Genomic DNA, 143,879 nt, shown 5'->3' on the forward strand with positions numbered 1-143,879 from the left:
GCCCTGGGATGATGCTGGGTCACAGTGTGGGGGTGGGGGGTCAAACACACCCTGAAAACTCACCTCTAGATCAGACTTTAAAAAAAAAAAAGTCTCAGAAATGTGAACTCTTCTGTTCCCTCCCCCAGCACCGCCTGTAAGGAATTCTGGATCTTTCCCAATCCTGGTGTATTTCATGCGAAAGCAGCGCTGCCCCCTCTAATGGCTGGAATCTGTACACTGGCTTGACATGGCGACTGCCCCCAAGCTAATGATGTGGCTCCTTTTGCTCATCCTTAGAATATCAGGGTTGGAAGGGACCTCAGCCCACTGGTCCATCCCTGCCCATGACCCAAGCAAGGGCCACACTTAGGAACTGCTCCGTGGTGCCCAGCCATGAGGGGGAATAGCGCTGTTCTATGTTAGCGTGAGTTACGCCAGGCGAGGATGACCAGATAGCAAGTGTGAAAAATCGGGACTGTCCCTATAAAATCAGGACGTCTGGTCACCCTACGCTAGGCTCTGCTCGCGGTAACGATCACCTTGGCATTTAAGTGCCGCTCACTGTAGTTTGCCCTCTGCTGATACCTCTCACAGGTCTCATTGGTCTGCTAAAGCCAGGGTTGAGTTCAGTCCTTGAAGGGGGCCACTTAGGGATCGGGAGCAAAAATCAGTACTTGGTCCTGCTAGCGAAGGCAGGGGGCTGGACTCAATGACCTTTCAAGGTCCCTTCCAGTTCTAGGAGATAGGTACATCTTCAATTATTATGATAGGTTTAGATGCCCAGCCTGGCACAATCCAAATCAATACGTAGGTGATTTCCAGGACACTCTGCCTACTAAGGTGGCAACATGAGAAGGTGGCTTTTGCTTCACTGATGCTTCCCTGCTGCAAAATCTCATTAGCACATTAGCTGTATGTAATGTATAAACCAGATTGGCCCCAAAACTAGAGAGTTTGTGAAATTCATAGCTGCCCTTTCATCTCTGCAATATTGCTCTACAAGCAGAGGCCAAAGCAAATTCTCTTTTGATTTATATATTATAGATAAGGGTGGCTACACTCTGCTCCTGTCTATTCATAATTGGGCACAGGCTGCAGGTTCCTATCAGGAGTTTGTGGGAGCTGCTAAGCAGAGGAACCTGTAGCCTGTGCCCAATTATGCACAGGCAGGAGCAGAGTGTAGCCAACCTTATCTATAATACGGAGGTGCAACGTACACAGACGACAGGTCCAAGCACATTTTGATCCAAGTGACTAGGTGGCTCAGATCAAAAGAATACTGCATGCTGGGAGATGTAGTCTCCACACCCTGCCCTGCTGTTACACTTTTAACATGTGCCAGGACCCCTGCCCTGCTTAGCTCATTGGTGAGTTCTCTATGCCTTCAGTAAACCCAAAACCCAGCTGGCTTGTGTGAAATCACTGCACAGCAGAGCAGATTTTGTGCAATGGCTTTATCCTGGGCTCCTTTGTTAATAAATCTTTGGAAAGTGCACAGAACAGTGGGGCTTTTAAAGAAAAAGGTCTGAATGTCAAAATTCAGCCCCAGCTTTGCCACTGAAGTAAAGTCTTTTCAGAGTGCGTCTCAGCACCATCAATTGGCAAGCACACTTTTAAAGAAGAAACACTAGAGGGGCCATCCAGACATACCAGTAACATCAGCCTCATTTGAGAGGTAAAACCAGTAACTGACTTGATGGAATTGTCTGCATGCAGGTGAGATCACTATCCATGTGCTTTTCTTTGCACTTACATTAACTTTTCCACAATGGGTGACCCCATTTTAAAGAAAATATCCAACATGCACACCCGTCTGAGGCTTTGCAGTTTGTATCTCTTGTAACATTCGAGATTAAATATTAAGTCAAGGAGTTGCTTTTTCTTTCAGAGCTTGATGCAACCTCCATTCGCCTTTCCTATTTTGAAACCTGTTGATTTCAACTGGGTGCGTGAATCGGCAGAAATTGACCCATGCCAACTGGATCCGGATACGACATTGGGCGAGCTCCTCCCCTGATGAAGCCAGCTGTTGTTTAGCCTGATTGCTGAATTCTCTTTTCCTTTGCAGCTGGGCAGAGCTTTCAAATTAACTGATTGCACAAAATTCTGCCAGAAGTGGGACTAGCTAACGTCACTCAGACCAGCTCTAAGTTTGGCACTGATTTTAGGTTCCCAGTTGCATTCTTCTGCTTATGGCAGGGGGAGCATTGCTAGCGTGTGTTTCAGCAGGTCAGTTTCGGGCTGTAAAACAGCCTTGGTATGTTTTCTTCTAATCCTGTGTTGGGGGCCTTTGCAGTGTTTCTGGCTGATGCTCAGGAGTGCAACACCTGTCCTTAAAGGAAACCTGCAGTGATTAACTGACGAGTGACGCGATTGCTGCCCACCATGGAAGGGATGACTGGTTTGGTGCGTTCTAGAAATGCCTGTTGCCATTTCGCTCTCTCGCTAATAGTGCCTGGATTTGCTCTGAGAGTGGCCAGTGTTACTAACGCTTTCTATGTGTGATGCCACAGGATTGGAGATAAAAAATAAAAAAATTATAAATCATTGGAGATATACCTATCTCCTAGAACTGGAAGGGACCCTGAAAGGTCATTGAGTCCAGCCCCCTGCCTTCACTAGCAGGACCAAGTACTGATTTTTGCCCCAGATCCCTAAGTGGCCCCCTCAAGGATTGAACTCATAACCCTGGGTTTAGCATGCCAATGCTCAAACCACTGAGCTATCCCTCCCCAAGGAGATGAGGAGGGCAGCCCTGTCCTGGCACATGACACAGATTTTTCAGGTGTGTAAGAGAATTTTTGGGTTAACAGCAGCAACTTCACTAAGTTTTTCCCCAGCACCAGCCCTTGCCTCACATAATGGCTAGGTCTGCACTGGGGTGTTGACCTAAGATACGTAACTTCAGCTACGCGAATAGCGTAGCTGAAGTCGGCGTATCTTAAGTCGATTTACCTGGCCATGAGGATGGCGGCGAGTCGACCTCTGCCGCTCCCCCATCAACTCCACTTCTGCCTCTCGCCGCGATGGAGTTCCGGAGTCAACGGCAGAGCGATCGGGGATCAATTTATCGTGTCTACACTACACGCGATAAATCGATCCCCGATAGATCGATCACTACCCGCGGATCCGGTGGGTAGTGTAGACGTACCAGTGAGTTTGAATCTCTCTTTTGCATTCACACATTCAGGAAATGCAGTTCTGACAAGAGTCTGCCTGCATACCAGACAATCAAGGTGGCAGTTTCCTATTTGCCTGCTGTTAGATGCCTTTTTATGAGCCGTGAGAAACTTCACGGTGCATTTTGAGCGACTTTGTCATTGGATGCAATGATGAAACAGGGTGTTTAGTCCTGCTTCAAATGCAGATCTCACTAAGGACCCCTAATGGGACCCTCCCTAAATACATGGTGGGCTTCCTACACACTTGCCCTTTAAACTTCTATGACCTTTGGGCTAGGAGCTAAAAGAATGGGCTTAGGAATTTCCTTTCAATGGCAGAGGCAGTGCAAGTATTTCCTGCTCAGTTTGTTTATGGACATGATTCCAGCCAAGAATTAAATAACTCTGTTTTATTCGCTGTAGTAAGGACGCTACTGTATCTGAAAAAATGCTGCATTTTAATGGCTTGAGAAGGCAACATCCCACGGCAACGTCTACCTACAGTGGCTAAAGAAACCCAGCAGAAGTGCAGTCTTGGAGCCTTAACATTGCCCCGTCCTGAAGGAAGGGTGTAGCCTCAACAGGACCCCGGTGTCAGTCAGTGGAATTCACACTGCAGGCCAGGAAGGTCCATGTAGGACAGAGGGAGTATTAAGGACCCAGGAGTGATCACTGTGGTTGTCAGGGGAAGCTTTGGTGAATGCAAAGTATTTTCCATAGTGATTCCAGGGAGACTTTGCAAATGACCAGGCAATCATGTGGCTTGGGATGAGGGCAGTTGCTGTTCTTTCCCTTATCTCCTGTGGCTTAATAACTGACACTTCTATAAAGCTTCTCTGCACATAACAAATGGGGAAAACAAAAGCACAGAGCACCTAAGTGACTTCTTTGAGGTCACACAGAATGGACCCCAAATCCCCTACCCCGTGTTCTCACCACTGCCCATCATTTGATTGGAGCAGAACCTGGAGGTTTGACTATGGAAATGCAGGTGATGGTGGAGGTTACATGGGGGAAAGATCCTCATTCTCCTGGTGAGCAGTGATGGGGAAAAAACCAAACAGAATGCAGAGCCTCACAATGTACTGGGCACTGGCAGTAGGTGATGCACATGACAGCAGAGCGAAGAGCTGAGAAAAACCTATGACAGTAGATCGCTAGCCCTTTGCCTCCAGCCCTTCTATCCTGAGCAGCACGCTTCACTAAGGCAAATCCGCTGTGATGCTAATGCAGTTTCTGGAGTACCCCCGTTAGGCACCAGAGGCTTCTGATCATTCTGAATCCAGGGTTCTCAGCCCGGGGCTGGGGGTGTCATGACCACTCTGCCCTTCCCATAGTGCTAGATCCCAGCTAGACGGAAGGGGTCCCCGTATGGAAAAGGCTGAGAAGCCCTGCAAGAGGCCTTCAAGCTCTTATCCTTTTACAATGGCCAGAAGCTGAACTTTCTTGTCTCTAGTCAAGGCTTAAATACAGGCCCTCTCCCGCTACAGAAGCAAAAATACAACCTAGTCTGGACAGTGAATATGTTTTGATTGAACAACGTTTGGGCCAGAGCAAACGCCAGTCATGGTCTCCTGCCTCAAGGGGGCATTCAGGCACCTGGGTGTCTCCTTGCTCCACAGGATGCTCCAAGCGACGGCACTTGTGGCTCTGATCGTTTTGGGGTGGTTTTGTTTTGTTCTGCTGGTAGAGTTTCATGTCACTTATAAATGCGTGTCCTCCTCTCCCTCCAGCTCCTCTTTTGTGAGGTTGTCCATGGGGACTATCCAGCTGTCTCCCAGCTCCCCGTTCAGGTTCACCTTCTTCTCCTGCATCTCTGAGGAGGTCTCCATCACCTCCAGGGTCGGGTTGTCATGGTAGCCATTCTCCATGGTCTGTAGCTCTTCTGTCAGGCGTTGCTGGAAGGGGACAAGAAAAAAAAAAACAGAAATCTTTGGTGAAAACAAAAGCGTGGTCGGTCTGTGGATAAATGTACAGTATTTCCTAGCTGCCAACCTTTATCCTCACAGCATCTGTCCACACTGCACAGTCACCTCACAACCAGACATGTTAGTGTGACTTTCCTGGTGATGACCAAAACTAGACTAGCCAGGGGTGCTGTAGGTCGGGATGGAGGGGCCTAGACTGGACTGGGCAGGGGTGCTGTGGATCAGGACTGAGGTACCTTGGCGGGGCTCTGTGGAGAATCTTACAAAGCATCTGCCAGCCTTTGATGCTACTCAATCAGGGAATTTTAAAAAGAGAGTGAGTCTGAAGTGTACTGCAGCTGGTGGCTTGGTTCTCCCTCAGCTCCTCCTGCCCAGGGCCAAAGACAAGCAATCTGCCTGGCTCACCTCACCAGCTCCTAATTCCTTCAGCAAGACCTTTCCTGAGCTCAACAGCACAGTGTCCTTCAGAACTAGCCGGCTCCACGCTCTGTTTTCTGCACCTGTCCTCCTGGCATCCCCAAAGCAGGAAAAACCCTGCTGTTCGGCTGAACCTTCTTTGACTGGGGCCACCCTTGGTTTTCAGTGCACTTAGGGTCACGAAGTGCCTCTGTATAAATAATGCCACAGAGTCCCACCTTAGTCCTCTGTGACAGAAGACAGAGATGGGAAAAGACAAATAGCTCATCCGCTCCATCTCCCCTTAGCCAGGAAGCGTCGGTCTCCATTCTACGCTCCCTGCTGTCTTTCTTGTCCAGGCTAGTCCCAAGGCATGGGGCTTCACTATTTCACGCCTGATTCACCTCCTCTTCCTAGTGATATGGTGCCTGGAAACAAACCCGATGCTCTAGGAACGGTCACACCAGAGCTGGAGAGATGATTAGTTCCCTGCTCTGGCCATGACGCCCAAGCATGTGCAGCTGGATATTATGCTGGCTCATCTTGCAGTTGTGTCTCATTGCCCACTCATGTCTAACTTGCTGTCCATGCTCCCTCTGTTGTCTCTTTGGGCACTGTTGCGCCTCGCAAGTATCTTGCACTGGTCAGGTGCCCGAGGGATCATCCCCCAGATGTCCTCACCTGGGCCTTTCCCAGCGCATCTTTTTTTTCTGCCCATGTTTCCAATCTCTCTCGGGCTCTTTAGAGGATTTGTCTGTCCTGGTTGGTTCTTGCCACTTCTTCCAGTTTCCTGTCATCAGTCTGTGTTCTGAATGTGTTATTCTAGCCACGCTCGCAGCTCAGCTGTGATGCTAACAAGCCATCACTGTAGAATGAGGCTAGACTTCTGCCCCAGCTACACTGGTTTACCATTACCTGGAGTTTAGCCTGTTAATCATTCTTCAAGTGTTCCTAGCCAAGCCAATTCCAATAGGACTTCAAGAGACACTACATCAAATGCTTTGCTAAAATCCGTTTGACATAGAATCATAGAAAATTAGAATTGGAAGAGATCTCAGGAGGTATCTAGTCCAACCCCCTGCTCAAAGAAGGACCAACACCAACTAAATCATCCCAGCCAGGGCTTTGTCAAGCTGGGCCTTAAAAACCTCAAAGGATGGAGATTTCACCACCTCCCTAGGTAACCCATTCCAGTGCTTCACCACCCTCCTAGTGAAATAGTGTTTCCTAATATCCAACCTAAACCTCCCCCAATGCAACTTGAAACCATTGCTCCTTGTTCTGTCATCTGCCACCACTGAGAACAGCTGAGCTCCATCCTCTTTGGAACCTCCCTTCAGGTAGTTGAAGGCTGCTATCAAATCCCCCCTCACTCTTCTCTTAAGCCCAGTTCCCTCAGCCTCTCCTCGTAAGCCATGTGCCCCAGCCCCCTAATCATTTTCGTTGCCCTCTGCTGGACTCTCTCTAATTTGTCCACATCCTTTCTGTAGTGGGGGGCCCAAAACTGGACTTAATACGCCAGGTGTGGCCTCACCAGTGCCGAATAGAGGGGAATAATAATTTCCCTCGATCTGCTGGCAATGCTCCTACTAATACAGCCCAATATGCTGTTAGCCTTCTTGGCAACAAGGGCACACTGCTGACTCATATCCAGCTTCTCGTCCACTGTCATCCCCGCGTCTTTTTTCTGCAGAACTGCCGCTTAGCCAGTTGGTCCCCATCTCAGTCCAGAAAGCAAAGCAATTAAGTTTCTGGCAGGATTTCTTCCTCAAGAAACCCACCGCTCATGCTGCTAATTGCTCATGGCTCTGCACAGTTACTTCGTGTTCCCCTTTGCAGTTTGACTGTGGGTGGAAATCGGCCTTATGGGCTGACAACAGCCAGGATCACCCTGCCTTCATTTTTTGGGAAGTGGGCACCAGATTGTACTTGCCCTTCCCCCACGCCTTCCTCCCCTGCCCTCTGGTCTGTGACGTTTCTAAAATAACTACAGCAAACTAGCTGGCTCTCAAATGGCCCGCGGGATGACTGTTCTACCAGGCTGAACGTGGGCGCTGAATCCTCCCTTGTAATGCAGCCCCCTTACAATGAAAGCGACAGCGGGGACCAGGGCACAGAGCATGTATCGGAGCTGTGGGGTCTATCCCCACCTCTGGCACTGACCTGCTGTGGGACCGTGCGCTATTACCTCTGATTTGCCTACCTCCCACACGCTGCCTGTCTTGTCTAGAAAGGCCTTGTCTACATGGGAGAGTTGTTGTGTGGGCGGGAGTTTTGCTTTGCTACAACCCAAGGAGTGAATTTAAGCTGCTACAGTTATAAGCGAAAGGCATGACTATTAATATAGGGGTTTAACACCTGCCCCACCCCGCCTCCGGGCACTCATTCCTATGAGTGGCTTTTTTTGATTCAGCTTGTGTTACTTGGGAAGGGGCTTAAGCTAAACCAAAAAAGCTGTTCTTAAACCAGAATCAGTGTGTGCACCCTGAGGGTGGGGTGTGTGTGTGTTATATTGGTCTGAGTACATGGGCACAACTGGTACAACATTCCTGTGTAGCCATGGCCTTAGGCAATAAGCTCTTCAGGGCACGGACCTGTCATTGGTTACGTGGCCGTACAGCACCTAGCACAAACAGGGCCGGTTAGCTGCTGCTGTTAGAAATATTAGAAGCCAGGCTGCTGCCATGGCAACGCCTCAGGAGCCAGCGGCTGGAAGTGCTGCTTTGTAAAAAGAAAGCCAGCGGCTCTGATTGGCGCTCACGCAACTCAGGCCGGCTGTGTTCAATTCCATCACTTACATATTGCAGCGGGAGCCTCTTCGGCGCTGCCTCCGCAAACCGCCCGCTTCTGAATGCCTCCCTGCAGACAGGTGGGGAGCTGAAGTGGGTGTTGATCCTAGCAGCGCGTCACTCAGACCAGGGTTTCTCAACCCAGGGGTCGGGACCCAAAATTGGGTTGCCAGAATGTTTCAAAGGGTCGCGTGGCAGCTCCTGTCCCACGAGTCTGGCTGAGCTCACCTCCCTGCTTCAGGCGCTGCAACCCCTGGGGTCCCAGTGCCGCTCAGGGTTGGCCCAGCCGCCATGGCGACCGGAGTCCAGGTAGGCCAAATCTGAGTGAGTGGCACTGCCATCCCATGAGCCAGGTCACAGCTCCACTCGCACAAATTTAGTCCAGTCAGGGGTGAGGCCAAACCTGAGCAGCACGAGAGCCAAGCCCAGCCAGCCCCACAGCACTGGAGCTGCCACTATGGGGTGAGTGTCGGGCAGGACCCAACCCCACTGTGGGGCAGAACAGGGACAAATCCACCTGCAGGCCTCCACCCCCAGATTATTTACTGGGTTGCGACAGGCCCTAAACATTGCCAGATGGGTCCTGATCCCCAAAAGGTTGAGAACCACGGGACTAGGGTTTAAGGCTAGAAGGGACCCCCCGGACTATCTAGTCTGATCTCCTCTATAGCCCAGGCCTCCACCACCACCCAGCACCCGCACACCCAGCCCAACAACCGGAATCAGACCCAAGTATCCCAGCCCTCAGGTGCCTACACTGTGCCAATGGCAGGGAATTGCCACAGCTGTCTGCTCCCCGAAGCTGTCTGCTCCCCATCACCCCTATGTCTATTTAAAACTCAGCCCTGCGTTGGAGCAGCCTCGCCGGCTCTGAAGCAGGGGCCTGGTCTTTTCAGGTCCAAATGCAGCCTCACTTTCATCCCGCTCTTAATCGTCAATCTTGTCTGTGGCTGGTTCCTCGGGGCTTGACAAACAGGCCGAGGAGCGAGTCCTTCAGTGTCTAGACAGGATGCTGCCACTTCCTGTTTGGTGACTCGACTGCGGCTTTTCTCTCATGTTTGTAGATTAAATAATCATGGTGAATTAAGTGCGCTTGGAAGGACATTTGGAGATGGAGGGATGACCTGGCTCTGTGCTAGCAAGGACCTGCAATGGGGATTGGGGAGGGGAAAGGGGCGTGTGCCCATTTTTGCTCTGATGATGTATAAAGAAGGCCTGAAATGTATTTGCCGAGGGGAGCAGAGAAATCATCTGCTTGTCTTTTACATTAGAACTTCAGGCCTCATCAGCCCCGGAAGACACCTGTGGTCTCGTCCCTCCAGTCCCAAGAGGCTGAGAGCTGAGCCGTGACGCTCAGCTACACGGGAGGGGTTTGCTCTGATGTAGCTGCACTGGTGGAAACCCCCGGCCTATGGCTCCTCAGCTGCCGGGCAATGGTTTCGAAGAGGGGTAACGGCAGCAGCGTACACCGCTGTTTGCACGGAAGTAGCTGCACTGCCTCAGAAATCCTCACCAGGGAAGGGATTTTCAAGTCAGGGTGCTCCACAGCCATTGCTTTTCGTCTCTGCTAAGAGCTCCTCTGCTCTAATGAGCACTTGGGACAAAGTGAGCGAAAGATGGAGCCGCCTGCCCCTTCCGGTGTAAGAACCCACATTACCCATCAGCGCCCCAGTCCTCCAGCAAACCCCAGGGAGAGCAGCTGGCCTGTTCCAATTTCTTAGCCAGCCTTCCGAGTCACCGCTAAGGCCTGTCTTCCTCAGGGCAGAGAGAGCCTTTCTTCTCAAGGACGTCAGCCTGACTCCAGCCCAGGCCCACGATTACAGATACCTGTTACTGTCTGTGCCTGGCCAGCGGCCTTTTGGGACATGAGTGTGCTGAGCTGCAGTCCAATTCCTAGCGGACAGGTGTCTACCTTGCAGTGAAACGGACCTAAAAATCACACGTCTGCCTGAAAATGTGTTTAAACCTTTAAATGGCAGTAGACAACACTCAGCACTGACAGCTCGTGGTGTATAATCAGTGTCACTCCTTCCCCCATACAGCGAGTTGCACCTGTTGTTGGGCCTCTCACAGAGCAAGAAAGGTGAGAGAAATATGTACGCTCCGGTTGGGTGTGTACAGCACCTAGCACACTGCAGTCCTGGGCCAGGATTAGGGCTCCTAAGCACTACAGCAATACAAGGAATTCACACTGATGGGGGCTCCAGCCCAGGTAGGGTCTGTAACCACTTCTCATGCTTTTTTCTTTTTTTTTTTTTATACAGTTAATTTCAAGCTGACAGTGACCCTGGTTGTGGTCTCGTCAATGAAATGGACCTAAAGACCAGCCCATCTTTTTGCTCCTGATTGCAGAGGCAGGGCACAAGAGAAGCAGCCCCGAGTGTAAGAAGCTGGGGCTATAGCCCTCGCTGTTGTTAATCCACCTCCCCGAGAGATGGTAGCTGGGTCAATGGAAGAATTCTTCTGCCGACCTAGTGTTGTCCACGCTGGGGCTTAGGTCAGCTTCACGATGTCGCTCAGGACTGTGGATTTTTCACACCCCTACGCATCATAACTGGGTTGACCTCACTCTTCAGTGTAAACGAGCCCTGAGTGATCACCTTCTATAGACATTTCTAAGCCAATTGAAAGGAGGATTTTAATTCTCTGAAAAATCCCACATCGCCCTCAGGAGAACTTGTGAAGACCTCTAGTGGTTTTGCCCTATCATAGGATTCTTGCATATGATATTGTCAAATTCCTTTTCCGTTAGATCCAAACTTTTATCAGTAGCAACTGGAGCTGTGTAAACCGAGGGAGCAGTGACTTGTACTTTGGTTTCTTTTGGCTCTTTACACTGATACTATAGCCAGCCTTTTAGCTCGCAAGCTTGGCACCAGATGTTGCCTTTATCTGTTAGGTTTGAGACCGGACTCTGCACAGGCGAGCAAAGGGATTTCCCTAGCAGTGCTAAACTAAAGAGTTAAATTGCTGCCGCAGCAACCATCACTCCTGGCGGTCTTTGATCTAAAAGGGTGTAGTGCCTGCGCCCTCCTGTGGACATCAACTGTGTCTGCAAGTCACATTTGCATTTCCTATAGCACAGAGCGATACAATGACTGTCCAGCAGTGCCAGTGAGGGTAGGGTGACCAGATGTCCCGATTTTATAGGGACAGTCCTGATTTTGGGGATTTTTCTTATATAGGCTCCTATTACCCCCCACCCCCTGTCCTGATTTTTCACACTTGCTGTCTGGGCACACTAACTGAGGGGTTAGCGGGAGTAAATCAGTACAGGCCAATATTCTGACTGGTAGGGAACCTTGGGGAGCAACAGTCCAGCCTGCTCTGCTGTGAGCCTGATCCTCCCAGGGAAACTCAAAGGGACATGAACAGGAGAAACATACGACACCCTGTCAGATTAGCCCATTGTAAACCCTACTGTTCTGAGCACAATGGACTCACCCATCAGCTTCTAAGGAGGCACTCAGGCCTAGTGCCCCAAAGGTATTTAGGTGCGTAACTCAAACTGGGGCTTTGATCCTCTGCTACCTTAGCTACACTATGAGAATCTACAGGGATGGGATGCAGGCTCAGGGCAGGACGCCAAGCTGCCCCTCATTTCAAAAACACAGCCTTTTGGGCTGCATGCTCAGTGACTGTGCCTGTGCTCGCTGTGTTAGCCAGGGATTTAATTTGGACGAGGGCCTGAGGAAAAAACTTGCCACCCACTTAAAAATGTTGGGCATGTGGGAACTGTCAGCCCATCTTGTCCCGTATCCTGTCTCTGATAGAGGCGAGTGTTAGATCTGTTACAGAAACTGCGTAACGGGCAGATTGTTCCATGACTTTCCCCTGGGGGCATCTCCTGGTTGATTTCCTGAGGGGGCAGAGTCTGGGTTACAGCTGGCTGAAAAATGCCAATTCTTTTTCGCAGGATATTTTAAAATTTTTGAAAGAAATCAAATCGCTTTGGGGGGTGGGTTTTCATCAAAAAAGAAAAAAAAATTCAAGGGAAATTTTGAAAAAAAAAGAACCCCCAAAACCTGTTTGATAACCAAAATTTTTACCCATTTTTGTTTTTCTATCAGAAAACCAGTTTCATTGCCAACAGAGCGATTCCCCCAAAGCATTTTCTGTGCTTGACCAAAAGCAATTTGCATCACAACTAGGTTTCCCTGGGACAAAATTCTGACCAGCTCTTGCCTGTCTAAAGTAATGGGAGGGGAAGGGGGACTTCTCCATGTCAGTCCTCCCAGCCCAGCCAGGCTGACAGAGCCGAGCAGCCAGCCCCACACGTCCCCAAGGAATTCAGGGTGGCTGGCAGTGGTCTGATCCCAGGACCACCTCTCTGCTTCTGGCAATAGCCCCGTCCACATTAGGACACAGCTCCCTTCTCCCCCACCATGCAGGTCACCCCAGCCCTCTGGCTGCTGACTGACTAAACAAAACGCCCCTGCCCTGCAGGGGGCTGGGGACATAACGGGAAGCCCCCGCGGGTGCTTACCTGATCCTTCCTACGGGCGACCCGCTGGTGGCAGCAGCCGTAGATGGCAGCGATGAGGAGCAGGGAGCAGGCCATGCACACGATGGTGATGATCAAGGGCATGCTGAACCGGTCCTCATTCTCCTCCTCCATCTGCTTGTCGGCGTACGTGACGTTGCCAATGCCAAGCTGCCAAGGGCAGGAAGGGTGAGGGGGCAGATCCAGCAGCACCTGCCCTCCCTTCCCTTGGTGCCTAGCCTGCGTTGACAGAGCGCCCGCCCCCTCGGCCTCCACTGCAGTCCTCTTTCCATGGCACGGCAAGCGGCCCAGCTCCTGCTCGCGCTCCCGAGCCTGGGCCTGCACAGAACGGCCAGCTGCACAATCAGCTGGCGCATACAACTGCGGCGTGTGCTGTGCTGCCCTGCCCTGGCAGGGGCTCCAGGCAGCCTGCGCAGAGGGGAAGGAGGGATGTCCAAGGACAGCAGCCGGGCTGAGTGAGACGTCACCCCCATGTTCCCGTCCCCTGCGAACTGGCTCCTCTTAGTCACAGGCTAAAGCCCTTTAGAAATGGAGACGCTGATTGCCTTGGGGCTGGCATGGCAGGGAGCAGTGGGACTGTCTTCCAGCCCCAGAGCTCCAGCCAATGTCATCTCGGCAGCGTTTGCCCAAAGCCTCCTCCCCAGGAACGGGAAGTGGGGTTCGTCCGGGGGGGGGGGGGGGAGAGACCCACTCACCTGCTGGAGCTCTCCCTTCTTCGTCCCCAGCAGGTCAAAGAGCTCCTTGGGCGCAGCGTTGGCTGTAGGGAGAAACGAGACAGAGGTGAAGGGCGGCCCCCTGAGTAACGGCTACGCCACGCGGCCTGCCCCAGGCGGAGCTCGGGGCATTCAGCCTCCATCTCACACATGAGGAAACGGGGCAACTTGCCCCAGGCCCTGCAGTGAATAAATGGCAGCCTGGGCCTCTGCAGAGAAGCCAAGGATTAAACGGGGGAGGGAGACTGCCCAGCCCTCTCTGCATGTCAGGCTCAGTGCATGACCACCTGAGGTCCCTTCCAACCCTGATCGTCTATGATTCTATTGGGTTAAGGAGTCTGTGGGCCCGAGGAGGCCGTGCTGCTGGCTGTGCTTTGCCTGCCGCCGGGATGCTCGTTGGGTTGGAGCCCAGGGCTGTAACGCTAATAATACCGTTCAGCAGCACGACACCCAGGCCCAAAGCAAACTGGTTCAAAGGAGATTTTTGGTGCCGGAGCACCGGCTGAGGGAAGGGCTGCCTGAGCCCTGCATGCGGCGCTATGACACACGTGCTGCAGAGCGTGACAAGAACAGAAATCAAAGCAGGCGCAAACCTCGCAGGGCAGCTAGTCCCTGCCCCGCCTGCGCTGGGCTGCTCCCTCCGTGGGATCCCACAGCCCTCTGGCCGCTCCGGCTGTCCTGCTCCCTCCGCGGGATCCCACGGCCCTCTGTCTGCTCCGGCTGTCCCGTTTGTGCAGCGGGCTGGGCTGCTCCCTCCGCGGGATCCCACAGCCCTCTGGCCGCTCCGGCTGTCCCGTTTGTGCAGCGGGCTGGGGCCACATGGGGAGCGGACGCAGCCCTGGGGCGGGGAGCCGGGGCTGTTTTCACTAGCGTGATGGGCTTTGGGGATTGGTTTCGGGCCTCATAAGCGCCAAGTGTTTCAAACAATCACCCTAAGCACGCACTTGAGTCCCTGAGGGACACCTGAATCCCCGCGGCTGGCCTGTGCCAGCTGACTCGGGTGAAGGGGCTGTGTAACTGCAGTGTAGCCATTCGGGCTCAGGCTGGAGCCCTGGGCTCTAGGCCCCTGCGAGGTGCCGGGGGGGCTCCCAGAGCTCAGGCTGCAGGCTGAGCCCCAGTGTCTACACTGCAATTAAACAGCCCCTTCGCCTGAGGCCAGCTGTGGGTGCCTCACTGCGGTGTAGACGTACCCACAGCACAAGAGGGCAGCTCCGAATCCCAGCCCCTGCCTACCCTGTGCCCAGGCCGTGGGAGGCCCATTACAGGCAGTGCTGTGTGCACTGGAAGCAGACAGCACGGGGGAACGTGAGGCAAGGAGGCTGGTGGTCGAAGAGCAGCTCACAGGCCAGGAGTCACTTCCCTGCCCCCAAGGGCAGGCGTCCTTCATAGAGCGCGGGAAGGATCAGATTGTTCCCGGGAGTTTGGCAAATGGCCTCTGCCAAGCAGTGGGCTCCTACCTCTCCCCAGCAGGTGGGGCTGTTACTGAGGTGACCATGCAGCGGGGGGGGCGTGGCCTGCTAAACCCAGGGTTGTGAGTTCAATCCTTGAGGAGGCCACTTAGGGATCTGGGGCAAAAATTGGTCCTGCTAGTGAAGGCAGGGGGCTGGACTCAATGACCTTTCAAGGTCCCTTCCAGTTCTAGGAGATTGATATATCTCCTATTATTATTATTATTATTATGCTGTAGCAGGGCTGTGTGCCCAGAGCACCAGCTTGGGTTATTTAGGTCCGCCTGAGCTTTGAGATCCCCTCTCCACACACTCGCCTGCATGAGATCACTGGCAAGGCTGGTACCAGCAGCTCTCCCTGGTGGGTAGAGGGGGAAGACCATGCACTGCTCTCATTTTCTCTCCCTTCCCCACCATGCCAGGAGTGGCATTAAACAGAGAGGCAGGTGCTACCCTCCTCGGCTGTGAGAGTAAGTCCCTGCTCCAGTACCAGCTGCCTCAGAAGAAAGTGAAAGAGCCCCCCCTAGGAGGCAGTTCCAGAATAACCTGCCCCGAGGGGAGATCTCTTCCTGACCCCAGGCAGCTAGCAGTAAGCTTCTGCCCTGAAGCATGAGAGCTCTGGCCTGTCCTGCTTGTGTAAACTGGCTCTAAGTGCCTGGCTTTGCTGAACGAAGGGGAGTCCCTCCCCAGGCCCTGTAAACACTGTCCTCTCCTCTGTGGGTGCCCAAAGGAGGTCGGTCCTCGTGGGACCCTTTAACCATGGAAGCACCTGCAGCCTGGAAGCTGGACTGAAACCTACCACCTCATTTCACATCAGCAACCCAGCAGCCATCAAAGTGACATTCAGTCACGCCTGAGCTGGGCTGGATTTGAACCAGGGCCCCTGCAGGGAGAGATCATTGCACAGCTACTCTCCTGAGCCGCCATGGGGTGAGGCTTTTCTCTCTCTGGCCTGGGCTCCAGGCCCTTGTTGATACTGGCTAGTGGGTCGTAACCCTACTGGAAGATGAAATCGAACTGATCCACCTGGCAACTAGGTTTGGAACCAGAGCGGTGGCCTAGCCGTTTACTGATTGCTGGGGCCACTGGGCTTCCGTCACAGCCCAAAGGACGACAGCGGGAACAATGGAGCCCAAACCAGCCCTTAATGGAAAGTACTGGAGTCCCCAGTAAGGCTGATTACACAGCTCCATGATTTCCACCAGGCCTCCTGAAGAAGCTAAAACAGTGGTGCCCAAACTTCCTCTCGCCCTCCCCCCGACCCCCCAGTAATGGAATGTGTCTGCACCCCCCGGGCCTGGGGCGGAGTCGTGGCCAGGCTGGGGCCAAGAGCGGAGGCCTGAGGCCAAGCATGCGGGCTCGGGGCTTACAGCAGGGGGCTGGTGGCTGAGCCATGGCCTGGAGCAGGGTGCTGGGAGTGGAACTGGGACAACAGCTATGGCTGAGGCCAGGGCCAGAGCGGGGCTGGGTGGTGCTGCTCCCTGCCGTCCACCCCCCACCCCGTGGGAGGCTGGCCCAGGCCGCCACCTCCCCCCCACGCCGGACATTCCTCCATGCCACTGCAGAGGGGTACACCCCCCCAGTTTGGGGACCACTGGGCTGAAAGGTCTTCAGCAGTGAGACACCCCCCGCCCCCTCCCCTCCTGCAAAGCCCTTGGGTAGTGGGCAGGGCTCACTTTGCACAGAAACTCCGAGCACAGCAATCCTGTTGGGGGAGTTCCCAACGGCGGTCAGGCGCACGGTGCAGATGTCTCGGCTCCGGTTGAATGTGGCCTTCACAGCTTTGCAGAGCATGTTGTGCAGGGAGGAATCCACAGGGTTGCCCTGCAGGGACAGAAAGCACATCGGCTAAGCCAGCAGATACAGCTGCCAACCAACTTTCTGCGCCCCAGGTCTGCCTGGGTCCAGCGCCCCAGGTCAAATCCAACCCAGCACTGTCGTGCAACAAGCGTGATGGTTCTCAGCCCTGTTCTGGAGGGAGAGGGCAGGTGCTACATCACAGAACCACACCAGCACTGGGCACGAATTGGCCCCTTTGTGGGTGGTCTCAGCCAAGTGTGAACAACCCTCTTGTCCCAAGAGGTGGTACCTCCAGGTCAGAGATGGAGGCGGTGCTATGGTGACCAGCCACCTTTGAAATGGAGGCCGGGCCAGATTTAGTTTATCGCTCTATGGTACTTATACACCTTGTCCCCCCAGTCACCATAGTATCTGAGCGCCTCCCAGTCCTTAATGCCGTTATCCTCCCACGTTTTGACGGGTTTAGCCTCACAACACGGATGGGAACGAGGCACAGAGAGGCTAAGCGACTTGGCCATGGTCACATGGGAAGTCTGCAGGCCAGCAAGGAATGACCCCAAGTCTCGCACATCCCCATGCTAGAGCCCTAACCATTAGGCCAGCTTCCGCTGCATTAAAAGAATATGGTCGGGAGCTTGCTTTTGAGACGCTGAAATAGTGGCAACAGTTTCCTGCCTGGGGAGTCCTAGGGATGGTCTTGTCGCCAATAAGGTGTTTGTGACACAGCAACCCCTTGGCAAAGAGTGCCCTGTTCTTTGCAACCATCTCGCCCCTCAAAACTGAGAAACTCACGACACCAACCAGGTCTCACAGGGTATTTACCCATAAAGAGATGCTCCTAATGGGTCTGGATTCGTAATCAGGGTGTGCTGTACGTATGCTAGTTAATAAGGTATTGCTATTGAAGATATGCTTTATGGACTTGGCGTAAAAGTTAGTCACCTGAGGATAATGTATCTGGGCAGAAGGCAGGTGTCACCGAGCCCTGCTCAGCCGGCAAGGTATTTGTCGACCCCTCCCGCTCCATCCCAAGACGGTCAATGGAAAAACCCCAGAGTCAGCTGCAAACAACTGAAACCACTTGGAGGTGAAAAGAAGCATAGCAGGCAGGCGATGGCCCTGGCTGGGAATAAAGACAAAAGACTAATTCACTGTATGGCGGGGGGGGGAGGGAGAAACCTACTTTATTAACGAGGAAAGAGTGTAGCCCCAAGTCTGGGGTGTTATGATTTTGTTTTGTATTGTAGACATGTTTCCACCTTTCTCTGTTGTTTCTCGCTGACTCTCGGTTCTTTCTTAAATAAACTGTCTTTTATTTCATGACACATGCTGCGTGGTTTATGGGAACGGGGATTTAAGGGAAAACTGGGGCCCACGGCACAGCATCTGGGATTTTTGTGAGCAGCCAGGGCTGGATAACACAGGAGAACGATTCACAAGGACTCAGGACCTGGGACATCCCTACTGCTAAGGAGAAGCCAGTGCTGGCAGAGGCCAGAGGAGAGGGCTTGTGAGGCTGGTGGTGGCAGAGATTCCCCTGCACGTTCTGCTGAGACGCCCGCCCGTGGGAGGCAGGGGGTAACAAGGCGGCTCTCAGGCCCAGGTGCCCCGAGGCATCACAGGGCTGCCTCTCTTTCTAGCCCCCCAGCTTCTGCAAAGCAGGCGACGACCGACATTGGCTGCTTCCCTCCCCATGTAAACATGGGACCAGTCTCCCTCTGGTCTCGCCTAATAACCCCAGAGGAGACTGGGCGCTAACGGTCACCACACCACTGCCTCGTTGAGCAGCAGTGGGCGTCTTGCCTGGGGCTTTTTCTCTGCTGAGCCCAGATGCCCCAGCTGCTCCGGCTGTACACACGGGGCCCAGGAGTGTCCCTCCTGGCCGCGGCCTCCGCAGCCTTCCCTCTTCATCTGCCTTGTGCCTCAGCCCCAAGGCCAGGAAGAGTTTCGAAGCAGTTTCTTTATCACAAGCCAAATGCAGCTGGCCGGAGTTCTTCGCCAGGGCACGACCGGCCTTATCTGAGGGCTGCAGCTTTTGGAGTTACAGAAATAGCAACTCCCGGAGGGCTGCGGGGAGCCAGATCACGCTTGCATGTCCCTGGCCCCGGCTTCAAACGAGCTGGGCTGTGCCCTTACCGAGCCGGGAGCCAGGGGATAGGATGGGGCAGGGTAAACAGGGCCCTGCGAGGGAGCAGGCCTGACGGATGGTGGATGAAGAGCCCCAAGTCCCAGAGACAAGCAGGGCCCCGGTCAGCTCCCATCTCACGGGGATTTGTGAGCAAATGGCTGGGCTTGTGACACTGAGCATGTGCTGTGCAGGTACCAGGTACTGAGCTGTGCCAGGCTCGGGGGCAGAGCCCGGGGGAGAAGGGGGCGCCCGGGAGCTCCTGGAACAGTGTGGGGAAGGGAGGGAGGGCTGAGCTGGGGAGGTCAGAGCCCGGGGGAGAAGGGGGCGCCCGGGAGCTCCCAGAACAGTGCAGGGAGGGCCTGAGCTGGGGGGTCAGAGCCCAGGGGAGAAGTGGGCACCCGGGAGCTCCCAGAACGGTGCAGGGTGGGCCTGAGCCGGGGGTCAGAGCCCGGAGAAGAAAGGGGTGCCCAGGAGCTCCCGGAAAGGTGCCAGGCAGGGCTGGGGGTCAGAGCCCGGAGGAGAAGGGGGCGCCCGGGAGCTCCCGGAACGGTGCAGAGGCGGGGGGTCTGAGCTGTGGGGGTCAGAGCCCAGGGGAGAAGGGGGTGCCTGGGAGCTCCCGGAAAGGTGCAGGGGAGGGGGGAGCTGAGCTGGGGGGTCAGAGCCCGGGGGAGAAGGGGGTGCCCAGGCGCTCCCAGAACGGTGCAGGGGGGGGCTGAGCTGGGGGGTCAGAGCCCGGGGGAGAAGGGGGTGCCTGGGAGCTCCTGGAAAGGTGCAGGGAGGGGGGAGCTGAGCTGCGGGGTCAGAGCCAGGGGGAGAAGGGGGGCGCCTGGGAGCTCCTGGAACGGCGCAGGGGGGGCTGAAGTGGGGAGTGGAGCACAAACACCGGTTTGGCAGCTGTGTGCTGTGACTACGGCTCAGTTCACTAAGTCCCATCATCTGTCTGTTACGTCCTGCTCCCCCGTCTGTCTCCAGCCACTGCCTGACCTTATGCTCCCACCGTGGCTCTCTGGGGTCGGGACCGTCCCTCTGTTCTTTGCACACACAGAGCCCAGGACAACGGGGCCCTGCCATCTAGGTGCTATCACAAAACACACCCTATTAAGGGTGATGCTGCTGGGGACTGGAGCACAGGGGACAGTGAGGTGGGGAGGGGGCAGCCAGTGTGAGCCCAGAAGAGCTGAGCGTCCTAATCCCTCACGTCTCAGTTAATTTAGCCGTCTCACTTGGCCTCCCTTTAGCTCCTGGGCTAGAAGGAGCTGGGCCCAGCCACACAGCAGTGGCCCAGGAGCTGGTGCTTCCTTTGCCTGAGTCCTCAGCCCGCTCCCGTGGCGAGGTGAGGCCAGTCTCTCTGCTAAGCCCCTGGGCTCGCAGCCACCAAGAGCGCAGTTGCTTTATTCCTGTCCTCTGCCCCCCTGACCTCCTAAGGAACAACCTCGCCCCTCCTTGTCTAAATATTTGCAAAGCGGCTGAGGAGGCGCCCGTGGTGGTGACAGGATGCACATGCTCCGGAGGAAGGAACGTTCCCCAGCCGCCTGCGTGAGGGAGTTCGCCTGCATTGTTAGCCTCCCAGCAGGGACAAGGGCCCTTGGCCTCAGCTCCATGAGACCGGGGCGAGATCCAGGTGCTGCCCTTCTCCTGCCCTTTCGCTTTCCACCAGGAAAGTCAGGCCCTGGCAGGCTCTTCAATCGCACAGCGAGCTCCTCTGAGGCTCCCACCTTCCTCTGACCCAGCCAGCCCTGCCCACAGGTCGAAGCAGGGCTCTGGAGGTGCTGGGCTTTGGCTGTGGCACTCAGCGCACGTGTTGCTGAAAGAGCTACAAAAGGAGATCGTGCCAAACCAATCTGATCTCCTTCTTTGAGAAGGTAACAGATTTTTTTTAGACAAAGGAAACGCAGTGGATCTAATTTACCTCAATTTCAGTAAGGCATTTGACACGGTTCCACATGGGGAATTATTAGCTAAATTGGAAAAGATGGGGCTCAATATGAAAACTGAAAGGTGGATAAGGAACTGGTTAAAGGGGAGACTACAACGTGTTGTACTGAAAGGTGAATTGTTAGGCTGGAAGAAGGTTACTAGTGGAGTTCCTCAGGGATCGGTTTTGGGACCAATCTTATTTAATCTTTTTATTACTGACCTTGGAACAAAAAGTGGGAATGTGCTAATAACGTTTGCGGATGACACAAAGCTGGGTGGTATTGCCAATACAGAGAAGGACTGGGATATCATACAGGAAGATCTGGAGGATCTTGTAACCTGGAGTAATAGTAATAGGATGAAATTTAATAGTGAAAAGTGCAAGGTCATGCATTTAGGGATTAATAAGAATTTTTGGTTATAAATTGGGGACACATCAGTTGGAAGTAACAGAGGAGGAGAAGGACCTCAGAGTATTGGTTGATCACAGGATGACTATGAGCCGCCAATGTGATATGGCCGTTAAAAAAACTAATGTGGTCTTGGGATGCATCAGGCGAGGTATTTCCAGTAGAGGTAAGGAGGTGTTAGTATTGTTATACAAGGCACTGGTGAGCCCTCATCTGGAATACTGTGTGCAGTTCTGGTCTTCCATGTTTAAGAAGGATGAATTCAAACTGGAACTCGTACAGAGAAGGGCTACTAGGATGATCCGAGGAATGGAAAACCTGTCTTATGAAAGGCGACGCAAAGAGCTTGGCTTGTTTAGCCTAACCAAAAGAAGGCTGACGGGGGATACGATTGCTCTTTATAAATATAACAGAGGGATAAATATCAGGGAGGGAGAGGAATTATTTAAGCTTAGTACCAATGTGGACACACGAACAAATGGCTATAAACTGGACACTAGGAAGTTTAGACTTGAAATTAGATGTAGGTTTCTAACCATTAGAGGAGTGAAGTTCTGGAACATCCTTCCAAGGGGAGTAGTGGGGGCAAAAGACATATCTGGCTTCAAGACTAAGCTTGATAAGTTTATGGAGGGGATGGTATGATGGGATAGCCTAATTTTGGCAATTAATTGATCTTTGATTATTAGCAGGTAAGTATGCCCAGTGGCCTGTGATGGGATGTTAGATGGGGTGGGATCTGAGTTACTACAGAGAATTCTTTCCTGGGTGCTGGCTGGTGAGTCTTGCCCACATGCTCAGGGTTTAACTGATCGCCATATTTGGGGTCGGGAAGGAATTTTCCTCCAGGGCAGATTGGCAGAGGCCCTGGAGGTTTTTTGCCTTCCTCTGCAGCATGGGGCACGGGTCACTTGCTGGAGGATTCTCTGCACCTTGAGATCTTTAAACCATGATCTGAGGACTTCAATAACTCGGACATAGGTTAGGGGTTTGATACAGGAGTGGGTGGGTGAGATTCTGTGGCCTGCATTGTGCAGGTCAGACTAGATGATCATAATGGTCCCTTCTGACCTATGAGTCTATGAGCTGTTGTTCCTGGGCACACTCCCAGGGGCCAGGCGCAGCACACGCAGGAGGGCCGGGCACCCTGTCCTGCAAGCTGACAATGGAAAGATAAGGCGTAAGCAGTGAGCGGAACCAGCAAAGCGGAGGCACGGTGCTCGGAAGGTCCCCATGTTGGCTAACAACATGCACAATGGGACGCAGCTAATCATTTAATTATCTTTTTAAATGACCCCTTTAAAAATTCCCTCTCAAACCACAACCCTTTGTGCTCCCTTTACATCTGCCCTGCCTCACTCTGAAAAGGGCTTTGGCTTGGTGTGCTAATGTGTCGGGGTGGGGGGGGGAAGACGGGGGACGCGGGGGGGGGACTAGCATTGGCTGCCTTCTCCCTCTCCCACCTGGCATTACTAGGGCTTGGGATGCTACCCTGGGACTTAGGAGTCCTGTTTGGCTGCAGCTTTCTGTGGGCCCTGGGTGAGTGGCTCAGGGGAAGGTTTTCCAAAGACACCTAACGCCATGGGACTAGGCAGCTCATTGCCACAGGTGCTTTTGGAAACCTTCTTCCCTTAGTGGCAGTGTGCCTCTGCTCCCCAGCTCCTAGCACTGCCCTAGCTCCCAGGCACGTTGTGAGGGGAAATCCACTGCAGCCCGTGAGGCGCTCAGCTACGCCGGGGAGGGAGTTCAGATAAGAACTTGGAGTAGGTGGCAGTGACTTGCTGGTATCTGACTCTTTACGTGACAATGATGTCACCGTGATCAGTGGGGCCCGCTCCATCCCTGGGGGCACCCGGTGACTGTTAGAGGAGCTCAGTGAGTATCCATTTAGGCTCTATGTTCAAAGGGATCTTTTCTATCCCTCCAGTCCGTGACCCGGCCTGTTCAGCTGAACACGCTGAGGAAATCAGTGCTGCCCCGAGATCTGCTTTCTCAGACACCCCGTGAGCTGAGTCCTGCCCCACGCAGTCCCCTGGCAATGGGACAAAGGAAATCAAGGTCCCCTCCTGCTGAGGGACGGACAGCAAAGAGGACGCCAGGGTGGGGAAAGGCGTGAGGACAGGCAGAGCCGTGCCTGCCTCTGGCACCTCTTGCTGTGGGATCTCACAGGTCTCAGGCAGGCTCAGAGCATGCTGACAGGATGGAGCCCTGCCGCTGAGCTAGACGTTCCCCCACCTACTTTGAGATTCTCACTTTGGGGCCTCTGGGGGCTTTGGCTTGAGCGAGGGCTCTGGGCAGCTCCTTGGCTGTGGGGCAGTGTCAGGGCTCGGGCGGCTTTGTGAAAGCCGACTGGCAGAGACGTAGGTGTGCATAGGGATTTAGGAGCCTACCGGGTTAGATGTCAGCGAGGCGGCAGTTTTGAAAATGTCAGCGGGGTTTAAAAAGTGGCCGCAGGCACCTACCTAGTGGCCATAGGCGCCCACCTGCCGCTGAGGAGCTGGGCCGAAGGGGCTTGCCCCAGGTCACACAGGCAGCTTGTAGCAGAGCTGGGAACCGAACTCATTCTCTAGGCTTGGTCTCTCCCCGCCCTAGCTGCTACAAATTAGCCTGGGCCTGCAGCGCCATTGCTGGCTGGGACGGAGCAGCAAGCGCAGCCGCGCTAACATCCGTGTTGCTAACGCTTACCATTTTTTCGGGAATGACAGGATTTTGGTCGGGGCCGGAGCCAGGCTTCTGCTGATGCGAGAAGCTCCTGTCCTCTAGTGACCCATCAGAGCTGCTGCAGACAGAGCTCTCTCCCCTTCCCCAGGGCAACCCCAAGGGAGGAGGGAGCTAAAGACCCCAGCAGCTCCACTCCTCTCCTTCCTGCTGTGAGCAACCAGGACAGGACGGTGCCTCTGCTCCTCCCCTTCTCTGGGGAGCACCTCTCTGGGGAGGGGTGAAGAGTCCCGGGAAGGAGGAGAGGGGGCCCCACTGCAGCCCCTCAGGCCTGGGAGAGGGGGTAAAGAGCCACAGGAGGAGCAGAGGGGGCTGAACTAGGGAGGTGGGGCTGGGGGCAGAACTGATGGGGTGCTGGCAGCTGAACTAATGGGAGGGATGCAGAAATGACAGGCTGTTGGGGGGTTGAATCGATGGCGGACGGGGGGCAGAAATGATGGGGTGAAGTAGGATGGGCAGAACTGATATGGGGACTGGGTGGGACAGGACAGGACTGATTTGGAGGTCAGGGACAGAATTAATTGCAGGGCAGGGAATGGGGACATATTAGGGTGAGAGCTCCTGCGGGGGGGGGGGGGAGGGGAAGAGGGGGCAACTCCCCTTATCCAGTACATTTGGGAGAATGAGCGGCACTAGTTGTCTCTCAGACCCACGCTGGGGCTGGGCAAGGGGAGTTCAAAAATCAAAAGACAGATCAAAAAACTACAATACCGTCTTTTAAAAAAAATCTCATGATATTGTGGGCTGTCCTCCTGCCTTGTTGGGGTTTGACCTCTTGAAGTTCCCAGTACTGCAACATTCCCACAGAGGCCTGTCGACATGATGCTGAATGCCGCAGGAATCGGCCTCCCTAATTCTGCAGCTCTTAGTGGGCCTTTTCGAGAACCATGAAGCAAAAGGCTTTAGAAACAATGTGACTTAGCACTGATGAAGGGCCTGGCCCCCTCAGGTAAAACCGAGGGACCCAGAAGGGGACCCTACGCACAGAACGCCACACAGCGTCCACTGCTCCCCCATGGAGTCAATGCAGTCGGCTGACGCTATCCAAGGAACTCTGCACAGACGAGGGACTGGCAAACAGGCCTCAAGTCACAGGAACATGACTTCCCTGACCTGCTTTGACGTGTGGCTGTCCTGGCCAATGCCAGGCGTCTGAGAAGGAAGCCTCAGGACTTTGTGGGGCCATGGATGGATCAGCCCAGGAGACCAAAGGGCTCTGGTTATCGGAAAGTGTCATTTAATCACTCTGCTCTGACGTGCCCTAGAATGGCTGCAAGAGGATGGTCCTGCCTCCATGGCCCATTCGGTCATTGCTGCCTCTCCAATGACTGCCGGTGGCTATGGATGCCTCTCCACTAGAAACCCCCAGGCTCACCACCTACAGGCTCCCAAAGAGCCATGGGACAACTTTCAGTCCCTCCTGACGTGTGCTGGGGAGGGTCTGCTGCCCTCGGAGGCAAACATCTCTGTTCCTCATTCCCAGCCTCTTGAACCTGCCAGTCCCCCATGGTTTCCATCTGCTCCAATACCTCCCTGCCCCTCAGAGTATTTTGCATTCTTTGGCTGGAGTTGACAGGGCCTGACGGGCTGAGCTAATCTGGTTCCCACACTGGCGGGAATCTAAAACTAACATCCCCAAATGAGGTAACAGCACTTGAATCAACAAACCGCCCTAAACAGATGGACAGAGAGAGAGAACAGAGATTTCCCCCAGCCGCCACTCTCCAGCTCAGTGAGGTAGCTCAGCTCGGCCCTGGGCACGGCTGACGTGGGAAAATCCAGGCTTCAAGGCAGGGCTTCTAGCAGAGCAAGCTCGGCCTGCGGCTGCCCCAGTCGGAGGCCTGCTTTCCCATGTCAGTCGCTGTGGGGGCCAAGCCGCCAGGCTGCGACGCTGCGCAGATCTCCAGGAAGCAAAGGCCTGTCCTCCCAGCCCTAATCCTTTCCTTTTCTGGGGGCAAGGGAAACAAGTTGTCAAGGGCCCTTTAAACAATAAAGCAATGAGATGAGATGAATGATAGGGTGTTTCTGCGAGGCCCAGCAACAGGTTTCCCTGCCTAGGGAAACCAGCCCTGCTCTGGCGACCTTATACTGAGCACGGGGCTTCCCCTTTAAAAATTCTTCTTGCTTCAAAGTGGCTGTGAAGCAGAGTGTGAGCTGAGCCCAGCAGACTGAACCTGGTGATTAGGGGAGAGGCCTGGGACTGGGTCTCAGGGGACCTGGGCTCTACTCCAGAGACTCCAAAAGCCTTTTACCAATGTTAATTATGCCGCACGATGACTCTATGGAGGTAGTAAAAATAGACTGTAAGGCCCACTTTACTAGCTACTGAAATGCAGCCAGCTCTGGGGTGGCGGGCAGCAGCTCTTTAACTGAACGCTGCAATGCTACCGCATAAAAACAGCAGAATACTCTATCCAGCTGGAACTATGTTCTTCCTCTCTGAATCCCTCGTGCAGTCACGAAACTTGGAATTTAATTGGGACTCCAGAGTTGAGACCCTCACCAAAACCACCAGCACCTCTTAAAGAGTCACAAGGGGGTGGAAGTACGTCTCATCTGCAAGACAGCCCCGGCTGCAGCCCAGCACCTAGCTCCATGGTGGGGCAATGGTTTAGATCTCACTTAAAGGGAAGAGTGCTACCTACTGAATCAACAGCACTGCCTCCAGGTCTCCCACCCAAGTGCTGACCCACTGCTCAGCAAGGGAGACCTACCAGGATCACATCGCAGAGCTGTATTGCTGTCGCCCCTGCTCACTACTGGCCTCAAAGGGGAGGTCTTGTGAGGCTTAATTAACTAGCTTCTCTCAGCTCTTTGAGATCCTTAGCTGTAAGATGTTGCTGAAGTGCAGATACCACCAGGACTGTCTTGGCTTCTCCCCAGCCTAGAAGAGCACACTAAAAGGCCCCGAATACCGTCAGGACTGCCTCAGTCTCATCGTGCGGGGATGCTGCAATGGCATTTGCCTCACCACACGGTGAGCCAATGAGCTGAGTCCAAGAGAGGGTCTAGAAAGGGGCCCACGCCATGGCACTGGCACAAAGCATGGGCTATGCAGGAGACAGCTTTCTCAGGGGCCGGATTGGGACTATGGAATGAATTCCCCCAGGAAGTAACCTCACCACCTTCCACTCCAGGTGCAAGGGGAACTTCTCAGCTCAGTCTCCTCTAATATAAACGCAGAGTGGCCATGTACATTACAAAAAAAAACCCACCCCCAAAATAAAACCCTACCAAAACAAGCCACTCCACTGCACACACAGCTCTCCCCCTGGGGCAAAGAGGAACGAGACCAAACCCCAAATAATAGATATTCGCCACGTTGCTTAATGCACGATTGGAAAGTGGCAGATCCTACAGTGAACCTACAGATAACAGACAAGAGCATCTCAGTTTAAAGTGAGCTCTGCCACCACAGGACAGACACGGAGGCTAGCGCAGGAGACTGGGAACCGGGACTCTTAGGTTCTGAACTTGCCTCTGGTGCATGAATTGTGGGCAAGTTGCTTGTAGTTCTCTGTGCCTGTCTGCAGAGTGCATTGAGAATCTCTGAACCCCACCCATATGGTGCAGATGTGTTTCCTGTGACAACTCCAGCCTGCAGGCTAGCCAAACGCTCTGCATTCTCCGCGCAGGCTGGCGGAGCAGAGTTCACCACAGAACCGGCCCACAATATTTTGGCACCTGAGGCGGGGAGCTTAAATGACACCCCCATGTCCCCTCACTTGGGCCAAAACTTTGAAAGGTATCAATTCTTCCTTCTTCCTGTTCTACTCCTCTCATGGTACTGCTCTGCTACCTACCCCAATAAAGGAGAACTAACAGCTTAAAATGCCTTGTTCAAAAATGTTAAGTAACACTTAACTTTCAAACACCTGAACAGCAAATGTAACTTTTCTTGTCTGCATAGTAAACACTGGCATTTTTATCTGTTGGAATAATCAAAATGGTGCTTTCTGGGCCTTCTTGGTTGCAAAGATGTGAACTGCTTCCTGAAGGTCCACAGTCTGGGCCAACTCCTGCTCCATTGAAATGGTTGCAAGGCCGACCATCCTGTGTCATTGTGGAGTGTAGATGTGTTTTTACTAACTTCAGCTTCGAGAAGCTGCGTTATCCATTGGCAACTGTTACAGGAAGTGTTAGAAGTATGTGCAGAGCAACAAAAGCATTTGGAAAGAGGGTGGTCATCTTATTTGTGCACATACATTTCAGAACAGCCTTTGGAGTTGATCCTGCTGAAATGTATCTTGAAAGGGCTTTCAGTTCATCACCTACATCACTCGCATCAATATCGCACATGTCATCATATGTCAACACGGTCTCTAGTGTCCTGCATTGCTGGTGTAGGTCTTCTTCAGGTATAGTGAGGAGTTTTGGAATATCATACAACATCCCAAATATACTGCTGTGTTCCTTGAGCTGCATGAAACTTTCTTCAACTGACAGTATTGTACAAGCTAGCACCTGGTTAAAGAATTCAACTTTGAATTGTTGTTTGGGGTCTCTTATGGGATTATCCCGTGTCTCATAATCAAAATGTCTTCTTCTTCGGTGACTCTTGTATTCTTGAATGGGTGGGAAAATAGCTTCAGTGTGAAGTTCCTCTGCCAACTTCTGTACACTCTTCAGAACGTTTTGAAATCCTTCATCTGACTGGTAAGACTGTAGGTATGACTTTGCTTTGCCCAGTTGTTCCATTGCTCCAGATATATCAAGGTCAATACCTTGGAGTCTCTTGCTTACAACATTTATTTCAAACAGTTTGTCATGCCACAACACTAAGCCACACAGAAATTTGAAGTTATGTATGTTTCTGGTGATTCCATTTCCCTCTGCCACTGTTCTCCCATGAACAGTTCCTGTCATAGCATTATCCTCCATAATGACAACTATGACATCATCTATCTTCCCAATTTGGTTTTTGATAGCTGTTTGATAGGCTCCACAATTTTAAGGAAGTTTCCATTGTTTGGCACATACAGCTGATCTGAAGTGCCACGCAGTGGTAGGTTTTGGGTAGCAAGCATTCTCACAATTGCAACGAGCCTTTTCAGAACATTTTGCCAGTAAAGAGACTCTGATGCAATCTTCTCTTGATGCTGATCTTCTATGGTGGTCTTTCACCTTAGTCTCATCTCAAGCTTTTTCCACCTATGGAATGCTATCTGGTGATTTGCTGCCTTCTCATGGCATGCCAGATTTCTAGCCAGATTTTTCCAGTCCTTTGTTCCTGTAGAACCCAATGTGTCTGGAACATTAGACTGGAAGAGTTTGCAACAAAAACAGTATGCAGCATTCTGGGTTTTTGAGTACATAAGCCATGGCCTCTCCACTTTATCACCATTGGGGATTTCATGCCAGGAATGTGTTGGATGGAAACTTCTATTTTCATTGTCTTTGGGGAACATGACGTTTTTCACTTGATGTGGCCCATGCAGTACAAGGAAGTCCCTCAGGCTACAGCTCAAGTGGGTCCACAGTCTCCTCACCACTCACATCCTCACTGGGGCTGGAGGGTTCACCGTGAACATTTGTGTCTATGTATCTCAGGAGAGCTCCTTCCTGCTTAGATTGAAAAGCTTCCTTTGTTTTCTTTCTTTTTCTGAATGCTGCCCCAGAGGGGCATTTTCTTCTTTCACTCCTGACTGCTGTTCTGTGCCAGCTATAGTGGCTCTCAACACTCAACTGAAGGGGACAAATAAGCAGGCTGGTAGCAGGGCCTGAGTGAGGGAAGATATCAGTGTCTTAAGGGCCTAACTGGCTCCCACTACTTCAGTTGACTGCTTGTTCTCCTCAAGTGGGTTCAGGGAAGCAGCAGGAAACAGGAAGCTCCCTGAGAAGCTGGTGTTAATCAGTCCCAGCTCCTGGGGGTGCCAGAGAGGTACATAAGAGGCTCCTCCTCCTCTCTCTCTGCAGCTCCTGCTGCTTTCTGTTATTCCCTCTCACCTTTTCTCCTGCCTGCCTGTTATGTCTCTTGCACCCTCCTTCCTCCAGCCCAGCACTCCACCATCTCTGTGCATCTAGAGCAGAGAGAAGACATATGCACCAGCAGCAGACACAATTTTCTACACTCTGGGTCCTAGTGGGGCCCCCCCCACACACAGTCTGGCACCTGAGGCGGCCACCTCAGTTCGCCTCATGGTAAGGCCAGCCCTGGTTCACCACCATGTCCCCGGCCCGCTGTGACGTGAGGAGCTGGCCACCTTCGCTTTGCTGTCCTTGCTGAACGAGCAGTGCCAGAACTCCCAGTGAGCACGTTTTGCCAATTCAGCTTCCCTGCAGCACTACACGGACGACCCCTTCAATGCTCATGGCACCTGCTCAGCACCCCCTTCCTAAGAGCCAAGTAATTCAGGGGCATAAAGCTTGATCCTGCATCACTGAACCTCGACTTCAATGGCAGCTGGGCCATAAAGACTTCAATGGCAGCTGGGCCATATACTGGGGTTTATGCAGCTGCAACCCCAGGTAAGAGAGCTCCATGTCAGAGAGCCACCAGATGTGCTCTTACAGGGTAGGATGGTCTTGTGATGAAAAGCTGACTGGCCGTCAGAATATCTTCTCTTCCTGGCTCCGCCACAAGCTTGCAATGCCTTTGGCATGGCACCACTCTGTGCCTTAGTTTCCCCATCCTTAAAATGAGGATATTGATACTGACCTAATTAACAAAGGTGCGTTGAGGCAGATTTCATTCGTATTTATCAAGTGCTTAGAGATCCATAGATGGAAGGTTTTAGGGATGGATGAAGCGCGGAGTCAATACATTTGCTCTTGTGTGGGAGCTTTCAAAGAACTTCATAGCCGTTCACGCAGCAAGCTGCCAACCCCCCTCTCTGATGTTATTCCCTCCTTTGACAGCTGGGGAGTCTGAGGCACAGAGAGGTGATGTGCCCCAAGTCACACAGGAGACGCCACTGATTAGACTTCGAGACTCCTTGGTGCCTAAGCCTGTGCCCACATCACAAGGCCATGCCATTTGCTTAGTCAGTTATTGCCTTGGCAGAACAGACCAAGGTGGGAACAGACAGAGTCCTGCACCGGGAGTCAGGCAACCTGAGTTCTAGTCCCACCCACCCAAGGGCAAGTCACTCTGCCCCAAATCCTCAACAGTATCCAGGTACCTGATTCGTCTCAACAGGAATGCAGTACCTAAATATCTTTATGTGATCCTGTTTTCCTCTTCCACCCTTTGTCTGGCTTGCCTAGTTAAATCACAAACTCTTTTGAGCAGGGCCTGTCTCTCACTATGTGCATGTACAGCACCTAGCCCACTGGAACCCTGATCTAGGTTGGGGCCTGTAATACAGATTTGAATCAATCATGGAACAAAACAGTCCTCTTTGGTAGCTCCCGGGTTGCTGCTTTCCCTTGTGTTATGAAATGCGTGAGATTCTTTCACCTGACTGTCAAGGTTTGGCTAGAAACTTGTTTACCAGATCGCCAGAAGGGGGAAGCAGATGCTGCAGGTTCTCAGTTATCTGCTTAGTTTGGGAGACATAAAAATTGTTCTGATTTTCAGGAGTTGCTATCACGGGGCGTTAAAGGCAGCTGAGTAGGAGGCATTCCAGGAGCTGGTGAGGCAGGCACCTTTGAATGCTGGTGGGATGCATAATCAAGATCTTACTGCAGCTGCTGAAATATTTAAATTAGCACGTCGTGTTAACAACATTTCAGATAATTATGTCTCTAAGAAATTGGAGTTGCAGACATCCTGACGAGCCTGCCAGAAGGTGCGAAAGTGCAGCTCCCACAAGCACACAGGAGACGTGGATGAGGCTAACCCATAATGTTCACATGCCGACTACCCTACTCGGAAAATGAGCCGGAGGGGAGGGCCAGGGAGCGGAGCTTAACCAGGCTCATTTCAGCACAAAGGGGCATTTCTTGGTTTTACTTTTAAAAAATGTAAACAAAACCCATCGTTGGTTTGGAGTGGTGCCACCACCACGAGCCCTGGCTGTGTAGAGACAGACACCACCATCAGGAGAGGACTGAGCACAAGACCTTCAGAACGAAGCACAAGTCCCTGCCGCTAACCTCCTTTAGCTGTGAGCAGCAGGCTGTTACAGGCACACTCACACACACTAAGCTAGTGTAGTATGGTATCTGTTCTCTGCACACACACCCCTTCTGAACATCTGAGGTCGATGGGAATTCATGTCCCATCGAGGGTGTGATTTTGTGACAAAGACATGTATACAGCTAGACACCACGGGGTCTCAGCAGGGATCAAGCCCTGGGATTGTCAGCACCCAAAGCACAAACCCAGCCTCTTAGGCTAAAGGAGGAATTTACACCTTGAGCTGTGTGAAGCAACAGGTTCTTACAGTCGCTGGGGCCTGCTGCAGGGAGAAGAGAATCCCAGGCTACAGCCAGCGTGTTAGACAAACAAGATTAAAAAAAGTGACAGCCAGTTTAGCTGCAAATTTTAGGGTTTGTAAATAAAATAAAATACAGCAGAAACATTTTCATGAATGAATATGTACACAGGGTGGTTGAAAACTAGGGGTTATTTTTGGTCTGGATTCAAAGATCAGATTTAGAGATTTAATAGACATCGGGACAGGATCTAACGTGGGGAACAGATTATCCCACATCCGCCGACAGCAGAGTTCTTACAGCTTCCCCTGAAGCACCTGGATCTGGTCAGCATCAGACTGAAGCAGATGGACCTTGGTTCTGAGTCAGTCTGGCAAACTATGTTAAACAGCCCCTGCAGTTTGCAAACCTGTCTCGTGCTACTGACTGACAATGTGGAAGTGAAACTAACTAGAAACACCAGGGAAACAGGCCAGTGTATCTTCATCCTCCAGTCCAAGTGAAATGTACCAGTGAGGAAAAGTAAAAAGGAACATAGGACGAGCCAGACTGGATCAACCCTGAGGTCCATTCAATCCAGGATCCTGTCTCTGGCAGTGGCCAGTACGAGTTGTTACAGAGGAAGGCGCAAGAAACACCAAAGTGGGCAGTTCTGGACTATCCTAGCCAAAGCAGAAGTTGCCTCCTGACCTCTGCAGTGAGAGGCTGGCTTATGGCCTATGAGTTTATCCCTTCCAGCCATGCATTGTTATTTTGACATGACAGAACAAGGAGCAATGATCTCAAGTTGCAGTGGGGGAGGTCTAGGTTGGATATTAGGAAACACTATTTCACTAGGAGGGTGGTGAAGCACTGGAATGGGTTACCTAGGGAGGTGGTGGAATCTCCTTCTTTACAGGTTTTTAAGGCCCGGCTTGACAAAGCCCTGGCTGGGATGATTCAGTTGGTGTTGGTCCTGCTTTGAGCAGGGGGTTGGACTAGATGACCTCCTGAGGTCCCTTCCAACCCTTATCTTCTATGATTCTATGATTTTAAATCCTCTTTAACTGTGGATGCTTTATCCATATTATCCATGTTAATGCCTAATACTCTTTGGAATCCTAAGCAATTAAGTCATCAGAGGTGTTATTAGTGACACAGATAAAGTCACAGGTGGGGTTTTTAGTCTGACAGCATCCATTTACGGAGCTAATTTCCCCCAATAGCGGCAAGAAAGAGAAGAGGAGACTCATGACCAGGTGGTGGCAGCAGCGAGTCATTTCCCATCTCAGATGTTGCCTATCAGGCTGCGATTTAGGTGCAAGCTTCCACCAACCCAAGAGTGCTTTCAAGGGCCCCGCTGGCCAGGCATCAAGCCATTGTATTGCTTGCAGAGGCCAGAAGTGGCTCAGAGGCCCTGTCTCTCAGAAATGCGCAGGGCTGCCACTCACAGAGTCCCGGCCATTTTCAGGCTCTTGTTTATGTATGTTTTTTTAAGCCTGCATGGTGGGAAAGGGGATTGACTGAACTTTCAAAACTACGTCTGCGTCCATCCCTAACATCCATCCCCAGAGCCACGGGGTCAAGCTGGACCCAGCCGGAACAGCTTCACCTCTCAAACCAAGCGCACCCCCCCCACCCCCCACACACGGGAGTGATAGACAGGGATTAACAGGCTGACAAACAGAAGGGGGAAGGTCTGCTTCGCTCTCGGTCCTAGCAGCTTCAGGTGATCTGTATGAATAACGCTGTGCACTGCACAACAGACTCTTTCATCAGCGGATCTCAACGCATTTTACAGACATTCGGGAATCGCGTCTCCCCGCATTCCAGTGAAGTTAGGGTTATTCCATTTTACAGGTAACAGACACACAGGAAGTTTAACTGAGCACTCTGAGGCCACGCAGGGAGAGCCACGAAAAGGACCCAGAAATCCTGACCCCCTCTGATTCGGTATTTATACTATCATGAGCCCCACCGGTGCCAGAAACTAGAGCTTTATACCATCCTAGAGCAACTCCGAATATGAACTGTGCTCCAAATCTGAAGCAGCTGCTAGTGATCTGTGGTAAGTCGGCCGGTCACATAATGCTGGCTCCTCCTCCTCATTTCCAAGGTGCTACATCGCATTACAGACAGCGAGAAATAAACTAATTACTTTCCCAGATAAGCAACTGCTGTGGTAGGATGTTATGTGACAGTGAATGACAAGTGAGGGGTCCCTGAGCTGTGGTGTGGGCCACATTCAGAAAGAGTCACGAGTATTTCTGGTAGAAAAGATAAGTGCTGGGTTCTCCTTTCAACCTAAACCAGTTTTACAGCTGGTAACTCCACTCACTTTGCTCCCGATCTTCCCCAGTGCAAGCAAGACGAGAAGGGGGACTTTTCTCTCTCCCTCTAGGGTTTGCTCAGAAATTGGCTGTTAAAATCATGTCAGAACTGAAGTGGAGGCAGAGGGAGCGAGAAGGTAACCAGAATGATGTGGTTTACAGGTCCACTCTCACAACCTGCCGTGGCCAGAAATGAATCTCGTCTCCTACTGGAACCCTAGTTTTCCAGAGCTGTAAGCCATGTGTGCCTAGTTCTAATTGTCTGCAAGATACAGGACTGTAACGTGTCTGGCCTCTTAGTCTAACAGGGCTTTTTTGACCTTAATATAGAGAGTCCCAGATTGCAGGTCATTTGCTGTATGATGAGCAGTCATGCTATCTTCTGCTGTGGCGTTGCTAGGTCTCATAAAATAAGCAAGTCTGTCTGTGCTAGTACTTGGATGGGAGATCTTCAAAAACCAGCCAACAAACCACCTCGCTGCTGTCCTGAATGGTGCTGGTGACTCAGCAGGGGCCACTGTTCACTCAATATTGAGCGAGCACCCCAGCATGCTACTGGAGGGCAGTGTGCCCTTGGAAGTATCATCTCGTAGATGAGATAATAAATCCAAGGTCCTGACCACTTCTGGGATAAAATTCTGGCCCCAATTAAGTTAATGGCAAAACTCCAATGGAGTTTAACGGAGGCAGGATTTCACCCTGGTTTTTAAAGCTCCATCTGCACTTTTCCCAACCAATTTGGGTTGGTTAATGCTTGTTTTCTGACCATCTTCCTACTCTGGTAAATATAGTCTGCCTGTCTTTAGCTCCTGCAACAGTTTCAGCTGGATACGGTCTCTTGCCTTATTGGGTAATATTGCAGTGTACTGTTAAGCAGTTGCCATTTGCCACCCCAGAAGTGATTGCATTTCAGTAGCTGGTGAAATCATTCCTGTGCCTACAGCTTGTCAAGCGCTTTGAGATCCATGGGTTAAAAACTGTAGGGAAGTTGCTGTTGTAGCCAAGGATAACAGGGTGTTGTATGTAAAGGAGGGTACTCACACAGCGTATAGGCTCGTTCAGGGTTAGAATGATTGCTGAGTCGTTGGACAGGTTCTGCTCCTCACAAACGATCTGAAAAAAAAAGTCCCAACCCAAGTCATTTCTGCATGGTGGAGGGACAGCTGGTCATTGATGCAGCAGATTGATCAGAGACACAGGATTGCAAACACTCCAATCAGTTCCACAGCCTCTATTGGGCAGGTCAGACTAGATGATCTAATGGTCTCTTCTGGCCTTAGAATCCACGAATATGAATCAAGAGGCAGAGATGGCAAAGGCCTGACATGTCTCCACGGCTCATCTCCCAACCCCTTATATACAAGTGTCCTGAACAGTCTGGGCACTTCTAACCAGGAAACTGTTGTCTGACCTGTATTTGCTCGTGCATGTGCCAAAACGGGCTTAGGACCTGGAATGAGGTGTCAGCGGGAGAGATCTGGGTCTCACCAGCATGTTCCTGCCAATAAATGGTTGGAGTCAGACACTGCGTCACGTGATTTGCACGCCCACCCATCGTGAAAACAAACCTCCAAAATATTTCCTTCTCCCGGCTTCCTGTTACCACGGCCCCCTCTCCTGCAGCTCCTGTCCTAGCCCCATCATCTAATTTCTGTTGTTGTTTATAGCATGACCAATTACTAGAGCAAACCAAAAGACCAGATATGGCCTCTGTCCAAAGCCATAACAATCTAATTCCTCTCCAAGTCAGTCAGGGCTGGATTCACAAAAATACCTAGGGGCCTGAACCCCAGATTTAGAAACCTAAGTCCCAGTTTTGGCTCCACTGCAATCCTCAAAACTCTCGCTGAACCCAGGAGATGCCAAAACTCCATCGGCTCCTGTGTTTGCCTTAAAAATTGCCTCTGTGCCTATGTTCCTGCCTCTGGGCCTGGGCACTGATGCCTCACTCTAGGCACCTGGACCCCTATCTCCCACTTAGACCCCGGAGCAATTTGCAAACCGGGGAAAGGCAGGCGTTTGGCCATCTCCATCATCCGTGGGGCCAATCCAAGAGGCGTGCTCAGAGATCGCTTACCAGACTGGGCCCATCAGGTGAGTTCAGCGGAGGGAAGAGAAGAGCTCTCACGTAACAGGAGAGATTGAGGAAGCCCCACATCAGAGTATCTGGTAGCCGAGTACTTAGCAGCACTCACCTGGGATGTGGGAGACCCCCCCCCATTCTCCCATTCAGGCAAAGGGGGGACTTGAACCGGGGTGGGGGTGTCTCCCACATCCCAGGGGAGTGCTCCAGCTGCTGGGCTGCGCAATGAGTGAGGTAAGATCTTCCCCTCTGCTGCCTGGCTTCTTGCAAAAAAAACATAGGTAGCTAACCCCACAGCCAGGACTCACAAGTGGAGCTAGGCACCTCCCTGCAGCCCAGACTTAGCTCTGACGCAGGGGCGAGGCTTAGCACACACCCCTCTGGGTGGCACCTTCCATTGGCTAGCTTAGGCGGCTCCGTGCCTAGCACGCTGGCGTTTGTGAATGGCAGTCTAAGGCGCCTGTCTGTATAGAGACACTGGTCACCTACCTCCTGTGATTTTCTCAGCACCGAGTCACGTGGTGTCACAAAGTCTAAGGACCTTTGTGAATCCAGCCCTCGCGCCCTCCATTATACTCCCCATCCCACCCCCCAAACGAGACGTCTTTCCCGAACAGCTTCCCAACAGTAGTCCTCCTTCACCCCATCTCCAAACCTATACACTGGGAGGGTTTGTCCATTCCTGTCTTGCAGGCTCAAGAGGCTTCCCCTGCAAGCGATCACCCTCTGACGACAACAGAGATACATAAGCAGTGACACATGCCGTAAGGAGCCCCTGACCTATGCACACACTGGGTGCTACTTCAAATGAATAAGCTGCTTTAGGAATAAAACACAAGCCTCAGCTCCTTGAGCAGAAAGAGGATCTCTATTTGCTGTCAGCAGCAGTAGCAGGGCTTGTATCTTTTCTGTGGTCCAGCCACCAGAGGGAGACCTGATCACACATATTGAACCTGGCATGTTCCAGTGCCACAAGGCTTGACAGTCTTAGGCTGCCCAAGAGGACTGAGCCTTCTCTCCTACTGGCTTTGGGCATTCCCACCTACACCCAGGTCCCGGTTACCTCATTTTGGGCCGGAGAATCACTGGGCTTGGATTCCCTGCCAGGAGCTGGAGTGCGGCGGCTCGGTGATGTGCTGGCTGTAATGGAGATCACAGTTCCAGAGCTTGAGGCAGGTGGCTGTGATACAACACCAGCCTGCTGTGTGGTTGCAACTGTAGCTTCCCTAGGTTTGGTAGCACTTTCCGTAGCTGTCACAGGTTTCACTGGCTGATTCCGGGTGGTATGTTCCTTGGCTGTATTAACACCTAAGCTGCTTCCTAGACATCGGAACACAAACAAACAAGACATTGATGGGTTATAGTGAAGCCCCACCACCATGCGAAGAGCAGACAGGCGCCACGAGGAGCGATGAACGGGGAACTGCAAAAGGAAGCTTTCGCCTAAACGTTACATGACATTTATTGGCAGCCCTACCTGTATCCTGAAGATTTTCCCCTAGGAATTTCCTTAGTGGTGTTTATTAAAATAAAAGAAAAGGGGTGGGGGGCAGGTTAGAGAATACTGACATGTAAAAACTTGCTACAGATGGTTATATTTCCTTGAGATGAAACCTCACCACTCTGGGGCCTGAAGGCTGCCCTGCTTTATGCCAGGCTAAAGCCACGCTCTGAGGGGATTTCCCAGGGGCCGACTCCGTGGGTGATCTGGAACTGGAGCACCCACAGGGAAAAATTGGTGGGTGCTCTGCACCCACCGGCAGCTACCCTCCCCACCCCCACCCCAGCTCACCTCCACCTCCGCCTCCTCCCCGAGCGCCCCGCGGCTCTGCTTGCCCCCTAGCTCCCAGCTGTTTCGTGGTGGCAAGCACTAGGAGGGAGAGGGGAGGAGGGGGAACGCGGGGGGAAGAGGCGGGGCCGGGATTTGGGGAAGGAGTCCAATAGAGGCAGGGTGGGGCGGGGTTGGGGTGGGGACTTTTGGGCAGGGGCTGGAATGGGGGGGGCAGGGAAGGAGGGGGCTGGGCAGGGGTGGAGTCAGGGTGGGGCTGAGGGTGGGGTTGAGCACCCACGAAAAGTAGGTGCCTATGCCAGGGGCTGTGATGGGGGGAGGGTGCCAGCTGAATGCCCCCATAGATCCAACTTATAGAACGATCTCGCTGATTTCTTCCAAGACAAAACTGATAAAACGCGTGACCTTCCCCGTCCCCTCAGCTCGCCTCCCCTCCTACAACTCCCTCCTCCTTCTCCCCTGTCACAGACACAGCGGTTTCTCATCTGTTCTCCTCCCCTAACCTCTTCACTTGCCCCAGTGGCTTCCTCCCACCTTATCTCCTGATCTCCCTCAAGTCTATTCTCATCCTCTCCCTTATGCTTCTCCTTAACCTCTCTCCTCCGACTCCTTCCCCTCACAACACAAACGTGCTTTGGTCTCTCCATTTTTTTAAAATAACCACCTCCTCTGCCCCCACTTGCTGCTCCAGCAACCCCCTCCCCCCCCCATTTCCCTTCTCCCTTTCATCACAAAGCTCATTCAATATGCTGTCCACAGGCGCTGTCTGGAGTTCCTCTCCTTCAGTTCCATCCCAGACCTTCATCAGTCTGGCTTCTGCCCCTTGCAATCCACTGAAATCGCTCTTGACGAAGTCTCTAATGACCTGTTCTTAGCCAAAGCTCAGAACCAGTCAATGCTCCATTCTCACCCTCCTGGAGCGGTCAGCAGCCTTCTTGAGATCTTGTCCTCCCTTGGCTTCTATAGCTCTGTCCTCTCCTGGTTCTCTCTAATCGCTCCTGCAGTGTGTCCCTCTCCGACTTTCTACAAGGGCTCTACAAGGCTCTGTCCTGGGTCCTCTTCTCTTCTCCCTCTATATCTTATCCCTGGGTAAGTTCATCCGTAAACACAAATTCAACCACCGTCTGGATGCTCTCTACCTTTCTACTCCAGACCTGTCTCCTCCTATTCAGACGCAAATCTCAGACTGTCTTTTTGACACTTTGTGGATGTCTAGCCTTCAGCTCCATCTCAACATGGCTAAAAGAACTCTTAAACTCCTCCCCCGCCCAAAAAAGAAAATCTCCTCGTAACCTCCTCTCTTGATCACAGGCCTGTAACCTGGGCATCATCTTTGATTCAGATCTCTGTCTAGGTCTTCACATCCAGGCTATGTCTAAAGGTTGCCGATTCTTCAAAAAAGAACTAGATAAGTTCATGGAGGATAGGTCCATCAGTGGCTATTAGCCAGGATGGGCAGGGATGGTGTCCCTAGCCTCTATTTGTCAGAAGCTGGGAATGTGTGACAGGGGATGGATCACTTGATGATTACCTGTTCTGTTCATTCCCTCTGGGGCACCAGCATTGGCCACAGTCGGAAGACAGGATACTGAGCTAGATGCAGGGCCGTCCCTAGCCATATGCAAAGTACGCAGCTGTGTAGGGCACCAAATTTCCTGGTGCCCTGCACAGCTGTGTGCTGCTCCAGCCCCTGCTCCGTCTCTTCCCCATGGCTCCCGCCCCTGCTCTGCCCCAGCCCTGTCTCCACTCCAGCCAGCCCTTCTCCTGAGGACCACAGGAGGGGTCGGGCTCCCTGCACTCACCGGTAAGTAGAGTGACCCGGCCCCAGCGTGCTCCGCTCCCCTGGCTTCCACGCCACCATGGCCAGCTTCCCCCACACCACCCTACTGAGGCCTGGGGCCAGCCCCTCCCTGCCGAGGCCTGGGGCCCCACACTACCCCGCCCCCCTCCCGCCCTCCCGCGCGGAGGGCACCAAAATGGCTCAGGACAGCCCTGGCTAGATGGACCTTTGGTCTAACCCAGTGTGGCCGTTCTTGTGTTCTTTCTGTATAACCTCTCTAAGATGCAGCTTTTTCTATCCATCCACACAACTAAAACTCTCATCCAGGCTCTCATCATCTCTCACCTTGATTAGAGCAACGTCCTTCTTTCTGGCCTTGACAAATACAGCCTGGCCCTGTTCGTATCCAGAACCTTCTGCAACGATCATTTTCCTAGCCCATTTCATAGACCATGTTGCCCCTTGCTTGGCATACCTCCCCTGCCTCCCGCTTCTCCATTGTGTCAAACATAAGCTGGCCTCCATGGCCTACTTGCTAAATTTTCAAACCAGCACAGACAGGGCCCTGCTAGGGACAAGCGAGGAGTTCGGCCTCTATGCTCCATTTGGCCCTGAGCCTCTTTTGCTGAGGCTGCCAACAAGGGGGCCACTTGCTAGGGTGGCTTTTGTGATAGGGACCCCAGGCCACTGGCCTGCGAGCCACCAGGTGATCTCACGCAGGCCACTGAACAGCTGCTGGGTGGTAGCGACTGTCAGCCATGGCCAGGCTGAGCTCGACACGAACCCAGGACCTAACCTAGACTGGAAAGACTCCATAACCCGTTTTCTATTCCAGAGTCAGCCAGCATTCCCCCAGCCTCCAAAAACTGCACAGTCCTGCTCATACCTGTAGTGGTTTCTGGTGTTTGGGGCTTCTGAGATGGAGACATGGCTGCCGGACCAGTGTCTGCAGAGCTGGGGACGTCAGCGGCGATGGTAGAGCTCGGGGTAACAGCCGTGTGAGCAGCTGGGGTGGCCACGGAGCTGGGGGTGGCTGCAGCACTGAGGGGATGGTCAACAGCGGCAGCCGTGGGTGCACCGACGGTGAGGGAGTCTGCAGAGCCGGTGGTGGTGCTGACCACCACCGCCGTGCCCTCAGAGGCAGCACTAGCTTTAGTAGTTGGGGTGTCGGTGTCAGCTGGGGGCAGAGTGCTGGCAGGGGGCAGAGTGCTTGCATTAGTGTGGGATGGGGCACCGGCAGGGGGTGGGGTGCCGGTGCCAGGTGAGGTTCCAGCATCAGTGGAGGATGGGGCGCTGGCACTGCCTGGTGTACCAGAGGTGGTGGGGGGCAGCGTGCTGGCACCAGACAGAGTGTCGGTGGAAATCGAAGGAGCAGGCAGGATGTCAGTGCCAGTGGAGGGTGAGGTGTCAGCTTTGGTGGGGGTCAAGGTTTGAGTGGGGGACGGGGCACCCGTAGTCTCAGTGGGGGGTTGGCTGCCCTGGGAGGAGGCATCAGCAGATGGGGCACTTGCGGTGGAAGCAGCAGTCGTGTCATTTTCTTCAGTGGCACCTCCTAAAAAATCACAAAGGGCCAAATGGTTACAAAATCAGAGGAAAGGCTTCCTGGCTTCCATCCAACCCACCCTTCCACAGGCTCTTCATATGCACCACCATGTCCAGCGCAGACACTTGTGTAAAGAGCTAATGTTTGGGAACCAGCCCCTGCCCACTGCTGAGAATACTCGCTTCCCCTGCAGCCCCCGTAGGACCAGCGCACTGTGTGAGATTTTCAGAAAATTCCCCGAGGAGCATAGTGGCAGAGGGGAGGGCTGAGGACGAGGTAAGGAACAGGAGTGAAAAAGCCAGTCTAATGGGCACAAGTGTCCTAAACTGCATGGAACTTGGAGGGAGGAGCACAGGTTGCAGGAGGGAAGAGTCAGGAGGAGGCACCAGGAAGTCGGTCTGTGTGCACATGGCCGGAATCCTAGGTGCAGACACAGCATCTCTGTAAATAGTTCTTACTGAACGGCTGAATTTTACAAGCATTGAGTCCTTTCATATTATCATCTAGGCTGTGATACATGAAAAAACACGTAACAAGCCAATGGAGGAGCATGTGAGACTTGCCCCTGATACCAGGAAGGCTCCTTCCCTCTTGCCACCCCTCTGCATTTTGTTCCCACGTCACCTCCAACCCAATCTTCAAGAATACCCAGTTGAAGACTGAGTCTCTAGAGAGGATCTGTGGCAGAGGGCAGCAGCAAGACAGCTCAAAACCACAAAAACCCAGGGGTGGGCAAAAGAATAACACCAACATTGATTTAAATTAAAAAAAACCAAAACCAAAAAAACCAAGCAGCAAACCAGACAGGGTACCTTGCATATTATACATTCACCAGTGGTCCCTGCAGGTGACCCATTCTCCTCTGCCAACCAGGGGTGCTGGAACAATGTGTATAGTGGGGGTGCTGAGAGCCACTGAACCAAATTGTACACCCTGTATATGATGGAAACCACTTCAAGCCAGGGGGTGCGGCAGCACCCCCATTCCAGCACCTATGCTTCCAACTGCCTGATTTAGGGTATGTCTACACTTTCGAGCGGGGGGTGTCATTCCCAGCTCATGTAGGCATACGCATGCTGAAAGCAGAGTGGAGTTGCGGTGATGCGAGGTGCTGGCCATCCCAAATACATAGGGGGTGGCTAGCCCCACTCACGCAGATACAGATACAATGTATTTTTAGCACGCTAGCTAGGAATTGCACCCCCAACTCTAAACACAGACATACCCTGACTGACTGTCCCCCAGCTGGAAGACTGGGGGTTTTATATGGAGAGAAAGGAAGTCCCACCCTTAGCTCTCTACTTGACTGACAGCCTTCTTAGCCAATTGGCTTTATACATAAGCTCATGCCCAGACAGTTTGCTGGCTTGGGTCTCACTAAAAGCCTCCCCACCAATAAAAGCCCCACCCTCCAAGCCATCAGTCCTGCTCACTCTCATCCTTTCATGGATTAGGGCCTGGGTTGAGTTCCCAGCTGGCCTGCTGAGTGTCCTTGGGCAAGTCACTTCACCTCCCTGTGCCACCTCTGTTCTCCCTCCCGGCTTTCTGTCTTGTCAGCTCTTTGGGGCTGGGACATGAAATGTATGTGAAGTGCCAAGCACAGTGAGGTCCTGATCTCCACTGGGGGCCTCTAGGTATTATATAATTATTAAATAATAATAATAATACGTTGGGGATCTGATTTCTCCCAAAGCTGTGGTTGTTGACCCTGCCAGAGCCAATTAGGTGTCCGTCTGGATCCCAAATGGCCTGTGTCCATGTCACCTCCAGCTGCAGCAATTTCATACCCTCCACCCCCTCGCATGCTCCTCCACAGAGGGGAGCTTCCGTTAATTAATTCCCAGCCACAAAAATCTGCAACCTGTGACTTTTCCTGGATGGATGGGAGCTGCCGTTCTCACTCCCACTGCACATTCTACGTATCCAGGCTCCCTCGCACAGGGAGAGCAGGCTCAAGAGGGACGAGGGCTGGAATGTAAGCAATGGAACCCCCCCCACCCCCCCCTTTGTTGCAGCTGATATCAAAAGGCATAACAGAGACAGAGAGAGCGGAGACCGAGATCTCCCACCCACTCGGAGCCCCTGGCAGGAGTGATCTATCTATCTAAGAGGCACCTGTTAGGTGGGACTGTCAACCGTGACAACAGGCCATTGTTCCAGCACAAACCCTGTAATGCAGTCACGGGATGGTGAGGACCCTTGGGAAGCCCCTTGTTAAACACCCCTCCCCCCCAAATTCATCAGAAGGCGGGGGTGTTTTTTTTTTTTTTTTGTTAAATCTCTGATGGAGCTCAGCTCAGCCCTGGCATCTGCCCAACCCACCCCACCCCCATCCAAGGACAACTTTTCTCAGGGCCTCAGGCAGATTCTTCTGAAGAGCAATTGTTGGCGGCTGGAATGGAGCAGATGCCCTAAATGGTATGCAGGTCCCTAAGCTTCCAGGGGAGAGGAAGTCTTCAACCCCGTTGCTCCTCCCCATCTCAGTTGACACATACCACGCCGTGGACTGTCTTATCAATACACTCGTATTGCCAGCAAAGTGCAGCTTAGGCTAAGCCTCGGCTAGAAAGACCAGCCGGTGGCCGAGTCCTTGCACTGGTAGGAAGCCAGCGTGTCCATACCCGTGTTTGCTCCAATTTACTTTTTGCCATCCGTGTATTGGAGAAAGTTACCCTGATGCCCAGCCAGGGCAAGGAAGCTCCTATCTATCACTGTTAGTTCAACTGGTGGACTGCCAGCGAGGACACACCTCACTGCCACCATGCAACCAGGTTAAACAGTCCTCCTGCTGCTGTTTCAAAGACATTGCTAGGGGGGCCAGGCTGGACAACTTTCTGCAACTGCACTCTCCAGGGGCCCCTGTTTGCCCAGTGTCCCTTCCCTGCCTCCTCCCATAGTAATGAGAACACGATTTTACTGACGAGGGGAACAAACAAACAGATTTCACCATCCCTCGCCCTGTCAAGAAACGAATTATCCCCAAGGACACTGGGTTCATTTAACATATTTTTGCAGGAACGCAATGCTAAATGATTCCCATCATCTCTCTAGGGAAAGACTCTTCCTGAACGTCTGAGGAGGAAAGTTCACCTGGGGTTTCAACTGGAGTCATGCTCCCCATGCCCAATTTTTGGTAAGGTGGAAAATTATCTGCCTCCCCCATTTCGGGGTGGTAGCATCAGGGTGAAGTTAGTAACACCGCATTAACTGGACTTTCATCTCTTGTAGCATGCCAGGGACAACTAAGAGATACCCCGCTAGTCCCCAGGTTTGCTGGAAGACAGACTCTCAGAAGTGGAATTGTCAGGCAGCTTAACAATAGTTGCAACGAATCCAAATCCTGAAAGCAAAGGCATGTTGCATGGGACGCTTTGAAAAGGCAATTAAAAATTCACACACACACGCAGCAGTTTGAGGTTAAATAGTCTGGGAGGAATAAGTGCCCTGAATAAGAGCATAACACAATCATGTTAGTGTGCATGTGAGATCGTTCGTCTCCCTCAAGGGAAGCCCTAGCGTGGATAAGAGCCTCATACCGAATGCTAGCAACAGGAGTTACCCCCTCACGGCAAATGAGGCGGGTCTGTGGTTGCAAGGCTGAAAGTGCCAGGTTCAATCCTCGTTGATGACTGAGCCTGATTCTCCGTTGCCCCGTGTCTTGTGTAGTCATTCATGGCAGCACCACGTGGATGTGAAACGCTCCTGTTCTGAGCTGATCGTACTTGGCGGTGGTGTTGGGCAATGGAGAACCTGCTCCTCTGCGCTTCACGTTGTTAGGGCTTGTTCTGTTTATCCAAACCCAACCGAGGGCCACATCATCGGCTGGTGTAAATTGCCATAGCTACATTAAGGTCCACGGAGTGATGCTAATTTACACCAACTGAGGATCTGGCCCAGAGTTTTAAAACTGAAGCTCCAGATTGGTGGAGGGGGAGGGGGAGAAGGAGAAACTGTGGCAGGATTTATTTGGAAAGGGTCCATGGGTCCGGGCACGGGAAGAGGAAGGCCCCCGGCTCCAGGCACGGGAAGAAGAGGGCCCCCGGCTCCAGGCGCGGGAAAAGAAGGGTCCCTGGCTCTGAGAAGAGGAGGGCCCCCTGCTCCGGGCATGGGAAGAGGTGGGTCCCCGGCTCCGGGAAGAGGAGGGCCCCTGGCTCCGGGCGCGGGAAGAGGAGGGCCCCCGGCTCCGGGCATGGGAAGAGGTGGGCCCCCGGCTCCGGGAAGAGGAGGGCCCCTGGCTCCGGGCGCGGGAAGAGGAGGGCCCCTGGCTCCGGGCACGGGAAGAGGTGGGCCCCTGGCTCCGGGAAGAGGAGGGCCCCTGGCTCCAGGAAGAGGAGGGCCCTCGGCTCCGGGCATGGAAAAGAAGGACCCCTGGCTCCGGGCGCGGGAAGAGGAGGGCCCTTGGCTCCGGGCATGGAAAAGAAGGACCCCTGGCTCTGGGTGCAGGAAGAGGAGGGCCCCCCGTCTTTGGGTGCAGGAAAAGAAGGGCCCCCGGCTCCAGGCATGGGAAAAGAAGGGCCCCCGGCTCTGGGTGCGGGAAGAGGAGGGCCCCTGGCTCCAGACGCAGGAAGAGGAAAAAAACACCAGAGCAAAGTGCCTAGAAAAGGAACGTCCCTCCTCTTCCTCCCCCAACCCAATCTAAAGCCGTCTCCCCCCCACCCAGCTCCTGCTGCTAGGTTCACTCCCCGTCCAAGCCCTTTCATTTCCTATCTCTGTAACTCCCCCTCCCCCCAATCACTTAATCGAAAGAGCTCAGATTGGCTCCAAGTCTATTAATAGTGGGGAAAGGAAACAGAGAAGAATAACCTAGGAAATTGTGGGCGACACAACCCACTCAGCCTGTCAAGCAGGCGGAGTCCCACTCACAGAGTCGCTGGCCAAGAGCCCCTGCTTCTCTTGAGATCTGTTGGGAAACCGGGGGACATGAGGCCGTGCAGTTAGTGGGAGGGGAGAGAGGAGAGACAAACTGGGGCTGAACAGGCCTTTGGAAATACCTATTTCCCCCTTTGCAGCCTTTCTTGCTTAAATAAGGGCAAAGGGTTGACGTCATTAAAGGGAAGATGGGATTTGGGAACCCAGGCGTAGCCTTTACTAGGGGAGGGAGCGTAGCCTAGAACAGGGAGGTGGGAGTCGAGAGTCTTCAATTCTTTCCCTTTCATCAGGCAAGATCCCAAAGTGCTTTGCAAACATTACTTACAAAGAACCACTCCACCTGCCACTGAAAGGCAGCCGCCGCTGGGCAGCAGCTGTGCCGGGAAGTGAGGAAGAACATAATCTCCAATTGAAACCGGGAGGGAAATTAGAACATAATTACTCATGCTGGAATGTGGTCAGGGCACCAGGGCAAGTGCTCCAACTGCTGACTAACGTGAGTCAGGATATTTACTGATCACATGTGGGCAGGGCCACAGTTTTATGGCATTGTAGAAAGATGGTGCATCTAGCACAGCGCCCCCTACTGACCTGCTAGCACACTGGTCACAGTAGTTCTATTAGTCCTGCTCTAAGCCAGTGACACTCAGACTGAGGCTCGAGAGCAACAAGTTAGGGTGACCAGACAGCAAGTGCGAAAAATCGGGATGGGGTGGGGGGTAATGGGAGCCTATATATGAAAAAGCCCCAAATATCGGGATTGTCCCTATAAAATCAGGACATCTGGTCACCCTACCGCAAGTAGCTCTGTAATAAAAAAATTAATAAATAAAAAATAAATTAATGGAGATATCCTATCTCCTGGAACTGGAAGGGATCTTGAAAGGTCATTGAGTGCAGCCCCTGCCCTTTACTAGCAGGACCAAGTAGTGATTTTGCCCTAGATTCCTAAGTAGCCCCTTCAAGGACTGAACTCACAACTCTGGCTTTAGCAAATCAATGCTCAAACCACTGAACTATCCCTCCCCACTCTGTCGCATATGGATCTTTGCAGCACATGACATTAAAACACAGTATGATGCAATTATTAACCAATCAGGATATTTTTACTATGTTATTAATCAATTGTAGTTGATAAAATAATAATACTTGGCCAGTCATTTTGCTGTGGCTCTTTGAGGTAATGTTGATCGCTAATTTGGCTCCTGAATATCAGGGCTCTAAGCCAAACAATGGGTGCAGACGATAACCCGGTGCCATTTATCCCATGGAAAAGCAAATGTCCACATGACCAAAAAAACACTCACTAATTGGCATTAACTGATCCCTTTGCGGCTGGCCTCACGAGAGGCTATTAAGAGGTGGCTAGACCATGGAGAATGAACTGATCCCCTCACCTCTTCTACTCTGCCCCAAAGAGAAATCACAGCATGTGAGGTCCTCCAAGCAAGGACATTTGGCAACACACAGCAACCACTGTCAAAGCACTTTACAGACAGTAGTTCAACCATCCAATTACTGCAGTGTACAATATTAACGACAGGGCCTGGAACCCAGATAGAAAGAGAAGTATAACATCTCTGGGAAGGAAGCTACCATGCTTGGATTCAGATTTAGTGCAGAGAGAGAGCGAGAGAGTGAGTGTGTGTGTGTGTGTGTCCCTCCCCCCCAACTGTGACAAGGACTCATTGTTACGGACTGTTTTTTTTGTTGGAGCTGGGTGAGCAACACAGAGACAATCAAATCAAGGCAATAAAACACGCTGTGTCGTCTCTGCTATCACACAGGAACAAGTGTGTGCGGGGGTGGGGGGTGCATTCTGTCCAAAGCTTGTGCCCAGAAGATCCCACCTGATAAGCCCTGACTGTCTGAATGAAGGGAGCGATAACGGCAGGGCATTCTTCTGATCCTGAAGTGTCCTGTCCTTATCGCCCCAGTTCAGATGCAGAGCCTGGCAAGGGCTCTCAGTGGGTCGGATTTCAATGGGCGCCAGCTGCAGGGACCGTCTCCCTTCTTTTTGCCCATCTCCTTCAACAGGTTGATGGATGCTCCAGGCTGCCAGGGCGCCGTGGGAATGATTTAAACCAGCCACGTCCACAGTCACGAGCAGGGACATTTATCCCCAGGAAGCAGCCGCACGGCCAGCCCCCCCCCAATCAATCTCCACGTGTGATAAAAGAGCAGTCGCTTCCAAGAGGGTGGCCTTGTGGTTAAGGCACTAGACTGGGTCTCAAAGGGCTTCAATTCCCAGCTTTGCCACTGACTTCTTCTGTGAGCTTGGGAAAGTCACTTTGTCTCCCAGTGCTGCAGTTCCCATCTGTAAAATGGGGCTAAGCAGCCTTCCTTGCTCCCGGTGTCTGTCCTGTCTATTTGCACCGCAAGCTCTTGGGAAGCAGGGCCTGTCTCTCACCACGTGTTTGTGCAGTCCTTAGCACAGTGCCCTACTGTAAACCAACATCAGGGTTAAATCTAGCATCTTCCAGGGGGTTAGACTAAATGACTCGTCTAACCCTATGATTCTATGAGCAACACCGATGTCTCTGCTAGGGTGGACTAGGGACTTTAGTCCCTGTCACCCTGCAAGACTGCAACAAGGGGCTGGCTCATAGGCGCCGACTTCCCCTCTGCCTGGTGTCTGCTCGACACGCCCCCCCCAGCCCCACCCCCTTCCCCGTCCCTGCCCTGCCCTGCCTCTTCTCCATCTCCTCCCCTGAGCGCGCCGCATCCCTGCTCCTCCCCCTGCCTCCCGGAAAGTCCTAAGCACCGCCAAACAGCTGCTAGGCGGCGGGGGAGTGGGTGCTGGGAGGGAGGGGGAGGAGCGGGGAGGCAGAGCGCTGGGGGGGCGGGAGAAGGTGGTGAGGAGCGGGGAGCTTGGCTGCCGGTGGGTGCGGGGCTGTGATTCAATTTCTGAGTTGATCCAGCTTCCCCTATTCCAGCCCATCGCCATTCCCAGGCTGCTAAATGAAACAGCAAAGGATGCTGCACACCCAGAATAAAAATCCTGTCTACCTAAAACTGCACCGCTCAGGAAATGACAGAGGAACTCCTGGGACCGGAAAAGCAGGGAATGCAGGCCAACAAACCAGCTTGTCCATACAGAGCCTACTGCTCTCACTGCAGCTCCGTAAAGACAAGAGACCCAGGCTTGAAACCCTTCTGAGGGCTTGTCATTTTAAGGGGCTTTCCCCCATGTTGCCAGAGCAGTGCCAGCCTCTCATAATTTCACAGAGTCTGAGGCCAGAAGTGACCATCTGGGGTTGGACTAGAGCAGTGGTTCTCAACCAGGGGTACGTGTACCCCTGGGGGTACATCAACTCATCTAGATAGTCGCCTAGTTTTACAATAGACTACACAAAACGCACTAGCAAAGTCAGTACAAATTAAAACTTCATATAGACAATGACTTGTTTGTACTGCTCTATATACTATACACTGAAATGTAAGTACAATATTTCTATTCCAATTGATTTATTTGATAATTACATGGTCAAAATGAGAAAGTCGGTAATAGTGCGCTGTGACGCTTTTGTATTTTTATGTCTGATTTTGTAAGCAAGTAGTTTTTAAGTGAGGTGAAACTCGAGGGTGCACAAGACAAATCAGACACCTGGCAGGGGTACAGTTGTCTGGAAAGGTTGAGAGTCATGGGACCAGATGACCTTTGCATCTACGATTAAATCATATAATCAGGGCTGGTGCTGATGCAATGTATCCCCGTTTCAAACTGCTGCAAAATATCCCTCATGTAAACCAGCCCTCCGAGGAGTTTTGTCATTGAAGTTTGTGACAACGATGCTGGTGTAACGAACTCTGGCTCCCTTGGAGTCCTGCAAGTGCTACACTGGGCCAACGAGAGCATTTTCAAGTAAACCAAAATATTATTGAGAACTTAGATCAGAAAAAGACTCACTGCACCAGTGTAGAGCCGGGCTACTTCCATCACCCAGGTTCCCTCTACAGTAATCATGAGTCAGGCCCCCAAAATCAGGAGATTGGCGCTACAGTGATACAAATGATACAATTGTTTCGGCTCCACAGGCCAACTGCTTCAGCCTCATTCCTTCTTCCTGCCCCAGGCTTAAGAGACCAGCCAAAGGGGAAGAGGCAACTGGGTTCATGCCTGTTTCCGTAGCAATAGGTTATGCTGCAGGCAGGCAGGCCAAGTGGTAGGAAAGAGATCTGTGCTAAGCATGTAGAGGCCAATGTTACACGCTCCTAGACCTGTATTTGTCCGGTAGCAACCCGCCCACCAGTTTGCATTCTGGGGTGTCACACCAAACTGGGCCTCTCTGCAGGGCTGGTGCAACCATTTAGGATTTGGGGGGCGGCATTTTCTTTGGCAGTGACCGTGGCGGCCGGATCTTCGGCCGCCCCGGTCGCCACCGGCATTTAGGCGGAGAGAGCTGGGGCAGGAGGGCATGGGGAGGACTGCCTGCAGCAAGGGGGGTGTGTGGCATGGAGGGGAACTCCCCGCCCCGGCTCACCCCTGCCCCGCCTCCTCCCCGAGCACGCCGTGGCTGCTTCACTTCTCCCGCCTCCCAGGCTTGCGGTGCCTAAGCTGATTGGCGTTGCAAGCCTGGGAGGCGGGAGAAGTGAAGCAGCGATGGTGTGCTCGGGGAGGAGGCGGAGCAGGGGTGAGCTGGGGAGAGGTGCCTCAGGGCCGGTGGGGGATGGGGAGCTGCCGCAGGAGGGGTGCCTCAGGGCGGAGTGGGGGGAGCTGCCGCACGATGGGGAGGGGGCGCCTCAGGGCGGGGGCTCAGGGATGGGGGAGGGTGCAAGGTGGAAGTTTCACCTAGGGCGCGAAACATCCTTGCACCGGCCCTGCCTCTCCGGAAACCTAACCCTCTTTCCCACTGTCTATATGACGGAACTTCTTCATGATACACAAGAAAGGCCTGAAAGGTTGATCTGTTTAAAAATGAGGCAGTTGGGTGGGTTTTTCTGCTTGGTTTTATGTTAGAAAGTGAACTCCTCTCTATCCCGCTTTGCCTAGAGGACTCTATGGAAGACCAAAGACGTAGGGGTAGGACATACAGAGTCGCCATTGAAGCCTGACCATATTAACTCAGGGCTTGGCTACACTTACAAATTTGCAGCGCTGTAGCAGGGTGTGAAAACACACCCTCTGCAGCGCGCGCTGCGGCGCGCGCGCCGCCAGTGTCGCCAGTGCCAGCGCCCGCGCCGCCAGCCGCCTGTCCAGCCCCCCCCACAGGGAGGTGGAGGAGAGAGGAGAGCTGGGAGGGAGCTGGACCAGCTGGCGCTGGCTTAGCTGCTACTGCAACGCTTCAGCACTGCGCAGCGCGCGCAAATGCAAGAAATGCAGCAGCCTGAGATGGGAAGCAATTTTCATTCAGACTGGCTGAAATGCCAAGTTCTACCCTGATTTGCAACCCCTGCAAACTCAGGGTTTGTTTCTGCTAACACCTATTTAACTCAAATGCCTGGGAGGAAAGGTCTCTTTGTTAAGGATTCTGCACTCTGTAATTAACGCTGTAATTTCCCAGCTCTTGAGTGTTGAAACAGTGGTCTCAATGTCACATTAACTGATTGTGCTGTGTTTTAATTTCCTGGTTTGTTTTTCTAAAGAAAAGAAAAGCGAACATGTTTTCGAGCTAAATGCACCATACTTCCTCAGCTCTGCACCTGCGGAGACCTACTCCTACATACAGAGAAAGAGACCAAATGTGGTCTCACTCCTCACTGACACCAGGGTAACTCACTGAACTCAACCCTCAGGTGGGCCAAGTTTATATTCAGCCAGGCTAAGGAAGATGGCTCTAAGCTACCCTTCCTCTCTACGATCCTGCACCATCTCCTGACTGAAACGGCCCTTAGCAGACTTTACAGCAGCTGCTGGGTTGCTCTAAGTTACATGAGCTACCGCTAGAGGTGGAGGCAGGTAAGTGCAATATGCTCTGTCCTAACCCCAACCTGTACCTAGCCTTGGAAGTGGGAGGTGGGGGGGTCAGCCAGCCAGCTCTGCCTGCTTTTGGCTGCCTCTTTAGGGAAACTCCCACTGTCCTCCTGCTGGCTCAAGAAGCAAAGCAGCTGGGGCACAGGCTTAAGCCCAGTGGAGTTCCATTAATTAAGCCAGTGGAGGATCTGGCCTGGAGAGTAGACTGTGTATTCCTGTACTCAGGATGTAACTAGCTAGATGGGATGGGGAATGCCGGGCTGTACAAACCTACCTGTCTAGCATACAGTTTTCCTGTCCTTCCCCTGTATTCAGGCTCCCTCTTCCCGTCTTCAATGTACTTCCCTCCCACTTGCCGTGAGGTTCTTCCTATGGGGCAAGTTCATCCTAAAGGACATTTACAACTCCCACGCCACGGAGAGATGCCAAGGCTGGGTTTGTTCACTGAGTGCTTCTCCTACCGTGCACTACCCCAGCGTGCTTTACACTGCAATAGGCACTGGCAGAGCTGAGACCCTGGAAGAAAACACAGCACCACAAAGCCCACACGCAGCCTGGGAGGTTAGACCAAGAGGGACGGAGGAGATAACGGCACTGGTATTAGCGCTGACTCCCTTCCAAACTCATCCTGCACTCTGGACAGCAGTCACTGTGGAAAGGCAGAGGGGACCTCTGCTTAAATGCTCACCTGTGAGATGGGGGAACAACAGAGAAAATAAATGAAGGGAATTGGGGCCCAGGATGGAATTTCTGCTCAGAGCGAAGGAGCGAGACCCAGCTTCAACTCCCTACGGTGACTAAGGCAGACCGCGAACCTGAACCCACATCTCAGACAAGTGCCCCAGCCACTGGGTTACTGGATGGGCAGGTGGGTGTGTTTCTCTTTCTCTCTCTCTCTGCGACAAAGGTCCAAAGGTCTCACCCACAACCTCTGAATTTTTCACAGATGAGAATTCTTCATTTCCAATCAGCGCTGGAAAACAACGGTGCAGGAAACGTCACACGCTGGGACGGGCTTCATACAGGAAGCGTTTGTCTGTAAGTGTCCCAGATTCAGTGTGGCTGATGTCCAGAATGTACAGTGGGGGTGGAGGGAGGCAACATGTTTGTACGAGGCCTGGTACAAAGGAGAGCTGAGCTCCAGCACACGGACGAGGCGGAAATGACCACACACGGCTCGGGAGCTACAACACAGACACGAAGCGAGCACAGCTATGCCCTGTCGCTAGTAGCGCAAACGCCGAAAAAAAATCGGGGTGGGGGGGAGAACTTCACTGAGATTAGCCGATCCTCGCATGGAATAAAACCCACTTGCCCTCTGAGCCGAGCACGTGTATGTAACTCTGTGGGCAGGTTTGTATGTTTGTACCTCCCTTCCCTGAGCCCGCAGATTTATGGGCAGGGCTCGCTCCCCGGCAGTGGCCGTTCCCTTCACAACTCCCGGCTGCCTGATGATATCACACAAGAGGAAAAGGAGAAGAGTCTGGACCTAGCGCGCCATAGGCAGGTAAAACGCCCGTTGACGGGTCTGGGCGAAATTCAGCAGGGACCTAAACACTGAGGTGAGCTACACGTCCACCGTCAGCTGGCCGGTGCCAGTGACAAAGCAGGGTCGCTTGGCAGTGGTTTGGTATCCAGGAGACCTGACTCTCCGCTGCCTTGTTCTTCCTGTACTTGCTTTGGCCCTGCCCTCACCAGGCTGAGGTGGGAGGGAGTGGTGGGAGGGGGCGGGGCCACAGTCCAGGTGCCCGTGCCCCCCCTCCCCCACACTTTTAGAGACCTTCTGTCACCCCGGCTGAGGGAAGGGAGGTCGAAAGGGCCTGACCTGCATACACCAATACGCACATTGCCTCTGACGAACAGTGCTGACACCCCCAACTCGAGCCACTCAGCCCAGTCTCCCGTCACACCCACCGTCTGGCTTTATTTTAAGCCCTGATGAATGACGCTGGCCACCCTAGCGTTCTCACACTGATCTCATCCATCTTCCTGGTGAACGCTGATGTCAACGGGTGGAGTACATTGACTTCAGTGGAGTTACGCTGGTTTAAACCGGCCGAGAGCCCTGTCCCTACGTGAGACTTCACCTTAGCGTTTCCCTTCTACAAAGTACGCACAATAGTTCTGTGCTTTCCCCAGCCTTCAGCTACAGCCAGAAAATGCTTCTGTAGCCTTCTGCCCGCAGTACGGCTTGAATGGGAAACATTTCTGCCTTCCCCTCTCATCTTTGCCTGCACATGCTGCTTGCCTAACTCGGGTCCTGCAGGAAGAGGCGTGGGTGATTCAGTAGGTTGTGCTCTGTCCCCTGAGTCAGGTCCTAAGGCAGAGGGTGTTGTCATGCCCCCGTTGTCTTTTGGAGTTAAAAATCCTCTTTGGTCACTAAAACTCCATGGCATTTCCACACCGCTAAGGAAGTCCTGTGATTAAGAGGCAGGATCTCTGGTCTCCTGGCCAAATTCGAATATTGGTGTATTTACTTTAAATTCCTGTCGTTCTGACTGGATACAGAACAGTTCACTTCCTGCCCTGCATTGTTGTGTAGTGCTGCAGGGTGCACTGTTAAATAGCTGCTGTGCTCTACCCCAGAGGGGGCTGCATTTCAGTGGTGGGTGCAGTGATAAATAAAGATACATAGCAGGACAGATATTGTAGGAACTACACCGGATAGACATCTCTGTGCAAAGTGATCATTCCAAGTACCTCAACGGCTCTCAGTCAAATGTTGTTTAATTCCAAGTAAAATACCACCTCTACTAGGCCACCCATTTTCGCTGCAGTCACTTGAGACAGGTTTCCCTACAGAGAGTTTAAGAAGCCTTTGGGGATATGCTACGACTGAAGGTGTTCTACCCAAACGTACACAACCATGCCTGACCCTGCAGCCAAATGGCAATGGGAGCTTTGCCTGCTTGGGTCCACAGGATCAGGCCCTTTGCTACAGTCGCATTGTTTAATGACCTTTGGTAGCTGGGGGTTACTCAACCAGAAGGCTGGAGATTTCCTGTTAGTGTCTCAAAGAGGGCTGTACATTTCCGTGCAGTCTTTTGTCTGTGGATGCTATTTAAGGTCCCACCTTTTTGCCTTTAGTTCCCCACCCACCACTCCCTCGCAGTGGGCTTTACCCAGTCGGTTTTGATAGCTCTATATTTAAAGGCTGTGCTTGGTGAACCTTCAGGCATTGACAGGACACAGTTGGCTTGGCAAGAGACCATTCTTTAGGTGGGGAAGAGTGTAGGAAGGGAAGGACACAGCTAACTCTCCCTCCTATTCAAAACTATTTAAAGACTGTCTGGCACAAAAGTCCCTTCCCAATGACTGGCTCCAGTGACCATCTCGCTTTAAATCTGTGTAATCAGATCAACTTCTATTGTTGGCAAATTCATAATGGCTTCATTATTTAACTCTTGTAATAGACATTCTAGAAATAGGACATCCCTAGTCGCTTATTTCTGTAAAAAGGAGCACTTGGGCCAGTGCTCCGTTTGAGGAAGAGCTTCTGTTCTTCCCCCTTGTTGACCTAATACAGGTCTCAAAGATGGATGAGACCTGGAGCAAGAGATGACCTTACCCAACATACTGTCAATGCAGAATTCTTCCCTATGGTTTATCTGTGATACTGGTAAACCAAGTGCAGCTCTGGCCAAGGCCATAGGCGTTAGCTAAGAACTGACAAACTCATAGATGGAATCCAAGCCAGGTCACCTCTGTTAGTTTTGTTCAAAATAGGTATTACTCTTATAAGAATGTATTTAGTGTTTAGACTCTACAAAATGCTTGTAAGTTGCTGCATGCACTAATCTCAGTCCTCATCCTCAGAGGAAACCTGCACAGCACTGTCAAAAGACAAGCCCGGGAGCTCCAATTTCATAACCGCTAGACACTAAAAATCGGGCTGAAGAGAGGGCAGATCTACACCCAAAATGCTGCAGCTGCGCCGCCGTAGCACATCAGTGAAGACGCTACTGCGCCAACAGGAGAGCTTCTCCCATCGGCGTAGTTAATCCACCTCCGCGAGAGGCAGTAGCCCTCCCATCCACATAGCACTGTCTACACTGGGGGTTATGTCGGTATAACTGCGTCGCTCAGGGGTGTGGACTTATTACAACAGTCTGTAACCCACTCGGCCCCTCTTTTTGTGCTATGGCTGCAGAGATGTTAACAAGCCACTCTACCTTGAATGGTCTCTTGGAGCAGTAGTTCTCAACCAGGGGCACATGTACCCCTGGGGGTACACAGAGGTCTTCCAGGGGGTACAGCAACTCAGCTAGATAGTTGCCTAGTTTTACAATGGGCTACATAAAAAGCACTGGCAAAATCAATACAAACTAAAATTTCATACAGACAATGACTTGTTTATACTGCTCTATCCACTATCCACTGCAATGTAAATACAATATTTCTATTCCATTTTATAAATTATATGGTAAAATGAGAAAGTGGGCCATTTTTCGGTAACAGGGTGCTGTGACATTTTAGTATTTTTATGTCTGATTTTGTAAGCAAGTAGTTTTTAAGTGAGGTGAAATTTGGGGTTACGCAAGATAAATCAGACTCCTGAGGGGGTACAGTCGTCTGGAAAGGTTGAGAGCCACTGTCTTAGAATATGTGCTAAATGTTAATGAACAATCTGTTCCACCTGGCATTTAGCTGTGATGCTCAGAGTCCCTTTTCCAAACCTGAAAAAAAGTTGGTCCAATAAACGATGTTCTCTCACCCACCTCGTCTCTTTAATCCCACCCATAATTTCTGTATTCCAGACTATAAGGAAATATGTTAGTTTTGCATTATAACTTTGAAAATGTTTGTTCTGAACGTGTGAACCCAGGTATGGGAATCGTCCCCCTTGCCCAGTCAGGAGGTCTATCAAGATTCAGGCTTTGTCTACACTGCACTTTTGTCGGTAAAACTTTTGCCAGTTGGGGTGTGGAAAAAAAACCCCACACCACTGACCAACATAAGTTTCACCGCAAAAGTGCTGCTATGTCGTCAGGAGAAGTTTAGCAGCTACATTAGAGACCTTACAGCAGCATAAGTGCTGCTGTAAGGTCTGTAGTGTAGACACAGCCTAAATGGGCCATTATTCACATCCCTGAGCAGTGTAAATTATACCAAAGTCAGTGGCAGCATAGGCCTGGCCTTAATGTAAAAGCTAGAACAGGGTCACGAGAGAATTTTTCATCTCTTTGCTGTTTGGACCTGTGACAGGTCCAGAAACTCTAAACTGAAGTAAGAGATCCCTAGGGTTATCCCTGGGTTTGCCCTGATACAGTTTGCAGACATGCCAGCTCTTCTGAATTAATCGCCAGAGATGCAATTTCTAAGGGTACGTCTATACTTACCGTCCGGGTCGACGCATAGAGTTCGACTTCTCGGAGTTCGAACTATCGCGTCAGACGCGATAGTTCGAACTCTGAACGCGCTCCCGTCGACTCCGGAACTCCACCACCGCGAACGGCGGTGGCGGAGTCAACGGGGGAGCCGTCTGGCGGCGTCTGGACGGGTGAGTACTTCGAACTAAGGTAGAACTTGCGTACCTTAGTTCGACCCCCCCCCCTTAGTGTAGACCAGGCCTAAGTAAAATTAAGCCCAACTCATGACCTTGTGACAGAACTCTTAAATGTCAGGATTTTTTTTTCAGCTGCTGGTCTCCTGCTCTCAGCCCCAGTCCCAGGGGAGGTGGGGCTGCCCCTGTCAGCCTAAGGCCCTGGGTGACTGGGGCGGCCGCTGTCAGCCCCAGGGCTACCCTGCCAGCCTGGGAAGTGGGGACCCCACTTCAGCCCCCCAAGACTTGGGGACTGTGAAGAACCCTAAGAGGAGCAGAGGTGAGGCCGGCAGGGCTGAACTATGCCTGGGGATGGCAGGGGGCTGAAGAGAGGGGAATGGGGGGCTGTATTGATGGCGGGTTCTGAGCAGATGGGCGGTGCGGGAAGGGCGGACTGAGGGCGGTGGGAGTCAATGGGGTTGGGGGGAATGAACTGATGGGGTGGTGATGAGGAGGGCTGGGGGACTGAACTGAGGGGGGCTGAATTGACGGAGGTTGGGTGAGGACAGAACTGATGGGGGGCTGGGGCACAGGATTAATTGCTGGGCAGGAGACGGGCAGACGTGGGGGTGAGTGCTCCTGCAGCAGGGGCCAGAATCACCTTATCTAGCACATATGGGAGAGCGGGCGACACCTACATGCACACACCCTGGGGATGGGCAGAGGGACTTCAAATACCAAGAGACTGACACAAAAACCACAATATAATCGTTTTAGAATCTCATGATTTTGGGGGGCCCGACTCATGACTTTTGATCACTTGAACTTGGCAATACTGATTTTGAATTGACAGATCACTATAACTCTGACACTCCAGATTGAGATTGCAACTCGTTGCTGTATATATGTTTGCTTGCTTGAACCTGTAAATAACTCCTTTCTTTTTCCTAGTTAATAAACCTTTAGATAGTTTATTACAGGATTGGCTGCAGGCGTTGTCTTTGGTGTAAGATCCTGGGTACCAAATGATTGGTCTCTTAGGACTGGGCGCAACCTGAATATTTTGTGATTTTTGATGTAAGTGACCATTTATCACTAAGTCCAACTTGCCTAGGTAGCAAGATCAACTGGAGAGCCCAAGGGGACTGTTTCTGAGTCTGTGGTAAGACTGATATAGTGATCCAGGAATTCATGTTATTGGGTTGGTGAAATCTAATTACAGAACATACCACCAGTTTGCGGTGTCTGCCCTGTTTTTTACAGTCTGCCCTGAGGTAGGCACTCATGGCCATGAAGCACCAGACAGCATGACAATATCATCCAGTGTTTTCTCCAGTCTATGTATAAATATCACAAGTGAAGGGGCACCCGCCACCTTCGCCAACAGAGCAAGGATGGTCTTGTGGTAAAGGCACTGAACTAGGGTTTGGGCTCAGTTCCCAACTCTGCCACAGAACACCTGTAAGGCCTTGAGTAAGTCACTTAACCGCTCTCTGTCTGTCCTGGTGTCCCATCAGTATGGCGGGGGAATAATGTCTTGTTTAATTAGACTGTAAGAGTATGGGGGCAGGAACTGTCTCTCACTATGTGTTTGTACAGCACCTGACACAACGGGGCCTCAATCTTGGTTAGGTGCTACTGAAATACAAATCATTCATAAAACAATCTCTTAGCCCACATGACAGATGCAGTGCTTTGGAATATTCTAAGATTATTATGTCAAATTTATAAATGTTGGATGCATCTTGATGGGCTGGCTGGGGATTGTATTCTTGGCTTGATGGGCAAGCACCAGTCGTGGAGGGTAATTACTGCAAATCTCTAATGCTGAAACAAGGCAAGTCACAAAGTCTGTGGAAGTTCTGTCCCAGGAGGAAAGAGCAGAGATTGATTTGACTTGGTTCAAGAGGCCTGGAGAGAAAGAACTTGAAACTGTCTAAAATATCCACCCCAACCAGCTAAGAGGGTCACTCACACTCGATCCAAAACGGACATGAAACTGTGACCAAGAGAGACGGGTCTGTAACTCCTATGGGGTCTCCATGTGGAAGAGGGTGACTGCCTGGTACACTAGACATATATCGTTTTAAAGAGGTTTTCCTTGCAAGACTTTTGTTCTGAATAAATAGTACTTTGCTTTATGAAGACTGGCCTGTCACTGGTTAACCCTGTCATTGCCCTGGAGAGATCAGGACAGCAGGTGCTGAGCTCAAGTCAGACCTGCACAGATAGTCAGTCAGCTGCAGGCGTCTGCAGCCTAAGTCCCTGGTTTGGAGAGAGAGGTCCCCACCCCAAGAAAAGTGATGGCTAAAAGCCTGAGACCTAAATCTGGTGCCCTTCAAGAGGCCACAAAGGGGTCAGCGAGGGGCAGGTAACTCAGGAACTGTGACAGGAGGCTACTTCATTTTGGCAGATCCCCGTCCCCCCAAACAATGGCTCCCCTTCCTCGCTTTGTACACCCTACAAAGAAGCTGCCGCTGTGCTTTAGGGCTGTGACAGCAGCCTTGGTAAACAGAGACCCAGAATATTCATGTGCAGCCGGACCTGATCAGCAGTAGCAATGTGCAGAGTGAAACCTGTTTTAAGCAACCACTTAAAGGATCGAGAAAAACTGGGTGTTTAACAGAGGGGGGGGGGTCCTAATAAAGGTGGCTCAGAATTGTACTCAGTGCATTTGGGGATAATTTGAGGTGTCCCTTGAGGGCAGGTTTACTGCACGATATATGAATTATACTAATCCCCAGCTTTTCATCAGTAGCTCTTAAGGGATTTACAAAGAAGGTCAGCATCATTATCCATATTTTACACATTACACACCCTCCAAGAATCTCAAAGTATTTTACAAAGGCGGGTAAGTGCTAGAAGTTAGGTGACTTGCCAAAGGTCACACCAAGATCAGTGGCAGAAGTGAGTATAAAACCCAGGAGCCTAGAATCACACAGGTTCTTGCTCTGAACAGCCTCTGCTGCCTGTTGATTCCTTTCACCTCCCCCGTGAGAGGTGCAGAGAGGGACTTCCAGCTGAGACAAGCCAGAGGTACAACCATGAGCGGGTTCCTTTCTGACTCACCCGATTGGTCTGCTGCCTATAGACCACAAGGGTCTTGGTTTGGGTTGCACAACAGGTAGTGGGGAAGGAGGAAGAGGCTGATTTGCCTACCAACAGGCCAGAATAATGGCCCAATAAAAATGTTGAATCATCTACTAAGATAGCTCCTACCTAGGAATCAGCCATTGTTTTAATTATTCAATTAACTGTGACTCTGACAAGGTGGAGGAACCTAAAATAAGACTTCGCTGCTGTGTTTGGCTCCTGAATGGCATCTTCCTTCCAGCCTGCCTGCCCTGTTGTCACAAGTCATCAGAGGAATTAAATATACGGGGCAACTGCACAAAGCAGTTGGGAAGGATTCCAGACAGTCGTGTTCGGGAGGGAATCCAGCACCCAGGTTTGGTGCTAGTGGGTTCCTGGGCAGACACTGGATTTTAATGGTGCGGTTTTGTGCTGCGAGATTCTAGCTTTTATGGAAGATGGAGGGCCTAGCATCACTCCACCCAATATACAATGAGACCCAGATGCAGCTCACAGGGGACTTAGGTAGTGCAGAGAGGGAGGCTACATGAGCACATCACCTGGACAGTTGGAAAGGCAGCCTGGCAAAGTTTGGGCATGAGGAGTCTCTTTGGGTGGGGCAGGGGGAGCTGAGTGGTGTCCAGGGAGCACTGAGGCAGGAGAGATGGGTGAATGAATGGGGACTAGGAACAGCGCGGTGTGAGGTGGGCTGAGACACAGGCACCCACCCTCCGCATTATGGAGCCTTCTATGAGGGCGTACAGGGTCAGCACCAGAGGGTGCGCAGTGCTTCTCTTCTCGTCCTGCCCCCTAGATTCCTCTCCTTCCCACCCGGATATGGGGCCGTAGGAGGAATGCTATGGGGGCAGCGTGGGGTGGGGGACAGAGAGGATGGGAAATGGAGCGGCACATCTCCCCCACCCAAGGTTAACTATCACCATCTTTCTTTCACAGAAGTTGGCCAGTTTGCAAACTCCACGCCCAGGTTCCTCTCCAGAGCTGGCTCACGAATCTGGCCGCTGCTCACAGCCACAGGGGAGCTGGGCTTTAAGAAAGTATCTAAACAATTCCGCTCCAGGGACCTTACTGTCTGGTTCCCACCATTCGGCACGACAGTGAAATGTTGACATAGTCTGGCTGCGTATTTCCTGAAGGAATGCTGGGCTGGGACAGCAGTGAGGGGCTGCAGGCCGGGCTGCATAAGGGCCCTCAGCTGGAATAAGACAGCGTACCATTAGGCAGGCACATGCTGCATTGGCAATGCTGTGGGGTCAGAGCATGGTATATTGGCAGTGCTCTGGAACAGCCGTCGTGTCTGTGACCCAGTATCACTGTGAAATGTGCGTACGGGTACTATGCAAGGAACGATGTATCTGTACTAGAAAAACTGTCGTCTTAAACATGAGACTAAAAAGCAGGGCTTAGATCGGTTTCTCCAGACAGGAGATAAGAAATGTCTCTCTCTCGGTCAGGCTGTACATTAAGCATTGTAAGATGACACAATGGATACCCATTTACATATAAAGTTAACAAAGAGATGAGAGGTCAATAGGAAAGGAGCACACAGGAAAGAACAAGCCATGGGGGGGGGGTTATCCTGTTGGTGAGTAATGACAGTGAACTTTGCAGGTATTTTTAGATGGATGAAGACTCCCTGGCTTCCTGTACCTAGGGAGTAAACAGACAGCACATGTGCATTCAGGAAAGTGGTGGCCTGGGTTGAAAATGTTGAAGAGAACTTTGGGTGAGATAACAAGTTCACCTCCTGTCTAAAGGAGTTTAAGTGCAGTCTCTAGAAAGCGTGTTATGATTTTGTTTTCTAAGTAACCTTTTGTTTCCAATATTCTTACTCACTGTCACTTGAATCTCTGTTCTTGGACAAATTTCTTCTTGTTTTCACTATAAATGTATCTCAGGGCTGTGGTGTTAAGCCAAGTGCTGGCTCTGAGTTGAATCTTTCAGCTGGTGTGTGCTGTTTCTTTGGGAACAGCGGGCCTGGTAATTCTGAGAGTGTTCAGTGGAAAAGGGACTGGACGCTGCAGGGAGCGCTCTGAGTACTATGGGGTTGAAGCGACCCAGAGAGAACGAAGGCAGGAAGGCAGTACTTGTGCTGCCACAGGCTGTTGGTCTCTGATCCACAGCACGCACAGACAAGACTCTGTCATGCTAAGGGCAGGTTGTGGTGAGTTGCCCCTCAACCCTCTCTACCTTTGGGGAGTATCCCAGTGCTACTGGTCAGAAGTGGGGTGCATTGGTAAAGCAGGGTTCTGCGCACACAACATCTCATCTCTGAGGCTACATAGGCAAGTGATTCTTCACCAAACCAATACATGCTTTGTTGCAGCAGATTATGTAGCACTGTAAGATAAAAGACCATGCAGAAAACAGTCTTCCCTGACCCAAGAATGGCAGGATGGAGCACAGGGTAAGTTTTGGGACAACCCTAAAATATTCACACATTCTGACGAGGAGCTAATCATTCAGATGCTTGGGGAGACACCAAACCTTATCTTCACCACTTACTATAAAAGTGCCACATCGTGAAATTGTTTCTCAGGCAAAACTGACTCCAACTGGAGTTCCCTGTGCATGCTCTCTAAATCAGGCCTCAACTGTCCCAAACCATATGCAAAAAACGGAGGCAACAAAAATGGAGGCTTATTACAATAGCACCTAGGCACCCAGCTGAGATCAGGGCCCATGGTGCTAGGCACTGTACAAACTCACTGAGACCGTACCTGCCCCCGAAGAGCTTACAATCTAACTAAACAAGATGAAGCGTGAGAGGGGAAACAGGTACAGAGAGAAGAAGTGACTTGCCCCAGCTCAGCCAGCACGTCAGTGGCAGAGCTGGGAACAGAGCTCAGCATAAGCGTCAACTTCTGCTGGCGCCAGTGGGTGCTCAACCCCATTCTGCCCCCAGCCCCGCCCCGATTCCACCCCTGCCCCACCCCCATTCCAATCCCTTCCCCAAAGTCCCCACCCCAACTCCACCCCCTCCCTGCCCCATTCCGACTCCTTCCCCAAATCTGTGCCCCGGCCCCGCCTCCTCCCTGAGCGCGCCATGTTCCCGCTTCTCCCCCCTCCCTCCCGGAGCTTGCTACAGCTGTTTGGCAGCGGCAAGCACTGGAAGGTAGGTGGAGGAGCGGGGACGCAGCATATTCAGGGAAGGAGGCGGAGGTGAGGTGGGGCAGAGGTGAGGAGGGGAGTTTGGCTGCCGGTGGATGCAGAGCACTCACTAATTTTTCCCCATGGGACCTCCAGCCCCAGAGCACCCACGGAGTCGGTGCCTATGGAGCCCAGTTCTCCTACTCCCATCTTCTAATCAATCAATAGACCATCATGGCATTGCATGACCACCTCTCCTAAGGTAATGTCCTTCTCCATGGGGAAGCAGACAGAGGTTCATGGGGATATGGTAGGAAGAAGGAAATATATTTTCAGGCCTCCAAAGAAGTTGAGATTTGAGTTCTGGGAGAGGGTTGGGAGTTGGAGTTATTCTTTATTCTAGCTAAAGTAGTCTGCCCAACACTAAGTCATCAGCCCACTCCCACAGCCCTCCACTGCACACGGTAAGTCCTGTCAAAGCCGGTTAAGCTAAATGACTCCCTTTCTTAGCGTCCGTGTCGTGCATCTCTTGCCCAAGCCAAGGTGCTGTTTCAGACAAGGCTTGCTCAAAGCGGCAGTTGCCAAGTGCAGCCCAACTTATGATTTTATTTTGTAAATAAATTTCACGCTGCTGGGGATTGACCCAGCCTAGGAGACAACGGCTGCCTGTCTATGGACAGCCATACAGCTCCCTCACCCACTGCCCCAGCAATGCAGAGGACGGACCTCACTGCAGCAAGACTGAGCATAACAGTTACATCTGCTTCATCTCTCTGTTGGGACTGCCCACCAGGATGACTTCTGTGCATTAAGCTCTAGACCGAAACTAGCAGTCATGTTCCACACAGACCTCTGAACAGTCACTACCACACTGGATTCCAACCAGTGACTTAATGGTTGAAGGATTTATCCCAGTACCAAGCCCCTCAGCCTCTCACCTAACCAGCTCTGAATATTCCCCTCCCCTCACCCCCTGCATATCCTCCTTCTGCAGCATTGCAGCTAAGAGGTAGAAGCGTGTTTGATGGAAAATAACAGAGCTAGTCCCTTTCATTCACCTTCACTGAGCTACATGCTGCAATCTTCTGTATTGCAGAGCAAGCTGTGATTCAAACAAGTGGGATTTCCCCACCTAAAGTTAGGAGTTAGATTTGGACTCTTTCACTGCAGCAGATGGTAAATTCCTTCATTGTCAGAGGAAGTGATTCGATATACTTCCCCATATGAAGCAGCAGTGAATAGGGCATAAATGGGAGGTCAGGAAACGTAGCTAGTTCGTATATTGTAAAGCACAGGAAGCCTGATGAACCAAGTTCCCCTTTGGTGTAATTCCACGGGTGCCAACGGAGTTATACTAGGGATAAACTTGGCCTTATGCCTCAGAGAGCTGGCAATGGGACATGGAGCCTTTCACTCATAGGAAACTGGCTCAAAGCCAGGTCAAGTCAGCTCAGCTGGGACCAAAAGATGTTACCATCGGACGGCTGTTTAGTGGTAGCCTACATGGGAAATGGGTTTGTTGATCTCAGCCAATTGCTGGGGGGACTAAGCTGCCTCTATCACCAAACCACCAGCATGTTTGACTCTCATTGAGCCTCTTGCTGGCAGACTCACTAGGGCTCAGACTGATTTGGGTCTGGACAATTAGTTGCCCACTGACCCCATGGACCCAGAGGCAGTGTGTCAAAGTTGCAGCCTATTAGCAGGACACTGTAGTCTAGGGAGGCTTGCCTTGTGCTCTGCCTGTTCTGGGGATAAGTGCAGGAATCCAGCCTGCGTAGCTGTCAGCTCAACACCTTATTTTATACCTTGCTGTTGTTAAATGTACCTTTGTCCTTAACAGGAGAGGATGGCCTTGTTGCTAAACCAGAGCCGGAGATCTGAGTTCTGTTCCTGGCTCTGCCAAGAACTTCCTCTGTGATCTCAGGCACCTTCCCTTCCCCCTCCATGCCTCAGTTTCTTCATCTATAAAATGGAGCTAATAATACCTAGGGCATCTGTTTCTAGGGGTTTATTAATTTCATTCTTCAGGGCTTATTTGTAGTAATCTTTGAGTTTTACATAGATGTCCAAAAATTGGGGCTTTTGGGAGTTTTCTCCTTGTACATACTGTAATGAGTAATGTATATCATATACATTACTCATTACAGTAGTATATACTGTACTGAATAATCTCTGTCACATTCCCTAGTGAAACTTTAACTAGGGAACCTTCAGCATGCATCAGCAAGGTCTACATGGACCAGTTAGCGTGCAACATGTTAATGTCTACACAGAACATGTGATTTCTAAAGCACAAGTCCTTACCCATTTCTGGTGTTTTTCCAGTATTTTTTGGATAAACACTGATTTAACTTTTTTTTTATATATAACAGGAGTGTTTTATTGGTGTTTATCAGTTAAAACTGAAAAGCAGAAGCCTTATAATGTCTCAACTTGCCTCGCAGTGGGGTTGTGAGGGTACCTTCTTTGATATTTAGCACTTAGAGCTCCTCAGATGGAAGGCACTGCAGAAATCCAAAGCACTGTCACTCATTGGCGTTCTTTGTCCAGGGACATGGTTTGACAGGGCACCCGCACATCTGTTCAAGCCATACAGATGTTTCTGAAAGCCTGGAAATCCATTCCCAACCGCAGTGATCACAGAAGGGTCAAACTGCAGGATGGGGATGAAATAAGAATAATAAAAATGACAGCAAACATGGCCTTCAGGTAAATTAGCTTGCAAAGCTTTGCAGTCACTTCCCCGTTCACACAGCTGCTGCTAACGGGCATATTCCTGCCTCAGAGCTCTGTCGTCTTAGCCTGTTCAGTTTCTGTGCCAAGCCAGAGATAAGCCCTGGAAGTCAGTGCCCCAAGATTGCTGATCTGAGCTGGATCATGACGGAACCTTCTCTAAAAAGACCAGCTGGACCCACTCTTCCTAGCGCATAGACCCCTAAGCACGCTCAAGAGAAAATCAGCTTATGGCTTTGTATTGCTGCTGCAACCCCTCATTAATGAGCCCCCTTCCTAATCGGATTGGAGTTGTCCCATCACACATGCAAAGAGGACGAGCAAACAGAGAAAGCAATCACAGGAAAAACAAAACAGAGGGCAGAAATCCTCTTGCGCCTGCTCCACTCTAACACAAATAAAAAGCAAATAGCTGGCATTCTTTTTGCATGGCTGTTCCAGAACTATTTCTAATTAACTGGCATTCTCAAGGACCAGCCAGCTTCTGGGCTGACATTCTGATTGCAGAGACCTTCTTTTGTTTTTTTCGCTGCGATTGTTACTGGTAGTACTCTGTGTAACAACGCTACTGAAAGCGACAACAACGCTGCTACTGAAAGCAATGGTAACCGTGATGCTACTGCTGAAAGGCGCCCTACCAAGAGCAAAAACAACAGCTAAAAGAAATAATCTCTTAGCATTTTATAGTACCTGTGTGTAAACAGGAGTTACTGAAATGCAGGTACCTGAGGTAGAGCATGGCAGCTGTTTAACAGTTTAGGGATGGAAGTAAAGAGGAATACCAGGTACAATTGAAACTGTAGGGGAAATCAGGGAGGCAGAATGCAATGATCCATATTACAATTGGAGCAAGACCAATATCCCTTCTCTTGCAAACAGTGCCTTGAGATCTTTAATGAGCACAAACGGTCAGGGCTTGGGTTTCATGGCTCGTCCGAAAGACAACACTTCCCGCAGCATACAGCCCTCTCAGCAGCACGCTGGGGCACTGGCTCTCTAGTGATGTCACCTCTTGAATCATTCGCACCATTTCCTGAACAGGCTGGGGTTTCCTTGCAGGTTTCCCATCCATGTGGTGACCAGCCCCGACCCTGCTTACAAGATCAGACACAGTCACGACCGAATACATTAACCAAAGCTGAAGCGTAGCTCGTTGGACATGCACGTTTGCTTGTTGCAAAAACCCAGATCGGGTAACCATAATCTCGGTTTCTGATCTGATCAGTGGAATGAAAAGCCCCACCCCCTCCATTGCTGACACTGATGCGGAGCTGTGCCTTGTCTTAAACTGAGGTTTGTCTACACTAGAAATATAACGCGACCTATATTAGGTCAACTTACAGCTGGAGCACGTCCACTCTACCCTCCTTGGGTAAGCGGTGCATCTCCTCACCAGGAGCACTTCCACCAACCTAAGAGTGTTAATTACAGCCCTGCCAAATTCTTGGGGGAAGGCACACACCCAGCTGGATTTTAGGGCATTGTTTATTAGGTGGGCCATCTTGGTCTGGATAAGAACGAGGTGACGTCCATGTTGTGACAGTTTCTTGTGCCCCTATTCTGGGCAAAAGGCGGGAAAGCGAAAAGAGAGGGAATCAGTTGTTGCTAAGTAACCGCCATCTTTGATAAGGGGCTGACACGACTTTGCGTAGGCAGAAGGCCAGGATCCTGTGCTGATGCAATCGCTAGAATACCTTTCAGCGCTGGCGAGGCGGAAGGACCCTGATCCAGTAATTACTGGGGGGGGGAGTGAGTACACAATTGTGTTGGAGGAGAAGCCTGCTTTGAGCAGTTGACTGCATAATGAAGATGTTTCCTTTGAAAGGTGCCTCCCACGGGAAGGAGCCCGAGATAGATACATGAGCAGGGATGTGTCACTTGTTGAGACAGGCTACTTAATGATCCCTGAGTGTTGCCTTAAGCGGCAGCATTTTAAAATGTCAGACTGCAAGGGAAAACGTTCTTCCACTGCGCTGGAGGTGGGAGGGTGGGGGATGCATCCAAACAGGGCTGGGTGGGGAGAGATGGTCTCAGACGGGTCTTGAGGGCTTGCGGTTTGTTTTGCTCTGTTCCTTTAGAAACAACGTGAAACGGGCTTGTGTCCTTCGTTACCGTACAGAGCCAGACAAAGGGCTGGCAGTGCAGGGGCTGCCTGGGGCGTGCCAGGCTTGCCTTCAGGGAGTACATGGCAGTAGGGGCTTGCCAGGCCAGGCCTACTGTCATGGGAGCCAGGATGGCAGGATTACACGAAGCTAGACCTGCTGGTGAGCAGCATGCTCTTGATAGGAGATGCAGACGAGGACAGGTCTCCCTGGCAGAGTCACATCAGCCCAGGCCTATCCTCAGTGGACACAGGACAGCAGGGTCACATCATCCCTGGCCTGTTTCGGCAGAGCAGAGGCACCCACCGCTCCTCAGAGTGCACTAGCTGGTGTGCTCAGACCTCCTCACAGTGCATACGCTTGCTGCCAGCCATTCTTTCAATATGCAATGTCTCCATTTCTTTGCATCGAAAAAGAACCATCTAGCCCCAGCCCTGCAGATATTCTCCCACTGGCATTTGAGATACATTTCAAGACAGATCAAAAGACCCCAGGCTGGTTGTACTCAGAAACTGCAATGCAGGACAACAGTCAACTGCTGACCTGCCACATCTCTGTAATCAAGCATTTAATGTGCGCACCACTGCCCTCTACTGAATGGACTCGGAACTACTCAGCTGTGCATCCTAGGCCCTATATTAACAGCTGATGGAGATTCCCCTTTAGCTCAAGTGATAGAGCCTGCGCTTTTTGGAGCTCAGCAATATCTGAGTTTTATTCCCTCTGCTATATGAAGCTCCTAAGTGGTCACAGTTTTGTTACACTACATTTTAAATCAGTATAGATCAAGGTCATTTCCTCTTTTAGCTACCTGCCAAGACCTGAGTTCAGGGTTCTCCGTTTGCCCTTTAGCAGCAGACAATGTGGCAGGCACTGTGGGAAGAACATCCCCCTTCAGGCTGCTCGGGCTTTTCTGATGTCATCTACCTGTAGAATCCAGAACGCAGGTCCGACCAGGAAAGGGGATTTTAAACGTATTGTAACCAATCCATGACCACATAGGACTACACTGGCATCAGGCAATGCTGCACAGCATGGGAAGCTGGGCTTTCATGGCAACCGTAGGACTGAGCTTGGATCCTCCTCCACCAGGAGCACTGGTAATCTAAGGTAGACTCAGGAAAAACTCCTTCTCTCTTATTTAAACATCATTCCACCCACATGCGAAACCAACTACAGACCCAGGGCGTTTGGACACTAAATACTGAAGTGACGAGCATTAAAAAACCCTAAAACTTTCCCTAGATTCATTGGAAGTAAATGGTCTACATTCTTCAGATTCCAGGGCAGGAAAATGCTCCCTAGTCACCAAGAAAGGGCTCTGGGTTTGGACTCTGTGTTGATATTGTACCAAATCTGTGATCACGTCACACCTGTCATTGTTACAATGTCCCAGCCACATACCAAACTATCGGGAGTATGCTCAGCAGACAGGATATGACAAGATCACTTTGTTATGGGAAGAGAAGGGAGAGGCCTTTATGGAAGGGTCCCAGAAGGTCAGATTCTGATGCCCTTTACTACTAGCTCACCAGCAAGAGGAAGGACTTCACAGTCTGGCTAATACAATTTAGTTAATGGGGAAACTAATAGGATTCTATAGCCATTCCATTGGTTTCTATACAAATTACTTCAACCAGCCTATAGAATTGAATAGAGAAGGAGATCTTTCTATAGGGTTTTTTGAACCATCCTATAGAATTCCATAGCAGGGATATAGTTTTCGACTATGTTCTAAAGAATGATTTTTAAAAGTCTATTTTTTATTAGATTCTGCAGACTTTTTGATAAAGGAAGGGTTATCATTAGTTCAAAGGGTGCAGGCATCTCTCCCACACCAGCTGCCTTTTCTTTTCTGGAACTGTGACTAGACAGCGGTCCTGGGAAAAACTAAAAGTATTCTCTTGTCAGAATCGGTCGCAGAGGTGGGCAGAAGAGTATAAGTCAGGGGTTCTCAACCTGGGGGGTCGGGACCCCTCAAGGTGTCACTTGGCTATTACATGGGGGGTCATGAGCTGTCAGCCTCCACCTCAAACCCCACTTTGCCTCCAGCATTTATAATGGTGTTAAATATAAAAAAACATGTTTTTAATTTATGGGGGGGGGGGTTGCACTCAGAGGCTTGCTATGTGAAAGGGGTCACCAGTACAAAAGTTTGAGAACCACTGGTATAAGTAACATTTCTCTCTCTCTCTCTCTCTCTCTCTCTCTCACACACACACACACACACACACACACACCACTTTCTGACTCTGTTTGCTGGCAGTAACATTCATTAGTCACGGCAGCATGGGCTCACGTTAATTCCTGTATGTGCAGGAAATTACGGAATGTGCAGAAGAGAGCGTTCGGAACAGTAATTCGGGTCACCAAACAGGGTGAGACTCCTTCTTTCAGCGCTCACACAAAACATGAGGACAGGTACTGTTCCTCCCATGTTTTGTTCCAGTCACTCCACACCTTGAGCACCATGCATGTGCGGCCCAGCACAAATAACTGAAGCCCCTTTCATCACATGCTCCCAACGCACTTTATCAAAGTTCACTGAGCCTCGCAGCACCCCAGAGAAGTAGTTTAGTATTATTCTTACCCCAGTTTTACTGATGGGGAAACTAAGGGACAGAGAGGTTAAGTGATTTGAGTCCTGACTCCATACTGTGCTACTCTAGCCACTAGATCATGCTCCCAGGCACAAACAATTTAAGGGAATGCACTTACCAAACTGAGCTGTGGCTAGGATGCAATGCCTGCTCCACGGGACCACAAGTAAGCAGGCCTCTGTTTTATATTGGAAAGATATAGCACCTTCAGCATGAGGGCCCCAACTCATGCAGTATCATAGTATCATAGAATATCAGGGTTGGAAGGGACCTCAGGAGGTCATCTAGCCCAACCCCGTGCTCAGAGCAGGACCAATCCCCAGACAGATTTTAGCCCCAGGTCCCTAAATGCCCCCCTCAAGGGCTGAACTCACAATTCTGGGTTCAGCAGGCTAATGCTCAAACCACTGAGCTATCCCTGCTATGGCCTGGGTTCAGTAACGAGCTGAATGCACTGTTAGTGAACTACCAGTACGGCCATGATCCCTCACACCACATCAGGGCACTCATTTACAGATCTGTCGCATCTTACGCGCATTTAACATGCACGATTTCAGCTTTACGCGGTCGGCAAAAACAAAAAAAGAGAAAAATAACCACTTTAATATTGTACCTGTAGTGCGGGCGATTCCACTCGCCATTCAACTCAATGTAATTTCAACTATACGCGGTTTTCGCTTTACGCGCTAACCGCGGTACGGAACCCCCGCGTAAGATGAGACTCGCCTGTAATACGGCCCGAGAGGGAAGCATGCCATCTGCTGAATAATCAGCATCGCTTCCTGCAGCAGCTGTGTTTTTCAAGGGAGGTCTCCCACCTGAGTCCGATTCTCTGCTGCCTTACATCTTATGCCGCCGTTTACATCCGTGCTGTCTGATCTGGTACCATTTTACAACGCAAGGCAGTGGTGACTCTGGCCACAGCTATCTAGATCAGCATTTGAGAAACTTTAGCAAGCTGTGCTGCCCTTCAAGAAAACAAAACCAACTGCCCCACCCCACCTTTCTACCAGGCAAGCCAGGTAACATGGGGGAAACCTTTCACTGCCAGTTTTCCCTGCCCCCAGGTGGTTCTTTGAACACCCCTCCCTACACTCTGGGAAACACTGATCTATGTACTCATGTGCCCTTGATATCAGTGAGATGCGGCTGCTTCTTCACTCAAGTTAGGATTTTACCTTGTGTCAGTTAGAGATAACAATATATATATAAAGGCTCCTTTCTGTTAAGCAATTTAGAAACCAGTAATTTTCTTTTCATCAAGGTGTACGTGGACCCTGTACAGCAGAAGCCACTTAAATCAGTCCCCTGATAAACGGCCTGCCTGCTAAATTGTGATAATAACTCGTGCATAGATTGAATATGCCTCTAAACAATGGCAAAAGGGCAAATCTTTTTAATAACTTTAAGCCAAGTTCCCTCCGCCGTTCAACCCAACAAAATCAACCTGGATGGCAGCATTTGGCCCTTTATTATTAATATTATAGGCCTGATCGTTCCACTGCAAGATACAAGACGCCCCCACTGATCTCAATGGCAGTTACTAGTACGCAAATGTTTACACTAACGTAATTCTACCAACTTCACTAAGGCCTGGTCTACACTGGTGGAGGGAGGAGGAATCGACCTAAGATAGGCAACTTCAGCTGTGAGAATAGCGTAGCTGAAATCGACGTATCTTAGTTCGACTTACCACGCGTCCTCACGGCCTGGGGTCGATTGCCGCGGCTCCCCCGTCGATTTTGCTTCCACCTCTCGCCAAGCTGGAGTTCACCAATCGACAGGAGAGCGATCGGGGATCAATTTATCGCGTCTACACTACATGCGATAAATCGATCCCCGATAGATCGATCGCTACCCGCCGATCCGGCGCGTAGTGTAGACGTAGCCTAAGTCACTTCCGATTCACACCAGTGTAAATGAGAGGAGAATCAGGCACACTTCAAAATGTCTGATTCTCGCACCCCCGTTTACACTAGTGCAAGTTAGATGTAACATGCTACCAACCCACTTTTCCGTCACTTTGCACAGAAGTAAATCAGCAGGAACAGTGGAGGCCCTGAAAAACCAGGGCCAACAATGGCTTCTAAACCAGTCTATTGCCCCTTCCTTGTACAGCAATTCATGAAATAGCCGTGAACCTCTCCCAGATCAACAAGAGCCCCTTGAGCTTGTGAGAATTGGGACAATTAGATCATCACTCTGCCATTAACGTTGTCAGAGCACAATACAATCTTGAACAACCTAATCCCTCCAGCACCACCGTGAAAAAGTGAGCAAGCATTATTACCCCAGTTTACAGCTTGGGAAACTGAGACACCAAGAGCTTACCCTGACCTGTCTAGAGATGTTGAGTGATTTGACTAAGGCCACGCAGGGGGCCAGTGACAGAACCCAGGAGCTCTTTGCTTCTAGTCCACAGTTCAGACCACTAGACCTCATTGCTTCACTCCTCTAACTTGTTTCTGGGTCAGCCAAGATTTGTGCCAGGGAAGCCAAATGTGTTGCATTTACCTGTTTCATGCAAATGAACCAACACATATTAAAGGAATTAGCCAATGAGAGTGGGGGTCTAGAAGAAAACATTCTGATATATAGGGCTGGTAGTGGAGTTCAGTGATTAGAGCAGGGGGCTGGAAGCTAGATGTTTTGGATTCTACTCCTGCCTCTTACTCGCTATGGGATTTTAGGTAGGTCATGTCTCCTCTCTATGTCTCTTTTTGCCCATCTGTAAAACGGGGACAATAATTCTTATTTACATGCAGGCATGATGCAAGGATCAATTCACTAATGTTTATAAAGTACCTTGCAATCCTCGCATGGAAAGAGTGTTACCTTTTTGAATCAGCAACACAGTCACTTCCCAGAATGCAATCTGGGTTTTTCCTTGGTTTGCAACCATGGCAATGGTGTATGCAAATTAAACACACAACTGCACCGCAGACAGATTTTACACACGCTCACTACCTTCGTGAGGCTCCCTGTGGTCAATTGTTCTTTTTTCAGAAGAACTACAATGTGGCTCACTTGCTTTTTGGTTATTTGATGGAGCAATTAATTTATAAGCTCTGAAATTGTCATGAGAGTGATAAACGCACTAAGTGCACAGAGGGTAAAAGCCAGCCATTGGGAAGTACTGGATGCAGTATTGCCAACCTCAAACATTCAAAAATCATGAGATTGGCTTAAAAATCATGAGATTTAAAAAAAAATACTGGGTTCTTTTTATTTGCTTTCTGTTTTTTTCAGATGTTAGGACCTTGCTTCACATTTTCAAGCTTTGCTCTGCAATCCTGAGGGCTGGAAAATCAATTTTAAATAAAAGTTGTGCTTCTCCTGCAGTACTATGATTCCAGCAGCTAGGACTTTAAGAAAAAACACTAAAAATTATGACACTTGCAATAAAATCACGAAAGCTGGCATGAAATGGATGAAATTCAATAAAGACAAATGCAAAGTACTCCGCTTAGGGAGGAACAATCTGTTACACACATAAAAAATGGGAAATGACTGCCTAGAAAGGAGCACTGCGGAAAGGGATCTGGGGGTTATAGTGGACCAAAAGCTTAATATGAGTCAACAGTATAACACTGTTGCAAAAAAAGCGAACATCATTCTGGGATGTATTAGCAGGAGTGTTGTAAGACACGAGAAGTAATTAGAATCACAGAATCAGCACCTTTAAGGACCATTATGATTGTCTAGTCTGAACTCCTGCATAACGCAGGTCACTGAATCTCACCCACCAACTCCTGTAACAAACCCCTAACCTATGTCTGAGTTACTGAAGTCCTCAAATCGTGGTTTAAAGAGTTCAAGGTGCAAAGGTTCCTCTAGCAAGTGACCCGTGCCCCACGCTGCAGAGGAAGGCGGAAAAACCCCAGGGTCTCTGTCAACCTGCCCTGGAGGAAAATTCCTTCTCAACCCCTAATATGGCAACCAGCTAAACCCTGAGCATGTGGGCAAGACTCACCAGCCAGCACCCAGGAAAGAATTCTCTGTAGTAACTCAGATCCCACCCCATCTAACATCCCATCACAGGCTGTTGGGCATATTTACAGCTAATAGCCTAATTTTGGCAATTAATTGATCTTTGACTATCCCATCATACCATCTCCTCCATAAACTTATCAAGCTTAGTCTTGAAGCCAGATATGTCATTTGCCCCCACTGCTCTCCTTGGAAGACTGTTCCAGAACTTCACTCCTCTGATGGTTAGAGACTTTCATCTAATTTCAAGTCTAAACTTCCTGGAGGCCAGTTTATATCCATTTGTTCTTGTGTCCACATTGGTACTGAGCTTAAATAATTCCTCTCCCTCCCTGGTATTTATCCCTCTGATATATTTATAGAGAGCAACTATATCTCCCCTCAGCCTTCTTTTGGTTAGGCTAAACAAGCCAAGCTCTTTGAGTCTCCTTTCATAAGACAAGTTTTCCATTCCTCGGATCATCCTAGTAGCCCTTCTCTGAACCTGTTCCAGTTTGAATTCATCCTTCTTAAAAATTCTTCCGCTCTACTCCACGCTGATTAGGCCTCAGTTGGAATATTGTGTCCTGTTCTGGGCGCCACATTTCAGGAAAGATGTGAACAAACTGGAAAAAGTCCAGAGAAGAGCAACAAAAATGATTAAAGATTTAGAAAAGATAACCTGTGAGGAAAGACTGAAAAAAATGAGTTTGTTTAGTCTGGAAAAGAGAAGACTGAGAAGGGACATGACAGTTTTCAAGTACATAAAAGGTTGCTACAAGGAGGAGGAAGAAAAATTGTTCTTCTTAACCTCTGAGGACAGGACAAGAAGCAATGGGCTTAAATTGCAGCAACGGAGGTTTAGGTTGGACCTTAGGAAAAACTGTCCGGGTGGTTATGCACTGGAATAAATTGCCTAGGGAGGTTGTGGAATCTCCATCATTGGAGATTTTTAAGAGCAGGTTAGACAAACACCTGTCAGGGATGGTCCAGATAATACTTAGTCCTGCCAGGAGTGCAGGGGACTGGACTAGATGACCTCTCGAGGTCCCTTCCAGTCCTATGATTCTATGACTAGGGGACACATCTTCTCCTCAACATGGAGTGATGTACTTAAAACACAGGCACAATTCCACTGTCTCTTAGGCTGCAATAAACAAACTCCCAGGGAGTCGGTGGAATTACACCTCTGTGAGGGGAAATTCAAACCCACAGCATCTACCAAAAGCAGCAGAGGGCTGGAATTATACAGAGAGGGCATCTCCTGTTGGAGATTAATTACACACAAATTGATAGGCCCTGAAAGCCAAATTGCAACTTAAGGGAACAAAGTGAGATCAGTGAGCATTATAGCAAGTTCTCTTCCAACAGATGCTTTATTATGGATGTGCAGATGTTCCGGCACGCTGACTGCCAGCTCTTGAAGACACCCTTTCCGAGTCATTATCGTGCGCCTCTCCTGCTCCAGGCGGTTCGAGTGCTGCGTTTTACAGTAAGTGGCACAGAGATAATTTTTATAATTCATTTGCCCTCTCTTTGCACCCTGAAGTGCTGTCACCAAGCTGTCACCAGCATCTGCGACACAGAACTGGAGCTCTGTTGGCTTGTAGCCGTACAGAGCAGCATCACGTCTGTTCTTTATGTGATTGTACAGCACTTGGCAGAACGGAGCCCGGATTGGGAGTGCTGGGTACTACTGCAATACAAAAACACCTCTACCCCGATATAACGCTGTCCTCGGGAGCCAAAAAATCTAACCGCGTTATATCGAACTTGCTTTGATCCACTGGAGTGCGCAGCCCTGCCCCCCCCCCGGAGCGCTGCTTTACCGCGTTATATCTGAATTCGTGTTATATCGGGTTGCGTTCTATTGGGGTAGCGGTGTACGTAAGAATAAGGCACTATAAAGCAGCGCCATCTAGGTAGCCAGGGAATCTAGATAGAGGACTTGCCAGGCCATAGCCTCCCTCTCCACTGAAGGCATCTGTCAGCCACAAGGTCCCCCTGGATGCCCTGATCCTGGGTGTCCCTCTGGATCCCCACGTAACAGCTTCAGTCCATTTATAACTGGCCAGGAGATTGAGCCACAGTGATTTATACCTTTGTCATCTCCACGCTGCTCTGTGCAAGATTCGACACCTAGGGCCAGGGCCGTCCCTAGCCATTTTGGTGCCCTATGCCGCCCACCCCCAACCCGCGTATGGGTAGGGACGGCCATGAAAGCCACATGGCCGTTCCAGCAGGGTCAGCAGGCAGCAGCCCACCTACTAAGCGACACAGGCCCTCCACAACTCATCGCCCCGGGGCTTTGTCCACCGCAGCGCATGCCCATCCAGGGCTGAGTCCAAATCGAGTTCCCGGGTCTCGGCTACAAAGCCCTAGCTGGGTCAGATGCTAATTTATTTCAGTGACTGCCTCTCAGAACGGCAGCTGCATTCAGCCAGCACACACCATATGATCAGGGGTTAGGGCAGAGGCAGGCAAACTTTTTGGCCTGAGGCTGCATCCAGTTTTGTAAATTGTATGGAGGGCCAGTTAGGGGAGGGAGTTGTAGCCTGCCCCCCCCCACCCTGGAACTCCTGCCCTGTCCAACCCCCCCGTTCCCAGACGGGCCCCCCAGAACCCCTGCTCCAGCCACACTCCCTGGCTCCGTCCCCTGACCGCTCCCAGACCCCCGCCACCCCATCCAACCCCTCCTCTCTTTCCTGACGGCCCCCCAGGACCCCTGCCCCATCCAACCACCCCTTCTCCCTGTCCCGACTGTCCCCCGCTGCCCCATCCAAATCCAACCCCCCCTCTTCTTCCTGACTGCCCCACCTGGGACCCCTGCCCCCATTCAACCCCGTTCGCCCGCCCTGAACGCCCCGACCCCTATCCACACTGCCGCCCCCTGACCACCCCCCCGAACTCCCCTGCCCTCTATCCAACTCCCCCTGCTCCGTGCCCCCTTACCACGCTGCCTGGAGCGCTGGTGGCTGGCGGCACTACAGCCGCACCGCCCGGAGCCGGGCCACGCTGCCGCCACCGCCACCATGCAGCACAGAGCACCGGGTCAGGCCAGGCTCTGCAGCTGCGCCGCCCCAGGAGCTCACAGCCCTGCCGCCCAGAGCACTGCGCCGGCGGCAGAGCGAGCGAGCTGAGACTGCGGGGGGAACAGCGGGGGAGGGGCTGAGGGCTAGCCTCCTGGGCCAGGAGCTCGGGGGCCGGGCAGGACAGTCCCGCGGTCCGTAGTTTGCCCACGGAACCAGCGTCTGCCAGAAGCTAGGCTGGGCACAAGTCCTGGGCAGATGTTCTGGGCTGGGGTCCCATCTCCACTTGGAAAATGAGCCTTCTAATAAGAATCTCTGAAGGGGAAGAGGTGAGAGAGCTACAGTTCTGTCCCTTTAAAAACGGTGTAGGAAGGGTGCATCTTTTCTATAGAAACTCAATGTTGTTCAGTAGAATTCACCCTGCAGGGGAGAAGGATTTTTAAAAGGGCCAGGACTGCTCCTCTGCGGAGGTCACTCTTTGTACTACCCTTTGGGTGTGAGTGCACCTAAATATTGGGGTGAAAAGCACCCTAAGAGTGTTTGTAATAAATATCAACCAATAATTATTAATAGACTCCAAAGGTGCCCAGGATGCAGGCAGCGGGGTGCCCCATTTTTTACTTTATTACTGGTATTTTCCCTTCTCTGCTCCTTATTCCCAATTCGATTTGCATTTCGTACTGAGTGGAAGACAGGTCAGTGCTCTGCTGATGCTGTCGGGAGCTGAAACGTACCTGTGGACTTTGTATTAGTCCATCAAAAAATAACTACGTTTGAAAGGACATTAAGCACTCCAGATTCAGGCAACACCAGAGCCCCCTTATGCATTACAGTATCGGGCCTCATTCCCATTCCACTGGTCTGACATGGTGTAATCCTTTGGGGTCTGATTCTCCACTCACTCCCCACCCTGTCAATCAGGAGTAACTCCGCTGAGGCACACATCCTCGGTGAGGGCTAGCTCCCTGCCAAATTTAAACTCTCTAGTCGTGGTCATTTTGTTATTATTGTTTGTATTACTGTAACGCCTAGAGTAGGGTTGCCAGCTGTCCAGTTTTTGACGGGAACACCCAGTCGAAAAGGGACCCTGGAGACTCCAGTCAACGCTGCTGACCGGGCTGTTAAAAGTCCGGTTGGCGGTGCAGGCAGGCTCCCGACCTGGTTCCGTGCGACTCCTGGGAAGCTGCAGCCATCTCCCTCTGGCTCCTAGGTGGAGGGATGGCCATGGGGACTCTGCATGCTGCCTTCACCCCCAGCACCAGCCAGATCCATGGCCAATGGGAGCTGAGGGGGCGGTGCCTGCAGGCACGGGCAGCGCGCAGAACCATGTGGTCGCGCCTCCGCTTAGGAGCTGGAGAAATATGTCGCTGCTTCCTGGGAGCTGCCTGAGGTAAGTGACACCCAGAGCCTGCACCCCAAACCCCTGCCCCAGCCCTGAGCCCTCTCCTGTACCCCAAACACCGGCCCCACCACAGACCCCACACCTGCAGCCCTCACCCCCAAGCCCCACATCCCAAACCCTCGCCCCAGCCCAGAGCCCCCTCCCAGACCCAAACTCCTTCCCAGAGCCCACACCCCCTCCAGCACCGTATCCCCTGCCCCAGCCCTCCTGCACTCCAAATCCTGGCCCCACGCCAGAGCCCACACCCCCAGCCAGAGCCCTAACCCCCCTCCTGCACCCCAACCCCCTGCTCCAGCCTGGATCCCCCTCATTTCTGGCCCCACCCCAGAGCCCACACCCCTAGCCCAGAGCCCATACCCCTCCCACACCTCAACCCCCTGCCTCAACCCGCTGAAAATGAGCGAGTGTGGGGGAGAGCGAGTGACCGGGGGGGGAGGGAATGATGTGGTCAGGGGCATGGCCTCCGAGAAGGGGTTGGGGGACAAGAGTGTTTGGTTTTCTGCAAATAGAAAGTTGGCAACCCTAGCCTAGATACCAGCTGAGATCGGGACCCCATTGTTCTAGGCACTGAACAGACACACCATGAGAGACAGTCCCTGCTCCAAAGAGATTACAATCTAAACAGACAAGACAGACACAGGATGGGAGGGGAACAGAGGCACACAGAGATGACATAATTTGCCCCAGGGAACACGGCAGGTCAGTAGCAGAGCTAGGACTAGAATTTCTTGACTTCCAGGCCACTGCCTCTTAGCACTAGGGTTGAGCACAAGAAAATTTTTAAATGATGGAAAAGTTCATTATTTCCCCTCCTGTAAAAAAAAAGGGGGGGGGGGCTAATCCCATTTTTCCTCCAGCTTGTCAAAATAATTCACTTTCAGACAGAGACCAGGGCCAAAAATGAAATAGCAACTGAACATGTTGTAATGCTAATGCTCAGGCAACCTTAACTAGAGCTACGGCTTGTACTCCAGCTGGAACAGACAGTGAGAATTTCCCACCAGTCTATTACCGTTTTTAGGTAGGGTTACATCTTCCTGGAGGGCAGAAGGAAACACTAAGAGGTTTGAGCATAGCACTAAAGCAGATAATCATGCAATTAAAACTACTAAAAGCTGACAAAGCCCCAGGTGCAGAAGAATTGCATCCCCGAATAGGGTGACCAGATGTCCCCATTTTATAAGGACAGGCCTGATTTTAGAGTCTTTTTCTTATATAGGGTCCTATTACCCCCACCCCCGTCCTGGTTTTTCACACTTCCTGTCTGGTCACCCTACCCCAGAATAATGAAGGAAGCAGCAAGAGAAATAGAAAAACCTCACTCCAGTGGCAGGGGAGGCTGGGAGAAGGGACAAAGTTATAATATTTAGTACAGGGAAAAGGAGAGGGATTTTAAATTAAGCTCACGATTGACACATGGTACGGGCTGCCCCTGTGAAGTGCTGGCAAATCCCATTGAGGTCAGTGGAAGTGGCAGGACCTCAGCAGCTCTCAGGGGCAGACTCAAGTCTGCTTGAGTATCTATCTGAGGGACTGTCTACATTGCAGTTAAAAACTCACGGCTGACCTGAGCCAGCTGGCTTGGGCTAAGGGGCTGTTTAATTGCAGTGTAGATGTTCAGGCTGAGGCTGAAGCCCGCACACTGGGACCGTCCCACCTCACAAGGTCCTAGGGCTCAAACATCAACTCCACAATTAAACAGCCCTTTAGCCCAGGCCCGTCACAAGTTTTTAACTGCAGCATAAACATACCCTTACAGACAGGAAACAATTACAGCATGTGGACTAGGTGGGTCAGGGGCTTGGCTGCAGCACTTCTAGGTGTCTGGTTCAACTCCAGCCGAGGTTAGGAGTGAAGAACACCTGCGATCACCTGACAGCTCTTGGTGATCTACTACACAACATTAGTTTTGTAGAGAAGTGTCCACATCACAAACCCCAATAAGAATGAACTTTGGCCACCCCTGTTGAAAGTCTTAAAGAGAGTTTTCGTTCTCCATACACAAAGCACAACCACGAACTTAGATTTTACATGAAGAGAAAAAAACAACAACAAAGCGAGAAAGAACAGAAGTAAAGTCTCCACCAGAGCGAGCAAGAGCACAGGATCTCCTCTGCAACAAGCTGCACCTGAACCAACCACAAAATGGTTGCTACCTCCAGCAAACTCCTAGGGAATTAAAGACCCCGTGTAGCCAATAAATAAATAAAGTGACAAGAGTACACAATCTGTCAGTGCACACACGGAGCCACGGAGAGTGACCAGACTGCCCATCCATATGGTCCCTCCAGGTCAACGATGAGGCACGTTGGCAGGGCAACAGAACGGAAACTTACCCTGAGGCTGCCCAATCTTTGGCTAAATAGAGAGCGTCAATCTCCAGGTCTTCACGCCAGCAACTCTCACGGGTACTTAATGCCCTTAAAAATGTAAGGGGAAAATCCTGGCAATGGCAAAACAATCAGATGGGGCAGTTATTCACAGCAGGGGGAAGGCAGCAGGTCGAGGTTGGTGAGCAGCCACAAGAGTCAGTCTGAGAGCCAGGATCTTGTATATAAATGACCACAAAGCGTTGGTCTCAAATCTGATGACGATATTGGGGAAAGGGGTTGGGGAAGAAACAACAACAAAAAGACAGAGCAAATCATTTTCAGATGGAGCTCATCTATTTGGCCTCAAGCACCAATGCAGTGGAGAACTGTTAGTTTTTAAAATAAGAATGACCAAACTGGGTCAGACCAGCGGCCCATCTAATTGCGTTTCCTGTCTCTGGCAATGGCCAGCCCCAGATACCTAACAACACGCTGAAATCCCTGTAATGGACAAGTAATGGAAATTGGAGAAGTTCTTCCAAAGCCCCTCCGTGAGCATTAGGCTTGATGCATGATGCTGTATGACCCTCATCATTGTTATCCTAACTCATGTAACTGTGGATGTGCTCCATACGTCCGTCAATGGCTATTAGCCAGGATAGGCAGGGATGGTGTCCCTAGACCGGGGTGGGCAAACTTTTTGGCCTGAGGGCCACATTGGGGAATGGAAATTGTATGGCGAGCCATGAACGCTCACAAAATTGGGGTTGGGGTGCACGAGGGAGTGAAGGCTCTGGTTGGGGGTGCGGGCTCTGGGGTGGGGCTGGGGATAAGGAGTTTGAGGTGTAGGAGGGTACTCTGGGCTGGAACTGACGGGTTCGGAGGGGGATCAGGGCTAGGGCAGGGGTGTGGGAAGGGGTTCAGGCTCTGGGGTGGGGCTGGGGATGAGAGGTTTCGGGTGCAGGAGGGTGCTCCACTGGGATCAAGAGGTTTGGAGAGCAGGAGGGGGAATCAGGGCTAGGGCAGGGGCGTGGGGAGAGGCTCAGGGATGCAGGCTCCAAGCAGCGCTTACCTCAAGCGGCTCCCAGAAGCAGTGGCATGTCCCTTCTCCGGCTCCTACACAGAGGCGCAGCCAGGAGGGTCTGCGAGCTGCCCCATCTGCAGGCACCACCCCATCTGCAGGCACCGTCCCTGCAGCTCCCATTAGAGCGCTGGAGGGGGCCCACTGGAGTGTAGGAGCCAGAGCGGGGCCATGCCAAGGCTTCTAGGAGCCACATAGTGCGGCCCCCGACCCAGCGCCCGGGCTGGAGCAGAAACAAGCCGCGTTGTGCGGCCCCGACACAGCACCCTGACTGGAGCGATGATGATGACCTGTTCCGTTCGTTCCCTCTGACGCTCCTGACATGGGCCACTGTCAGAAGACAGGTGTGACGTTACTGACATAACCTGTAACCGTTTAGATCATTGTTGCAATCACTGTTATATATTGGCAGCAAATATTGTACAAAGGTTGTCGTGTAAGGTGTCTATGGAAAGGTTATGATTGGCTAATTATGATTATGCTATCTCTGTGTGTGCGTGTGTATCATTTTTGTAGTTGAAGTTATGAATATTGGCTAGGTACTTGTATCTCAATGTGATTTGAGTCTAAGTAGCCTTAGTAAAGCATTTGGTCGGCTTCTTGAGAAAAGAATTTGCGAGTTAAGTGCCCAGTCAAGAAACACTTAACTGACAACAGACCTTGGGAGACTCCAATCCACATAAGAAGTCTTCCTGGGACTTTCAAGATAACATGTGGGCAATGGCTGCCACCTGTAAAGAACTAAGTCATGCATGGACATGTGACTTGCCCATGGGACTCCAAACTCCATTTTGCTGTAAATTCCCGCAGTAAGAACAAAGATGTGTTCTTACCCCTGGAAGAGACTATAAAAGGCAGCTGCCTCATCTCCATCTTGTCTTCAATCCTGCTTCATACCTCTGGAGGAACTTTGCTACGAACTGAAGCTCTGGAGAAAGGACTGAATGACCCGTCCCAGCTGTGGATGTACTCCAGAGACTTGATTTGAACCTACAGTTTATTCTTTCACTACTACAAGCCTGAACCAAGAGCTTTGCCATTACTGTATATAATTGATTCCATTTAACCAATTCTAGCTCTCATCTATATCTTTTCCTTTTATGAATAAACCTTTAGATTTTAGATTCTAAAGGATTGGCAACAGCGTGATTTGTGGGTAAGATCTGATTTGTATATTGACCTGGGTCTGGGGCTTGGTCCTTTGGGATCAAGAGAACCGTTTTTCTTTTACTGGGGTATTGGTTTTCAAAACCCTTCACCCCCATAGCGAGTGGCACTGGCGGTGATACTGGGAGACTGGAGTGTCTAGGGGAATTGCTTGTGTGACTTGTGGTTAGCCAGTGGGGTGAGACCAAAGTCTTCTCTGTTGGGCTGGTATAGTTTGCCTTAGGAACTCCAGCCTTGCGCTGTAATTGCCCTGCTTTAAGCAATTTGTCCTGAACTGGCACTCACAGTTGTGTCCCAGCAAAGTCAGCAATGTTACAACAGGATACTGGGTTATGTTATGTTTCAATATCCCGGTCTAATCCTTTCTTTAATGGCTCAATGGACTCCCTTGGCAGTGAGTTCCACAGGTGGCTAGGCACCTTTTACCAGTTTCAAATTTGTTGCCTTTCAATGTCATTGTTATTATATTAGGATAAAGGGCTAATGGAGATGGTAAATTTGGCATCCCTATGACATTAAGTTATTGCAAAGAACATCACAAGAGAAACCAGAAAAATAACCTGGAGGAGCTGGTGACTCTGAAAATTATGCTAAGAGCCCACCTGCAGAGACAAATTTATCGCATTAGGACATACCGTAGTTATAACACAGCTTAGTTTTGCCAATCCATGCTATAACTATGTCACAAGATTCCATAACATGCCTATAACACATCTGGGTCCTGCCCACTCGGTGTTATTTAGCCTGGTGTCCCTTGGATGGTTACATGCAAGATTCAACAGCACGTAGATATTAGCGAGGTGCACACTGCATGCAGCTCAGCTCATCTTATTATATAAGAGAGATTGTGGATAGGGAGGGAAAAACCTAAGCGACTTAGGTACTCCAGGATCTTAGCAATTCAGTAAAGCTAAACAAACAAGGTCACCATTCTGTGGAAAACAGGAGATTGAGAGACAACCGCTGGAAGGTGCACAGAGTTTACAAGAGGGGGAACGGAGACAATAGATGCCCCAGAGCTATTTGCGTCCCCGGGTCGTGAACTCTTCCCGAAGGAAAGGGCAGGCGCTCCAGGAATTCGGAAACAATTTTTTTTTAAACAGGGAAAAGTGGCTAATTATGGAAGAAGCGACCCAGGGCAGCCACAGGAGCAATGGGTATAACTAGGCTCTTAGAAAACAAAGACATCGGGGCAAGCATGTGAAAGGAAAAAGTTACCAGGATTTCAAACAAGTGAGCAGAGCTAGATGCGGCCAGACAGTCTCATACACAGAGAGTGTGTAATTTGGCTGGGTCTGTTCCTTGCTTCCTTCAAATTTTTAACTGTCCCGGGATGTTTGGCTCGTGGCTGATCTGAACTTAGCCAGGAGCAGCATGAGCGATAGCCAGACATTTGGGGGGACTTTGCGGCCCCGCATGCCATTAGCTCCTATCATACCCAGCAGAGCTGTTCTGATCTCCCCCAGGCCATCAGCCTCCCCCTCTGGTCACTGAGACAGAAGTTCTCAGCAAGAAAGGGGGTGGTATACACGCACTCAGCTTGGGAGACGAGGGTGGTCTGAGAAGGAACAATCTGGAGGGTAAAACAGGTCCAAGTGTTGGGCGGGGTTGGGAGTGATAAGGCAGCAAAGGCAGAATTCAGACCCTCCTGCTCCAGAAGCACAACTCCCTTCTATTTGATGTAGAAGGCAAATCTCTCTTAGGTGAAGGGGCCTATGACACACAGTTGGGCCCTTCCAGGTCCATCCAGCAAAGGGCTGCACTGCACATGCTAACTAGTCAGGCCATTACAAGGATCCTCAGGTGAATGGGAACCATCTGGCACCTTCCCCCCAGTGCCCTCCACGCTTGGAGCTGGCAGCCTGACGGGGCAGCACGCACCTCCGCTGCCCTGAGTTCTAAAGGGGGCAACATCTCAGATGATGCTCACAGCATCCCCCCAACCTGCCTTGGTTTTCCCTGCTCTGTCAGAGCACAGTCCCACTCTGCATGCAGCTGCAGTCCCCGCTCCCGAGCGGGCACAGGAGCAAACTGACAGCTTGATGGCTCGGTGACAGAGTAAACAGAGGACCTCGGACACAGGGACAGCAGCTGGGCACAGACAGAGACTCTTGCATGGGATGGTAGGTGCCCCGAAAGAGGAGGAGCCAAAGTCAGAGCTGCTGCAAGCAGATGGAACTGCACTCAGATCAGTGGAGTGGCTCAGAAGTGTAGGCTCCATGCACTCCTCTCTGCTCATGTCAGAGCGGGCCAAACCCATCAGAATCCAGCCAGCAGGTCCACTGCAAGCAGCCTCCTTCTTCCCGATCCTGCAGACGCTCCTCTGACCCAAATCAGTGGGGCTCTCGGGTGTGCACGCGGAGGGGAGGGGAAGCAGCCATTCTCCCCACTCATCTCCCCTCATACTCACAGGGATCTCTCCTCTGTAGATAATGCTCAGACCTATCTTCTGTCCTGTCCCCATCTGCCAATACACTCCCATCTCCTCCACGTACATACAGTGGATCAGCTCTCAAAGGAGCACCACTGCCATAGGAGAAGGGGGTACCCCTGGGAAGTAGCTAACCAGCACAAAGTCTCCTTCTGCAGGTCTCAAGATCTCCAGGATTTCCCAGGTTGGGTGGGTCTCACCCCACCCGCTCTTGGGGCGGCGGGGCGGGAATCTCTCTCTTGCCTGCAAGCTCCTATGGTTTTAATGTCACAAGTGATGGGGAAACTATTCCACGGCCTAAGAGAGCTCACTGACCCTAATTAATCTCATACACCTGCCACAAAGCCCCATGCACACAAGCCCCAAAGGGTGTATGTCACAAACACAGGGGCTAGAGCCCTGAAGCTTCACAGAGCTTCAAACAAGGTGCCAGGCTCATGTACTGTGTCTAGAAAACTGCTGCAGCATCACTTCAGCCACCGGCGTGAATAATAATAATAATTCTTCAAAGAAACCCTCCGGAATTAAAATAAACTATGATGTCGCACCGCTACAGGACCTTTCATCCAAGGATGTCCGGGTGCGTTGCAAACAATTCATTAATTAAGCCTCCAAACAGCCTGGGGGAGAGGGTGTACCGTTACTGTATCCATTTCACTGCTCGGGGAATCAGGGGCACAGCGCAATTTCAGTAACTCGCCGAAGATTACACTGGGGATAGAATGCCGGATTCCCAACTTCACCTCCACCTGCTAATGCAAGTTACAATCACAACCTGTCTTGTCCACATAACAATTTAATGTGTTAGTTAACACACATCTGCCAATGTGTTAAAAAAAACCCTTGTCCTAGTGTAGCCCCACCCTGGCGACTCTCCTGCTTCGACCCCAATCCCTTCCCAGCATCAGGAGTAGAACCCAGACGGCCTGTTGCCCCTATCTATAACGCAGTATCACGAATAACGGAATGAAAAGTGAGATCACTCAAAGTTTCTCTAGTTCACACACACGAACCAACCTTTGGCTTCTTTGGAACTGTTGTAGCTCTGGGACTGAAGAGGGAGAGTTTTAGAGACGCAAGTTTAAACCTTGGGTGGAGGGACTGTGATGGCTTTAGATTAGGCGAACAGCAGGCCTGTAGGGAAAATCCAGTCCTGCCATTTGCATTAAGGATTATTTGAGATTTTGATTCTTTCTATCCACCCGTAAGATAAAGGGGTCAAATTTCTCCTCCCAAGTCAACACCACCCCCGTATCCTGTAATTGAATTTAAAAATCTAATAAGTGTCCCGTGAACATGCTGAAACAGGCATCTTTCTCAACGGATTCTCTGAATTGGAGGCAATTATGCTTAAAACCATCTTCATGTGTCTGCTGTGCCAGCCGGATTCTGATCTGACCTACCCCAGTGTAAATGAGGAGTAGCTCCATTGAAGCCAGTGGATCACACTGGTGGTGAGCTCAGAATCAGGCCCAGATTACACAGTGAACAGCCTTAGCGGAAAATAGCTGCATTTTTAAAACTGCAACACCACAGGCCTGATGCTGAGCCGCCTTGTGCACTGTGCTATCATTTATTTACACCTGTGCGAAGCCAGGGTAGAACACTACCAAATCAGAACGCTCCACTTGTGTGCACAGGTGATAGCATTTCACAGCCCTTGTGAACAGCTATACCTGGCTACACAAGCAGTCAGGCAGAGGGCAATCAAGCCCCTTGTTGTTTCCAGTTATTTTTGTTCTTTAAAATTTTTTGCATATTTTAATTAACACCCCCCAACCCCTGCCCACACACACAATTTTTTTCTCCTTTAGGAAAATAAGGGACAGGGGTGGCCACCCTTCCTGACACATGTGGGTCCTTGCTCCTTGAGCGGAAGGAGCTGCTGTTAGGCAGAACTGGATGAGTTCCAAGAGGAACCCAGCAGGATCACTTGACAGATAATATAACAGAGCCATCAGAACGCCTCCCCTCACCACCATCACCCCACAGCACAGTCCTCAACCCCTCTTCATACAACTCAAAGTGGATTTGACTCGAAACCCTGAAAAAAAATCTTCCGAGGCATCACTGGGCCAGGTTCTGTCTGGTGTAAAGTGCAAGTGGCTGCACTGACTTCAGTGCGGTTACTCCTGATTTACACCAGCATCACTGAGATCAGAGTTTGGCCTAATCTTCTCATGTTAAACAACAAGAGAAATCATTTTTTCAACGCCTCTATCCGCTTTCATAACAGCCTGGCGTCCCTGCACTTGTTGACTCAGGGCTTGTCTTCACTGCTGAAAAAGTGGTGCTTTCTTTACCAGGGGTAACTACAGCGCAGGAGCTATCCTGCGGTAAAAACACAATGAAGACAAGGCACTTTAGTTTTAGTGGGAGATTAAACTTGCTGAGCTTAACCCCGCACCTCTGCCTGGGGCAGACCTTCACTGTGCTTTTAACTCAGGATAGTTACCGCAAGGTAAAAAACGGCCGCTTTGAGCAGCGAAGGCAAGCCGTCAGATGGGCAGAGAGGCCACTGCAAGACATCCTCTAGCGCAAGACTTCACTAACTTTTGTCCATCCTTTCTCCCTCTTAATGTCAAGAAATATTCCACTCTTTCGCTGTCCTCGCCCTTCCTCCCGTTTACAACAAAGGGAGGAATTCCCTTTCCGACTATTTTTCTTTAAAAATGGTTCATGCTGAGAGTGCATTTTAAACACACCTTTCAGACGAGACACACAACCGAGGTCTTGGTGGCTTGGGGCCCATTAAAGATCCTACGGCAGTTTTCACAAGAGTATGGGTGTTAAACCCAAAGTCCTGGATGAATCCAAGTCTGAATTATTACTTCCTCTCATCAAATTCCCTTGTATGGGGTCCTGATTCCAACCAGGTAAGTCGGGGTAAGCAAACAGAGGTGCTATAGCTAGGGCACTGCACAGGGAGTCAGGAGATCTATTCCTGGCTACGCCACCAATTTGCTGTGACCTCAGGTAAGATGCTTTTCCTGTTTCCCTTCCTACCTTTCATCAGTCTTGTCCATTTACATTGTAAGCTCCACAGGGCAGGGACTGTCTCTCAGGGCTTGTCTACACTTACAGGGCTGCAGCCAGTGCAGCTGTACCGCTTCATGAAGACGCTACCTACATAGGAGAGCATCTCCCATCGGCGTAAGCGCAGCAGAGTCCTGTGGCACCTTATAGACTAACAGACGCATTGGAGCATGAGCTTTCGTGGGTGAATACCCACTTTGTCGGATGCACAGAATCTGATGAAGTGGGTATTCACCCACGAAAGCTCATGCTCCAATACGTCTGTTAGTCTATAAGGTGCCACAGGACTCTTTGCTGCTTTTACAGATCCAGACTAACACGGCCACCCCTCTGATACTTGACACCATCGGTGTAGGTACTCCACCTCCCCGAGAGGCAGTAGCTGTGTTGACGGGGAAAGCCCTCCACACCCTTGAGCAATGTAGTTATACCGACATAAGTTTGTAGTGTAGATGAGGGCTGTATTTATACAGCGCCTGACCCAGTGGGGCCCTGATGTTGTTTGGGGCGTACAGGCATTCTGTAATATAAGCAAAAAAATAACAACTCCAACCAAATCAGTGGAATGATACCAGCATGAAACTGGAACTGGTGTAAGATCCAAATCAGAAGCAGTATTGTTTATTTCCTGCTCTAAACTGCTGGGTGGGCTGTTAAACAGCTAATCCATTCCACCCGGGAGACGCCTGCATTTCAGCATGGGGTAAATTGATTCCTGTAACAACTACTGAATAAGGGCGTAAAGTGCTTTAGATTCCTCTGAGATGAAGAGCACTATATAAACGCAAGGTATTACTATGCAGACAGGGTAACCTGTGTTCATCCTTTTGTCTGGCTGGGCCATTTCCACTTCAAACTCAGCAAAACCAGGCGTGTCTGCTGGATGTGCAGCACGGCCAACAGATTCTCCGGGTTCAGGAGAGCCGCGGGGCGAGAGAGAAACATCTTTTCCTTGCTGCTAAATTTCCACTTGCTTTGGTCCCCTGGAAGAGGATCAAAGCTGCCCTCAGCCCGGGCTTTACTCTGCCCTGCCCCTCACGCAGCACTGACTGCCCTGAGCCAATGCTTCCCCACCGCTTGGGGCTGCTATGATCAATTGCAACAGAAGCTGCTAGCCCGTGTCTGCCCGAGGATGGTTCAGAGCCCGAGGATCTCCCAGTGGGATGCCAGACCCCGTTCACCACCAGGTTGCTGGTTCAGCTCCGGCGTGCGTCAGCAGTTACCCCTGGGTGGCGAATATGCAACGAGTTGTTGGGTCTCAGTCTGGTGCCGGACGGGTGGGGGGGATCCACCCATCCAGTTAGCCCCGTGGCTGGCACCCTCGGCCAAGGTGCCCAGGACTGCGCGGGACGGGCAGCAGGAAAACCCCTCTCCCCTCCCAGAGCCGGTCTCCTGTCCCCCTCCCGGCGGAGTGGGGGTCCCCATCCACCCGCTACCCCCCGGGAAGGAGACTGGCAGCACTTACCCCTGCAGCAGAGCAGGACGAGCAGCAGGAGCGGGCAGCGCATGGTGCCTCCCTGGATCGCCGCTGAGCCCTGGCGCGCAGGTTTCTCTCTCCCCCCAGCCCTGCGGGGACGGCCGGCGGCGAGGCTGGGCAGGGGGCTGGCTCCGCGCGATGCACCAGGGCTGGGGCTGGGTGTGATATGCGCCCGCGGAGCCGGGGCACGGCTTTGCAGACCCCCCGCGCCGCCCCCAGCCCTCTGCAGCGCTGGGACCCGCGGCCTCTGCGACCCCTCCTTGCACGGGGCTTGGGGGAGCCCGGCTCTGGGCAACTCGCCCCCTCCTGCGCCTGGCGCTCCGCTCCGGCTCGCCGCCTCTCCCGGCCCCGCCGCAGCAACAGCAGCAGCAGCAGCGCCCTTTGCTCCGCGGCTCCCCCTGCCGGGTTCCCTGCGCCCCGGGGCGCGCGCCGCAGCTGCCTTTGTGAAATGCTGCAGCTGCCGCCGCTGCCCTGCGTAGCCCTTGCTGGGTCCCAACCCGGGCACCGCTCAGGACTCCAGGGTGGCGGAGCCAGGGGAGGGTGATTGGTCCGCTCCGCCAAACCCTGCCTGCTGAATGGCTGGCCCCCAGTCCGGCCCTGATTGGCCACAGCAACGGCCTGTCCCACGGATGGTCCCACCCTCCCACTTGCTGATTTTAGGGCTGGTCTGTCCTGTACCCCCCTCCCACCCCGGTTGTAGGGGCCCTACCAAATTCACAGTCCATTGGGGTCAATGTCAGGGTCAGAGGGGTTTTAAAATCCTTAATTTCATGATTTCAGCTATTTACATCTGAAATGTCACCGTGTTGTAATTGTAGGGGTCCTGACCCAAAAAGGAGTTGTGTGGGGAGGGAGGTCCCAAGGTTTTTTTGGGGGGGTTGCAGTACTGCTACCCTCACTTCTGCACTGCTGCTGTCCTCATAGCTGGGCAGCTGGAGAGCGGTGGCTGCTGGCCAGGAGCCTAGCTCTGACGGCAGAGCCACCGCGAGCACCAGCGCAGAAGTAAGGATGGCACGGTATGGTATTGCCCAGGGCCGGCTCCAGTGTTTTTGCCGCCCCAAGAAGGGAAGAAGAAAAAAAAAGCCGCTATCGGGGCAGCTCTCCCGCCGCCGCTTCATTCTTTGGCAGCAATTCAGTGGCAGGTCCTATCCTCCAAGAGGGACTGAGGGACCGGCCGTCGAATTGCTGCCGAAAAGCCGGACGTGCCGCCCCTCTCCATTGGCCGCCCCCAGCACCTGCTTGCTGCGCTGGTGCCTGGAGCCGGCCCTGGTATCGCCACCCTTACTTCTGCGCTGCTGACTGCAAAGCTGAGACCTCAGTCAGCGACCGCCGCTTTCCAGCCGCCCAGCTCTGAAGGCAGCACAGATGTAAACTTTATGAATCAAAGTTTTACACACATCACCGCTGATCGAAACCAGACTGAATGATACCAACGCTCACTAGTACTTAGCCTGCCAACTTCTTGGGGCAGGGAATTTTAGTTCTGTGTCTGTACAACCCCTAGCACAATGGAGGTCCAGATCTGTGACAGGCTCCTAGGTGCTACCACAATACAAATAACAAATAATAATATGCATTACCTGAGATCCAGACACAGCCTTCGTCCCACACTGTGAAAAATTCCTCTTAATTTAAGTGAGTAACAGATTTGAGCAAATGTAAGTGGCACAATACTTCTAAGGCCACCCCAAATGACATGGCTCTTTGATGGCGAGACGGTTCGGAAGCGACCAAAGCTTTATTTCAATGCAAAGTACTGCCCCATTTAGGGTGGTCAGATGTCCCGATAATATCAGCATTGTCCCAATATTAGAGACTTTGGCTTATATACGCAACTGTACGGCCTCATGAAACAAAAGTGTCCCAATTTTTCACACTTGCTATCTGGGCACCCTACCCCCATCAAACTCCCTGCCCCCAAATTGCATTTGCAAATGTTGTTTGCATAAACAACTGGGATTTGAACATTTAAAAAAACCCACATTTTTATTGGTTCAAGAACACAAAAATAAGCAATATGTGAAAAATAAACGTAACAATCAGGCTACATTTGCTACATTTTTTTGTTGCTGCTGGAAGGTCCTTTAGCTAACATTTAGTGAAGTAGGATTTTGTTGCTACCAGGAGACTAGAACTAAGCTCAGAGGTTTCCACTGAACTGTCCCCTCTCTCTGGGAAGTGCAGACATATCACTAACGTGTCCAATGATAATCTGGATTCAGTGATATCAAAAATTAAATTAATGAGCCAGCCTTGGATACTGCAATCTGGTGCTGTTATGGGGTTGTTACCATGGGCGGTGGGTAGCATAGGCCGGGGAAGGCTGTGCCTCCCCAAACAGCCTGGTGTGGCCCTGCCCATGCTCTGCCCCCAGGTCCCCTCCTGCCTGCTTCCAGTTCCCTTCCCGGCACTCCTCCGTGGCCGAGAGACGGAGGCCAGTGCTCAGAAGGCCCGGGGCTGGGGGGCTAGGGCTGAGGCAATGTGGCACCACCTGTCTGCCTGGCACTAGGGTTGGGGGTGCTCTGGCTGTGTCGCCTACCGGGCACTGGGGCTGGGGGCACTCTGGCCATGCTGCCCGTCTGCCATGTTGGGGTTGGGGGTGCTCCAGCTGTGCTTCCCACCCAGCGCTCCAGGACTGGGGACATGCAGCGGTGTGTGCTCTGGGCTTTGGTGGTGGTAGAAGAGGAGGGGTGGGGCCTTGGGCAGACGGGGAGGGGCAGGGGATTAGCCTCCCCCAACAACTCATTCACCTGCCACCCATGGTCATTACAAGGTTACAAAGGTTGTTACAAGGAGGAGGGAGAAAAATTGTTCTTAACCTCTGAGGATAGGACAAGAAGCAATGGGCTTAAATTGCAGAAAGGGAGGTTTAGGTTGGACATTAGGAAAAACTTCCTAACTGTCAGAGTGGTTAAGCACTGGCATAAATTGCCTAGGGAGGTTGTGGAATCTCCATCATTGGAGATCTTTAAGAGCAGGTTAGACAAACACCTCTCAGGGATGGTCTAATAATACTTAATCCTGCCATGAGTGCAGGGGACTGGACTAGATGACCTCTTGAGGTCCCTTCCAGTCCTGTGATTCTATGATTTGATGTTGCAAAAGGGAACTTTCCTTCTCATACACACACATTCTCGATAGCAAGTCTGAGAATTTATTTGTATTTATTTTAATGCGAAGAGACATTGAAACATCACCTTATAGTGTTCTTATTTTAATGGAATCGTATACTTAGATTGTAAACTCTTTGGGGATCTTTTTGCATTGTGTTTGTACAGCACCTGTCACAATGGGTTCCTGGTCCCAGGGCTCCCAGATGCTACTGCCACACAAATCAATAATGAATAATTCATAACTTCATAGCTTCTAAGGCCAGAAGGAACCACTGTGATCGTCTAGTCTGACCTCCTGCGCAATACAAGGCATAGAACTTCCCTCCAAATAATTCCTGTTTGAACAACAGGAGATCTTTTAGAAAAATATCCATTCTTGATTTAATATTGCCAGTGAAGGAGAATCCTCCACAACTCTTGGTACCTTGTTCTAATAGTTAATTACTGTCACGTACAAATGCACCCCTTATTTCCATTCTGAATTTGTCTAGTTTCGCTACATCATAATAGGATGGAGATAGGTATTTCCCGGTCTGGGACCACTGCTCAAAGGAAATTTCTTTTCCTATGAAGTTTTCCCTGTTTCAACATATGCCAACTTTTCTCCTACGTATAAATTTTCCATATAAACTGGAAATTAAATGTTTATAGCCTCAGAACCAGGATATTAATATTGTCACTCTTATAGGAGGCCTTTGGAAATCCTTTGCAACCTGGGGCTGGTCTCCACTAGAAAATTAGGTTGATTTAACTACATCACTCAGGGTGTGAAAAATCCACGTGCCTGAGCAGTGAATTTAAGATGACTTAACCCCCAAGAGTATACAGCGCTAGGTTGACGGAAGAATTCTTCTGTCAACCTAGCTACTGCCTCTCTGGGAGGTGGATTCCTTACACCAATGGGAGAATCCCTCCTCCCTGGTTGGCATATGTACTGTCTACACTGAAACACTACAATAGTGCAGCTCTGCTGCTGCACCATTTCAATTACAAGCCCGGCGTATTAAGGACATATATCTGAATTGTAGATGGGGAGAAGAGGCAATTAAACATGTTTATTATTTACCATTTGTATTGAGGTGGCACCTAGACACCACCAATCAAGGATGAGGGCCCCATTGTGCTTGGCACAGTATATGCATATAATGAAAAAACAGACCCTAACCTAAAGAACTTACAAATCTTTATGTCCAACATCTTTCCAGTATCAAAAAAATGACTCTCAGAGTCTGGCCAGCTCTCAGAATAATTGGAGATATGCCAATCTCCTAGAACTGGAAGGGACCATGAAAGGTCATTGAGTCCAGCCCCCTGCCTTCACTAGCAGGACCAATTTTTGCCCCAGATTCCTAAGTGGTCCCCTCAAGGATTGAACTCACAACCCTGGGTTTAGCAGGCCAATGCTCAAACCACTGAGCTATTTGAGTGCAAGTGTTGCATCCTGATTACTGGGGGCAGAATCTGGATTATTTCTAGTTGGAGTTAGGCTAGGCGGGGCCGGCACAACACATTAGGTGACCGCACATTTGGGGGGACAGCGACCGCGGTGACCGGAGCTTCGGCCGCCGTGGTCGTCGGTGGTATTTTGGGGGCGGGAACTTCCGCCACCTCTGTCGGGGGTGGGACCTTCCGCCGCCTAAGGCATCAAAAAAGCTGGTGGCGCTCCTGAGGCCAGGTCTACACTACAGACCTATATCGGTATAACTACATTGCTCAAAGGGGTGAAAAATCAAGCGTGATGTGGATGGGAGAACTTCTCCTGTGAACATAGCTACCAGCTCTCAGGAAAGCAGATTCACTACGCCAATGGGAGATGCTTTCCCATCGGCATAGTAGTGTTTTCATTAAAGCACTACCATGGCACAGTTGCACTGGCGTCGGTGCACCCTTGTAGCGCTGTCCATGAAGACAAGCCCTAAGAAGAGAAGGGGCAGTACTAATACTCCTAGGACATTACTTCTCCATGAGGACTGACTGCTGAGGATCGAGTGCTTTTCATCAGCCATTTGGGGAGCGAATAAAATATGTATCCATTTTAAAAATTGGAGTATATTTTAATTTGATGCTTTGTCCTCCGACTCTCTAGAAAAATATCACCTCTGGGCTGAGACCCAGCATGGAAAGTATTTTCAGAAGGTTGAGTGATTTAAAATGAGCACAGATAACAGAACTCTGGATGGATCTTTAACACCTAGGAATTCCATTATGGTAGTGTCAGAGATGTCCATTGCACGGGCACGGCCACTAATGTAACAGCCCGACGTGTGTATCGGCTGCCTCTTTAATGAAATCATTTATTACACATAGGGCCAAAACCAATGAAGCTATGCTGATTAACTCGAGTGAGAATCAGGGACCCCGAGCACTAGTGATGGGCACGGCTTTTTTCACTACATATACATCCCGTAACTCTTCTACCCATTGGGCCTGAACCACCAGCATGTTACATCAGGAAATTAGTGTAGGTGCACTGGAATCAAGAGATACACCAGCCCATCTGGATCTATGCCGTGCTGAACCAGGCCCACTGTGTTTAGCTGTGCCATATTGCCTAGTGATGTTTATGCCAGATGTTTATTAGCTGCTCTTGGAGCCAGGTCAGTGTACCCATCACTGCACGTATCATTCTGAAGACTGTGAGACTTTTACTTGCATAGGAACTACAGGATCAGACGGATTTTCTGCACCAGCTCATATATTTTTTTGTAGGCAAAATTTTGTGCTCATGATTAACTGTCCACACCTGTCTGATTGTGCCCATTTACATGGGACTCTGCATGCAAAAATGCAGAGACAGTCAACAGCTGGAACAAACTTCTGCCCTTGATAAAAGCAGGCCAGTTTTAAAATCACAAGCTCACAAGGCTGCTATGGATTGGGAAATGGAGTGTTTATGCTGCAGCAGTTGTACTGTATCGGCACATGGAGAACAGGGAGAAACCTACTGTCAAGGCTGATTCCCCACTCTGGCACTTTGAGTGCAGAAGGTGGCGGCCCCCCAAGGATTCTAAAAATGAATACTGGCCACTCCAGGCTCGGATTAAACTCCCAAGGTTACAGCTTCTCTCTGACCTTGGATGGATAGATGCTTCCATCACCCAAGTGCAAAACCCCCTTTTTTAGAACCCAGGACGGCGCACTCCCTTCATTTATCACTTCTGCTCAGATGGATTTATTGGGAGTTGTATGCAGAGCAGCACCACATGCTCATTTGCTGGCTTTGTGCAGGGAGAGGTGAGTTACTTTCACTAGTTGTGTTGTAAAGCTGGCAACAAATAGCCTGAGTGGGTGTGGCTGAGCGTTGTGCTATCTCACACCCTAGGGAGTGGCCTGTTGGGAGGCAGTCTCGTCCTCCCCAAGGGAGGTTTGTTTCTATTTAGGCCATGCAGAAGGACACATGGGCACATCAAAGTCTTGTACTTATGCCCTAAGGCAGTGGTTTTCAACCTTTTTCCATTTGCAGACCCCTAAAAAATTTTGAATGGAGGTGTGGACCCCTTTTGGAAATCTTAGACATAGTCTGCAGAGTCCCGTGGACCACCGGTTGAAAATCACTGTTCTGTGGTAGTGACACCCTTTTGCAGACCCCTTAACTCCATGGCAGTCAATGGAGTCCTGCCCTAAGGTGGCATTTGCAGTCCTGCCCCAAGGTGGAAGTGAGGCCAGGGGAAGAAATCCCAATATAGACACAGCCTCAGATTGTATAGTTTTGCCATATACAACAACACACAGCCAGAAAAGGAGAGCCATGCACTGATGAATCCCCTGGTGGAAGATGTTCATGCAGGGTGCCCAGAATATTTGTCTATGAAAGGATCTGCCCAGACTTTAGGATGGTCAGCAGATTCCCTTTCTCCTCCATTTTGGGAGGGAGAGGGACGAACATTGCAGGGCTTTTGTGTACATACTATAGAAACACAAACACCTCACCCCACCACCAAAGCAGCATTATTTTCTCCTCTTTGGCTAATCATTTTTAAAATGGGGGCTTTGTGTTACTTCTGTTTACTTTTGCAGCGCTCCCCATAATGCAGCTGTACAGAGCTATGCAATCTTAGGAGTAGTTCCAGCAGAGATAGATTAATGGGCAGAGTGCAGATGAGGAGGCCAAAGGTACTCGGTCAATGCAGTTAGGCAGTTCCTCAGTTTGTCACATGGGTATTACCGCCTCTTGCATGGTGTTTATACATTTAACCTAAACACACACACTGGGGCCAGGTCATGATTTTATCATGAGAGTCACGATATTTTGTAGTTTTCTGAAAGCCCCAGCTCATGGAATCAGTTAATTGCATTAGAATTTCATCTTGCTTTTTTTTTTTTTTAAAGTAAGTTTCCAGACCTCATGGTTGCGGAGAAAAACTTAAAACCATGATCCCAGTGCAGCGTTTCTCAAACTGGGGTCTGCAGATGAGGGTACTCCAGGGGGTCCGCCAGCCCCACTAATAAACTCCTCCTCCCACCACCCCCAGTGCCTTCTGCATGCTCGGGAACAGCTCAGGGGAGGGGACAGAAAGAGGTGGGGAAGAGGAGGGGTGGGGATTGGACATTAGGGGAAGGGGTGGAGTGGGGATAGAGTGGGGGCGGGGCCAGGGACTTGGGGGTGCACAAACAATTTGAACTCACAATGAGGGTCCTCGGGTTGCTACAGTTTGAGACTTACTGCCCAAGTACTTTCCAAGTTCTCAGAGACCAGACAGCACATAAACAACTCCAACATTTATTACTGTTTTGTTAAATCTCATGATTTTTAAGACAATCTCGTCATTTTTAATGCTTGAGGTTGGCAATACCGCGTGCACACACGCTCACGTGCATAGACACACACCTGTGCACACATGGAGGTTTCTTAAAAAGCGAACCGCTGTTCTACTTATTTAGTGAAAGAGTCTGGGAAATAGCAGGACTGGGCTGTGAAATGGAGCTTTACGCAGGTGGAGGCCATAGTGGCTCAAAGGTGTATGAGAAGGAACGATGGGCCTGAAATTACAAAGAGGAGAACGGGGGCTGCATTTTAGGGAAAACGTCTTCACAATGAAATCTGTGAGGCTCTTTAATAGTCTCCCCAGGGGAGGTGGTGGACAAAGCCCTGGAAAATAGAATCCAAGGAACAATGCTGCCTCAGGGGAGAGATGGGCCGCGTGACCTAACAGAGCTGTACTTTCTCTGTCCTGCATAATTCACTTAGGGCTGCATTCAAGTTTGCGATCAGATTTGACTGACATTGACAAAACCATTGCAGTATTTACCTCCATTGGCACGTAGCTTGCGAGGAAAACCTGCACATCACGGAAGTGCTAGCTCCTGAGTTTGGGCTGTGATCCAGGCGTGGATACTTTAACTGTCTCTCCAAGCTTTCCCGTAATCCGGTTTTATTGAATGTCACCACCTACCTTATTTGTGCAATAGGGCCCAAAGTAATAACGTTTGGAATTCAGACTTGGGATTAAGGCAGGCGGATGAGCTGAAGTGCGCCAACCTGCTACCAACGGGATGAGTAACAGAATGAAGAACATGGGCTGCCACTGGGGGTCAAGATAACCACAGGCTATTTCAGGAAGATAAAGAGATCCCAGCAAAAGGCCAACACACCTACAGTGCGACGGCTGGCTGGCAGATAATCCCAAGGAAAAGAGAACGTTTATGGAAGGGAGCCTTCAGAAGCAGAGTTGCAAAAAACCAGGAAATTTAGTAAGGCAGGAGGGGCAGAGGGTCTTAAGGTAGAAATTAGGGAGGTTTGGTGTAGTAGTCAGAGCACAGGACTGCGAGTCAGGAGATTTGGGTTCTATTGTGTAGGACGCATCTCACGCAGCCCCAGAAACTTTTGTCATGTCCTCATATACACAACGCCTTGTAAGCAGGAACTGTTTCATAAAGCAATCCCGTTAGCAAGGTAACACAAGACTCTTGCTGACAGCCATGGGAAAGCCTTGGGGCACACTAGCAAAGAAGTAATAACAACCAGAAGGAGGGTGTTGTTAAGACGTCGAGCTGAAACCCAAGAAGTCTAGGTTCAGTTCCCAGCTCTGTCACAGACTCCTGGTCACTGAATCTCTTTGAGTCTCAGTTCTCCATATTTACAATGGGCACAATAGTATTTCTATTGTTCCACCTTTTGTTTGTTTAGATCAGGGGTCTGCAACCCGCGGCTCTGGAGCCGCATGCGGCTCTTCAGCCTCCTTGTTGTGGCTCCCTTCGGCCTTGACAAAAGAAAAAAAGGAAAAAAAAAGAATAACGGTTATTTATTAATTTAATTTTTATTTATATATTTTATTTTTGTTTATTTTGTTGCACAGTTATCTTGGAGTTCGAGGTGATACTTTAACATCGAATTTTTAAAAAGTTTTTATAATTTGTCAATTAAAATATGCGTCACATCCACGTCTACAACCCTCGCCTTTACCTGCAGGCAGCTTCTTGAGTGTGCGACCCCCGTGGTAAGCTAACGATGAATACATCCCAAAAAAGAAAAATCTCAGAAGAAAATAGAGAGTTTAATTCTGCATGGACAGATTCCTTTGCCTTCACTGCCAATGACGCTGGCTTACCTGTGTGCTTGATATGTGGCGAGAAATTAGCAAACAACAAAAAATGTAACGTTGAAAGACATTTTCAAAACAAGCACTCAGCATTTTCTGAAAAGTACCCAACTGAAGATGGATGAAAGAGAGCGATTTCGGAACTACTACGGAAAGTTGAGCAGAGCAAACATACTTTCATGAAGTGGATCAACTCTCCAAACTCAACTACAGCTGCTAGTTTTGTGGCAGCTCATGAGATCGTAAGGAGGGGGAAGCCATTCACAGATGGAGAATACATGAAAGAATCGTTCATAAAAATATCAGAGCATCTATATTCAAAAACAAACAGGAAATTATTCAGAAAATTAAAGAAATGCCTCTCTCTGCAAAGACCGTCAAGGACAGGACCATTAAAATGGCAACAAACATCACCAGTAAGCAAATTGATGACATCAATTCAGCTCAAGCATATTCAATTGCCTGTGATGAGTCAAGTGATGTAAATGATATTGAGCAGACAGCACTGTTATGCAGATATGTGAACTCTGATGGGCCGCAGGAAGAACTGATTGAACTCATACCGCTAAAGGGCCAAACGCGGGGACAGGACATTTGTGAGGCTGTTTTGAGTTGTCTAAAAGCCAAAGGAATAAACACCACTCACCTGGTGTCAGTGTCTACTGATGGTGCACCCAGTATGAGAGGAGCACAGAAGGGCTTTGTGAATTTACTTCAAAAGTCGCTGGATCGAGAGCTGATGACGTTTCACTGCATCTTGCACCAAGAAGCACTGTGCGCTCAAACATTCCCCCCTGAATGTGTGGAAGTGGTGAACCTTGTTATTAAGATAGTGAACAAAATAATTGCAAACGGGTTAAACCACCGACAGTTTTGTTCATGGTTAGATGAAGTCGAGAGCGCATATTTGGATCTCCTGCTGCACAACAGAGTTCGGTGGCTGTCAAGGGGAGACATGCTGAAACGCTTCGCTGCTTGTCTGGAACATGTGAAAACCTTCTTGGAAAGCAAAAGCCTCAGCTATCCCGAACTGGGAGACCTCGATTGGCTGGAAAAGTTTTATTTCATGGTGGATATGACAAGTCACTTAAACACGCTGAATAAAAATCTCCAGGGAAAGGGAAGCACGGCCCTGCAGTTGCTGGAGGATGTTCTGGCATCTGAGCGCAAGATGACAGTGTTTGCCAGAGATGTACAGAGAGGTACGCTCTCTCACTTCCCCTCCCTGAGAGAGTTCAAAGAAGAGAACAATCACATAAATTGTGATTATTTACACCGTGCAATTATGGCAATGCAAGTTGCATTTGGAGAAAGATTCAGCGAGTTCAGAAAGGAAAAAAACACTCTGTCCTTCCCTGTCACACCGCTGGACATCGACCCATCCCTGCTGAACATATCCGCATTCACAGGGATAAGTCAACCCGATCTTGAAATTGAACTGGCCGACATAGCGGATAAAGACTTATGGGTGTCCAAGTTCAAATGCCTGACAGCGGATCTTGAAGAAGTCGCCTGTCAGAAGGCCACTCTCTCTAAAGAGCATAAATGGAATGATATTGAAAACCTCCCCAAACCCGACAAACTTGTTTTTGAAACATGGAGTGCCATTCCCGACACGTATATGAACATGAAAAAGTATGCATTTGGAGTCCTGTCCATCTTTGGCTCAACATACTTATGCGAGCAAGTTTTCTCGAGCATGAACTTCATAAAGTCCAAATATCGCTCCCGCCTCACAAATGAGAGCCTACAGTCCTGTGTGAAGATCAAAGTCACATCTTACAGCCCCGACATAGGGAAGATCAGCATCGAGCTTCAGAAACAGAAGTCACATTAAACAGGTGAGAACACTAGCATTTAATAGGCTATTATTATTCAGAAAAAAACATTTATTTCAGACCCGGAGCTGATGTAGTTTTTTATTGTATGTTCAGGTGCTTCGGTTGATTGCTGGCCGAGAAAGAAACCCGAAGAGGATGAGAGCACACTGAAATGGACTTGTCAAAAAACGTTCCTAAGTTTATGTTTACTTTTTTAAAACTGCTAAGCTGCAACTATATTTTTTTTATATTAAAGTGGGCTACGTTTTATTTTAATTTTACACAAATACGGGAAGGACTCAAAAAGGCCTGCATAGTTCAGTGTTTAATTTATTTCAAAGTAGGCCTACACATGCACACTGCACTTCTGTTTGTTGTATTCTGTTGTTGTAACAGGTAAAATTAAAAAAAGATTAAAACTTTAAAAAGTTTATAAGCAGTGTTATGTTTTGCGGCTCCAGACTATTTTTCTTTAGTGGAAGAGGGGGCAAAATGGCTCTTTTGATAGTAAAGGTTGCCAACCCCGGTCTAGAAGATCATACTTAATCCTGCCATGAGTGCAGGGGACTGGACTAGACGACCTCTCGAGGTCCCTTTCAGCCCTATGATTCTATGATTTTTGTTATTGGGGTGTGGCAAATGATTCTCTGGAGTCTGGACCTTGATTATACCTTGACCAAGAAATTTGGACCGGGACAAAAGATAATGGATGACCCCTGGACTAGTGAGAGTGCTGCCGATTAGAGATCCATTGCACGGGGAGAGCTCAGTGGGGGCATTCTATGCAGCATCTGCCATACTAACTCTGCGGCTGCCCAGTGTGACTTTCATAAGCGCTAACTAACATTTGCATAATGTAAAAAAGGGGGAGAGAAGAGAGAAAAGCGTTAGAAAAATAAACAAGCAGTCCATTAGGAAGGGCAGGCAGGCGGCTAGCCACATTTTCAGCTGTTAAAAATAGCCATTTGAGGAGGCCTGTATTTCTTCATGTCTCTTTCACTTGTGCGGCTAAATAGATGTCTCTTTTACAAAGCCGCTCCCAGTGGAAAATCAGATCGCCGCTTTGACAAATTATGTAATTCCCATCACAAAGGCCCCAATTCAACACCCCCACCAGTTGCTGCAGAGATCTGTTTGCTGGCAGGGCCACTGGGCTTTTCATCCTCCCCTCCCCCATTGCTGAACTAGGGACCATCAGCATCTCCACTAGCTGAGCCAGGCCTTTTGGGCCTGATCCCAAAGTCATTGAATTCAGTGGAAAGATTCCTACTGAGTTCAATGGGTTTCAGATCAGGCCTTTTGGATTGAAATGAAAATAGCCCATAGAGTGATGTGTATCTCTCCACTCTGAGCAAACTTAAATCCACCCAGCTGGGGAAACCCTGTTCTCAGGACTCCTTAGTCAAATTTCTTTCAATGATACTTCCCTCCCTCCTCTTCCCTCTTTGACTAGGATTTGCCCACAAATAGCCTGGAAGTTGCCACAGCAACACCTTAAACCCTGGCGGAAGAGATCATTGTTTAATTCCTCCAGTCGCCCAGAGGAATTTGCTATTTGTTTTAGGGAGAAAAGGCACAAACGTCCCACATTCTTCTCCAATTTCACTCTCCATTAACCGCATTGCGCTGTTATAACAAAGTGCTTTGGGTTACTAGAAATGAGCTTGGTCTCTTTAAGACTACAGCACGGGGAGAGAGGCTTGTGCTTTTCTTTTTATTGTCCCTGAATGAACATCCATTGATAACTTGGCTGAAGCTGATACTTGATTAGGGCTTTGCCAGAGCAGGAGAGGCAATGTCATCCAGTGGGTAGAGCACTGGCTTGGTAATCATAAGACCTGGCTTCTATTCCTGGCTCAGCCATTGATCTCCTGCGTAACCCCGAGCAAGTCACTTCTCCTCTCTGTTTCCACTTCTACCCTTTGTCTGTCTTACAATCTCGAAGACTATGAACTCTTCAGGGCAAGGACTGTCTCTTCATCTGTGTCTGTACAGTGCCGAGCACAATTCAGCAGTGGAGTAGAGCCGGAACTTGACAGAACGGCGTTCTAGCTTCACAACACCCCTGAGCGCACTGTCCCGCACAGCGTGGGGGCAGGGTTAGAGCAGTGTGGGGGAGGGGGCTAGAAAGCAGCAGGGTTAGAGGACCAGGCTGGCGGGGAGATGCTGCAGTTTAGGAGTACGCCGGTGACCGTTATTATTCGCATTGGGGTCATGCTTAGGAGCCCCAGTTATGGACCAGGACCCCGTCCGACACAGTCTTCTTCTTCAGGTGCCTCAAGATAAGGACGCCTCATGATGAGCGACAGTCCCTGGCTTCTGGTTCTTAACCTTAAGGTCTTTTACAATTTGGCTGCAGTCTTGTATCTCACCACATTGTGATATGCCGTCTGCTCTCGGCCAGTGGTGGCAGACACTTTCATCCGCTTCTCCCCCAAGCGCCTCCCACAGCTGTCCCTAGTGCCCGGAATAGCCTCCCTAAATCGGTTTGCACAGCCGCAACCCTGTCCTTTGCAAAATTCACTTCTCCCATGATGCCCAGCCATGATAGCGGCCCAAATATACTGGCGAAAAAAGGTGGCCTGTCAGTGATTCATTAGTATTTCTTGTCCAATAAAAAAAGAAAAATGCTGTTGCCTTCCAGTTGTACACATAGGTGGGATTTTCAAGGCCACCAACTCCCACTGGCGGCTGAGTGCTTTTCAAGATCCCACCTCTAGTATATAAATGACAACATCCTGGCAAACAGGTTTAGGCTGAAATTTTCAGAGGGGCATAAGAGGGAGTGAGGAGTCCAATTCCCACTGAATTCATGGCCTTTGGGCTAGCAGGCTTTGTGACGCTGAGAAAACAAATGTAATGTTGCAGTAGGAAGGCTAATCCGGTGTTTAAAACACAGGATGAGGAGTCAGGAGACCCAGGTCATATTTCTAGCCCAGGTACTGACTGGCTTTGAGACCTTTCCCACACCCTGCTACTCTGTGCCTCAGTTTCCCCATCTGTAAAATGCAGCTCATAGTACCCTCCTGCACAGTGGGGTTAACCAGAAATAATTCATGGATGTTTGTAAAGTGTTTTGAATGCTGCAGACATGTGAACTATTATTATTCTATGAATTGGAAGCTTCTGTATACAAACTCCTCCATGTATTCCCCTCGTTTGTTAGCGTGTCTATATGTTATGTCAAAGTGTCCTGTATTTAAAAACACGCATAAAAGCCAGATTGGAAGGGAATTGCTAATTGAAGTATGTTGGTAATGAAAAGAACTTCCCACCTCTTCTCTCTCATTTTAGTAAAGATTAATTTTGGGGACAATCATCCAGCGTGTGGAAGTGCGTCACGCTCGTCAGCATTAATGGGAACAGCATGCAGTCATCAGTGGCAGAAAGGACCCTTTAATCCCTTCAACCCAGTACAGATACATGCAAATCACAGCACAATTTGTTTTTATGTGGCATTTTTAATGCACAGTAACACAAAATGCTTCACTGAGACACGCTCACTAACCACTTACATGAATCATAAAGAAAATGAAATTGCCTGGCTGAGCTGGGTTATTTTAAAGCATGAGAGACAATTAATTGTTTTTAAACGAGCACAACATTGTTAAAAGGCGCCAGATTGGCAGCCCAGGAGACTCAAGTCCAATGTTTGCCCACAGGACACGTACAGAGCAGGTGATGGCAGTGCCAGCGCCGATCACAGCACATCACCAAGGTACTCAGCTCCACCCTGCAGCTCGTTCAATCCGTGGCCCAGCCAGTCCCTGGTCTGTCTGCTCAGACTGCTGGCAAGATGCAAAGGGAGTTTTGGGGAGGTCGACTGAGACCCACCAAACTCATTTCACATGGATGGTAACAACCTAGACCTGCTACTGACCCATGAGGGATTCAAAGGGCTTTCCCAGAGCGAAAATGGTCAATTCCTAGCCGATCCGCTCAGCTACATATCCTCCCTGGGAGGTGTTTTAAAATATGTTGTTGTAATGAGAAGCCATAACAAGTTGTAAGAGCAGCAATAATTTCTCCAGATTTGGGCTGCATGGAATCCCCACCCCCCCTTATGGCCTGATCATCCTCTGACATTGGTGTAAATCAGGAATAACTCCATTGAGCCATGGGCCAGATCCTTCACTGGTATAAATCACAAAGCTCCATTGAAGTCTGCTTGTACCTGAAGAAAATCCGGCCTGTCAGTTATCTGGTAGGAAAACAGATTCAGGCTCCCTCTCTTTTGGGTGGCACCTAAATCTCAGGTGCTGAGCACCCCGGTAATGAAGTATCCCCATGCACGTTTCCCTTTAATATTAATATATTAAATGGGTCCCATTTTGTTTCATTGTTTTAAGGCAATGTATTGAAAAGCAATTTGAGCTTGTGATTTTAATTTGAGGGTTTTTTTTATTTAATAGCATATAAAGCCCATTATGACAAACATTATTTTAATTAATACAAAAAACCCCAATGGATTATAATATTTAAAACTGATGTTTATGAGGGGGACCAGCCTTTAAAAATGTTATACTAATGGTGCACCATTAGTTGTTGAGCTTGTGTGGATATTTTTAGTTTTTTGGTGCAAAATAGCTAGACTTTGTGTTAGTATTTTTGTTTGGGTTGCTGCAGTTAATTGACTAATTTGCTTATTTTTTGCTAGCTATTGGTATGAGGTGGTTTAATTAACCCTCAAAGAAAAATTAAAATTTAGAGCATTATTGGTATTTATTAGGTTAACATTTTTATTTTTATGAATTGGAAAATAGTAAGTTATGGTGGGGGTTTGCAATATTGTTACATTGCACATACATTGTTGTACAGGTTGCTTTTGAGGGTTATTTTTTTGCTATATGATTTTTAAAAATTTAATAATACTTTAGTGGAGCTATTATTTAATTTATTTTAGTAGCATGTTGATAAATTTTCATTTTGCATGAAGTAAGGCTTTTTAAAAATTGGCATGGTGGGGCATACCCACTGTTGGGTAGTTTATTTTTTTTACACCTATGGTGATTAATTATTTTTTTATTTAAATATATTTTTGCTAATTGTGGGGCTTAAATATGCTGATAGGCATAAGCCCAGCACTGGAGGTCTTCCAGAGAATACAGTTACTCCTCACTTAATGTTGTAGTTATGTTCCTGAAAAATGCGACTTTAAGTGAAACAACGTTAAGCGAATCCAATTTCCCCATAAGAATTAATGTAAATGAGGGGGTTAGGTTCCAGGGAAATTTTTTTCATCAGACAAAAGACTATATTATACACACACACACACACACACACACACACACACACAGTATAAGTTTTAAACAAACAATTTAATACTGGTTCACAGTGATGATGATTGTGAAGCTTGGTTGAGGTGGAGGAGTCAGAGGGTGGGATATTTCCCTTACTGCTAAATGATGAACTAGCAATTGGCTGCAGGAATGGAGGGAGGGGAGACATCGCAGACAGAGACACACACCATATGTGTGTGAGAGAGAGATGCGCATTTTGCCTTTAAGTACTCTGCCTTGTTAATTAGTTCAGCTTGCTGAGACCACAGCTGCTGCAAGCTCCCTCCGTCCTGAGCCCTGGTGTGTCCCCCCTGCTCTATGGAAGATGGGGTAAGCAGGGTGCAGGAGCAGGGGGGAAGGGGACACCCTGACATTAGCTCCCCTCTTCCTCTCCTCCTCCCCGCACAGCAAGCAGGAGTCTCTGGGAGCAGCTCCAAGGCAGAGGACAGGAGCAGCACATGGCAGTGGGGGAGGGACAGCTGAACTGCAGGCAGCTGCTGCACAGGGGAACTTAAGGGAGCAGGGAGCTTATAGGGGGGCTGCCGGTCCACCCTGGTTCCAAGCCCCCACCAGCTAGCTCCAACAGGCTGCTCTTCCTGCAAGCAGTGGACAAAGCAGGTGGCTGCCAAACAACCTTAGAAGGGAGCACTGCACAACTTTAAACGAGCATGTTCCTTAATTGATCAGCAACGTAACAATGAACGTTAACCGGGATGACTTTAAGCGAGGAGTTACTGTACTTACCTAAGTGCTGGAATGGCTGCCTGGGGTGAATATAACTACAGATGATAACCTCATTATAGGTGAAGGGAGCAATAATACAGAAGCTGAATGAGGCCATGACACAACACTACCAGCTTTTCTTCAGTGAAGCAGGGACAAGACTAGAAAACTCAGCTCAGAAAAACATGTGACTCAAACAACGTGAGGTGACACACGTTGGACATCTGTTCACAGCGGAGGGACTGAAAGCAGTTCCCAGTGAGAACAAGGTAGTCGGAGACGTGCCAGCTCCAGGGATGTGAAAGGAATACAGTGCCTCATAGGAATGACAAAATGACTAATTTTATGTACAAGTTTTGTCCATACCTGACTGCAGTTGTAGGCCAAACGCGTTCAACAAAGGCCCAGCTCCCCCTCCCTCATATGCAATTTCAGCGAGCCACTAAAACTAACCAAGCAACACTAAACACCAATAAAATCCAGCTGCAAAACCTTTATATATACACCTCTACCCTGATATAACGCGACTCGATATAACACAAATTCGGATATACTGCGGTAAAGCAGTGCTCCGGGGGGGCGGGGCTGCGTGCGCCGGTGGAACAAAGCAAGTTCGATATAATGTGGTTTCACCTATAATGCAGTAAGAGATTTTGGCTCCCTAGGACAGCGTTATATTGGGGTAGAGGTGTACCTAAATATACATATATAGGTATATATATAGGTATATATTTATATAAGATATGCTAATTCTAATGATTAAATTATAGTATCAGAGGGGTAGCCGTGTTAGTCTGGTTCTGTAGAAGCAGCAAAGAATCCGGTTGCACCTTATAGACTAACAGACGTTTAGCAGCATGAGCTTTCGTGGGTGAATACCCACTTCTTCGGATGCAAGTAGTGGAAATTTCCAGGGGCAGGTTTATATAGGCAAGCAAGAAGCAAGCTAGAGATAACGAGGTTAGTTCAGTCAAGGAGGATGAGGCCCTGTTCTAGCAGTTGAGTGAAAACCAAGGGAGGAGAAACTGGTTCTGTAGTTGGCAAGCCATTCACAGTCTTTGTTTAATCCTGAGCTGATGGTGTCAAATTTGCAGATGAACTGGAGCTCAGCAGTTTCTCTTTGAAGTCTGGTCCTGAAGTTTTTTTGCTGCAGGATGGCCACCTTAAGATCTGCTATTGTGTGGCCAGGGAGTTTGAAGTGTTCTCCTACAGGTTTTTGTATATTGCCATTCCTAATATCTGATTTGTGTCCATTTATCCTTTTCCTAGGAGACAACCTGTAGGAGAACACTTCAACACTTCAGTGGGTTCCCCCTGGCGGAGACAGACCAGGCTCATTCATGCTGTATGCAGGTGGTAGTGATCCACCATTGGGAACCCTCCAGAATGTCACCGTTGAGTAAAAAAATACGTCTCACACCTGGGCATCGACTACTGTCTTAGATGGGTGCAGAGGGCTGTTTACTGGCCATGAAGAACTACATATCTCTGCTCCTTGCTAGAAGCATGGGGCACCTGCCTGCCGTGTGATAACCCTGAGCAGCAAGAGACTCTATAAGCCCAAGAGCTGCCCATCTGACCATAGGAAAAGGTGAGAAGTGACCAACTTACCTTCAAGGAAAAGCAGGACTTCATGACAGTGGCCTGCTACAGAAAGTTTTGGGAAGTTGATGCCCTGATACAAGAAACAAGTCTGTGCTTGGCAAGGTGAAAGGCCACTTTGGGAGATATGGCATTCCAGACACTATTCACTGACATGGACCTCGGTTTGTCTTAAAAGAATTCAAACAATTTGCACACATATGGGAGTTTGACCACCACACCTCCTCCACACCCTATCCCCAGTGTAATGGTTGGCTGGACTCCGCTGTGAAAACAGCTAAGAGACTGTTGAAAGAGGCTGTTTCTTCTGATTCAGACCCCTTGTTAGCATTGTTGGTACACAGGAACACCTCATCACAGGGCTGTCAAAATGGGCCAGCGCAGTCACTGATGGGACAAAGGACCAAAACCTTGCTACCGGTGAGGGGAGACCTGTTGCACCCAGAAGTATGGGGACACTGCTGAGAGGCGATGGCCAACAGTCAGAGAAAGCAGCTACTACAGTATGGTGGGTCAGCCAAGGACCTACTGGCCTTGGAGACAGGCTCTTCTGTGAGGATCCAGTTGTTAGAGAGACACCAAACGGAGTGGACTAAAGAAGTCATGACGGGTGCAGAGGCACCCAGGTCATATGAGGTGACTGTGCCAGAGGGACAAGTGATCAGAAGGAACAGGAGACACTTATGAGCCAGCAGACACAATGCCCAGAGAGAGTGTGCAGAGGCAGAGAGATCATCACAGAACAGAGGGACAAAGAAACACCTAGAGGTTAACCCCCAGGGAGGGAGCAGACTCCGGAGAGAGAGGGGGTTGGGATGCGGGAGGGGGTGCGGCTGAGGGGTTTGGAGTGCGGGAAGGGGCTCTGGGCTGAGCCTGGGGCAGGGGGCTTGGGGTGTGGGAGAGGGTCCAGGGTGCGGGCTCTCAGAGGGAGTTTGGGTGCGGGAGGGGGCTCAGGGCGGGGGCAGGGGGTGCGGGGTACAGGTTCCGGCCGGGCAGTGCTTACCTCAGGCAGCTCCTGGAAGTGGCCAGCATGTCCCTGTGCCTCCTACGCTTGGGGCAGCCACTGTCTCTGCGCACTGCCCTGGCCTGCAGGCGTTTCCCAGCCAATGGGAGCTGTGGAGCCATCACGCGGGCTAGGGGCAGCGTGCAGGACCTCCCTGATTGCCCCTGTGCGGTGCTTAGGGGCTGCAGGGACATGCCAGTAGCTTCTGGGAGCCGCACGGACCCAGGGCAGGTAGGGAGCCTGCTTTAGCCCCGCTGCGCCGCTGACCGGACTTTTGGCCTATTAAAATTGAGGCCGACTCCTGGAGACTCCTGGTCAATCCGGGAGGGTTGTAAACCCTAGTAGTTTCACGAGGTTATGGTATTCTTCTTCACCGAACTCATGTGTAGTTTGCATTGCTAAGCAGTGACTGAATTCCACCCCAGAAGTTGCTGCATTTCAGCTGAGAGCGAAGCAATTTCTTTCACTCGGTGTGAGTTCACCTCGCTAGCTAGAGCAACAGTCTGCCTTCATGCAGCTGCACTGACTCCAGCAGAGATACAAATCAGGATCCATGGCCAGATGAAAGAGATGAAAGGGAGTGTGAACGGGCCACATATTATTAATTTATTCTAGTTATTTCTTAATTATTTATGATCATTTCCTGTTTCCACTCTTTGGCTATTAACTCCCCTTCCTCTGTCCCTTTTTGTTTGCAGCTGCATCCTACTGCAGCTGAAGCCTGGCATCTTCGCTATCCCTAGAGCAGGTTGTGTGTGTGTTTGCAAGAGAACATAACATACGAACATAAGAACGGCCAGAGTGGGTCGGACCAATGGTCCATCTAACCCAGTGTCCTGTCTTCTGACAGTGGTCAGGTGCCTCAGAGGGAATGAACAGAACAGGAAATCATCGAGTGATCCATCCTCAGTTGTCCACTCCCAGCTTCTGGCAATCAGAGGCTAGGGACAGTCAGAGGAGGCGAGGTTTTGAATTGGAGGCCAGACCAAAGCCCGCCCTCCATATCAAACCCTGTAAGCATTATGGAGGACTTCAGATCCAAACTGACCTCCATGCCCGGAGCCCCAGTCTCCCATCTGAATGGAAGGAGGACTGTGTGCCAATGAGACCAGTGCAGCGTGTTTCAGATCTGCAGCCCTGCATTGTGCCTGCGATCAACATGATTCATCACAGCTCAGCGCTGCCAAAGAAATGGGAAGGATGAAAGGTCCTGGGGAAACAAAGTGCTGGCATCGTGCAGCTTCTGTCCCCTAGAGAATCGCCTGCAGAGGCAAATATCTTGAAAGACCAGGGCCTTCTCCTGCCAATCACATCATTCAAACACGAGTCTTGCCTTGCCAGGCATCACTTTCCTCTAAACAGCTCCTAATTAGAATGACCATCAGGTGACTTATTTTTGCTTCGTTCCTAACTGTGACCTGATTCTGCTCTCTGCTATCCTGGCTTAAATCTAGAGCAACTTCAGGTAAGTCACTGAGTCCCACCAGAATCAGGTCCTTTGCATTTGAATTTCAACTTCTGTATGAGGAGAGGTTAAAAAAACTTGGACTTTTCAGCTTGGAAAAGAGACGACTAAGAGGGGATATATAGAGGTCTATACAATCTTGACTGGTGTGTAGAAAGTGAATACGGGAGTGTTACGCCTTCACATAACACAAGAACTAGGGGTCACCAAATGAAATTAATAGGCAGCAGTAATAGTACAGAAGGAAGTACTTCACACAGCGCACAATCAACCTGTGGAACTCATTGCCAGGGGATGTTGGGAAGACCAAACTATAATAGGAATCAAAAAAGAACTAGATAAGTTCATGGAGGGTAGGTCCGTCAGTGGCTATTAGCCAGGATGGGCAGGGATGGTGTCCCTAGCCTCTGTTTGCCAGAAGCATGGAGTGCATGATGGGATGGATCACTTGAGGATTCCCTGTTCTGCTCATTCCCTCTGAAGCACCTGGCACTGGCCATTGTCAGAAGACAGGACACTGGGCTAGATGGACCATTGGTCTGACTCAGTATGGCCAGTCTTTATGTTCTTATGTTACTAGAATGTTACTGGGTTCTTGTCCCTCCCACAAGAGCCTATGAAGAAAGGAGCGGAGAGGGGTAAAGAGAATGAATGTGATGCGTATGTGCACACAGCCTACACGTCTAATCCGAAGCCCACTGGATCCAGCCCTATATATGCTCTGGTAGGGTATTCATCTGAGCAAGCTTACTGGATGCCCTATGTGGAAGTCAGTTGGAGTTACCACTGTCACAGGTGTGTCGGGCAGAGCCATAAACAGCCCTTGCATGCTACTCACCGTTTTTACCATTGCTGCACCTAGGTCAGGGATATTTCTTTGGGAGGAAGAGGGACCATGAGCTTTCCCATCCTCCATCGCCCCTCCCCCGATCTGCAAGGCTCACTGACCTTGAAAGGGGCTTGACACCACACTCTCCCCTGGATGGTGCAGAAGCTGCATTCTCTCTGAGCTTCCCCCTGGGGTAGCCTGGCTCTTTAGTGCCCTTACTTAGAGCTGTGCTCTGAGCCAAAATGCAGCTTTCTGCTGGCCACAGCAACAGACCAGCAATTACTGCACAAGATGGTTTTGTCCAGAACTACGCAGTGTGACACAGCGTCATCCTGTGCAACAGCTGTACCTCAAAACACTTTACAAGTAAGAGTTCATAATAGATATGCAATGGATACTCATAAGAACAAGCAAGAGAAAAAAAAAGGAACAGGCCAGGGGGGAAGCCAGGTTTTTATACAGGATTTGTGAAGAGATGGAGACCCAAGGAGAGAGATGTCTGATCTGTGGAACCATAGTTCATCTTCAACAGAAAGCAGTTAGTAAAGAAAACAGATGCATCTACAGAAACAAACAAACAAGCATCCACACAGCATGAGTTCCAACTCTGTCTCCCTTGTTTACCAGGGACTGTATACTGCCTGGGCCTCTATACAGCACACAGAGACATCTAGTGACTGAATAATATACTGAACATGAACATATCCTTACTGCTAAGGGGCACAGGGAAGCTGTTCCAAAGACCAGGAGCTGCAGAGGAGAGGACTGTAATAATGCCAACACTTAGCTTCACTTTTTCTCAGTAGATCTCAAATTGGTTTGCAAAGGAGAGGAAGTAGCATGATTCCCATTTCACAGACAGGGTTATGAGGCATAGACAGCTTCAGACTTACCTTACCAGTGAGGTACTGCAGAGCCAGGAATGGTGGCGCCCAAGTCAGACTTACAGTCCAGTGCCCTATATCTCGTGATGGTCTCTTCATTCAAAATAATCCAATGAAGGTATTTGTGGTAACAGAGAGAAGGGCAGATTGTGCCCTCTGTTTACAGCCATGCAGCTCCAAGGACTTCCCAGGAGCTGAGGGCCGAGTTTGCATCCAGAGATTGGCAATATAATGAACCCCTGAATGGATCAGTAACAGGATTTAAACCTTACGAATCACAGCAGAGATCTCTACCACTTGAGATAAATAAGTAACTCTGTTGGCCAGTAGCGGTAGTAAACTGTTACCCTCTAATGGACCAGCCTCTCAATGGGAATAAGACACACAGTTTGCCAGTCTGTTGCACAGAATGAATTGGATTCAATAAGAAATTGACTCAAACCTTCAACTCAGGCTTGGACAGAACCCGATTCAAACTTTTTTCAGGTTCATGAAGTTTGGAGGATTTTATTTCTCTGCTGTTTTCCATTTTGGAGAGAGGGTGGGGACCGGGCTGCTGCCTCATTTTCTGCTTCTGGCTAAGTCCACAAGTGGAAGCGCTGCAATCTCATCAGAGAGGCTATTTCCATGGCAATCCCAGGCTGCTGGCAACAGGAGGGCTTGCAGGAATGCTGTTCTCTTGAGATTTGTTACAGACTGAAGGGGCCGGATTCTGATTCTCCTCCTGCCCCAGCCTTATGCTGGCCTAACTGTCCTGAGTGTGGTGGAGTCGTTCCTGATTTATCCCAGTGTAAGTGAGAGGAAAGGACCAACTGCTTAGTTAATTGATGACAGTACAGTGCTTTGAATCATAGAATCATAGAATATCAGGATTGGAAGGGACCTCAGGAGGTATCTAGTCCAACCCCCTGCTCAAAGCAGGACCAAGCCCCAACTAAATTATCCCGGCCAGGGCTTTGTCAAGCCTGACCTCAAAAACCTCTAAGGAAGGAGATTCCACCACCTCCTTAGGGAACCCATTCCAGTGCTTCACCACCCTCCTAGTGAAAAAGTTTTTCCTAATATCCAACCTAAACCTCCTCCACTACAACTTGAGACCATTGCTCCTTGTTCTGTCATCTGCTACCACTGAGAACAGCCGAGCTCCATCCTCTTTGGAACCCCCTTTCAGGTAATTGAAAGCAGCTACCAAATCCCCCCTCTTTCTTCTCTTCTGCAGACTAAACAATCCCAGTTCCCTCAGCCTCTCCTCGTAAGTCATGTGCTCCAGGCCCCTAATCATTTTTGTTGCCCTAGTCTGGACTCTTTCCAATTTTGCCACATCCTTCTTGTAGTGTGGGGCCCAAAACTGGACACAGTACTCCAGATGAGGCCTCACTAATGTCAAATAGAGGGGAATGATCACGTCCCTCAATCTGCTGGCAATGCCCCTACTTATACAGCCCAAAATGCTGTTAGCCTTCTTGGCAACAAGGGCACACTGAGTCATATCCAGCTTCTCATCCACTGTAACCCCTAGGTCCTTTTCTGCAGAACTGCTGCCTAGCCATTCGGTCCCTAGTCTGTAGCGGTGCATGGGATTCTTTCATCCTAAGTGCAGGACTCTGCGCTTGTCCTTGTTGAACCTCATCAGATTTCTTTTGGCCCAATCCCCTGATTTCTCTAGGTCCCTCTGTATCCTATCCCTACCCTCCAGCGTATCTACCACTCCTCCCAGTTTATTGTCATCTGCAAACTTGCTGAGGGTGCAGTCCACGCCATCCTCCAGATCATTAATGAAGATATTGCACAAAACCAGCCCCAGAACCGAACCGTGGGGCACTCGGCTTGATACCGGCTGCCAACTAGACATGGAGCCATTGATCACTATCCATTGAGCCAGACGATCTAGCCAGCTTTCTATCCAACTTATTGTTCATTTATCCAGTCCATACTTCTGTAACTTGCTGGGAAGAATACTGTGGGAGACCGTATCAAAAGCTTTGCTAAAGTCCATTGCTTTCCCCTCTTCCACAGAGCCAGTTATCTCATCATAGAAGGCAATTAGGTTAGTCAGGCATGACTTGCCCTTGGTGAATCCATGCTGACTGTTCCTGATCACTTTCCTCTCCTCTAAGTGCTTCAGAATTGATTCCTTGAGGATCTGCTTCATGATTTTTCCAGGGACTGAGGTGAGGCTGACTGGCCTGTAGTTCCCCGGATCCGCCTTTCCTTCTTCCCTTTTTTAAAAGATGGGCACTACATTAGCCTTTTTCCAGTCATCTGGGACCTCCCCCGATCGCCATGAGTTTTCAAAGATAATGGCCAATAGCTCCGCAATCACATCCGCCAACTCCTTTAGCACCCCCGATGCAGCGCATCCGGCCCCATGGACTGAGCTCGTCCAGTCATGGACTTGTGCATTTGATGATGGAACAGGCAATACCAGCACTCATAATGATAAGCATTTATTATTGGTATTTTGGTAGGTCTGAGACTGAGTTCAGGGATGCACAGGGCTAGGAGCTGTAGAGACACACTGTAGAAGATAGTCCCTGCCTCAAAGACAAGACGGACAAAGGTGCAGCTTCTAGATAACTGCACATGATTTAGGACTGTGATCAATGAACCCTCTGAGATTTTGTGATCTGCCTTAAACTGTTCCTTGGAGTTTGAAAGAGGTTCACACAAAACTTCCGTTCTAGTCTTCATATTTTACATAAGGTACGTTCACTGCATAGCAATCACATTGTAGTTATACGTATATTAATATTACATATGCTCATACCTACACCATATTACGGTTGTGATGTGCCTGAAAAATTAGTTCTATGTAATTGAATTGGTGACCATGTACTAAAAAAGTACTTAACGACAGTGTTCTGTTTCTGAAGGATACTACCACTATGCACCTATTTATGTCGCTAGCAATATTCACTAGTAGTTCCTCTGCACTGGCACTTAATCAATAATGCAACTGCACTGATCTTTCTGTGCAAAAGAGATGTCTTTTTACAATGTAACCTGTGACAGGTTCTAGGATCGGCATAAAGATGCAGAGCTCTTTTGCTGACTCACCGTGGTATCAGGTGCAAGGATGTTGCACAGAAATGCATTTATTTTTGTTCATCCAGGAGTATAAAAGGGGATTGAATCTCTGTCTGAGCCAAAGGGAACCAGGAACAGGATCAGAGAGGGCTCTGCAGGAAACACCCAATCTCAGGAGAACACCGAAGCTAAGGTTTATGTTTTGTTTGTTGTTGAAGGTAACAATAAAGGGAAATTCCAGGGAAAGGAGAATAAACTGGACTGGGTCCTGCATGTGTGTTTGGGCATGCTGTGTTAGGAGCAGGATGAGAATGCCACCTGCTTACAAGTGCTTTGCTCAAATTTCTGTAACTAGAAGGAAATTCTTATTATATTGCTACATCCTGTAAGGGAACATATTCAGGTCCACTTATAAGAACATCTGTAAAAAAGGCAAAACAAACTGAGCGTGTTTCAGCTAGGAAGCCCGCAGGTTGTCTGGGAATATTGATTCTCATGCTTCTGAATGACAAATCCCCTCAAAGGAAATCTGGGATTCATTCCCAGCTGACTTGCAAAAAACAAAAAGCTCTAACCCCATAACAAATAATGATCACAATGAATAAGTCACCCAGCTTTGGTGAAGAATTTGACTTGCAGAGCAGGGAAATCTTGAGGTGCGGGGTGGGGGTAGATAGGAGGGAAGAGAGCTTTTTACACTTGGGCTGACTAGTCTACACCGTGATTTTCTGATCCAGATCCAAAATTCTCCAAGCCTTGTCAACACGGGCATCTATGTTGAGCCCTATCCTTACTGATGATCTATCTGCGAGGACCTCTTGTCTGTTTCAGCTCCTGGTTACTAAGGGTATGTTTATACTACGAAATTAGGTCAAATTTATAGAAGTCAATTTTTAGGAAGTGATTTTATATAGTTGCTTGTGTGTGTCCCCACTAAGCGCATTAAGTCGGTGGAGTGCGTCCACAGGACCATGGCTAGCGTCGACTTTCGGAGCGTTGCACTGTGGGTAGCTATCCCACAGTTCCCGCAGTCTCCGCTGCCCATTGGAATTCTGGGTTGAGCTCCTAATGCTTGATGGGGCAAAAACATTGTCACCGGTGGTTTTGGGTACATGTCATCAGTCGCCCCTCCCTCCGTGAAAGCAAAGGCAGACAATTGTTTCGCGCCTTTTTTCCATGCAGACGCCATACTGCTTTCAGCAGACGGTTCAGTAGGACTGCTAACCGTCATCATCCAACCACCGCTCCCGCTGCAACTCTGCTCTCCTGATGCCATGAATTGACCTTGCAGGTCCTCTCGTTGTTCTTTATAAATATCTATTCTCATGGCATCCGATTGTCATCCACTGCTTCCGCTGCAACTCTGCTCTCCTTCTTGTGTCTCAATAGCAAATTTCTCCAAGTTGTCTGTCACGGGCTCCAGCAAACGTGTGTTCTTCCTCGGGAAATGTGCGCGGTGCTAACCATCGGCCTCCACTGCTTCCGCTGCAACTCTGCTCTCCTGCTCTCCATACCATGGCAAGCATGGAGCCCACTCAGCTCACCGCTGCTGTTGTGAGCATTGTAAACACATCGCGCATTATCCTGCAATATGTGCAGAACCAGAACCTGCAAAAGCAGATGAGGAGGCGATGACAGCGCAATCACAATAGTGATGAAGACATGGACACAGACGTCTCTCAAAGCTTGGGACCTGGCAATTTGGACATCATGGTGGTAATGGGGCAGGTTCATGCCGTGGAATGCCGATTCTGGGCCCAGGAAACAAGCACATACTGGTGGGACCGCATAGTGTTGCAAGTCTGGGATGATTCCCAGTGGCTGCGAAACTTTCACATGTGTAAGGGCACTTTCATGGAACTTTGTGACTTGCTTTCACTTGCCCTGAAGCGCAAGAATACCAAGATGAGAGCAGCCCTCACAGTTGAGAAGTGAGTGGCGATAGCCCTCTGGATGCTTGTAATGCCAGACAGCTACCTGTCAGTTGGGAATCAATTTGGAGTGGGTAAATCTACTATGGGGGCTGCTTTGATCCAAGTAGCCAACGCCATCACTGAGCTGTTGCTATCAAGTGTAGTGACTCTGGGAAATGTGCAGGTCATAGTGGATGGCTTTGCTGCAATGGGATTCCCTAACTGTGGTGGGGTGATAGATGGATCATATATCCCTATCTTGGGACCGGAGCACCAGGGCAGCCAGTACACAACCCACAAGGGGTACTTTTCAATGGTGCTGCAAGCACTGGTGGATCACAAGGGACGTTTCACTGACATTAGCGTGGGATGGCTGGGAAAGGTACATGATGCTCGCATCTTCAGGTACTCTGGTCTGTTTGAACAGCTGCAGGAAGGGACTTACTTCCCAGATCAGAAAATAACCGTTGGGAACGTTGAAATGCCTATAGTTATCCTTGGGGACCTAGCCTACCCCTTAATGTCATGGCTCATGAAGCCGTACACAGGCATCCTGGACAGTAGTAAGGAGCTGTTCAACTATAGGCTGAGCAAGTGCATAATGGTGGTAGAATGTGCAATTGGACGTTTAAAAGCGTGCTGGCGCAGTTTACTGACTTGGTTAGACCTCAGCAAAACCAATATTCCAATTGTTATTGCCGCTTGCTGTGTGCTCCACAATATCTGTGAGAGTACGGGGGAGATGTTTATGGGGGGGGGGTGGGAGGTTGATGCAAATTGCCTTGCCACTGATTACACGCAGCCAGACACCAGGGCAATTAGAAGAGCACAGCAGTGTGAGCTGTGCGTCAGAGAAGCTTTGAAAACCAGTGACAGTTCTGTTTGTTTCTCCTTGATGAAAACCCACCCCCTTGGTTCACTCTACTTCCCTGTAAGCCAACCGCGCTCCCCCTTCGATCACCGCTTGCAGAGGCAATAAAGTCATTATTGTTTCAAAATCATGCATTCTTTATTAATTCATCACACAAATAGCCAAGGTAGCCTGGGAGTCGTGGGGGATGAGAGAAGGACAAGGCCACACCACTTCAAAACTTATTGAATGCCAGCCGTCTGTTGCTTGGGCAGTCCTCTGGGGTGGAGTGGTTGGGTGCATGGATCCCACCCCCCATGTTTTTGGATGTCTGGGTGAGGAGGCTATAGAACTTGGGGAGGAGGGTGGGCGGTTACACATGGGCGGCAGCAGCGGCATTCTGTGATCCTGCTGCCTTTCCTGCAGCGCCACCAGATGCTGGAGCATATCAGTTTGATCCTCCAGTAGCCTCAGCATTGCATCCTGCCTCCTCTTGTGCTCCCGCCACCTCTCATCTCGTTCGTCCCTCCTGTCCTCGCGTTCATTTTTTGCTTTCCTGGACTCTGACATTGTTTTCCGCCATGCATTCTGCTGAGCTCTTTCAGTGCGGGAGGACTGCATGAACTCAGAGAATATTTCATCGCGAGTGCATTTTTTTCACCTTCTTATCTGCACTAGCCTCTGGGACAGAGATGATAGGGGGAAATGTTGAAACATTTGCAGCATGGGAGGAAAAAAAAGAGAGAGTAGTATTTAAAAAGACACATTTTAGAGAACAATGGGTAGACTCTTTCACAGTGAACCAAGCTGTTAACATTACATAGCACATGTATTATATTGAGGGCCTGCCAGTTTGGTGTGAGAGATCACACACGAAGGGCTGGGCAACAGAATTCGGCTCGCAGGCAGACATGGTAAGCCACAGTCTTTCAGCTTCTTCAACCTTCATAACATGTGGGAATGGTTTCAAACAGCAGCACCCACCTTTCCCATACCAAGCACCCGTTGGGTTGGCCATATAAAAGGAGGGGCTGCACTGGCCGCGAATGCATCCCAAGTCTTCAGGGCAAATCAATCATTAAACATGCTTGCTTTTAAACCATGCGTTATATTTACAAAGGTACATTCACCAGAGGTGCCTTCTCCGGCTTCAAGGTCTACGAACCCGCCTTGGGAGGGTTGGAGGGTATTGGGTCCAGGGTGATAAACAGTTCCTGGTTGTCAGGGAGAATGGTTTCTCTGCTTGCGTGCTGTGCACTATCCTTCTCCTCCTCCACCTCCTCATCTTCCTTGTCCCCCAAATCCTCAACCCTGTTGCATGAGACTCCCCCCTTGCAGGTGTCCACGGACAGGGGTGGGGTAGTGGTAGGCCCCCCTGCCCAGAATTGCATGCAGCTCATCATAGAAGTGGTATGTCTGGGGCTCTGACCTGGAGTGGTTTTTTGGTAGGCTTGCCTGAGCTCCTTAATTTTCACGCGGCACTGCTGCAGGTCCCTGTTGTAGCCTCTGTCCATCATGCCCTTGGAGATTTTTTCAAATATTTTGGCATTTCGTCTTTTGGAATGGAGTTCTGATAGCACTGTCTCCCCAAACAGTGATCAGATCCAGCGCCTCCCATTTGGTCCATGCTGGAGCTCTTTTGCGATTCTGGGACTGCATGGTCACCTGTGCTGATGAACTCGCCACGCTGGCCAAACAGAAAAAGAAATTCAAAAGTTCCCGGGGCTTTTGCTGTGTTCCTGGCTAGTGCATCTAAGTTGAAAGTGCTGTCCAGAACGGTCACAATGGAGCACTCTGGGATAGCTCCCAGAGGCCAGTACTGTCAAATTGCATCCATGCTACCCCAAATTTGACCCGGCGATGTCGATTTCAGCACTAAGCCCCTCACTGGGGAGGAGTACAGAAATCGATTTTAAGAGCCCTTTAAGTCAACAAAAATGGCTTCATCATGCTAAATTCGACCTAAACTCATAGTGTAGACCAGGGCTAAGAAGTTCTATGTATTCTACAGCGGTGTCCCCAAGCGATGCCGTTTACCAGAGGTTAAAATTTGCAAAAGTGACTTAGGCCTTTCAGAGGAGCTTTTCAAAAGCAGGAAGCACAATTAAGCCCCCAGCTCTCATTGAAAAAATCAATGGAACTTAAGGGCCTAACTTTCATCTGTGCTTTTGAAAATGTCTCCTAAGTCCCATTTTCCAAAGGGACTTAGGCCAAGATTTTCAGAAGTGACTAATGAGTTTGACGCTTCAGTTTTTGAGGGCCCCACTGGAGACACCTTGAGGGCCCTGATTTTTAGAAATGCTGAGCATCGACCCTCTGAAAGTCACACCCCTTTAAGGGGTCACAAGGCGTGCCTCCCAATACAAGGCACTCCAGCTCATTAGCCACTTCTGAAAATCTTGACCTTAGGCATGTAGAAGCCTAAATCCCATGGACTTTCAATGAGACTAAGGCTATGCCCACACTACAGCTTATGTCGGTATAACTTATGTCGCTAATGGGGGGGAATAAACCATCCCCTTGATCCACATAAGTTACACCGACCTAAGCGCCAGTGTGGACAGAGCTCTGTCAGCGGGAGAAGCACTGATATAGCTTACGCCAGTCATGGAAGTGGCTTTATTATGCCGACAGAGAGCTCTCCCATCGGCCTAGAGCATCTTCACCAGACGTGCCACTGCAATGCTGGACATGTAGACAAGCCCTTAGGATCCCGAGTCACTTTTGAAAATGGGACGTTGGCTCCTATGTAACTTTTGAAAATGTTACCCTATGGCCTGACTGTAATATTTTGGACTGTTATCCTAGAAAACTGCTGTGTATTTCTTAATAAGGGATAGAGATCACTTGTCCTTCTAAAAATCTTACCTTCCTTCTTCCTTTAATGTATTATTAATCATTTGTACTGTGGTAGCACCAGTGGGCCCCTAGTAAGATTTGGGCCTGCTGCTCCAGGCGCTGTACAAAGCAAGCAACAGCCGCCGTCCCAAAGAGCTTACAATCACAACAGACAAGCCACACGAAGGAAGGATTATTAGCCCTGTTGCACAGACGGTAAACTAAAGCACAAAGCGATTAAATACTTTGTGCAAAGTCACACAGGGAATATGGCACTAACATGTCGTTTGCTGCCACCACTTCGTTCACTCTGCTGGTGTGTTCTACCCTGTCCCTCACCCTGTACCTGTACTGTCTATTTTCATTGTAAGCTCTTCACGCCGGGGCTGTCTAATACTCTGTGTGTCCAGTGAGGCCCCATTCTTTACTGACTCTTAGGCTTCACCATAATAAACGTGATTAATAATAATAATAAATAATGATACGCTGGAAATTGGAAGCAGGTTGCCTGGGTCTTTTTCTAGCTTTTTATCCACAAGCCCAACCTTTCGCTCTGATTTGCTCTGTCCAGTATCTCTGAGATGCTGTACAATCCACATGTGATCTTTAATGTGACTCACAGTCAGGACCAGCTGGCCTCTGAAAGGAAGGGAGCGAGGAGGAGGTGAGGAGCTCTCAGGTACCCGGCGATTGTTGTTATAAGGTGTGGGGTATGTGTATGTATGTGTGGGAGGGATAGTGTGGCACTAGTCATAGAGAAACAAGCTTCATTCTGCATCATCTCCGCTGTCCCTCGTCCTCTCTAGACAAACACTTGGAGGTCACAGCGACTGGCCCTGTTTGAGAGTAACTGTCCCTATAGTTAGCAGAAAAGTTTCCACTTTTTCCATTGCCCTGCTCCAAAAATATACCACCAATGTGTGTCCCTCTTTTTCCGATTCATCTGTCCCTATTTATAGCTTTCCAACATAGGCATGGATGCGTTTGCTGACAATCCTGCTTTGCTCTTCCATCCAAAGGATCTGGACACAGTTCACGAACATGTCTGAGCCAAGGCTCACAGCCCCTTGTGGGGGTTAGGTGAATATTCTGCAGGGCCGCCCAGAGGATTCAGGGGGCCTGGGGCAAAGCAATTTTGGCAGCCTCTTCCATAAAAAAATGTTGCAATACTATAGAATACTATATTCTCATGGGGGCCCCTGTGAGCCAAATTGCCCCACTTGCCCCCCACCTCTGGGCAGCCCTGATATTCTGAGCCACATTTTACAGCTGGGCTGAGGCAAAGTGACTTGCCCAAGGTCAGGTGAGTCAGTGGCAGAGCTAGAGATAGACCCCAGCTATCCAGGCGACATCCTTTTGGCAACTGAGAGGCAGCCTTCACTGTTCTGCAGCACCCCTTGACTTGGGGCAGAGGAGGGTGGGTCATACCCTAACACTGTGGCTCTAATAAAGTTTTAGAGAACAGTTTGACACAATTTTCTTCTCTTCCCATGGGAAAACCCAGGGGGAGCGATATTCCTTCTTTGTCACATACTGAAATAAAATGCAGTGTGAATGGTCTGTGGAGCAGTCTCCAAAGAGCAGCGGGAAGAGCTCCAGCATGTGGGACTTTTAAAATGAAACAGGACAAGATACTAATGAGAGAGATCAAGCCTCCACTGGTTGCAGGCAGATGGAACAGGTCATCCAGTCTATCTCTAGCTTCTAGGGTTTTTCATGGATTAACATGGAGTCAATTTTAAAAAGTGTACAGGGCAGAAAGACCCAAGCATCTATTTCCTCATTCGCGCTCTAGCAGAAAGAAAAAGCAATTCTATCTCATTTTTGAAACAATCCTATGAAAGGAGTAAAAAGGCCTCGTTGCGAGAAATCCCAATTCCCTTCCTGTGCTGGAAGGGGAGGGGGAACCTTTGTCTGGTGAAAATCTCAGCAGTTTGCATCTCTGTTCAGTTCAGTGCCCAGAAACAAAGGCAGAAAAATCCAAAGAATTTCCAAGTGGCTTCTTCAAACCAGCTTCCCTCTCACCAACCTGCCCACGCACACGCACGCCCTATTTTGCCTGCTGTTAGCGTTTGGGAAGCGGAATACTAATGTGGAGGCAGCAATCTCGGATGGACGCTTTGGCCAGTCACTGAGGGTTACACTGAAAGGAGCGAGCATAGCCCAGAACTGGGAACGAGAGTCCTTCAAGACCTTTTGTTCATTTCAGCTCCAGTCATTTTGTTCCGGATTTCTCCCTATTGCCACTTAGCATTGAAAAGTCCTTCAGCCTGTTGTTCCATCCCCTAATTGGAGTCAGTCCACAACTCAGAACTGCTCCTCGATGATTAGCATATGAAGGGAGAAGGAAAACAAAATCATTATTGGCCACTTGTGGAGCAGAAGCTGCTGTCTGTAGGCTCAATGCCATGCGTGTTATTCTCTGGTCTGGTACTCGGTTCCATTGTAAATGTTTTCCTGTGAGAATATGAAAACACTGGGGAGGGGAATGGGAGGCAGCAGAGGCTGGGTGGAAATCAAAGTAACAGCAGGTGGAGTGTTTTTAATGGAAAAATCCATCCTCTCCCTCACTTGGGAGCTTGGGTAAACTTCTCTGCTCTCCATGGCTTGAATGAAAGGACAATTTGTAACATAGATCTCAATAGAACTCAGAGACAGACCACAGGGGTTCTGTGAGAAGAGGATCCTAAGCTGAGGAGGGAGGGAAAAGGATCAGGCTAATGGGAGACAGACCTGGACAGCGTCATTCCCTCACTGCCACCAACACAATGTAATTGCCGTGCCTTGAAATGAGCTGGTGGGGAATAAAGCCAGGTGCGCACATGGGATTGGGTGTAACGCTCCGATGTGACCAGCGCTTCGGCAGTCAGTATCACAGTTTGCAGCCCCCAGGGCGGCTACGGACTGAATACAGTGCTGGGAGTCACGCTGGCTCCTAGTGAGATACCTTGTGCAGGTGCCTCAGTTTCCCTGCCTGTAAAACAGGTTGAGACATCCCGCTCTTGCAAAGCATTTTGAGATCTGTGGATTTAAAAAGGCTGCAGAAGTGCTAAGTACTATTACAGCAGCTCGTGGACTGTGGGTCAGTCCTGCGGGCAGTGCTACAGTTCTAGCTGGACAAGCGTTGTAAAGGGATGTGCCATTAGAGTGGAAAACGGTGTCTGTTTGTCATTTGTTATGAGTGTGTAATGGGAACACCGATGCCTCTGGAGCTGGCGCATTGTCAATCCAACCCCACTGGCTGAATTCAATTCCCCCAGCTCAAGGTGTTTCCTCTTCTGCGCTCGATAATGAAATCCACAAGCCCCAGACAGTTATTTGTAGTTTCCATTGCTGTTGGTGACGCTCCGCAGATGCTGGACAAACAGCAGCTAATTGTCACCAAGCACCTGCCAAGATCCTCTGGCCCCCCGAGCAGTTTACATGGTGGAAGGATGCAAGAGAGGAGATCACCGAGATCAAGGAAGGGAATTAATCAGAACACTTGTTCTCTGGATCCACATCCTCCTTGGATGGGATGGCTAACTGGAGACACAGGCTACGTCTTCACTACCCGCCGTATCGGCGGGTAGCAATCGATTTCTCGGGGATCGATATATCGCGTCTCATCTAGACGCGATATATTGATCCCCGAATGAGCTCCTGTCGACTCCGGAACTCCACCAACCCGAACGGTGGTAGCGGAGTCGACATGGGGAGCCGCGGACGTCGATCCCGCGCCGTGAGGACGGTAGGTAATTCGATCTAAGATACTTCGACTTCAGCAACGTTATTCACGTAGCTGAAGTTGCGTATCTTAGATCGATTTCCCCCCATAGTGTAGACCAGCCCACAGATCTGGACAATGCTGGAGCCGTTGTCTACAAGTCCACTGGGGAGCGAGGGTGGGGCTGGCTACTCTTAAAGAAGCTGTGATGTGTCCTTTGCTCAAGACTCCTCCACTAGACGCTGACAACTTTCCATTTCTGGGGAAGACCACACAAAAGGTTGCGGTGAGTCAACTCCAAGTACCTATCTGCCTCAGGTCTACATGATCCTTATTAACGTGGGTTCAGAACTGTGTACGGGACAGAAATAGCAGTGGGGGACAGGTAGATGATCTCATCTTGATCTGTGATGATATTGTTAGATCTTCCAGCAGCCTTCCAGCCCTCTGATCACAAGGTGATGTTAACTCACCTGGCGACTGCAACAGTGGATGGGTTAGTGATTAGAGGACTAGACTGGCACTCAAAAGACTTGGATTCTGTTCCAAACACTGCCACACGTGCTTCTTGTGTGACCTTGGTCACCTCATTTCCCCATCTGTGAAATGGGAATAATAATGCTTTCCTGCCTCAAAGGGGTGTTGGGTAAATGCATGAATGATCCTGAAGTGCTCAGATAATATGGAAGCGGGGCATATAAAGGACCAGAGGGGACTGTGCTGCTTTTGGGGCACTTTGCTTTCCTGGCTGAGCATTCCTGGGGGTGGTGCAGGGAGATTGCTCCTTAGAGTGCTATGCGGTGTTCCCCAGGAATCAGTCTTACCTCACTTCCTGTTCAATGCATATAGCGGGCTGTTAGTGAGGAGCTCGGGGCTACTGTGCTAATGACACTCAGAGCTTTACCTCTACCACCCTTGGCTCAGGGCTTGTCTACACAGGGACACTCTGGAAAGTGAGCTAAAGGGGTGAAGTTAAAGGGGAATGAAGCTGAAGCAAATGAAGCCGCTTCACTTCTAAAGGAGAGCGTGCACTTGAGGTTTAATGTGCTTTAACTAATGCATTTGAACTCATACCTCAAGCTGATTTGTCTTAACTCCCCTGGGTGTCCCTGTGCAGAGAAGCCTGCAGACACGGCTGATGACCACCTGTCCACCCTGGGCCTGCGGGAGACCGGAGCAGGGATAAGTACAAGCTGGCTGAGCTGCAATCTGGATAAGACTGCGGGGAGACTGGGGGGAGTGGGAAAGGAAGCAACCAGAATTTATGGCCAAGGTGATTCATCCACCTTTAACTGAGGATGTCTGCATGTCCTGGGCTGTAGGTGAACCTCCCCGTCAGGGAGGCTAGCTTGCCGGCCCCGCCCCTTCTGCCTGAGGCCCCGCCTCCCACAGCTGGAGGACCCCCGACCCGCCTGGCTGGCCCCAGCTGATCCCCCTCCCCAGTATTGGGTTGGCCACCGGCTCCCCCAGCACCAGGCTGGCCCCACTACTGCCCTGGGCCACTGTCCTGACCCCTCCCCCACAAAGCCAGCCTGAGTGCTGGACATCCCCCCCATCCGGTCCACCCCTGGCCGCCACCAACGGACACAAGCTCCAGGCTGCCAGCTGGAGCTGAGCCCCTGCTGGCTTCAGGGTAGAGGGGGAGACAGGGCGGGGCCTCGGGGCAGAACGTGGGTGGGGCCACGGCCTGGGTCAGGGGAGTCTTAGCCTGCCCTGGCCTTTGGTACCCACCCCCCCACGCCTGCCATTTGCAACCAGTGCTCGCAATTGGGAGGTGTAGACATGCGGACTCACCCCTGCAGCGCCTCCTGCTGGTGACTTCCAGGAATTAGCTCAATCCAGCCTCCGGAGCGCCCTCTGCAGGCCGGTGATCCACCTGTCCTCTGGCCCCGTGTCCCTCCCAGACCCGGTGCCCTTTTACCTGGGGTGCTGCCCCCTGGCAGTAACCCCTCAGTCTTAGGGTCTCCCCTCCCCAGGGAACCCCCACCCTCTATCCCCACCTCGCCTCAGTATAAGGTTACTGCCAGTCACCATCTAGCACCATCTGGGGCAGACTGCAGTATCAGCCTGCTCATCACTGGCAAGGAGGGTTTGGACCTGCTGCCTTGGCCTACCCCTGGGCTGCCCTCTGCAACCCCCAGTACCTGTTAGCCCAATGCTAGGCCGCAGCCTGGGGCTTTCCAGGCTGGAGCTCCCCAGCTCCTCTGCCTTTCCCCAGCCCTGCTCCACTCAGGTACCCGGTCTCTAGCTCCCTGCAGCCAGGCCCGTCTCCCTCTACAGGCAGAGGAAGACGGCTGCTTCTGGCTTCCCTGGCCTTCTTAGAAGGCCCTGTTGCTCAGTTTGGGGCATGGCCCCAGCTGCAGCCACTTCCCCAATCAGTTTAGCTTTTCCCTGCCACGGCCCTCTTCCTGGCTGTTTTACGCCCTTCGGGGCAGGAGCGGAGTCCACCCCGCTACACAAGGATAGTGTTGAATCCCCAGCACTTGTGAGCTCCTATAGGAGTCAACGGGAGCTGCTGGGTGCTGAGCTCTTTTGAAAAATCAAGCCACTTAGCTAGGTACCCAGTGCTGGAGTTAGGCGCTGTGAAAATATTGACCCTAGAGGGCAGATCCTTGTAGAGATCATGAGCATACAAAGCAGTCAGGCGGCAGAGCCAAAGGAAAGCTCTGAGCGTTGAGATCCCTGCACCTGTGCCTTAATCATCTGCCTTTGCTTTGGTGACTCACCAGCCCATCAGAGCTCTCTTTGTTGGCTAGGATTATAATATATAATGAATCAAATGTACGTCAGAAGCTCTAGATATTCTCAGAGCATCTATTGAACTGGAGGTCACCTCGGGCTGATGGAGGTGAATTATTGCAAATAGGATTATTTTTCCAGGCTTTCTGTTGTAAACAGGATAAAAGCTGACAGTTATAACAGCGCCTTTGGTCCCGATGCATCCCAGAGTGCAAGACCGACAGACGGAGGGGAATGACAGTAGCACTAGCCAAAGGCTGCGGAACATTTTCCAGTTCATCTTTTAACACTTGTTCGTGGCAGCTGGGTGTGGCTTAGCTTTCCTCGGGTGTGCTAGCAAATGGGAGGGAATATTGCTGGAAACAGCATATTTTAAATGAATGTTACAGCCTGTTCATGGAAAGCACATTTCAAATTCCCAGTATCAGGAATTTGCACGGGAAACCTGATTCTAAGCACCACTTTCATCCCACTGCGGAGCAGAAACAATACCGTCCGATTTGCAGGCCCAGTCAAAAGAGCCGATGTATCCAATGGTGAATACTGACTAGTCACAAGCAGTTGCTCACAAAAAAAGTGGCAGGGCAGGGAATGAGTCAGAGAAATTATTTTAGCAAATAATTGTGGTATTATTTATTAGCTGTTCTACAGTAGCATGTAGGAGTCGCAGGTCTGGCTAACCAACCCACTCAACAAAAAATCACAGCCAACTGGACAATATGGAAAGAGAAAAAGAGATGAAATTCACTGAATAACTCACCTGATGCAAATCATTTGTCCAGTCCTAAGCGTCACCAAAATATAGCTCCTTCTGGGGTGGAAGACACCAGCTGTTTAAGTGTGCATAGTGACATTGGACAGCAGTGGGGGGATTTGGGTAGGCAGAAAGGAATTGTCCATTTTAGACTTTGGCTAAGATGCAGAGGTGAAAGTAAGCCAGTACGGCATCGGCTTCTGCGGCGGGGATTTAAAGGGCTTGCATCGGGGAGACCCAAGCCCTTTAAATCCCGGCCCACAGCTCTGGCGGCCGGGCTGGGGCTGGGATTTAAAGGGCTCCTCTGAGCTCCCCGCCGCGGCAGAGAGCCCAGAGGAGCCCTTTAAATCCCGCCTGCAGCTTAAGCGGGCAGGCTGAGGCCAGCATTTAAAGAGCCCGGAGCTCCACGGCGGCTGAAGCCTTGGGCCCTTTAGTTCACCCCGGGGGCTACCAGTCACCTCTGCAGCTGGGAGCCCCCTGGGTGATTTAAAGGCCCTGGGACTCCCAGCCACAGCTGGTGCCCCAGGGCCTTTAAATCTTGAGGCCCCGCCTCTTCCGGTTGAGGCCCCGCCTCTTCCGGATGAGCCCCCCCACGACTCCAGCTGTACCAGTAAGTCCTGTGAGTTACTTTCACCCCTGCTAAGATGGTATTTATTTGTTTGATGGTTATGCCCAGAGGACTCAGCTCCATTGCGCTGGGCACTGTCCAAACATATAGCAGATGGTCTCTGCCCCAAAGCCCTTACAATCTAAGCATAGAGCTATAGACAACAGGTAGATACAGCAACCAGCACATGTGAGAGCCCAAGATGATCATGAATCATGATCAGAGACAATTATGATAAAACATTGGGGTTGACGTTTTTACTTTTGGAAAGCATGACAAGGCCTCCTTAAATGCCCATTCATTCTCAGGGTTCAGAGTGGTAGCTGTGTTAGTCTGTATCAGCAAAAAGAACGAGCAGTGCCCCTCTGCCATGTACATTGGCCAGATGGGACAGTCTCTACACAAAAGAATAAATGGACACAAATCAGACATCAAGAATTATAACATTCAAAAACCAGTCAGAGAACACTTCAACCACCCTAGTCACATGATTACAGACCTCAAAGTTGCAATTATTCAACAAAAGAAACTTCAAAAACAGACTCCAACGAGAAGCTGCAGAACTGGAACTAATTTGCAAACTGGACACCATTAAATTAGGCTTGACTAAGGACTGGGAGTGGACGGGTCATTACACAAACTAAAAACTATTTCCCTAAGCTAATTTTCCCCCTACTGTTACTCACACCTTCTTGTCAACTGTTTGAAATGGGCCATCCTGATTATCACTACAGAAGTTTTTTTTCTCCTGCTGATAATAGCTCATCTTAATTGATTAGCCTCATTAGAGTTGGTATGGCAACCCTGATTTTTTTCATGTTTTCTGTATATATATATATATATATATATATATATATATATATATAGACTCATAGAATTTAAGGTCAGAAGGGACCATTATGATCATCTAGTCTGACCTCCTGCACAATGCAGGCCACAGAATCTCACCCATCCACTTCAATAATATATCTCTTCCTACTGTACTTTCCTCTGCATGCATCCGATGAAGTAGGTTTTAGCCCACGAAAGCTTATGCTTATATAAATTTGTTAGTCTCTAAGGTGCCACAAGTACTCCTGTTGTTTTTGCATTCATTCTCAGAAACTTGGCTTCACATCTCATTTGAAAGGCAGCTATAATGCACCCAACACAATGCTGGAGCATAATTTCAGTACAGAAGAACAGCAAAATGCATTCCTTACTCTTTCACTGACAAAGCCTTCTGCATAATTAGGGAATATCTGAGCGCACCCATCTCCGATCCATTTCTGGCAGGAGCGGTCATGTTCTGCAGAGACCTCTTTCCAAGTAACTTCTATAGATTAATTTCTGCTAAAACCAAGATTTCATTTAGCAACACATTTCATTATATGCTCATGTCCCCTCTCAAGAGAGGCAGTACACAGAGTATAATGGAGAATATAATGAAATGCTTTGCAGACAAAATCTGGGGTTGAGTGGAAATTAATCTGTAAGAGGTTTTAAAAGTTTTTGAAGCTAATCACTGCAGGTTTCTTTTCAGATACATTGAAAATGTTCTCGTCCTAGTGTATAAATAGCTGACACTTATCTAAAGAATAATCTAAGCAGATTGACCACTGAGGTTGGGCGTAAGCTTTTGCTGGGTTATAAAGGATTTTTAGAAAACTCTAAGAAAATGTAATGGTGGTACACAGCTTTGAGATCTGGGGATGAAAACTGCTACAGAACTTCCAAGTATTGTGGTCATTTGCAGGAGGGAGAGGTAGGGAGGGGGCACTATTATTTGGAAGGTGTTCAGAAGCATTTCATCAGGGTCAGTTTAGGGTTTAACAAATGGAAGGTGCTTGGGCCCTTGAAGTTCATTTTTCAAGCTGTGTGGGATCACGTGGGGCCACTGGATGGGGAGAGGGAAGGTTTGGGGTGCTTGCCAGGGGATCCCCCTACCAGAAGGACTGCAGCTGTACAGAGATGGCATGTGCGGAGTCTGGCTCTATTCACCCAGTGATAGCTAAGCTAATCACATGATCCAGCCCACGTTCCCTCATGGGTGGAGTGAGAGAGAGGTTGTGCTGGGGAGAGCAGCCTGCTCTCCTGCCAAGGTATGGCTAGGAATATTCGCTGTAGTTGGGGACAGAGTGCTTGATAACGGAGCTTGAAGTCTTACTTATTGGCTAATGGAGCCACCTTGCTACCCTGATTGCCTGGCACTACCCAGCTAGCCTTGTGCCAGAGCCTGCCGGCAGCTCAGCGTGTGAGCCCACAGTTCGAACAGGCCATCACATTCCACTGCCAAGGATTTTTGCTGAATGCTGCAGCTGCAGTTGTGATTATGAGCCAGCAAACGGGGAACACGGAGCACAAGGGCCATTTGCAATGCTTAATTATTCATCTCTCCTTTATGCGTAATAGTAACTAATAAATTGTATCACATATATCTGTGCAGTGCCTTTCCTTCCCAAGCCTGCACTCAGGACATACAGGAATCACCAGGCTGATGCAGCTGCTTCTAGGCTGGAATGCAGAAGGTGTTTACCAACGCAGAGCAGCATTATGTTGAGAGCTTAGGACGGAAGCAAAGAAAATTCTGTAGCCGAATGAAATTGCAGAGGGATGTTTCATCATGTAAACATCCAGGTCTCGGTTCAGGAAAGTATTTTAGTATGTGTTTAAGTCCTGTTGGCTTCAATGGGACTCAGGCCTGGTCTACACTACGAGTTTATGTTGAATTTAGCAGCATTAAATCGAATTAACCCTGCACCCGTCCACACAACGAAGCCATTTACTTCGACATAAAGGGCTCTTAAAATCAATTTCTGTACTCCTCCCCGACGAAGGGATTAACACTGAAATCGATATCGCTAGTGTGAATTAGGGTTAGTGTGGATGCAATCTGACAGTATTGGCTTCCGGGAGCTATCCCACAGTGCACCATTGTGATCGCTCTGGACAGCACTTTCAACTCAGATGCACTGGCCAGGTGTACAGGAAAAGTCCCGCGAACTTTTGAATCTCATTTCCTGTTTGGCCAGTCGAGCTCATCAGCACAGGTGACCACACAGAGCTCATCAGCACAGGTAACCATGCAGTCTCCTGAGAATCAAAAAAGAGCTCCAGCATGGACCGTATGGGAGGTACTGGATCTGATCGCTGTATGGGGAGACGATTCAGTGCTATCAGAACTACGTTCCAAAAGACGAAATGCCAAAACATTTGAAAAAATCTCCAAGGGCATGATGGAGAGAGGCCACGGCAGGGACTCAGTACAGTGCCGTGTGAAAGTTAAGGAGCTCAGACAAGCGTACCAGAAAACCAAAGAAGCAAACGGACGGTCCGGTGCAGAGCCGCAGACATGCCGCATCTACGCTGAGCTCCATGCAATTCTAGGGGGGGCTGCCACCACTACCCCACCCCTGACCGTGGATTCTGAGGAGGGGGTACTCTCAGCCATGCCTGAGGATTTTGCGTACGGGGAAGATGAGGAGGAGGATGAGGACGACCTTGAGGAGAGCACACAGCACACCGTTCTCCCCAATAGCCAGGATCTTTTTCTCACCGTGACTGAAATGCCCTCCCAACTGTCCCAAGGTGGTATCCCAGACCATGAAGCTGTAGAAGGGACCTCTGGTGAGTGTACCTTTGTATATATAATACATGGTTTAAAAGCAAGCATTTTTAATGATTAATTTGCCCTGAGGATTTGGGATGCATTCGCGACTCCCAGCCAATACAGCTACTGGAAAAGTCTGTTAACTTGTCTGGGGATGGAGAGGAAATCCTCCAGGGACATCTCCATGAAGCTCTCCTGGAGGTACTGCCTTTGCAGAAGGTTTCTGGGGAGAATCAGCCACGCGGTGGAGGGAGGGGTAAAGTGATCATCCCAGAGAATTGGATGCGGGGGTGGGAAGGGGGTTACTTTGGTTTCTGCTGCTGCATGTGAACACGAAAACCGCAGCACTCAATAGGCTTTGCTTGTTTGTATGGGAAAGAAGGGCGCTGCTTTTATGAAGGTTGCAGAAGCCGAAAGACTATGGCTTACCATGGCCGCCTGCAAGCCGAATTCTGTTGCCTGGCCCTGCGTCTGTGATCTCTAACACCAAAGTTGCAGGCACACAATATAAAGGATGTAAAATGCAAGCTTGTACCGAAATCACATGTGCTATGTAATGTGAATAGTGTTGTTCACCGTGAAAGAGTATACCCATTGTTCTGTAAAATGTATCTTTTAAAATACTTCTCTCCCTTTTTTCCCTCCTGCAGCTGCCAATTTTTCAAGCCTCCCTCCTCCGTCCTGAAGGCTATCTCAGATAAGGCGGCGAAAAAAACGCACGTGTGATGAAATGTTCTCTGAGATCATGCAGTCGACCTGCAATGAAAGAGCTCATCTGAATGAGTGGAAGGACACAGTATCACAGTACAGGAAAGCGGCCAGTGACCATGAGGACAGGAGGGACGAATGTGAGGACAGGAGGGACGAACGTGAGGAAAGGAGGGAGATGAGAGGTGGCGGCAGGAAGATCAGAGGAGGCAGGATGCAATACTGGAGCTACTGCGGGATCAAATGGACATGCTCCGGCATCTGGTGGAGCTTCAGGAATGGCAGCAGGATCACAGAGTGCCACTGAAGCCCTTGTTTAACTGCCCTCCCCAAGTTCCACAGCCGCCTCACCCAGACGCCCAAGAACGCGGGGGGGAGGCTCCGGGGACCCAACCACTCCACCCCAGTGGACAGCCCAAGCCACAGAAGACTGGCATTCAACAAGTTTTGAAGTGGCCTTTTCCTTCCTTCCTCCCCTCCTCCCACACCCCACTCGAGCTGCCTTGTCAGTTATCTCCCTATCTTTACAATCAATTAATAAAGAATACATGGTTTTTAAACAATAGTGACTTTATTTTCTTTGCAAGCAAGCTGTGTTCGCAGGGGAGAGGGTGGGTGGCTTACAGGAAATGAGTCAACCAACGGGGCCGGTTTTCATCAAGGAGAAACAAACAGAGCTGACACACCGTAGCCTGGCCAGTCATGAAACTGGTTTTCAAAGCTTCTCTGATGCGCAGCGCTTCCTGGTTTTCTCTTCTAATCGCCCTGGTGTCTGGCTGCGCGTAATCAGCGGCCAGGCGATTTGCCTCAACCTCCCACCCTGCCATAAATGTGTCCCCCTTACTCTCACAGAGATTGTGGAGCACACAGCAAGCAGCAATAACAATGGGAATATTGGTTTAGCTGAGGTCTGAGTGAGTCAGTAAAGTGCGCCAGCAGGCTTTTAAACGTCCAAATGCACATTCTACCACAATTCTGCACTTGCTCAGCCTATAGTTGAACAGCTCCTTACTACTGTCCAGACTGCCTGTGTACGGCTTCATGAGCCAGGGCATTAAGGGGTAGGCTGGGTCCCCAAGGATAACTGTAGGCATGTCAACATCCCCAGCTGTTATTTTCTGATCTGGGAAGTAAATCCCTTGTGGCAGCCGTTTAAACAGACTAGTGTTCCTGAAGACGCGAGTGTCATGAACCCTTCCCGGCCATCCCACGTTGATGTTGGTGAAACATCCCTTGTGATTCACCAGTGCTTGCAGCACCATTGAAAAGTACCCCTTGTGGTTTATGTACTGGAGAAGGAGAAACACAAACACCTGTCACACAGAATGGCCTCCTCAAGGATTGAACTCAAAACCCTGGGTTTAGCAGGCCATTGATTTCATGGAGGGAGGAGGGAGCAAATGAATACAAAACAAATCGGGTCAATTTCTTGTTTTGATCCACTCCATCTATCTGGCAGAAGACACTGCATTACGCCTGGTAGCCATCGTCATCATACTCCTGGGTGCTCAGCAGAAGACGCTGCATTACAACTGCCAGCCATCATCATCTCCTGGGTGCTCGCCAGAAGATGGTGCAGTATGACTGCTAGCCATCGTCATCTCCTGGGTACTCGGCAGAAGATGGGAATGACCTGGCTGAGTCACTCCCATGTCTGCCCAAGTGCCCCTGACCGACCTCACCAAGGTCGGCTAAAAGAGCACCTAGGAGTATGATGACGATGGCTACCAGGCGTAATGCACCGTTTGCTGCCAAAAGGCAATGAGCTGCTGCTGTGTAGCAATGCAGTCCGACGTCTGCCAGCACCCAGGAGACGTACGGTGATGGTGAGCTGAGCGGGCTCCATGCTTGACGTGGTATGACATCTGCACAGGTAACCCAGGAAAAAAGGCATGTTGCTTTCATGGAGGGAGGGAGAGAGGAGCCTGACGACCTGTACCCCAGAACCACCCACGACAATGTTTTTTGCCCCATCAGGCATTGGGATCTCAACCCAGAATTCCAATGAGCAGGGGAGACTGCAGGAACCATAGGATAGCTACCCACAGTGCAATGCTCCGGAAGTCGATGCTAGCCTCGGCACTATGGACGCACACCGCCGATTAATGTTCTTAGTGTGGACGCATGCACTCGACTTTATACAATCTGTTGCCAAAAATCGAATTCTGTAAAAGCGGAGTAATTCTGTAGTGTAGACATACCCTTAGGAATCTGCTTAAAGTTAGGCATGTGCTGAAGTGCTTTCCTGAATTGAGAGGACCCAGTGTAGAGTCTGAGTGGGATGTTGACTTAACACCCTGTTCCTGTGAAAAGTGCTATGGTGTTATCAACAACTTCTCAGGAGACTGCGGGGACTTCTGCAACCTTGTATTTTAGCATCTGGATGCCATGGTGCACCAGAAATAGGACCTCACTATTCCAATGTCTCTGAAAGTCCTCACTGCACTACTAATGCCATGCTAGGGAATTAGTTCAATTCTCACTTAGGGGGAAGTGCACCACCTATTAAATCATCCACGTTGCCACAAATACGGCTGTATCCTCCGTTTCCCCACTGAGGTCTCCCCACCCAAAGCCTGACCCTGCTTCATTTATAAAACCAAGCAAGATCACAGGCCAAAGTGATTAAACTGCACAGCATGGGAGTTAATATCCAATGAACGAGCAATCATAACCCTGCTGGTGCCTCACAGAACCTTGGGAAGAGTATTCACTACAGAGAACGCACTGATACCATAATATCCGTTCTTTTGCTTCCCTTCACATTATCTGCCTATAATTCACGTTGACACGGCTTTTGCAAAGAGAATCATGCCTCACCAATCTCTTAGAATTCTTTGAGGGTGTCAACAAGCATGTGGACAAGGGTGATCCAGTCGATATAGTGTACTTGGACTTTCAGAAAGCCTTTGACAAGGTCCCATATCAAAGGCTCTTAAGCAAAGTAAGCACTCATGGGATAAGAGAGAAAGTCCTCTCATGGATCAGTAACTGGTTAAAAGATAGGAAACAAAGGGTAGGAATAAATGGTTAATTTTCACAACGGCGAAAGGTAAATAGTGGTGTGTCCCAAGTATCTGTACTGGGACCAGTGCTGTTCACCATATTCATAAACAATCTGGAAAAAGGGGTAAACAGTGAGGTGGCAAAATTTGCAGATGATACAAAATTACTCAAGATAGTTAAGTGCAAAGCAGACTGTAAAGAGTTACAGAGGGATCTCACAAAAATGGGTTACTGGGCAATAAAATTGCAGGTGAAATTCAATGTTGGTAAGTGCAAAATAATGCACATTGAAAAAAATAATCCCAACTGTACATACAAAACGATGGGGTCAAAATTGGCTGCTACCAAAAGTGATACCAAAGCGATCTTGGAGTCATTTTGGGTAGTTCTCTGAAAACATCCACTCAATGTGCAGCGGCAGCCAAAAAAACCTAACAGAATGTCAGGAACCATTAGGAAAGGGATAGATAATAAGACAGAAAATATCGTAATGCCACTGTATAAATCCATGGTACGTCCACACCTTGAATGCTGTGTGCAGGTCTGGTTGCCCCATATAAAAAAGATGTAATAAAACTGGAAAAGGTACCGAGAAGGACAACAAAAATGATTAGGGGTATGGAACAGCTTCCATCTGAGGAGAGAGTAAAAAGACCGGGACTGTTCAGCTTATAAGAAGAGACGACTAACGGGAGTTCGGATAGAGGTCTATAAAATAATGACTGGTGTGCAGAAATGTAATAGGGAAGTGTTATTTACCCCATCACATAACACAAGGACAGGGGGTCACCTGTGAAATGAATAGGCAGCAGGTTTAAAGGAAACAAAAGGAAGTATTTCTTCACACAATGCACAGTCAACCTGTGGAACTTGTTGCCGGGGGATGTTGCGAAGGCCAAAAGTGTATCTGGGTTAAAAAAAGAATGAGAGAAGTTCATGGAGGACAGGTCCATCAATGGCTATTAGCCAAGATGGTCAGGGATGGCAACTCCATGCTCTGGGTGTCCCAAAACCTCTGAGAGCCAGAAGCTGGGAGTGGATGACAGGGATGGATCACTCCATAATTGCTGGTCCACTAGAAGATAACAGCTGACTACTGCCACAGGCTAACAGAGTGACTTCTTCAGCACAAGTGGTAGGTGTCTGTGGTGTGGTGCTAAAGGTCTCAAGTTTGAGCCCTTCTGGCAAGGTGTGGGGAGTCAAACTTCGTCTGCTGCCTCCAAGAATAAGACTATTCCTACCTACAGACACAGCAGCAAGGAACTGCTGCTTGCACTAGCTTCTGAAGGGGACCTGAGATCAGAGGCTCTGTCATGACCGAACAAGGAGAAAAGGCATCATCGGGGCTTTTTCTAGGTGATTGAACATGAACTACATGAAACTAGGACTATCTGAATTACTTTGGGCCAGATTTCTCTGTCTGTATGTGGCTCTGTGTGGGGTGGGGGCAGGTCACCTGTTGCTGGATTTCACCCCACCTGTGCCAAATGAAACTCAGCCCCAGATGACAAGCCACACATGATGCAGCAGATTTCACGAACCCTGAACCTGCCCACGGTCAGTGGGTGGTTCTGCAAACCTTTAGATGAACCTGCAGACATTCTGTTGACAATTCTCATGATTTAATCACAAGACTGGTGATATTTGGTGCTTTTCTGGAAGCCCCAGCTCATGGATTCACGTGATTAGGTGAGAATCTCATCTTTAATTAAAAAGAAAGTGGAAATGTCTAGCCCTTAACAGTTGCAGAGGAAAGCTTGAAAGCATGACCTCTAAAGGCTGTGACATCAGAAGGCTAATAAAAAGAATCCAAAAGTTCTCATAAAAAGTCTCATGATTTTTAAGCCAATCACATGAGTTTTTGGGGTCCAGTTCATGAGTTTTGAACACTTAGGGTCAACAATACTGAAATCAAAAGCCAAGCGAATTTTGTATGGATTCAGGAGTGGCTGGTGCCTTTCTGAAGAGTTATAGTGCAACACAGCACATGCGATATTGACAAACCAGAATCAGCATACGAATGAGTGTAATTCAGGAAACACTCAAGCGTGTGCGCCAATTGCACTGAAGTCAATAAGACTTAAGCATGTGTTACATCCTTTGCGGAATAAGAGACTTAATGTATTTATTTATACTGATCTATCTACCTGGTTGTGTAAACCTTGAACCACCTTCTTTAGATATCATATAAAGTACTTTGTGGACTCTTAACTGACTTGGGCTTTCTTTAGAAATTAAGATGCAAAGCACCTTCAGATGCTCGGGGTGAATTATTTTGATAATCTTGGCACTGATATTCTGCTCTCCCGGCGCATGTGGATTTCTCAGTGCAGTGGGAGTTTTCAGCATGTAGCAAAAGCAGAACATGGGAGTCATGATGAGACTAGTGGGCATAGGCATCGACTCTGTGGGTGCTCCGGGGCTGGAGCACCCACGGGGAAAAAATGGAGGGTGCTAAGCACCCATCAGCAGCCCCCCATTAGCTTCCTGCCCACCAGCACCTTCTGCCCACTGGTGGGCCCAGCAGATCAGTGCCTCCCCCTCTGTCTCCGTGTCTCCCGCCACTGCAAACAGCTGTTTCGTGGCATGCAGGAGGCGGGGTGGGAGCGGGAAGAAGCAGGGTGGGGCTGGGGCCTAGGGGAAGGGGTGGAGTGGGGGTGGGGTCTGGGACACAGCTGGGGGTCGAGCACCCCGCAGGACTTTGGAAAGTCGACGCCTGTGCTAGTGGGCCTGAGAAGGAGAATTTTTCCTTTCATAGCCATAGCTATCTATCCAAGTGGTGCGTTTCACTACCCAGGTCCAATCCATTTAAGTTGCTCATTTTAGGGCTGTGATGGTTTGAAGACAGACTAAAGCAATCCCCAAGAGTCCTTATATAGTACTTATGTACTTATACAGTATTATAAAGATTGGAGACCAGAGACCCCACAGGGCCAGGTTCTCTGCTGGTGCAACCCCGCTGAAGTCAACGTAGTGCTGCCACCACCAGAGAATTTGACCCACACTGGGCAATCGAGATCAGAAAATTGGGCCGCATTCTCCATTGTTACTGAATCACTCGTAAGAGGCCTCTGATGTTTTAAATTACAGTAGAGTCCCCATTTATCTGAATGGACCAAGCAACAAAGGATTCATTGGGAGAAAGGAGGAAAGATCTTATTTAAAGTGAACTTGTACGTACAGCTCAAGCTCTTTGGGAAAGGGACTGTCCTTTTGCTACGTGTGTGTGTGTGTGGTGTGTGTGAGTGTGTGTGTGTGTGTGTGTGTGTATACAGAGACAACTCGATGGCACCCTGATCCCTGAATATAATGTAAATCAATAGTAAGTGACGTATGTTGGGGACAGAACCCTAAGAGTGGGCAATGGGAGATTTTAAAGGTCAGAAGGGTTCAGGCTTCCACTGACTATAGAAAACATAATTCTAGATCCGTATATGCACACAGCATCCATCTAACTAGCTATCTGTCTGCATGGATCTTCCATATACAGAGGCGCACACACTTATTCCTTGAGCTTGTGAGCTCAGGCATGAGGAAGGAATGTGCTCCGGGGGAGGTGGAGCAATTACCTGCATGCCAGCGAGTTGAGGCAAACGTGGACTGCACCTCACTTATCGGGGGAGCTGGTACACGGTGGAACTGTGTTTAGATGTGAAATCCCATCCATGTCAATGAAACAGAGGAGCATAAATTGCAGGGCAGGGAGGGGCTGGCGCGCCACGAAGCAGTGAACGAGAAAGGAAAGGCACAGTCTGCTTTTAACTCAGCCAGGGGCCTGGATCCTGGAAGGTGCTGAGTACCTGCTGCTCCCACTGGAGTCAATAGGAAGGAAGGGTGCTCAGCTCCTTTGTGGCCTGGACCAAAGCTGATGGACAGCTGAGAAATTATATCCACCTATTCTTATTTGGAGCCCGAGTCACGTCCAGGGCCCCGTTGTGCTGGGTGCTGTACAACCACTGAACAGAAAGACTCTCCCTGCCCCATCTTTCTGTCCATCTCTCCCCTCCCCCCTTCTTTCTTTCCCCTTTTCCATACAATTTTTAAGGCATTTATCTGAACTCTGGAGTCTGTAAAACAACCACCCTGAGATAATCCCCATAACAAGCCACCCGTGCTACTGAAAAATTGTCCCACAATATTAACACGTAGCCAGTGCTATCCCAGACTCCAAATATCCTCTCCCAGCCCCTTTACCTCCCCCTCTGGCAACTGCCCTCAAGACAGGAGTCTAGCGCTGGGAAAGTGGGGACGTCCAGACCCTGCTGGGCCCAGAGTAATGAGAAAGGTTGCAGGGAGTCGCTCCCATTGTCTGGGAATATAGAGGATCCAAACAGCTACCTGCTCACTGTGAGTGTACTTGGAATTCAGCAATAGGTGGTGCAAGAACCAAGTGTAGACAAGAAAGCTACCGTTTACACTGGTCGAGTTCACGCCACCAGCTAGTGCAAATTGTAACTTTCCTGGTCTACACTTAGTGTTTGCCCTGGTGTCCCAGGCCTCCGATTGTAGAGCCAGGGCTGATCCGAAGCACCGATCCTAACCCTGGGGAGAAATCGTCTCTATTCAACTGTGTGGGGGCTAAGGGCCAGACCCTGCTCTCAGTTACACCAAGGAAGTCAGGAGCAAATCTACTGAAATCCTGATTTACACCGAGGTCAATGAGAGCAGACTCTGGCCCTTAGAGTCCTTTGCTATTCTTTCTGTGGTTGTTTCGGCTCAGTGTTCAGATGGCTCAACTTTCCTGAGGTTTGAATGATCAGACCTAGCTAAGGGAGAAGCTGCAGCAAAATGGAAGGACAGGCCATCAATAGAGCCAAAGTCTTGTCCTGCTGGGATGACCATGAGTCTGCCTCAGCGCCCCCTCTAGATCAGGAATAACAACACTGTTTGCTTTTGGGGCAGCAAAGTTCTTCATGAGCATTGACTAACTAAACCTCCCTACACCCTGGAGCAGGGTTAGCTTTTACAGAGTCTCAGCCATGCACTCGACCTTGTGCCATTCATGGAGAAAACCACAATCTCGGCCCCAATTGGGATTATTATTTCTCAGGGCCCAAAAATGTGGGAGGCGCCTTACAATACAAGCAGGTATTTATTAGCCCTAGTCTACCGATGGGGAAACTGAGGCAGGGTCACTATGGCCCAGGCCACCAAAGCTATTTAGGCTCCCGACTTTAGTTGAAATCAGTGGAAGTCCGGAGCCTAAATACCATTGTGGATCTGGGTGTAAGTGACTTTCCCAAGGGCGCAAAAGGCGTCAATGGCAGAGCTGGAATAGACTCCTAGTCCTGTGCTCAGACCTATATGCCGCCGTATGTCTGTCACAGTTACCTAGTTCCATAGTGCCGGTAAATCCGTAGCCGAGGAGGTTTGATTGCAGG

At 50.0% G+C, this 143,879-nt stretch overlaps 1 protein-coding gene and 1 long non-coding RNA gene across 2 annotated transcripts; one reads left to right on the plus strand and one right to left on the minus strand.

Annotated features, from left to right (window-relative positions):
- Positions 1 to 3,009: 3,009 nt before the first annotated feature.
- On the minus strand, positions 3,010 to 91,912 carry PODXL (podocalyxin like). Its single transcript, XM_039519650.1, has 8 exons — positions 91,493 to 91,912; positions 41,061 to 41,726; positions 37,669 to 37,925; positions 35,564 to 35,635; positions 16,598 to 16,745; positions 13,456 to 13,517; positions 12,743 to 12,910; positions 3,010 to 5,041 (listed from the first exon to the last, which is right to left on the minus strand). Exons 1-8 carry the CDS (start codon positions 91,533 to 91,535, stop codon positions 4,847 to 4,849), a joined length of 1,611 nt encoding a protein of 536 aa, XP_039375584.1. The 5' UTR covers positions 91,536 to 91,912; the 3' UTR covers positions 3,010 to 4,846.
- On the plus strand, positions 44,035 to 45,092 carry LOC120395331. The gene is made up of 3 exons (XR_005592599.1): positions 44,035 to 44,135; positions 44,769 to 44,850; positions 44,946 to 45,092. It is a non-coding gene; the product is annotated as an uncharacterized LOC120395331 (long non-coding RNA).
- Positions 91,913 to 143,879: the final 51,967 nt, after the last annotated feature.

The sequence above is a fragment of the Mauremys reevesii genome, linkage group 1 (assembly GCF_016161935.1).
Source record: "Mauremys reevesii isolate NIE-2019 linkage group 1, ASM1616193v1, whole genome shotgun sequence".
Classification (NCBI taxonomy): domain Eukaryota; kingdom Metazoa; phylum Chordata; order Testudines; family Geoemydidae; genus Mauremys; species Mauremys reevesii.

Excerpts from the sequence above, each read along its gene's own strand:
- PODXL (XM_039519650.1), bottom strand. The coding sequence starts at position 91,535 with ATGCGCTGCCCGCTCCTGCTGCTCGTCCTGCTCTGCTGCAGGG. Across the intron at positions 16,746-35,563 it reads TGAACGAGCCTATACGCTGT|GGCAACCCTGTGGATTCCTC; the intron begins GTGAGTACCCTC and ends CTGTCCCTGCAG. Across the intron at positions 12,911-13,455 it reads AGAAGGGAGAGCTCCAGCAG|CTTGGCATTGGCAACGTCAC; the intron begins GTGAGTGGGTCT and ends TGCCCTTGGCAG.